This window comes from Sciurus carolinensis, chromosome 12 (genome assembly GCF_902686445.1).
Source record: "Sciurus carolinensis chromosome 12, mSciCar1.2, whole genome shotgun sequence".
Taxonomy (NCBI): Eukaryota; Metazoa; Chordata; class Mammalia; order Rodentia; family Sciuridae; genus Sciurus; species Sciurus carolinensis.
The window spans coordinates 45,089,332-45,233,510 of record NC_062224.1 but is presented as its reverse complement, the minus strand read 5'-3'; the positions used below and the strand labels follow the sequence as shown (position 1 = coordinate 45,233,510).

The 144,179-nt window shown below is 39.1% G+C and overlaps 2 protein-coding genes and 1 pseudogene across 16 annotated transcripts; 1 reads left to right on the top strand and 2 right to left on the bottom strand.

Moving 5' to 3' along the window:
- Positions 1-32,202: 32,202 nt before the first annotated feature.
- Positions 32,203-119,339, bottom strand: LOC124961720 (ankyrin repeat domain-containing protein 26-like). 15 transcript variants are annotated; one of them, XM_047520641.1, is made up of 18 exons: positions 119,199-119,339; positions 115,773-115,930; positions 112,283-112,321; positions 95,196-95,940; positions 70,770-70,884; positions 70,446-70,619; positions 68,947-69,053; positions 66,727-66,864; positions 64,589-64,650; positions 63,562-63,635; positions 60,937-61,085; positions 58,349-58,424; positions 46,616-46,894; positions 45,757-45,959; positions 44,249-44,374; positions 42,160-42,233; positions 37,940-40,962; positions 32,203-37,193 (listed from the first exon to the last, which is right to left on the bottom strand). In XM_047520641.1, exons 4-16 carry the CDS (start codon positions 95,222-95,224, stop codon positions 42,185-42,187), a joined length of 1,581 nt encoding a protein of 526 aa, XP_047376597.1. In that variant the 5' UTR covers positions 95,225-95,940; positions 112,283-112,321; positions 115,773-115,930; positions 119,199-119,339; the 3' UTR covers positions 32,203-37,193; positions 37,940-40,962; positions 42,160-42,184. The 15 variants fall into 15 exon arrangements, with proteins under 15 accessions (XP_047376597.1, XP_047376598.1, XP_047376599.1 ...); XM_047520642.1 differs by lacking the exon at positions 115,773-115,930 and having other exon boundaries at positions 119,199-119,316; XM_047520643.1 differs by lacking the exons at positions 115,773-115,930; positions 119,199-119,339 and adding an exon at positions 119,123-119,141.
- On the top strand, positions 84,833-85,132 carry LOC124961722 (guanine nucleotide-binding protein G(I)/G(S)/G(O) subunit gamma-5-like; annotated as a pseudogene).
- Positions 103,472-119,203, bottom strand: LOC124961286 (uncharacterized). Its single transcript, XM_047519927.1, has 2 exons — positions 119,160-119,203; positions 103,472-104,975 (listed from the first exon to the last, which is right to left on the bottom strand). Exon 2 carries the CDS (start codon positions 104,918-104,920, stop codon positions 103,472-103,474), a length of 1,449 nt encoding a protein of 482 aa, XP_047375883.1. The 5' UTR covers positions 104,921-104,975; positions 119,160-119,203.
- Positions 119,340-144,179: the final 24,840 nt, after the last annotated feature.

Here is a 144,179-nt window from a genome sequence, read left to right as displayed (position 1 = left end):
GAGAGACTTTGAGAGAAAGATAGGCTTTACTTAGAGGAAGAGAAACTTTGCTTATCAGGAAGAGAGACTTTGCTTAGAGGAAGTTTTAGAGACAGACAGGCTTGCTATGCTTATCAGAGATCTATTTCTTCTTAAAGTTCTGCTGCTTCTTCTTAGAGGTGCGTCCTGCATCCTGTGAACAAGGTGCTATCTATCTGTGATCTACAACCTAGAGGTGTGTTCTCAGTTCTCCGCTCTACAATCTGCCTTCTGCCACTGCCTGCTTCTCTATGCTAGCTGCTTCTCCTAGCTGCTTCTTCTTACTGCTGCTTCTGCTTACTGCTGTGTCTTCTCTCTGCTAGCTGCTGCTCCTTGCCTTCTGCCTCCTGCCTGCTTATATTCCTTCCAGGAGGTGGAGGGTGGGGCCACACCAGTTGAGATCAAGTGAGGAGCCAGCTGCCCTATCATGGCAAAGTTTAAAATAAGCAGGCCCAAGCAGGAGCACCCGGGAACACCTGTGCACACGTTGTGTGCATGGACTTAATTGAATATGGTCAATGATAAATCACCTGAGTATGCTTATGTTAATTAGCCTCCTCACTGCCGATGTGATCAAAGCAACCTCTGGCTGGCCGCCAGGCGCCATCCCAGCACCATCCACATATCCCCCAACAAGTCCCAATGTGGGGATCCTTGCCAGGAAGTCAACACCCTACTCATGTGGCAAGAGCTTCAGCACCTCCTATTCCCACCTCCCCACACCTCCTGTCTGAGCCCTTTTCCCTCAAGCCTATGCCCTGCAGAATGGAACCCCAACTCCCCTTGTGTAGATCCTCCTCCTCCTCCTGCTCCTCTTCCCTCTCCCACTCCTCCTCTAGCAAATCTTCCACCAGCAACCCCATGAGCATTGACCAGTTCTAAACCTGAGAGTCTCTCCAACCACCAGAGCCAATGCATCTGTGCTCCAAATCCGGCAGCCAACTATGGAGCCCAAGATCACTGCCAGGGGCACTACTCTGCCTTCTAAGGTGGTGATATTCAGATTTCCCCCCGGTCCACAGGAAGTTGCTGCCCTTTCCCCCAGATGCACTGTCCTAGGCAGCATAGGTTGTAGCAAAGGGACCAGTCTCCACCAACCCCCCTACAACTAGGTTCTCCTGCCCCAACCATGACAATTTTCACCATCCCTCTGTCTGAGGAACCACTTCTCAATCTGCTTCTGGAAACTTCCATGGATAACAGGGAAGAGCCTCTCTGCAATGCCCAGGGCGTCTCATGTTTTTGATCATGAATGCTGTGTTGGCCTCCTTGCTAGCAGGCAGAGCCTCTGCACCACCATCTTCCAAGTCTGCCACCAACCCTGCTATGGATACCACCCCTTCTTCCAAGCCCATCAACTTCTAGTCTCTTCTTATCCACAACAACCCCAGGGCCCACCGTTCAGGGTGTTTCCTGGTTCTGGGAAGGTCTCACCCAGTAGCGACATTGCCTCAGTTCCATCTTCACCAGTTGGTGTGCACAGTGGGTGCAAGGATGGAGCACACATCTCCACCACCCAAGCAGGACAGGATCCCCCCTCAGTCCATGGCGAGGGCCCTTCATGAGCAGCGACAGCACAATTGTATCTCTTTGGGCGATCTTGGAACTCCAGCACAGTCTATGGGTTCAACCTCTGCCATAGTTAAAGTGGTGAATTGGGTAGCAAAAGGCAGACAGGACTTGGCGGTATGACATTACCCCAGGTACTATGTGGCATGCTAATCAATGGCCAGCCATACTTTTCCCAGAACCCAGCTGCTGTGCACCTGGGCACAGCCACCAAGTCTGGCTAGGTTTTTGGCACCAGGTGGAAATGCTGTGTGGATGGTGCTTCACTCTCTGACAGTATCACTCCCAGCCTGAGGCTTTCTTGGGTCCTGTGGCTCCCAGGAGTGGAGGGAACCTTGGGATTGGCCTGCACCGTGGGCCCTGGGCCCCAAACTGGAGCCCGTTTAGACCACACTGGATCTAAAGCACTCTGTAGTGTATGGCAGCAGAGATCCTCATGGACACTCTGTTTGACACCCCCCCCACACACACATGCTTGAGTGATCTGAACTCTGAACCATTTCCTCTGGTCTTGGATGTGACTTAGTTGCCCTCTGCTAGTTCCTTTCTCCCTACCCAAATACCTAAATGACCTTCTTTTCCTGATGATGTTCATAAACTTCTGTTGTTTCTAGCTCATGTGTCTCAGTTCCTGAGGCTTCCTTGCTCTTTGACTAGATGGTGGTGAAAGAAGTAGCATGTGCAATTCACAATAGCTAAGCTATGGACCCAACTCCTAGGTGCCTTCAGCAGATGAATGCATGAGGAAAATGTGGTACATATACACAAAGGAATATTAGTCAGACACAAAAGAAGAATGAAATTATGGAATTTGCTTGTAAATGGGTGGAGTTGGAGAATATCATACTAAGTGAAATAAGTTAAGCCCAAAAAACCAAAGGCCAAATGTTTTCTCTGATAAGTTGATGATGGTACATAACAGGGTGGGTGGTAGGGTGGGGGGCAAGAGAAGAATGGAAGAACTTTGGATGGTGTAGAAGAAAATAAGGCAGGAGGGGTTGGGGAAGGAAAGATAGTAGACTGAAACAGAACATATTACCCTATGTGTATGTATGATTACATGAATGGTGTGAATCTACATTGTGTACAACCATAGAAATGAAAAGTTGCAACCCATTTGCAACCCAAAATGCAGTCTGTAAAAATAAAAATTAAAAAAATAGCATGGATGAACCATGAGATTCATATACTTAAAAGAATATGATTTCAGGTCTTGTGAATGCACATTCCCTTGAAACCCTTTACCCAGTTAAGAAAATGGACCTGCCTTTTACCAGAAAAAGATTCCTATGCTCCTCTTGTGTCGTGCCTTCTAGCCTTCCTCCATGCCACCTCTCCATGTCCCCAGGCAGGTGACCTGCATTCCATCACTAGAGATACATCACACTTTGGAAAGGTATGTGAATGAGTTAATAGAATGTGGTCTCTCTGGACCCTTATGTCAAGCAAACTTGTGGCTTCCTCTCCAAATCTCTATGCTTGATATAAGAGATTTGGAGAGGAAGCCACAAGTTTGAGGGTCAAAAGTCCTTTGTTAGGCCGAGTAGGTTTCCATGGTTCAGGACTACCATGGTAAGTTTTTTCAGCCAGGCTTGGTGGATATGTGCATTAGAGTCGTCAGGATCGTTGTTGTTGTTTTTGATGTTTGGTTTTGGTTTTTACCAGGATTTACTTTAATTTTTAATTATTTTTAATTTATTTTTAATTTTGAAACAGTGTCTATGTTGCTCAGGTCCTAAGTTGCTGAGGCTGGCTTTGAATTTGTGATCCTCCTGTCTCAGCCACAGGAATGGCTGGGTGACAGGCCTGCATCACCTCACCCGGCAGCTCTTCAGTTCTTAAAGATGAGGCTGTTGTGAACGTTCTCATCAAAGACTTTGCATGAATATACAAAGGAAGAGAAGGAGTGTGTCATATGCTAGGTAGAGGCTTCACTTTTAAACGGGCAGATGCACTGCCCTCTGAAGGGAAGATGCCAATAACAGCACAGAAGGTTGTTAGTTCTTCCACTTCCTCTCCAGTGAAGAGCTGACACTTATATTCTGATTGCCTTTTGAACAGATTCTCTTGGGATGTGGAAAGTGACACTGAAGTTTGAATAGGAGATCTCTCAGTGTTGAAGAGGGGACTGTGGGAGAACAAGAACATGGTTGACCAGCCCGGTATCTGATTCAAAGACGTAGTTTACTTAAATATGTGACTTCTGCTCTGTGAAGATATACAGTAGAAACTGGCAAAAGAAAAGAAGACTGAAGAATTGCAAACACTGCAAATGTCTTCCCAGTACCTGTAGTAAAACATCCAGGTGGTGGTAGTAGGCCCTCAATGACACTGGAAGGAGGAATCCATGAGTCCATTTGCCTTCTGAGAATGTTGAGAAGTATCAGTTGTCAGGAAACGTGTATGGATGACTTCACCCAGACTTTCCCAGGCAATGCCATTCCCTTTAGCTACTGAAACATACAGTCTTATTTTCCAATGAACCAACAAAAGGCACTTTCTCATAAAAACAATCCCCAAAAGAACTTTGAGTGGACTCTGATGTGGCAAGAATAAATAAACAATGCACAGGATTATTTTTAATACTTCATGTTTACGAAGCCTGGTGTGGGCAGTTTTCTTCTTTCGTGTTTGAAACCTACTCCATGGGTAGGGATGATTTCCCCATTTCATATTACCCATCCTAAATTAAGGAAAGGAAAACTGAAAGTTAATGTCTGTGAATGCTGAGGTGGGTTTTCTCCTAGGGAAAAACCTGATTCTAAGATCTGTAGGAACATTTTAGTTTCAAGATAGTAGACCAAGGACACAGACTGACTTTGTGTTCATTCTGAAATCATATTAAATACATGTAAAGTCCTGTCAACATGAGGGGACCAGTGAAAGCAAGAATTGTGGAAGTCATCGACAACAGACAGGTTTTCAACCATTCTTGGAAAAGAGTAAGGGGAACAGAGAGCTGATGGACAAGTTCTTCAAGAAAAGACTTGCCTAAGAAGATGCAGCACACAGCCAGTTGCCTTAGTTGAGCCCTGGACCTAGTGAAGGGGAGGAGAGCTATGTCACTGGCTCTTTGCGGTGCCAAATCCACGGGTATTTGTCACCGCCTGCAGCAACAATTTGCGCGGGTCTTTATCGGTGGTGGACTGGAAATGAACTGTTTCTATCTTTCTTTTAGTGGGCTGCTTTCTCACTTATTCGCTTGTTCCCTGAACTATCGAGGAAGAAAGGCTTTTCTTATAGAGAGAGAGAGGTTTTGCTTATTGGAGAGAAAGAGAGACTTTGCTTAACAGAGAGAGCTACACTTTCAGAGATCTATATCTTCTCAGTTCTGCTGCTTCTTAAAGTTGCGTCCTACATCCTGTGAACTAAGGGTGCGTCTATCTGAGGTGCTTCTTAATGATGCGTCCCATGCACTGTGATCTGCCTATCTGTGATCTGCAACCTAAAGATGTGTTCCCAGTTCTCCGCTCTGTGATCTGCGATCTGCGATCTGCCTTCCGCCACTGCCCCTACTCGCTGCTTCTATCTGCTTGCCGCTTCTTCTTCTTCCTTTCTGCTAATGGCTTCTCTGCTTCTTTCTGCTAGCTGCTGCTGCTCACTGATGCTCCTTACTGTCACGCCTCCGCCCACCGCCGGCCTATATTCCCTCCAGGAGACGAAGGGCTGGGCCACGCCAGTTGCGATCAGGCAAGGAGCCAGCTGCGATCAGGCAAGGAGCCAGCTGCAATCAGGCAAGGAGCCAGCTGCCCATCATGGTAAGAGTCAAAACGAGCAGGCCGAAGCAGGCGCACTCAGAAACACCTGTGCACGCATTGTGCGCGTGGACTTAACTGAATAAGGCCAGTGATAAATCACCTGAGTGTGCTTATGCCAATTAACCTCCTCACTGCCAATGCGATCAGGTGCTGTTCTGGCTGGCACAGCCCCCAACAGAGCTAAAAGGGACATAGAACAAGGAGACAAAGTTTCTTTCAAGGAAATGGCTCAGAGAACCTCTCAGTATGTCCCCACATTTTGCATAGTTTGTACCATTGGTGACTGGCAACAAGACAAGAAAGCCGGGAGTGAAAAGGTCCAGTCATGGGTTTCCACTACGGTTTGATTGTCACTATGGCAATTCCAGGTAGTGCTGGCCACCTCCATGCTTCTTTGCTATGATGAGATGCTGCGCTTTCAAAATGATCTAATTAAAAGCTATCTAACCTGGTAAGTACAAATTTCTGTTAGTAAAAGATTTTTCCCAATTAGTGAGTTATGTGTTCTTTTTGGAAAATACTTTGCCCTGATGAATTTTACCTCAACTTGGGTGCTTCCTCAAAGGCAAATGATTACAAAATAGTCACATGCTACTAAATACTCTTTTGTCCTACAAGGACTAATAAGAATCTACCACACATGATTGAGAGAAAAGCACTCTGTCCACTTATAACATTTTTTGACAACAAAATTCAGCAGTTGGATATTTCTGGGACATTCTTGTCCTGATTTCTTCTTACTGCCAGGAAACACAATATTCACCAGTTAATGAATTTCATTCTTTGGTTGAAAAAATAAAATAAAACAAAACAAAACCTTGGGAAAAACCAGACTATAATTTATTGTTTTCAAATGAATCTCATATGGGGTCATATTTTGCAGGGTTCCTATTAGAAATCTTTGTCCCAAATTCCCACTGGCTCATTTAAAAAAAAAAAATAATGAAATCTCTTTGAATGATATCAAGTAGCTAGTGTGAAATGCCATGAACATAGATCATTTCTGCTTCTCTAGAGCTTCTGAAAAGCTGCTAATGAGTCCCCTGTTATCAAACTTGATTGAGGTCTGACAAAAAATTTCTGTGTCTTTCCAATCTCAAGTTTGTTGGGAATGGAAGTTCAAATTTGCTCTGATGTAGCAGGAAAGGAATCTTTTGGGCAGAGAGCCAAAGCAAAATGTTGAAACCTATGGAATATATCCAATATCAATTCAAAATGATTTTTAAATACTAAAACCTACATTTGATATATTTTTACTGATCACCATGATTCTGGTACTGAAATTCCTGCAGGTCACATGTCTGATACATGTCCTCCCAGGAGACCAAAAAACATTGTGATGAAGGAAGCAATGGAAACAATGCTTGTGATGAAATCCTAGCTTCTAGGAAAACAGCATATCATTCCCTTTTCCTGACACCCAAGATCATGTCCTCTCTTAGACTTGTCAAATGACATTAAGGAAACAAGAATGCATGGTGAGGATTGGACCCAGTGGCAAGCTCACAATGACCATCTTTGCTTGATCTTACTTGAATTCAACACACTGCTCCCTGTTCACTTGAAAATCCATGATACATTGGCCTTCTAGACCTCTCCACGGAAGTCCACACCAACTCGCTTCTTATCACTCTGTGGAACAAGACACTGCTGTATTTCATTGTCCACAAACCCCAATGAGTCCAGAATACCATCTTTACACATTTGGGTCCCTGGAGCTCAACAGAAAAAAAGCTGTCTGGTAGGCTTCAGTTGCTATTTCAGCCTGCATCTTCTTAAGGAAACTGGAGCCCAGCTTGGGCTTTCTCTGCTTTTGAGTGGACCTCCTTTTTGGCAGTGAATATGCTCCTTAGTGACAGGATATGGTGCTCAGGACTATGAAAGGAAGGTGGTTAATACAGGATGCATCTGCACCAGGCAGAGGCTCCAGGAGGCAGAGCATGAGCTCTGGAGTCACACAGCCTGGGTATAAGGCCTGGCTGGGCCGCTACCAGGTGAGTGACCTAAGGAAAGGTGTTGGGCTTCATTGTGCTCCTTAAACATGCTGATCTGCACAAACTTCCATATTTTCTTTGCTCTTTGTTGAGGTGGTTCCATGAGAAATTAAACATGTGCTCAAAAGTGCACGGGCAAGGTAAACTATACTTCTGCTAGAAAGGCATGCTCTTCTGGAACCGGGCTTGCCAGTGTGCCAGGGCAGGCAGTTCACCCTTCTTTATTCCGAATGCAGTTTTGCCTTTCACCCTTACTGGAGGTCAGGGGTACAATCCATGCAATTGGCTAATTTTAAAATTGGAGAGGGCAAGGGAAATACTCTAATTAAAGTGGCAACAATTGGTTCCAATTAATGCTGAATGCTACTTTCTGAAAATGTACCACATAAGTTTTATTTCTCACACATTTCCCCCTTTTTCTTTTTATACCATTTGGTTTTTCCTTGGTATTGCCATCCATTCTAGATATATTAACTTTTTCAGGTGGACATCACCCATGGTAATGAGTTCTTCCCTGTGGAGCAGTTCCCATAGTAGCCATTGGAGTGATCAGGAGCACTTGGTAATATCCTTACCAGTTCAGTTATAGCTTGTCTTCTTTCCAGGTCTTAATGAAAATCAAGTTGCCAGGCTGGAAGTGATTAATTGCAAATTCTAGAATGGGAGTCTGAGCAGAAGTTCACAATAATCACACCAGAAAAATATTAAAAAGCAAAGAAGGAAAATCACAGATATGTCTCAAATGGACTGAGAACAAACTTGTATATCAGACACTCCTGTATAAAAACCCTTTCTTTATAACCTCCCAATTTTACTTACTTTTGGGAGGACTGACACAAATGTACATCTCAAGTAATAGAACCATTATCTTTTCTTTTAAATGCCCATGTGAGAAACTGTGCTTTGTATATTCTCTTCTTCTACCAGGTATTTAAGGCCATACCTGGTCTTAAATTGACTTGGTCCTTATAGGGTCAGCTGAGATTCCTCCAAGATCACTCTTGGGAATATGTGAGAAACATTTTGACTCATGTATTAGTAGTGCCATCTGCCAGGATGGGTCAGCGTCTTGCTGACCACATGCAGCTTCCCTTGGAGGCATCAGGGACAATTCTCTCTCCAATGTTCCTCCGCTTTGCAGAATGTCCACTGACTGACTTCCTTTTCTCTAGGGTCCTCTCCATCCCACTGATTAGGAGGTCATTTGACTCACTGGAGTTGGCTCCATCTCATTGTTCCCTAGGTTCTAGCTGACCTCTGATGGAAAGGGTCAAAATACTGACTACTGTTTTTCTTTTTGGTTCTTTTAACTTTCTTGCCTTTCATTTTCAATTTGGGTTTTAAACATCCAGCAGGTCAATTTCACCAGCAATTTTTTTCTTTTTCTTTTATTTGTCCTAATAAGTTATACATGACAGTAGAATGTATTTTGGCACATTGTACACAAAAGGAGCACAGCTTCTCATTCTTCTGGTTGTACATGCTGTAGAATCACACCAGTCCTGTAATCATATATGTATACAAGGTAATTATGTCCAATTCATTATACTATTCTTCCTACCACCATAACCCCTCTGCTCCCTCCCTTCATTCCCCTCTGCCTAATTCAAAGTGCCTCTATTCATCCCTAGCACTGCCCCCCCTTCTTGTGAATTAGCATCCACATATCAGAAAAAACATTCAGCCTTTGGTTTTTTGCGTTTGTCTTATTTAGTTTTGCATGATTGTCTCCAGTACTATCCATTTACTGACAAATGCCATAATTTCATTCTTCTTTAAGGCTGAGTAATATTCCATTGTATATATATATATATATATATATATGTATACCACATTGTCTTTATCTATTCTTCTGTTGAAGGGCACCTAGGTTGGTTCCATAGTTTAGCTATTATGAATCGAGCGACTATATACATTGATGTGGTTACATCACTATAATATGCTGATTTTAAGTCCTTTGGATATAAAGCAAGGAGTGGGATAACTGGGTCAAATGGCAGTTCCATTCCAAGTTTTCTGAGGACTCTCCATACTGTTTTCCATAGTTGTTGCACCAATTTGCAGTCCTACCAGCAATGTATGAGTGAACCTTTTTCTCCACATCTTCACCAACATTTATTGTTGCTTGTATTCTTGATCATTGCCATTCTGACTGGATGGAGATGAAATCTTAGAGTAGTTTTGATTTGCATTGCTCTAACTGCTAGAGATGTTGATCATTTTTTCATGTATTTACTGATTGGTTGTATTTCTTCTGTGAAGTGTCTGTTCAGTTCCTTAGCCCATTTATTGATTGGGTTATTTGTTTTCTGGGTGTTGAGAGTTTGAGTTCTTTATATATCCTGGAGATTAGTGCTCTATCTGAGGTGCATGTGGAAAGGATTTTCTCCCACTCTGTAGGCCCTCTCTTCATATTATTGATTGTGATTCTTTGCTGAGAAGAAGTGTTTCAGTTTGAATCCATTCCATTTATTGATTCTTGATTTTACTTCTTTTGCTTTGGGAGTCTTCTTAAGATAGTCAGTTCCTAAGCCAACATGGTGGAGATTTGGGTCTACTTTTTCTTCTATTAGTTGTGGGGTCTCTGTTCTAGTGCTTAAGTCTTTGACCCACTTTCAGTTGAGTTTTTTGCAGGGTGAGATATAAGGGATCAATTTCATTTTGTTACATGAGGATTTTCAATTTTCCCAGCACCATTTGTTGAAGAGGATATCTTTTCTCCAGTGAAAGTTTTTGGCCCCTTGGTCTAATATGAGAATACTGTATTTATGTGGGTTTTTCTCTGTGTCTTCTATTCTGTATCATTGGTCTATGTGTTGGTTTTGGTGCCAATACCATGCTTTTTTGTTACTATTGCCCTGTAGTATAGTTTAAGTTCCAGTATTGTGATGCCTCCTGCTTCACTTTTCTTGTTTAAGGATTGCTTTGGTTATTCTGGATCTCCTATTTTTTCAAATGAATTTCATGTTTGCTTTTTCTATTTCTATGAGAAGTGTCATTGAGATTTTAATAGGAATGGCCTTAAATCTGTATAATGCTTTTGGTAGTATGACCATTTTGACAATATTAATTCTGTCTATCAAAGAGAATGGGAGATCTTTGCATCTTCTAAGGTCTTCTTCAATTTCTTTCTTTAGTGTTTGTCTATAATTTTATAGTTATTTACTTCCATTTAACTGAAGTTAATATTAATACTGGAACGCACCCTTATATCTTATTCTAGGTGATGACTTATTATCTCAACTTAACTATGGTTGTGCAAAGTTAGAAGGAATACTTCTTTAAAACACTAACAGGCAAAAGTTATAAAGTTCTATAAGGAAAATGCAATGTGAAATTAACAAGATTACACACATTCAGTTTGTATAACAGCTTTGAGCCATGAATCATAATATACATAATAACACTAATATGTCTTTTGCCTCCACAAAGACACAAAATTTCATGAAGTCAATCACATATGTGACCCTTTATAAATTTTACTTTATTTTAAAATCCTGTTACAAATTTACATATCTTTTATAATTTACCAAAACCTTTACTTAATTTTGTATTATATCCCTTGCTTATTTTGAGAGCACAGTAATCTTTACAAGAAAAATCTATCTTTTGAACACAAATTTAAATAAGCTTAAGTCCAGCCTACTTTGGAGTGATCCTCCCTATTCACTGGGATTACAGGTGTGTGCCACCATGACATTCTGGATTGAGCCTTTATTTAATTTATTTATTTATTTTTAAATAGAAATTCTGTTTTATTAGCTATCTAGTTAACCATTAGCTTAGTCAATTTGACACATAAAATTAGCCATCATAGCATCCTTAAACTTGTCTGTGTATAAAAATAATCATGCTTATAAACCAGCAGGAAATAAAAACTATTGAAGTAAATAAAATAAAAATATCATAAAAAAGAGATGGACCAGGTTGAAGAGAATCTTTTTTTAACCTAAAATTAATTTCATATTTTTCAATTTTTAGCATTTGAAGGAAAAAAATAGCTTTATATCTTATATTATAGTGTGAAACATGCACCCAGTAAATATTTGCTGAATTAAATGGGATGCATATCCGAAGTGAACAAATCATGAAATAAATATGGCAGTTTGAGCTAAGTGAAAATTACACTGTTTTCTGCATAGTCAAATTCAATTATGAAGCTCATTACTCCAGGTGAAAACAGAAATTTATGTGGAAAGGGAATAATAACAGATTGGCAGCCATAGGATGATTGAGAATAAGAGTACACCTTCACACTTTTAAAAATGATGCCATAGAAGAGAAAATTCTGTGCATGACATCAGATTCCTTGACTTTTCCCAAACAGGATATATCATTTGAATAACAATGGGACATTTTTACTATGAATAATAACAGTCTTAAGTTTGTGGGACATTTTGCTGTACTTTTTTTTTATTGTAAAAAAATGGGATACATGTTGTTTCTCTGTTTGTACAAGGAGTAAAGGCATACCATTTGTGTAATCATAAATTTACATAGGGTAATGTTGTTTGACTCATTCTGTTATTTTTTTCCCTTCCCCTCACACCTAATTTTTTGTGTGTGTGTGTGTGGTGCTGGGGATCGAACCCAGGGCCTTTACTTGCAAGGCAAGCACTGTGCCAACTGAGCTATCTCCCCAGCCCGGGTTTGAGCCTTTAAATAGCTTTTTTAAAATTTATTTTTATTGTAAACAAATGGGATACATGTTGTTTCTCTGTTTGTACATTGAGGAAAGGTATTCCATTTGTGTAATCATACATTTACATAGGGTAATGGTGTTTGATTCATTCTGTCATTTTCCCCTTCCCCCCACCCTTCCCACTCCTCTTTTCCCTCTTTACAGTCCCTCCTTTGTCCATTTTTGCCCCCTCCCATCCCCATTAGGTGTCATCATCTGCTTATTAGTGAGATCATCCTTCCTTTGGTTTTTTGAGATTGGTTTATCTCACTTAACATGATATTCTCCAATTTATCCATTTGCCTGCAAATGCCATAATTTTATCATTCTTTATGGCTGAGTAATATTCCATTGTAAATATATACCACAGTTTAAATAGCTTTTTAATAAATCCTTTATTTTTCTTGATCAACAGAATCACAGCTTCTGGGATAGGAGATCCTTGTGCCACTACCCTGCCAGCAAAGGAATAAATGTTCCTTCTCCCCTTTCTAATAACCTGTTCTTGCTATTGAATTGGCATCAGGGACAAGAACCAAGCCCTCAACAACATGGCCACCCAGAACAACGTGTAGGTTACTAATTTCAAAGGCATATTTACTTTTACCAATTTAGATTGATTGATCCTCCTTTGATTTTTAAGTCATGTGAACTGAAAGGCATTTGGATCCATTCGTTAAATTTATGAGTACTCACTTATCTATAAGAGAATTTTGACATCATGTACATAAGCTTAACGCAAGTGCTAAAACCACATCAATTTTTTTTTTTTTTTTTTTTGTGGTGCTGGGGATTGAACCCAGGACCTTGTACTTGCAAGGCAAGCACTCTACCAACTAAACTATATCCCCAACCCCCACATCAATGTTTACAGCAACTCAATTCACAATAGCTATGGAACCAATGTAGGTACCCTTCAATAGATAAATGACTAGAGAAAATGTAGTACATATACACAATGGAGTAATACTTACCAATAAACAATGACTATGAAATCTTCAAGCAAATGGATGGATCTGGAGAATATCATGCTAAGTAAGAGTCCCAAAAAGACAACAGTCAAATGTTTTCTTTGCTATATGGAAGCTAATGTATAATAAAGGGAGGTGAGGGGAAGATTAGAAGCACAGTATATTAGACAATGAGGAATGGAGAATAAGGAGGAGTGAAAAAGGAAAGAGAGCAGATTGAATCTGACGTAGTTTCCCCATGTACATATATGAAAACAACACAGTGAATCCCATCATCATGTACATCCATAAGAATGAGATTCTAAATAGAATAAAATATATTTTATGTTGTATAATTATAGCAAAATGGATTCTACTGTCATGTATAACTAAAAATACTCCATAAATTAAAAAGAAAAACAAACTCCTGGGTTTTTTTTAATACTTCATAGCACTGAAATAAGATATAATTAATGAAAATAAAGACTTGTGGTTTGCTCTTTTCCACTTTTCTGACAAATGAGGATGCAGCCACTGGGACAAAAACATTTCCCACTTCTGACCCCCAGAACTGTGGGAAACAATTTTCCATTCTTTAGTAATCACCCAATCCTAGGTATAGAGTTATAGTACAAAAAAGGGACTAGGACATCTTCCCTACCCCATTATGTACCTATAACCTTAACTTTCCATGATGATCAGGGTCAATTATCCCCACCAGTAGAGTAACACCTGTGTCTGCTGGAGGAGCCCAAAATGACCAGAAGACAGTCACAGCTTTAAATTGAGGTGTATCCTTTTCAGTAGTCCCTTGATAGAAGTTCCTCACCAGCAAGAGAATGTGAAAGATATCAAAATGGCAAGGAAAAATGACCAATTCTACATTTATCCCCGGTTGCCAGGCCCATTTATTTGATTTCTCAGGGACATAACCTCATCAAATAGTCACTGGTTCAGAGTACATGCTGCATCTTTTGGTGATGCTTTTTATTGAGTTTTTTATTTGGTTTATTGTTTCCTTCATTTCAAGGATTTCCATTTGTTTTTTGTTTTTTGTTTTTTTTTGCGGGGGGGAAATCTCTTCTCTTTGTTGAAATGATCTTTTGCTTCCTGCAGTTGCTTTTTCAACTGCTTATTGGTATTATCATTCATTGCCTGCATTTGCTCTCTTGTCTCATCCTTTGCTTCATGAATCATCTTAATCATGTATAATCTGAAGTTCTTTTCTGACATTTCTTCTACCATACTATCATTGTATTCTATTAATATAGAATCTAGATTTGTTTGGATCATTTTCTTCCCTTGTATTTTCCTGTTGCTCATGTATCTTCCCCTCTAGCAGTGCAGATCTGGGGTATTGCAGATTCAGCCCTATAGGCTTATAGTGGCCCTATAGGTTTCCAAAACCTTTTCTTTAAGGGAGATGAATATTAGCAGTGCCCACTTCAGATACTATGCCATCCTAGACCAAATAGCCCCTATGAGGACGATAACAATATTGTCATAATAAACAGAATGAGTTCAACTCTTATCTTCAGTATAACCAACAGATTTGCAATAAGGTCTGCAGTTTCTAATGGAGGACAAAGAGGATGCAGAGGGATGTAGGATGTAGCTGTTAATGGGATAAGAAAAGTATACACAGAATTTCTAGATAATAGAAAGGGTGAGAGTCTCAAAAGAAATTGGATGTTAGCATGCAAAACAGGAGAAAGAGACTCTGAGGGAACAGGTAAACAAAAGGAAAAGAGAGCAAGAAAAGTAAAGAAATAAAAACTTAAAATTGTTCAATAAGGAGAAAAAGGAAAATCTACACTATAACAGTCATATAGTATTCAGACCTTCTCGTCTTCAGTAGTCTGATGCATGAGAGGTACCTGACAATGAGCTTCAAGTCTCCAGCAGTAGTAGTCTCTTTAGTCCACCTAAAGATCGGAACTATGGCTTCCAGGATTATCCAAGATGGCCGTTCTGGTTTCCAAATGTGCTGGCAAATGGGAAACTGCAACTCAGGGTGTGGACGTGGTTGCCTGGAGGTCATGGAGGTCAAGTGTGGCTGGTCAGGCAGGGGTCCTGGAGGTCCGGTGTGTTTGGTGTGGTTGCAGGATCCTGGAGGCCGGGTGCAGTCAGTCCATCTAGGGTCCCGGTGATAGAGAGCAGTCAGTTGTTCTAGGGGGTCCTGGTGGCAGGGAGTTATGGGTCGGGCTGAGGAATCCTGGAGACAGGGCTCAGTAGTCTGACCAGGGGTCCTATGGGGCCTGGCTGTTGACTCAAAATGGCGGCAGCCACGTGTAATCAAACCTGCAGGTACTGTCACAGTGAACTTCCAGGCAACTACAGGCAGCTGGTGGGACACTGGTGGTCGGCGATCAGTTTGCTGACTGTTGTCGGACAATCAGGATGTGAACCTCGTGCAGTGTGATTGATAGGTGTAAAGCAGGCGATGGACAGGCAAGAGGGAGGCAAATGGTGGATGGAAGGTGCTTGGGCATGCTGGCTACTGCAGTAACTGGCATGCGGGACTGTCAGCCCCCCGCAGATGGCTGAGGGCTGTGGGAGGCAAGGACCCAGCACTACTGAAGTGGCCACCCATGCTGCATTTTGAAGCAGAGCTTTCCAAACACCCAGGCTGTCATCTCAAAGCTGGTATCTTGCTGGTACCATTGTAATACTCAAGTTGGCAATTTGTAGCAGATTCAGCATAGTGGGACTCTTGGTTCCTGGTTCATCTCCTTACTGAAAAATTTGGTCTATTGTTCTGGGGTGATGATCCAGATCCCATGATAATAAGCCAGACACCAACTAAGTTCTTGCAAATATTTACTGTTTCAGAATGTGGGATAAAAAAGACCCACATCCAGAATATATACCCATGGCAATACAGAAGATTTGGGAATATATTCATAAAAAGTCAATGTCATAAAAGACAAAGAATGTATTAGGGGGAAGACTAAAGAGATGTGAAAATAATTGTAGTATCTGATCATGGACTGGGTCCTGTAGTGGAGAGAGAGAATAAGCTATAAAGAATATTTTGGAATAATTGAGACAGTGGGAATACAGGCAGTAGGGTAGATGAAGTACTGTGTCTGTTAAAATAATTGGAGTCAACAACACAGGTTTGTAGAGAATATCTTGAGTCTTAAAAAACACACAGAGGTACTTAAGGATAAACAGCAATGACATATGCAACTTACTCTCAAGTGGTTCAGGAAGGAAAAATAATACTATGAATAAAGAAAGAAGCAGAGAGAGAAAAAGAACAAATGTAGACACTGATGTTAAAAAACAAGAGTGAACCTGGGTCAGGTATGTACAAGTGTTATTTGACCTACACTTCCATTTATTCTGTGAACTTAAAATTATTTCCAAATGAAATTTTTTTTTTTTTTTTTTAGTCCTACTACAGTTCAGTATACAGATGCTCACATAAAATTTACTGTGTATCAATCCTTGGGGATACATAAATGACAATGGCTTGGCCTGTCTTTCACAAACCCTGGTCTAAAGTAGAGGACCCAGCAGCCTCTGAGTTGGGATAATTTGGTTTAGTTAATCTTGCATGCATTTTCTGGGGGACCATAATCTCTTTTTAACTCATTGAAGTGGATATTATGCCTCTCCCATTTTTCAACAACACATGCTCACTAACTTAACCTATCTTTGGAAAATCCTTACAGTGATGTATTCTTTGTATTCAACAAAATCTCACATGGTAAGAATCCCATCAACACCAAATGGAGAGGACCCTGCACAGAGGGCAAAGCTTTGAGATCTGGTTTGAGATCCACAGCCCCCACTGCCCATCTTGCTTCCAGGATATCTGAAAACCAGAGGTGCATGCAAGGTGGGGAGTGACTTGCCCTAGAATGCCAGAGGCCCCCGAGGCTGAGCTGTCAATGGGAGGGCTGACCACTCCTTTTGGATCACTGGGCTGGTGTGTTGGCAGAGCTTCCTTCACATTCCCTACCCCAATTGCAAGAGAAATAAATGCTCTCATGCTCATTAATCTTGTCTGCATCCACTATGGGGAGCTGCCCTTCCAGGCAGGACACTATGGACTTGTCTTATTGCAGTCAATACCAAGAGGTTATTAGAAACTGAATAAATCATCATTTTCCAACTTGTTGCTTCAGTCTCCAGCTTAGAGCAGATGTTTTTAAAACCAGCTTCCTGAAATTATGCACATTGAATCAAAGAAATCTCTCTACAATGCAATTACTGTGAACTAGGGCAGTGAGAGATGGGAGTGAACTTGATATCTGAAGTATTTGGTTGTCCACAGTTGTTCTTTTAAAATGAGTGGGATTTACTGCTATCATACAATTGGCATTGAGCTTCCCTGTTGGGTTTATGTTGTCATCTGCTTTTCAGACAGTATGCTTACTCTGAAGGGACTGTCAGCCGTGTCTGAGGAGAGCAATGGGCCACTTCTCCTGTAGGGTGGGGATGAAACCACCTAGATCTCAAGGTCTCATCAGCACCAGGGGAGCCTGAACTCTGCCAGATGTCAATGCGACCAGTTGCATTTTCCTGAAGAAGCTCTTTCTGTCCCACCCCCATTTGGTACAACACATCATGACTCTTCAGTCCTGCCAAAATATTTCAGATTCTATTTCCCCACCTCTCTTCCACTCTTGCCTCTTGGATGTCAAGGTACATGGGTGAAGAAAATATAAACACACCTATTGAGTGAGTACGTGAAACAGGTCCCTCTTTATAATCCAAGACCTAATGAAATTCCATGTGGTCAGGGAGTATCTTGTCATTCTGTTCCTATGACCCGCCAAGACACAAGTGCAATAAGAACCTAGACAGCTTCTAATAAAAGCCACAGATCACCCTTCTTCAGGGATGGCTGGGTCCCCTCCTGGTCTTCCTCTGGGTCCCACTCCTGCTAGGTCAGGTCACCAGCATTGTGGTTTGACAGCAGTCCCCTCCCAGTCACCATCCTATTGCTTCTGCTTCCACCTCCACAGCTGCCATTTGCAGACCTGTCAACTCTCAGGAAAGGGACAGCACTCCCTCCACAAACACATCCCATTAACCCTTATGGCATAAGACCAATCTATCAAACTTTTCCATCTCAGCAGAAAATTCCAGAATTTTACTAAAAGGAATTAAAACAGAAATTTAAAAAGCATTACTTACTAATCATCCAACATATAACACTATCTTTGAAACCAGAGTTCTGCAATGAAACTCACTTCACTGCTTCTGCTGGCAGGTAGGGTTCTGCACAAGCTGCGGTTCTCTGCAGTGGAGAAGCGTTGCAGCTCTGAATCTAAGAAGGGACTCTCCTGGACTCTGCTACACTCCACTGTAACAGAATTTATGGGGGAACAGGAACAGAACTCTCCTGCAGCAACACAGGTGTCTATGGCAGGTTTTCTTCATGAGAGTGCTCAGCTGGGGTTTATATAGCACTTGGTTCACTGCTATTGGTCTGAATGTATACTAATTAGAATTTGGAAATGTACTAATGCTATTGTTCAGTTAGTTCTCTTTTCTGAACATTTATAGTAGTTTTACTCATAGAAGCTCCAAGTCAGAAAATACCCCCTGCCCAAAGAAGGAGCAGAGAAGAAGAGAGGTTCCAAGCAAAAGAAATTGTGACTGGTGAGTCCTGGGCTCTCCTCTCTTTCATCCCCATTTGTGTAGTTTTATGAGACTCTGGTTTCTCAAGGGAATTCCAGATGAAGTTTTCCATGGGAGTTGGGTATACTCTCTAGGTCTCATGCTAGAGGACCAGTGAAAAAAGATGAAGGTGAGGGTCCTGGGTTTATGATGCTACATGGTAAAAGACAATCTCCATTCTGCTGATTAACTACAGTGGTTGACAAGGCCTATGGTTTTAAGAATGAATAGGTCAGGCAAATCTAATCTAAATCCATTTGCTGTGAGATTATGCACCCTAATTATCTCACTCTTGTCCCTTGGAACACTACACCTGTATTTGCCTTCCTGTGTGTGTGCAGTTTATAGAACCTCTTGAGAGCACAGGCCGACAGGCAGGATCCTCCAGCAGAGCTGTGGGATAGCGTACTGTCCACAGTGACAGCAGACATCCTTCCTCCAAGAACACGGATGGTTGACTTCTTTGACTCAACCTCACTTCCTTCTCCTCACCAGACATGTCACTGTCCACTTCCTAGATAACCAAGGCTTTTCTTCCTACTCAGAACACAAATCATAGGGGTTCATTGGAAATTCTCCATTTAAAAAAATTGTAATGTCAAATATTTCAGACTACTGAACAGTACGTACAACATAGATCAACATCGTAAATGATAATAAAGCAAACACTTGGCAACCATGACCCAGACTGAGAAACATAGCATTAGAGCGACTTGGAAGTCTCTTGGGTCCCTCTCCCTGTTGCACCCTTCTTCCTAACCCCAGGGCAGTGACTGCATCCTGAGTCTAGTAGGAACCACTCTTCCATTTCTTAGGGTCACAGGAGATGTCTTAAGACATGAAAATATATTTTTCTAGATGCTTTATACTTTTACTTTCATATTTAGTTCTTTAATCCACCTGGAATTGATTTCTGTGTATGGTATGAGATAGGATCTTGTTTTATTTTCCCTACTGAATAAGGATTATTTTACATCATTTATTAAAATGTCAGTTCTTCTCCCCATTAATCAGCAATATTGCCTATGTCATATATTTAATGGCAATAGCTGTGTATTTAGACCCCGTTCTGTACCATTGTCCTAATTTTTAAATTTCTGGGTCCATGCCACATAATCCTAATTTTATTTTATTCTGTTTATTTCCTTAGAGATTTTCTCTTTTTTCTTTTTAGATATACATGACAGTAAGTACATTTTGATGTATTATACATACATAGCTAATTATAATTTTATACTATATCCTGTTACCTGGTGGGGATAGCTTTCCTAGGCATCTTCTTGGCTATATTTGACCTTTTATCCTTACATATAAATTTAGACTCTGCTTATTAAGTTACACACAAACACATACACACACACACACACCCTATTGGGATTCCTTTGAATATGTAAATCAATTTTGAGAATATTTTCTATCCCATGAGCATAGTATATTTCTTCCATTTACTTAGGATTTTTTTTCCCTATTTTTCAATGAAGATACAAAAAATAGTACTTTTAGAATGTTTGTGTTGTGCTTTCTTTAGCTGTTCATTATGCTTTATTGCCTGGAAATTTTTCCACATGAAATTAATTAAAATATTTTTAAATGTAGGGAGAAGTTATAACAATGCAGAATATTAAAATTTATACAACCTTTTCCTTATGGCTCTATAAGGAAACTTCATTTAGCATTGTTACCCATTTAATGTTTTATTTATTTGAATTGTATATATTCAAGGTGTACAAAATGAGGTTTGGATATACATATGCATAGAGAAATGACTACTACAAACAAACTAACATACAGATCATCTTCCCTTGTTACACCATGTTTATAATAAGAACACCTAAATTCTACTCTCTCAGCAAATATTCAGTACATAACACAGTATTACTAAGCCCAGTCTCCACGCTGTACTATTAGGTGTCTATTCTTGATTCTGCCTACCTGTAAATCTGTGCACCTTGACCTGTTTCTCCCATTTCCTCCTCCTCACCACTTCTGGAAACCATCACTCAACTCTGTTTGCATTTATTCAATATTATTAGTGCTTTTAAATAATTTTTATGCTATTCTAATTGGCATCTTTTTAAAAATTTGTGACCTTTATTTTTAGAGCAGTTTTAGGTTCAAAGAAAAAGGCATCTCAATTTTATTTTCTAAATCTTCACAACAGTACAAAAAAGAAAAAAGGTTTTATATGTTGGTATTACATACATAATCTTGACAAACTTTTTATTCACTCTAGTAAGTTTTCTACAGATTCTTTTGGATTTCTCATAAACAATCATAGCATCTGCAAAGATAGCAATCTTGTTTCTCCCTTTAAAATTCCCAACATGTAAATATGATAATGTTTGAAGAGATGGAAGTGCTTATTATCCTAATTTGTTTATCCCACATTATATACATGCATCAAATTATCATAACGTGTCCCATAGAGATGTACAAATATATGGCAATAAGAAATAAAAGTAAATTATTTAACCAATAATAATATATAATTTAAAAATTCTCATATTCTTATTTATTTTTCTTGCATTACTGTACCAAGACATTTAGTTCAATGATGAATAAAAATTGTGATAGCTCTTCCATTGTTATTCATTGCAAAAGAAACATTTTCACTTTTTCACCCTTAAGAATGTCTGTGGCAGGATTTTTGTTTAGTTTACTTTATCATGTTAAGGAATTCTAACTTTAGAAGAATTTTTAAGATCATAAATGATATTCAATTTCATTATTTTCTACAGTTATTAAAATAATCATACATTTCCCCTTAATCTGATAATTGAGAAAATTACATTAGTGTTCATTAATTAATGCTCAAGCCAGCTTTGCATTCCCAGAAGAAACAAACTTGGTTTTGATGTACCATCCCTTGGCTATGCTGCTGGATTTGGCCAACCACTACATTGTCTAGAATTTTTGTATCTGTAACTATAGAATTACTGGCCAAAATTTTCCTGTCTCCTACTGTCTTTGGTAGGTTCTGGAATCACAATGTTTAAAACCTCATAACTTGAATTGGAGAGCATTCCCATTCTTGCTATTCTCAGGAAGAGTTTTGTGAAATTGGAATTATTTTCTCTTGACCATTTGATAGAACTTGCCATTGAAACTATTTCAGGACATTTAAGTTTTTTAATGACTCTTCCATTTATTTGAAGTATGTAACATTATTTAAGAAAAGTTTGGTTTTTATAATATTATTCTCACTCTCTCACTACAAATGATTTCACATAAAGCATTTTTTTTATTAGTAACCATAAGAGCAGTCACAGGAAAGCCTTCAGCTTGCTAATTTTGGAGTCTAGAGCTCTGGTTCTGGAAGGTCAGAGGGGCGATGAGATAGATCCACCCAGAAATGAGAGCAGATGAGCACCAGAGAGATGGAGGCTGCCTTCCTCAGAGAACAAGAAATGCAGTTTCTGAGGTTGTAGACTGCATAAAACTCAGTTTACTACCCTAAGAGAAAGGAGGTTTCAGACCTCACCTTCCTAACTCCTCTTCCAAAAAAGCACTGGCCACCACTAGGCTAGGGAACCATCCTGTTTAACTGGGTAACAGTAACCTCCTTTGTTCTTCTCTTCATTTATTAGATTCCAAATTGCATGAGCAATTGACATTAATATTTCTGTGCAATGCCCATAATTTCCCCATAAATCAGACCAAGTTTCAATTTGTAAGCATGGAAATTGATCTCCAAAATCAATTAAGCAACTCCAAATAACAAGGCTGCAGAGCCAAGATCTGAACCTAAGGCCCCTGGAATTGGAAGGAACTTCAGAAATCATTTTGTGGCCTCTATGTTCTGCTGGGAAGGTCAAAGATGCACATCTGGCAAGGGCCAGAGTTGTGACCCAAGCAAAGGTCCTGACTCCTGGGCCAGGTTCCATTATCTGGAAGGATTTCCCCCAACTGGAGTCACTTGACTGATGCTTTTCAAAACCCATTACAGTGTGACAAACTTGCCTTTGTGCAAAGACTATAAGGAGAGTTTTAATTCTTTCAGAAAGTAATGGGAACATTTCCCCATGTAATGACCCCTGGTGAAAAGGCAGAAATGTACATTTCCTCATGTAGTGAGTTTGTGTGGAAAGTGGCCTCAAATCAACAGGAAGAAATTGCTTGGTCACAAATGAGTACTTCATACTCTAAATCTATCTGCATTGAAAAAGAACTTTTTAAAGCATCGGCTGGCTTCTGATTCTCCGATGCTTTGCGGTTTCAGAGCATTTTCTCCATGCTGTTGATTTTCTCCCATTCAACAAACCTTTATTGAGCTCTGGCTGCTGTGAATGTGTACAAGACCCCCACTGTGTGTCGAGGGACAGGTACATATGAAACCTCTGTGGTGCATGACAGGGATGGCACACGTGAGGGAGTCTTCTGGGGTGGGGAGCAGGAGAGCAGCGGCACCGTGTGCACGCACACTGGAGCAGCAGTGTGAAGATGCTGGCGCTGGCCATGGGCAACTGTGAGATCCCCTCAGGAGGAAAGCAGTGGAGCCCCGTGGGGAGCAGCATGGCGGGTTCACCGTGGGTGAGGGATGGGCACCATGGATGGTGGCCCTCAGTCTGAGTTCCAAGGCTGCCATTTATGACCTTGTGACCTTTAGTGTTGTGTTCTTTTACTTCCCTCTGCCTTGGTTTCCCCATAAAGAAAGAACAGGACGAAGCTCATAAGGAGGTTGTGAGACTCAACAGATACGGCACTTAGCAGAATATTGAGTGCGTGGCAGGGCTCACCAGCTCCTTCTGCAGAAGACCCTGAGCAGCTGGAGGAGGTTGGCCAGTTTGGGACCACAGCTTCCATGACAGATAAGTTAGACCTTATTATAGGGACAAGGGAGGTTTCTGAGAAAGGTGGTGATGTGCTCAGATCTGTGATTCAGAAAAGAACTGTCATTTGATGAAAGGAGAAAGAGAAGAGAGGAAGTGAGTCTTCCAATAGTCAATGCTTTGCTGTGTGTGTGTGTGTGTGTGAGAGAGAGAGAGAGAGAGAGAGAGAGAGAGAGAGAGAGAGAGAGAGATTGATTGATTTCCTCTACAGAATGCCCCTGATTCCAGGAGCCTTGACTTCCTTACTTGCTGGAAGCTGGAACTCAGGGCCTGCTACTCATTGCTGAATGAATGAATGAATGAATGAATGGTGGCGCTGTGATTCTCACAACAAAACACAGTTTTGAACAGGAAGAAGATGGCAGTCCATTTCACAGATGAGGGGACCTGAACATCAGGAGACTCGGTGACTTCCTCACTGCCCCACAGTGAGAAGCAGCCCTGGGACTGGAAAAGGGGACTTTCTACTCTGGGTGCAGGAACCTACCATGCCAAACTGACCTGTTCAAACATAATATTACTACTGATGACTTAAATTAACAAGAACAGAAGACTAGGGTCATGGGGGAGGGAGTCTAAGACCAATGGAGTAAGTAATCATAATGACTTTGACAATAGTAAATAAATGAATTCAATTCTATTTAAAAAGTTAGAAAGTTCCGTGATGCACACTAGATGGCAGCATTGGGCATCTCAGCATTTAAGGACTGAAAGGAGCAGCTGTCTCATCCCTTCACAGAGGTGCTGTCTAGGTCAAGCCCTGGGCGAGCGCTGAATTCCATTACTTTATTTAAGCATCAAAATCATTTAATACTAAAATCATTTAGGACTTAAACATCCTAGTGGAAGGATCAAATCCCAAGTTGCAGGATCCTTGTGTCACCACCTTCCTCCTATGAGAGCAGGCAGGGAAAGAGTGAAGGGAAATGTGCTCCCTTGTCCTCTCCAGAGGCTGGCTTTGGCGGCCTCTCTGTGTCACTGAAGAAATCCCTCTGGGGAAGCCTTGATCTCTAGAAGCCTCTGAGCTGGGGGTTCTTCCCTAGTTAGGAAGGTGTGGCAGAGGCTCTGGCTTCCTCTGGGCATTTGGATGGACTGAGTTCATCTACAAGCACCTCTAGCAGGCCCTCCTTCCTGGCCCTCTGACTCCCTGTCCTAGGCACACTGGTGACTGGTCACACATGCTAGTGCCCAGGCTCTTTCCAGGACCTTTGATGAATAGCTGATGTTTATAGAGGACCTACTATGTGACAGGTATTATGCCCCAAACACCAACCTCCAGCCCCACGTGCTTCATTCCAAACAACCCATCAGCATCCACTTTCCTGTTCCAGGTTCCTTGGGACTCCCAACTCACTGCCCCAAGCCTGGTGTCCTCCCTCTCACATGGAAAGGGCTTATTCTGTCTGTACCCACTGCTCAGGAATGCATCAAGGTGTGTCTGTCACATGGTAAGAGGGATGTGTGTTTTCTCTCCCCAGGCAATGGTATGATGGAACTTCAATATACCGAAATGGTGGTTCGGATTTTAAAAATTCATGTTTCAGGCTTTTAGATGAGGAACTTGGGAGATAGGTAGATGTTATGGCTTCAAATCACACCAAGTGGCAGCAGTGTCTGTGCCTAGCATGTCCCTTACTCTGTTTGTTGCTCACATGAACAGAATAGCTCTGTGGCAGTTCTGCCCACACAGGGTTCCAGTGACTGAAGCCTTGACTGGCTTGAGTATCATAAAAACAACATACAGATAAGTATTAAAAATAACAACAATAACCACTAGTTTTTATTAAGTGTTTAATGTGGATTAACTCCTTTAACTCTTACAACTCAGTGGAGCAGGTATAATCATTATGATAACTTGGCACATGAAAAAACTTAGGTCAGAGAATTTAATTTTCCATGATCAGAAAGGCAGACACTGGTGGCACTAAGATTGAAATCCAAGTTTTCTGCTTCTAGAGGCTGAGTTCCTAAACTTACTCCACCATCCACTCAATTTCTCCCCCAAATTCAATGTGAATTGTGCTTGACCTCGGTTATACAAAGCAGCCCCTTGCCTTATGCATGCGCGCGCGCACACACACACACACACACACACAGTCAGTTACTCTTTATTGAAGGAGAGCAGCCCCAAACCCCCAAACACCTCCCCAGGCAGTGACTGGAGAAAGGAAGGAACAGACACCTGGAGTTGAGTGTTGCCTTTGCCTTACTGTATTTTGCTCTTGAGTAAAACAATGCAGTGTGTGTGTGTGTTTGTAGGTGGGTGGGTGGGTGCGCGCATGCACGTGCCAAGAGCAGTGTCCATATTTGTCCATATGGAGCTGTGACACAGACAGGATTATGGTACTTTCATGTGACAACTGGACTTGAATTTCCCTCATACTCTCTTAGAAAATTATAAAACACCCTTGCCTGGACCCTGCAATGCTTTTTCATACCCATTTTTGTCAAGGCCAACATACAAGGAAGTCCTTAGCCTGCCTAGGACACTTGTTCACCCTCGGGCCTCCCAAGGATGGAAGATCTGCCTCACACAGTTTTCATCCCCATGCTGGCCAGCATACAGTGGGTGCTCAGTAAATGTTGGTTCACACAAAATAAAGTGTGAGCCCACCCTAGGGAGAGGAAGGGGTGGGTCAACTCTTGATCCCTGTGGTGCCTGCTCTTCCACCTCACTGTCCCTTCCACCTCACAGGTCACCTCTTGACTTTTGACTGACAGCAGGATGCCATCAGACTTCCAACTCCCCAATGCCATGATAACTCTAAGTCACTTTGGCTCATGCTGACTGGTTCTAATTTGGATTCTTAGTCATAAATTCTTGCAGATTTCATGGTTGAGGGAATTATCCTTATCTCCCTGAATTCCAGGATCTGGTCTGTGAAAGACTCACAAGTCTTCCCCTTCAGTGTAACTTATACTTTTTTTAACATTATTTTGGGCTGCACTTTTCCTACAGATAACAGGTAGTTTGCTGAGGAATGTGATATAACCTGTCCACTTAAGCCAGGCAGGTACATTTCTTCTCAGAAAAGAAAGTATGTGGAGGTCAATACAGTGGGCCCATTTTATAGAATGATTTTCTTAACCTGTGTTCCTCCCACTTTCATGTGTCTGTTCCCTCTCATTGTGAATGATTCTTAATGTGTACTTTGTTTTTAATATTGTTTTAGATATTGATAGATCTTTATTTTATTCATTTATTTAGATGTGGTGCTGAGAATCAAACCCAGTGCCTCACACATGCTAGGCAAGTGCTCTACCACTGAGCCACAGTCCCATCCCTAAATGTGTATTTTCTATTTAAAATATTACTAAATTAGATATCTTTATTACAAGCTGGGAAGTAAACTTGAAAACTGGGAGGTAGTATCACAGGAGAAGAGGTGCCCCTGAAGAAGAGTCTGAAAAGTTTCCACCTCCCTCAACCCATTGCATTTTCTAGAATTTTGTACAAGTAGAATTATCCAGAATGTCTGATTTCTTTACTGAAGGTTATTATTTTGAGATTCATTTATGTTGTTGTGTATCTGTAATTTATTCCTTTTTTTCCCAAGTAGTGTTCTATTTGTATGACTCTACTACAATTTATTCCTCCATTTACCTTCTGATGGACGCCTGGATTGTTACACATAAAAGTTCCTTCAAAACTTTGTGTACAAGTCTTGTTATGAGACTACTCTCTCTTATCTTGGTTAAAGCCTGAAAGTGGAGTGACTGGATCATATGATAGGTGGTTTAACTTTTTTAATTGCCCAAGTGTTTTTAAAAATGTTTGTACCATTTTACATTTGTAAAATATAAGTGAAAAAAATAAAGTACAACAAAAAGCTATTACTGTCAAATATTGGCAAATTGAGGTGCTCTCGATTTTAGTGACTCATATTGCTAATTTGATGCTACTACCATTTCATAAGTGAATGACAATATGAGATCAGAATATATAGAGGAAATCTGTAACTCCTGAATAGAACTTTGTCTTGACCTAAAAAAAAAAAAAATGAACAAACAAACAAACAAAAAAAAACACTAAAAAGTGTGAATGTGTCAAAACATGCCATTCAGCTAATCTCCAAATCCCACAGACAGGTATACAGAATAAAATATTAACAAGGCAAATACCAAGAAACATACAAGAGTAAGTCAGGGGCAGATTCATGTTTGGTAGAGTCTAAAACTTATACAACTTGGGGGTCCTTTATGAGGTACAAAATCCAATATTACAAGTCTACAACTGACAAAAAAAAAGTCAACACAGTTTTCCTGATAGGCATTCTAATGCTGGAAGGCTAACTCATTCATGAACGAGACTGACTCAACCACATACATACACCCTACCAAACCCAAACCAAGCCCACCTCCACTCAAGTCCCCTAGAGATGAAAAGTACAAAATGTGTCCATGGCCCCAGAGCTCTACCTGAAGCAAAGTAAAATGTGCAGTAGGGCAAATGAGAATGGAAAGATATCCATTATTAATCAATTGCAATCGATACACCTCCCTTCTATAGGTATTAGAAAAACATATGATCATGTCAACGTATTGCTAAGTTAATGTATTAACCTTGAGGTTAAGCTTTATCCCAAATCCATCTCTGAAAAGAAAGGAAGGGGAAGTGGTGGAAGTACAAGCACCATTAAAATGTTCACATCTCCACCTTTCTCCAAACAAGTAACTCTCAAAACCTCAACACTGGGTACTCATGGAGATCTTACCTTTAATATAGCCATAAATGCTGAAAATATGATGTCTGACCTTAAGTCATTTTAATCCAGGAACGTACAAAGGAAGGTTGGTTAAAGGAAGCAAATCAACCAGATATGGATAGGTGGGCTGAAAAAAATAATCAAGAAATTTGTTTCTGCTAAACACAGAGATTTGCTAAATGACCTAGGATCCCAGGTCTACCCGGGCATGCAAGGTTTATCCACTGTTGGTCAGTCATCAAGCACCTAAGCAGTTGCTATGGAGACCACCTAAGTTTCACATGGGTCCCCTCAACTAACATTCTGGGAAACTCAGACAAAAGGTAGCAACACTATCCCATACTTGGATTAACAGCTGGGCACAGAAACATTTTTTCCATCCTCAACTATTCTGTTCTTCTCTGAATCAATTTGTTATGCCTTGATGTTAGAGTGTGTTCATACAGTGATTTTTGCTAATTTACTTTATACTCTTTAATATGAAGCAACAGACATAAGAAAATCCACCCTGAATTTAGCCTGAGGAGTATTGTGCTCTCCACCATCACACAAAGCTTAATATTTTTAAGCACCCTGCAGTGTATGCGTAGACATTAAATTAAAAAGAAATGTGTTTCAGTGCATGCAAACACATATACACACTTAAACCCTATAATTTCCCAAATGTCTCTAGAGTAAATCCTGAAAGGAAAGCCCTATGTCACATAAATAATTTCCTCTAGAGATATTGGAAATCCTAGGACATTACCCAGGATCCTGTCTCTTGGTGTCTTTCCCACAGTGAAATATTAAACTAATGGTGTGGATTACACCTACAGTGCAAGGAGAAACTGAACACCAGGCAGCACCTGCAGGATCAGGTCTGGAGCTCTGACACCACCTGTTAGCGTAGGAATCGTAATCCCTGGGAGCACAAAATGATTGTATCCCAGAGGCAGGACTGCTTATAAAGTTTACGAGTGATCCTGACTTTTTTTTTTAATTGCAAAATTTAGGCTGACAAGGTAAAAGGGCATCCAATGCCATGATAGTAGATTGGTTGAGTTGAGGTCAGAGACTTCCCAAAAGGAATAGAGCTTTGGGACCATCCGTTTATAGTTGTCATTGCTGGACATTTCCGAGTCAGCAACGAGCTGGCGATTGCATCACCTATCTTCCAAATAACCACAACGCCCCAAACACACACTTCATCCAGAGAATGTTTCATGTCTTTCTTTTGTGTAAACAATCTTAGAACTACCAAGAAGCTTACAATTCTACTTAATATTCACACAGTAGCTTATTGCACATTTAATTATTCAATTTTTCATTAGACAATTTATCTTATTATATCGAGAAGAAGCTTTGCAAACTAGAGCAAGAAAGAAAGTGGCTTTGAGATTCAAACCACAATAGTTCCCAGTGCAGAACTCAAAACACAGAGGCTCTGTGATTTTGGACAAGTTTTTTTATTCTTTCAAATTATCAGTTCCTTTTTCCTCAAAAGGAGATACTAATAACTATGTTGGAGATTTGTTGGCAGGATTAAATGAGTGATACAATCAACATGTCTGACAAATGATAAGTGTACAATAAATATTTTCATTTCAAGTTCTTATGGCAGGTTTCTTTTTCCTTAAGAGAAGGATTATTGGTATAACTAATGACAAAAATCTCAGTTTTCAGCAAGTGTCTCAAAGAATTTTTTCATAAAATCCTCTTTTCAGGGTATTAAAATGTTTGATTCTGAGAAAATTTGATTTTATATTATTAAAAAGGTATGAAATGGGAAGTAGGTTTGTCTGTGGGATCAAAAGTTCTTCTTAACTGCACGCTATACCTTTCTCCTGGGTCTATTATGATGGGTAAATAAGAGATAATGAAAATCAGTTGGAAAATTGGAATGTGGCAAACTTCTCATGGCTTTGCTTATTGCAAAATTAACAGAAATATACTTTCAAGTCTCCTAACTACTTTGTAAGTAATCATTCTTCCACAAAAGACTCCTTGTTTTCTGCGTTCAACTAATCCACAAATTGAAGGTGTATTGAAGACCGACACTGAGATTCTTTCATATTAAACACTACAGATTCTGCAAGAAAAATAAATGAGATTTTATATTAATTATTGATGCACAATCTACACATAGAACTTGTTTCCTTCTTAGACTCATCATGGAAGAGATAATTTCTACACTCCAAAAAACTGAAACCTAGGGAGATATGATTATCACATGAATCAACTATCACACAATTGATTATTATCTGCATATAAAAAGTTAAGGTGGTGTGACCTAAACTTTCCTAAAGAGTTGGCCAGAAATGTAATATATCACTAGGGAATCAGGTCAGCAGGAGATAGTTAGGTCATGAAAATGTTGGATTTTAATTGAATGTTATAGGCAGGTGAAAAATAGACTAAGGAATAATGAAAAGATGCTACCTAGGGATGGGACTGGATCAACAGCTATTTTAAGGACCAGATGAAGAATTCAGGAGGTGTGGGTAGAGATGTTGGTGCTAGCTAGGTGCCAGAGCATGAATGCAAGACTTAGCTTTGTTATTTTATTCCATGGGCCAATATGGTGCCAGTTGGGGCAGGTGGGGTTAGAGGAGGAAAATGAGTTTCAAGAGCAGTACACACAGTAGTACCTTATAGAAATTTCGATTTGCTTTTCAAGAGTTCACCTCTGGCCTTGGCATTATTAATTTACACACTGCTTTCCCACATTAACTATTGCTTGACTTAGTTATCTTCCTCATTCAGTTTAGTTCAATCCATTATATTTCTTGACCACCTATTGTGCACCAAACACAGACCTTAGAGAAATGAAGAGTAAGAATCAAGGCACTTACAATTTAGTCCATAAGAGGTCTGGACACACATTCTGTTCAATGATACTGAGATGGCTTTTGTGCCATTGACCACGATGACACAAAAACAATGATGGGTCAAACTGCCGTCTCTGAGCACCCCTGGTAGTGTGCTATCCAACTGTGCTGGTTGTCATATTCTTTTTCCAGGCAATCACAGGAAAGAGAAATCATCATTTTCACTTAAGAATGCTCTCTAGCGAGAAATGGGGATGTATACCTATAGTCCCAGCTACTTGGGAGGCTGAGGCAGGAGGATTGCTTGAACCCAGGAGTTTGACACCAACCTGGGACACACAGCAAGACCCATCAAGAGAAAGAGAGAGAGAGAGAGAGAGAGAGAGAGAGAGAGAGAGAGAGAGAGAGAGAGAGAGAGAGAGGATCCTCACATAGCATTACAGCAGTAAAAATTCTTAGTTTTCTTAAATATTAACTCAAATAGGTATGTTTTACAATTTACTGGGACTGAGCAGCATGCATAACGTTCTCCTGCTGCACAAAGACTATTTTGAGATAAAAGCACTTGTGCAACTAAACTGAGCACCACTGACCACCATATTTCATGGAACATTTTTTTAATGAAAAGACAGACTAGTTAGTCCATCGTGGGTATTTATTGAGGAGAAAATTTTTCAAATTTTAATAAAATGAGCTTGTCACTTCAAGAAAAGCAACCAACAGTATTTGCAGTAAGAATTCCAAACTTTCAAGAAAATATTAGAATTTTGAAAAAATTTTTCAGTCACCAGTAACTTGACAGCTTGTTATTAAACATGATGATATCTTTAATCTTCTGACAAGAATGATGGTGATATTAATGACTGATTTTTTGCATGCTGTATAGTAAATATGTCAACATATTGAATATCTATCTGCACAGTTCAATAAGACAATGAATGTTTGAGGTTATAAAATCAGACTTAAGTAAAAGAATTATTCAAAAAGCATTTTAGACCAATAGGTTAATGCAACAGAACTGAAGAAGTTCACTGATAAATTTGAAATTCCACATTTCAATACAAACTTAACAAACCAGTTCATGTCAAGTTTTGGAGTATACAAAAGAATATTGAGAGTAATTATTGACAAAGGTTAGATATCACATATTCAAAGATTTATCCCCACTAGGGGGTTGGGAAAACCAACGAGGAAGGTGTTCACCTGTGCACAGTCCTCTCAACAAGGACAGCATGGATTAGGGTACATGCCTGATTGTCCTTTTCTGTTGGGGCATCGATCTCTTCTTCAACCCAGAGGACAGCAGAAAAAATTAATTGGCTGGCAGATGATCCTATGTGGTTTGACCAATGGTCCCTCACAGGGGAAAAGCTTCAAGTGGTTCACACACTAGTCCAAGAACAGCTTCAAGCTGGTCATATTGAATCTACTTTAAGTCTATGGAATACTCCTAGTTTTGTGATTAAAAATATGGTAAGTAGAGATTGTTACAAGATCTCTGAGCAATTAACCAGACCATGGAATTAATGGATGCGTGACATCCTGGACTTCCTTTAACTATAGCTATTCCTTTTGATTATTATTTAATCATCATAGACTTAAGGGATTGTTTTTCACTATACCTTTACATCCAGCTGATTGTAAGTGCTTTGCATTTAGTGTTCCAGTCATTAAATTTAAAGAGCCAGTTAAAAGATACTGTTGGAAGGTTTTGCCACAGGCAATGGCTAATTCCAGGACTAGCTTAGGTCAGACTTTGTACATCAAGCCATTGCTCTGGTGGAAGACCAACATCCTGATGCATATTTTACTCGTTACATGGATGACATAATTTTTGGCACATCCTAATTCAGATATGCTTGAAAATGTTTTGCATATTTGGAAACCTCTCTTACCACAGTGGGCTTGTGCACAGAACCTGAAAAAGTACAAAAGTTTTCTCCTTTTTGGTATTTAGGCAGCTTAATCGAAGGACACATGATTTGTCCACAGAACTTATAAATTGAACTCATGCTTTTCATACTCAATGATTTTCAAAAGTTGCTGGGAGATATTAACTGGATACGGCCTGTTCTACAAAAGTGTCCACTGTGGATTTTGGCCTTTTATTTGATATTTTGTGTGGAGATCCCTCTCTGGCCTTTCCTTGACAGCTCACGGCGGAAGCAAAGACTGCATCTGTAAAGGTCGAAACTGCTCTTAAGACTGCACAGCTTACTAGGCTTAATTCACAGGAGCCTGTATATTTGTTGCTATTTCCTAATTTTCTTACCCCTAAAGGGGCTTTGGCAATCCTCACGTGATTGTCAAGTAGCTTTTCAAAATTTTCTTGGCCAAGTAAAAAATCATTACCATCATGATAAACTTTTTTTGTCTGCAATTATAACGTCATTCATCTTCCCCAAAATTATAGGCACTCAGCCGATAGGTAAGGCAGTCACAGTACTTACTGATGGCTCCAGCTCATACTAGAGTGGGGCAGACTCTGTATACCTCTGCTCTCATTGATACTTGACTACATTTTGCTAACAAGTTAATTAATACCTACAGTGGTAGTGACTCTACAGTAGGAGTCACTATGCAAATTGAATCAGCCACCACTGGATATAAGCAGTTAGAAGAGTTATTCCATTCATCCCATACTTTACAAGAAACAATTCAAATGAGTCAGCATCCTTGTTTTATTGGACACATCAGCGTTCACTCCAAATGTCCAGGCCCCTTAACCAAGGGCACTGCTATGGCTGATCATCTTGTTGCAGTTTGGCAGAAGTTGTCTCCTTATGACCATTTTCAAACATCTCATACATTACACCATCAGAATGCTCCGACTTATTCAAGGAGCATTCATATCACCCAAGAACAAGCTCACCAAATTGTTCATCAATGTCCTCATTGTGTAATACATACTCCAGTTTTACCTAGTGTTGTTAATCCCTGTGGTTTGTGGCTTAATCAGTTGTAGAAGATGGATGTGACTCACATCCCTGAATTTGGCAGAGTGTTATGTTCGTGTTAATATTGACACTTCTCATTTCATTTTTGTCACTGCCTGAACAGGAGAAAATACTCATTGAGTCATTTCTCAGTGCTTAGCTGCTTTTGCAGAGCTGGACCACCCACTACAAATTAAAACTGATAATGGTCCAGTTATACTGGTTCTTTTCAATGGTTTTGTGATTGGTATCATTTGGTCACTGAAGACTTATTTCTTATAATCCTCAGCCAAGCCACTGTAGAACAGGCTCATTTGTCTCTTAAATTACAATTACAAAAACAAAAAGGGGGAAGTAGAACCCCACAAAATCATTTGAAACATGCTCTTTTTGTTTTATATTTTTTATATTGTGATGCTGAAGGTAGCACTGCTGCTGACTGACACATGTCTTCCTCTATAGCAAACTGGTCAGGCCAAGTGTGGTGGAGAGACTTAGAAACAGGACAATGGAATGGACACATTACAGCAATAATGTGGGGTAGAGGACATGCTTGAGTCCTTCCAGAAGGTGCACCACATCCTAGCTGGGTACCTGAGTGTGCTGTTCATCACCACCATGGAGGATCTGGAACCAAAGTTCAAAAGACTGAAGGTTGAATGGAGGTGCTGATACTGATCTCTACTGGGAAGAAGCAGCTGAGAAAGAAGAGGAAGAATGCAGAGAAAATTCCACATCCCCAGAATGCCAAACTGCCAAAGTGGGGTCAGCTGAAGAATCTGACACATCACATGGAGCAGATAATCAAACAGCAGGGAGGCACTAAGTCCCTAACCACCATGTTTGTAGCTATGATGGCTTTTCTAAGCTGTCAAGTAGGGTTATGGGGAAACTTATTGGAGTTAATTCCCAGATCCACATTTAGTACACCAGCTGTGTGGACTGGAGAATCCATTCCAGTATTTACTAATGATACTCAAATGATGGAAGGTTTTTCAGATAAAGCTATTACAACTTTTCATTCAACTGGATTTCATTATACATGATGTAAGGAAGTTTATCTATATGTTGGTACCCTATAAATAGGCTGGCTGTTTAAAGGTAAACCCAGAGGAAAAGACAGCACATGGGGGAGCCAGGGTAGTCAATTTCACTGGCCCCTGGGACTTAAAATGGTATGTCCAGACAGTTACAAAAATGGGACTCTCCAATGACAAAACCATGTTTCCTATGAAGCATCCACCAATAGCTTATTGCCCTAGTCATACTACAGCAGAATTGAGTACATTCCCTAAGTGCATGGAATGTGCTAATATTTTGTCCCTGTGACATAAAGTCCCTGGCAGTAGTGGATATATTTTGGATTGTTCTCACAGAATTGATGAGACAACCATGTCAGGGATCTATGACTCCTGGAGGATTTCTTAGGAATGTGCTGACTTTCAGTGGTGGTGGCATGCAAAAAGACCCATGGCATTTGATAGCTGCCTTAGATTTCAATAATTATACCAGCATCTCCCTGAATAACCTCCCTTTATTGCTTAGGAGCTGTAAAGTGGCTTCATGCTATAGTCTGCAAGCCTGTATTCAATCTCCTTATGTTTTAATTTCTGAAAATAGAAAAGTAAAAAGAACTGGAGAAAAATATCAAGTGACTTATCACGAACATAATCTAATTGCATTACTAGGTGTAATAGAGGATAAGGAGTGTCTGTGTTACTTCAATCCTCCTTTGTTTTAATCCCAGCTAGCATTTCAGATTCCTGGTATTTTGATGCTGGAGTTCAAGTATGACATGCCCATCTAAATAATTCCCAGTGTGCTATTATTGATCATATTGCACTTGGAGTAGTCACTTTGATATCTGTTTCTGTCTCTGCCATGACATTGTGATATCCTTATCTAAAAGCATTCAAAAATGCTCATTTTCTTAATAATTACCTCAAAATACTTTGAAAAATGTTGATGAAAAGCTCGAGATTAAATTAAATGCTTTGTAAGCTACCATCAAAGGTACAGTATATGAGCTTGCCACACTTAAATTTAGACAAAGGTTTCATTGCCCTGCTGGCTATAAATGTGTCACAGCTGCAAATTACACTTCCCAATGGGATTGGGAAAAAGTTAAAAATCTTTTAGTGGACATTGGTCAGAGAAATGATGACAGTCTAGATCTTATGGAGTTACATCATATCATCCAGGATATTCAGAAAGCAGGAATGATCTTGTGGATCCTGCATGGCTTGCTGAACAAATACTTAATGATTTAAATGATTCTAATCCTGAAGATATGTTAAAACATTCCATATGTCACATTTTTGGCATCATATTTTACTACTAATTCTCTGTTGTTATAACAGTAGGATGCTGTGTCTTCAGAGAAGAAATCTGAGAACATCAAATGATAGCACATCACTTGCACTGAAAACATTAAAAAAAGGGGAGATTTTCAGGAGAGGTGACTGAATTATGGTTCTTGAACATCCTGTGACAGAGGTGATGCCTCACCCAGGAACATTCAGTGCTAAACTACTGTTTAAGATTGCCCCGTTGCTATGGTGGCACCCTGCTCAAAAGGAAGGTATGGAGCTATCGAGTTCTTGACCTTGAAGTTTCCTTACCAGCTTCCTGGGGGTAGAAAATTATGGGCACAAGCTAATAATAATAATAATAATAATAATAATGCTCATACCTATGTCCTTCATTCTGTTTGAAGAAATTTTCTCTTGAATATATCCTTCAATGATATAAACTATATAATAAATGTACTGAGCTGGCTCATGGTCATTGCACTCCTCCAGACTGTAATATCTACTGGGTCCCATATTTTTTCCTTGCGTGTCTGTCTGTCTTTTCTAATCCCCCATCACCCCTCATTTGGTTTCATGAACTAACTGTCATGAAGACTGCAGCAATATAGTCTTCCACTGCTGCTCTACACTTGTAAATTGTTTTAAAAGTGGATTTTTTATAATTATTTTTTAATTCAGTTTTGTATGTGGTGCTGAGGATTGAGCACAATGCCTCAAGCACACAAGGCAAATGTTCCACCACCGAGCCACAATCTCAGACCAATACTATAAATATTTTGAAAGCACTTTGATTTAGCTAAAGTTTGCTGGTACACAGGGTATTTTGATTTTTATTTTGGTAAACTGAATTTCAGAATACTTGCCCTTATCCTTAGGGTGCAGCTCCACATGTGGATTTAGCATGCTAGTTCCTGAGTTCAATCCTCCATTTCCCAGAAAGAAGACAAAAACAACGGCCAACTTGCTTTTCAGGTCCTGTTACCAAAGGTCCTGCTAACAAAAACAAGAAGAAGGCATTTGTGATTGCCTCTGGCACTTTTCTCCTTTCCCTTACTGAAAACTTTCAGTCTGTATTTCATCAAACACTTTGGGTTTGTGATATAGAAAGTCAAGTGGCTTGTGGCCATGGTGGCAGAGATCTATGATCCCAGACACCAGGATGCTGATGCAGGTGGTTGGCAAGTTCCAGGCCAGCCTGGGAAAATTACCAAGGTCCAGTCTCAAAAAGGGCTGGGATGTTCTGAAGTGATAAAGGGTCCCATTGATCAGTCCTGAGAAAAAGCATCTAATATTAAAGAGAATCAACTGAGGACAGAAAAGGGAACCCCTAATTAAGTAGATGGAAAGCAAATTGTACATAAACAAATGCAAGTTACCCAGAGACTTGTAAGTTTCTACAGTGAACAACATACATACATGGATGTACACTAACAGATATTGGTTTGAATCATGGAAATTATAGTCATGCACTTGTTGCACTATGGAAAATACTTTTTCAGACACTTTTCTACTATATATAGAACATATTTTGTAAATGAGGACATGGAGAGTGAGATGCTGTACTTCATTTTACTAGGTAGCATATTTTCAAGTATCAATAAAGTGCCCTATCAGATGAATGATCAGTAAGTAGGAACCCAGTTTTTATTTGGCTCATCAAGATGGGCTAGGCAGTAGCCCCTTCCAAGCTTTTTATCTCCTAGGAATCAGGCTGTTCTAAAGGCACTAAAGCCAAGTACCTTGGTGAGGGCAGATCCATCCTGTGTGTGTCCTCTGCTGGGCACAGCCTGGAAGTTGCTTGCTTCTCCCACATACCCCCTGCCAGCATCTCTGGCCCCTTGCCTCTAGGTCTAGGCCTGTTGCCTTTCTTCCATCTCTGTTGTTCATGCCACTCTTGCCAGGAGTGTGCAATGGCTGACCTTTGACTACATTACCCCCCTTACAGCTTTCTCAATTGTGAGCAATATCCAGATACCAGCTGGTGTATCTACTGGAGTTGGACCTACAAGACCTCCACTGCCCAAAGCACAGGAACTGCATCCTCAGGACAGTGGAGGATCCCAAGGGCTCCTGGTCCTGTATCCACACACCAAAAATGTCCTCTTGGCAGAGGTCAGAGCCTCAGAGGCACCTTCCCTCCCCCTTTCCTAAATCCACCTCTGCAAGGCAATGATAAAGGTGAAAGAATAAGAATGAAACACATGTTTGAAAAAATGCAATATTATGATTAAAAATAATTTGCCCATGTTTGCTCACTGGATTTGTCATCATTCTGGCTCTGTATCTGAGCTTCTGGTTCCTCATTCTGAGTACATTAATTCAACAAGCACGTGGGAAGGGCAGTGTGACAGGTGCTGGAGTGACTACCTGGAGGTGATAGGGTCCACTGCTCAAGAATCTATATTACAACAGAAGTGTCCTACCAGCAAATTTCACACAAAGTCATAGACACTATGGAAACATCTGAAAAGAGCAGAACTGGAACACTCAGATGAAACCTTTTGCAGTCTTTTCTGGTGGAGGTAATGTGTATGTGGATACCGCAAGTGTAAGGAGACAGTAGCCAGAACAAAGAAGCACATGCAAACAGCCAGAGGCAAGGAAGAGCTCTTAAGGAATTGTAAGTGGTGAAGGTGGAGAGAAGCCAGAGCAAGGGGCTGAGGAGGGTAAGTGGTAAGAGGAAAGGATGAATTAATTTCAAACAGGTAAATATTTTTTTATTCTAGGAGAAGTTAGTTGGAGTATTCCTGAGGATAAAAGGTAGTCCCTTGGCACAGTAAATGATAATATGTTAAACTGGCACAAGTCAGGAGACAACTGATGAAGTGCATTGGCTTGACTCTACTACAAAATGCAGGAGTGTGCATTTTGCTGCCACAAAACAGAACTGGAGGACACCTATGTTTTCTAACACCATACGCAGGTGGACGACATACACCAATAGCAGAAGGAATGAGACCATGGAGCCATGTAAGAGAGCATAAATAAATAAGGATGTTTATTTCACTAAGAATGTTTATATTGTCCTATTTCTCATTTGATGAAATGAGCAAAACATATTTAACAAAACGTATTTAACATAAAATATATTAACCAAAAAAGGGACATTTGCTATTTATAGATCATTTCAGAAAATGATACATTAATACATTAGTCTAAATTTGCTCCACTGTGTTTACAAACTACCTTGGTTTCAGTTCTCTGACTTATACCACATTGCAACACCTGTCACAGTGTAAGGAATAAAAATATTATTTGTAATGCTAAATTGGAAAGGGAGTTATAACTCCGGGAATATCATTTTAAAATGCGGCCTTAAAAGAAGAGTTTCAGAGCCTAGAACTAGTTATATGTAGGTAATAGAATAGACATGTAATATGGAAAGCTATGAAGATAACTTTGATTCAATGGACAATTCTAATTGATCTATTAAATGCTAAGTATGAAATCTACACTGAGTTATACACACTATTTGCAGAATAGAATAGACACGTAATATGGAGAGCTACTAAGATAATTTTGATTGAATTGACAATTTTAATTGATCTATTAAGTGCTAACTATGAAATCTACACTGACCTATTCACACCCTCAAACCTGGAGTAAGCAGGGAGTGGGGACAAGCTAAGGGAGGGGCTGCTCTCCAAGGGACACCCAAGAGCCTATCTAAAGGTCCTGGGCACTGAAGGCTGTAGTTTTCTCCTGCTTGGTGGCAGTGTAGAGTGGTTGGTCTCACCAGGGCAATTTAAAAACATGAAAAGAGTATTTGAAAGTCCCTTTCATCCAATTTTTGCTATCCCATTGAATCAAACTATTTCTTTAACAGAAATTCAGAAGTTTTCCCTCTGGAATGGTTTAATACAGTTCCTAGAACAGATTAGGCAGGAAAAAATAAGAAAAATGTCTTGCAACATTCATCACTGTCCTATTCTGTTAGATAAAGATCTCACCAAAGCATGAGTAGTGAAAAACACACAAGCTTTAGGGACACTCAACGTTGTTAAAAGGAATGAACATATTTAGTGAAACTTTGAAAGCACTGTTCTATTTGTTTTTAATTTAGAAAGGTATCAAAGTCATAGTGCCTCTTTTTTCACATAAGCAAGCACATATATATGAGGTTTAACAGGAAATCATACAAGTAAAATCTGTATAAACACAAATCCATATTCAGCCATAACACAGATAACAAAGTAAAAATGAAGAAAACTGGCCACTATATACAGTTGGACACTGCTGTGTCTTATACACTAGAAAGTCTTTTATAAAATAATCATCTTATATAATCAGAAGACCAATCTTCAATGTCATCCTGCAAGATGGGTTTCTTTACTATCTCCTAAAAGCAAAAACAAAAGGGCAATTAAATTGGTGCCACTGTGACAAGTTTTCAAATGTCCACTTTCATGAGCTGTTTCAAGTCATAACTTTATGCTTTTCTTCAAGTAATTAAGCATCCCATGCATATTTATCAGCAAAATGCAGCATGGGTAATTGATAAACTCACCCTGGAGTTCCCTAATGATATTAAATTTATATATACTCAGAATAGAATTTGGGAACACAATATTCTCATTTGGAAAGGTTGATCTTACTAAGGCCTACTAGAAGTATCTTTAGAGTAAGCCAAATAAAATGCTACCACAAATGTCAATTTCCAATAGGTTCATTATATCACAAGAAAACAGTTTTATGCAAATGATCTTAAACTTATATCCCAGATTTACAAGTTCTTGTTTTGGTTCGTAGATTTCACTATTACCTATAAAAAGAAAAAAAACAAGCATTAAATCTTAAAGAATCAACACTTAAAATGAGACTCCACAATTGAAATACAGTACTAAGCAGAACACCAAAATGATTAGGCTGTAAAAAAGAACTTTGTTCAGCATCTCTTTACATACAAGAGCCAAAGGAGAGAGATGATAGCTTGACAGGTCACAAAGCCAAATGGATCTAGACTCTGGCCTAGAGTTTCAGGGTGTCACTAATGTCATACTCAGTAAAGAAAAAGCATTTTTAGACATAGTTCTAAGATAATGCATATGTAAAAGTTTGTCTTGAGGGTCAAAATGTTCAGTCATGAGATATAAAAGGGTAACTCTCCATGTAAGATGTTTTAATATTTTGAATAAAATAAAGGAATACAAATAAATACCATGAACTCTAGTAGCAGCAATCATTTATTCTCTATTCATCAAGCACAGATACTTTAAGGTATCTGTTGAAGGATGAACCCCTACTGTTAAACCATACAAGCTTAAAATGAGAAAGCTGTCTTTTTAAACAACTTCTTTATTTATTCAAGGTAAGACTTAGTTTCCCAAAATGAATCCACAAAGGAATTATCCATGTGGTGAAATCAATGAGAGTAAAATTCAAAGCACAAAACAAATTTCTCTTTACCATCTACCATACTGCTAGTCATGTGTTCAGATATACACAGACAAGGCCTTCATTTCAAGTATAATTAAATCCAGGCAGAAATGGTAGCAGAAAACTCATTTCCCTAGCCTCAAGCTTCCATGTAAGGACTTGGACTCTCCACCTTCTTCATGAGAGGAGAGATTCACCTAGTGGCTGGATGGATCACATTGAATGCCCTGGCTTGCCTCTCCATCTCTCTTTGAAAGATATATCTGCCTATGGTAATGTGTGGCTCTGCTCCCATGTCTGCAGGGAGCATCCTGTTTCTGGGACACCAGTCAAGTAGTGGTTTCTTCCACTGGAAACTGAATAAGTGTCCAATCTGAGATGGAGGATCTGGAAGCCCACTGTGGCTTCATGACTAAGCCTGTCTTCCTCTTAAGTATTAGGTTTGAGCAGTGCAGCTAGTAGGTTGGTCTCTATCCTTCTGCCTTTTGGCTTCTGATGTGGGGTGGGGGGAATAAAGTGTTCTTTCCTGCCTACCACACCACACCACAACCCAGCAAATGGATGGTTCATTGCAGAGACTTACGGAAAGGTTTTCTTCTTCCTTGACTTTATGATGTTTCTTCTTCAAAATACTGCTCACTTGAAAGAGAGGTAGAGCTGAAAGGGAGATGTTATAAACAGAAATATAGTGAAATGGACAAGAGTAAGACATAACAAATACAAATATGATCTCACTCACTTCAAGAGGGTACACTGAAAGTCCACTGGATCTTACTCTAAATGATGTGTTAGAAAAGCATTCCTTCAAAAAATTTAACTAATACATACACACGTTCCACACTTTGCATATATTTGGTAACTCTTCATGGTGTAAAGAAAACTTTGATATCATTCCTTCTTTTTCTGGAGCACTCAATTGTTATAAGGAAATAAATATACACTCACATATAATAAAATTAAAGAAGTTTGTCATGTGTGAATTTCAATGTTAAACTCCAAATGGCTTATGCATGAAAGAACTCTACACCAGTTAGTATATAATCATATATAATCATATAATCGTATATAATCATAAAATATACGTATTTTATCTCAAAGGCCCAAGGGACAGTTTGTGGAAAGCAAACCCAAAGAATGATGTCTATATTTAAACAACTTGTGAAAATACTAAATGAAAATGAAAAGAATTGGAGGAAGTTGAGAATTACCTCCAACTTCCAGAAGACAGAAAGAAGACAGAGCATTCAACTTGGAGAATAAGAAAGCTTCTGAGATCAATCTTTGATGTCTGAGTAGTAAGTGTTATGTTAGGATAATGTGGTAAGAACTACAATTCAGATAAGAAAGGGACTGCCTTGGAGATGCAAACCAGTCTGTTCAGTTGAGGAAAAGTACCAATCAAAAGTCTGTTGTATACAATGTTTCATCATAAAAATTGTTAAAGTCTGTGGCATCTGGCTTTGACTGTGTTGCACCTAATTTGTCACCTTTAGGGTAGAAAATAGAACCAAAAATGATATTTGAGACCAAGGAAAAAAATTACTGAAATGAAACACCAAAATTTATGTGAGTGTTTGTAATGCCATTCCAAAAATGACAACTATCAAGTGTACTCGTGGGCCTGGGATGTGTCTCAGTACTTGAGAGCTTCACTACCCAGCTTGAGGACCTGTGCTCCCTCCGCAGCACAAACAACACGAGTTAAACATTGACTTCATCTGTACTGTTTTTTTTTTCTTCTAAACTGTTAGGCACAAAGCACTGGAACATAAAATTAGTTAAACCATCAAATGTTACCTTTCATGAAATTGGAGTACTTTTTTAAAGATTTGAGTGATCAGAGTATGGTATATATATTGGTGGCAGCCTGTGCGTACCCCGGGTTCAGTTCTCAACTTTACATAACCATTTTCAAAACAGAATATTATCAGAAAACAATTCTATCTGCAATAAAATTATGAGTGATATATCCTTCCTGCTAATTTTTATTTTTACATATTATCATAAAAATCAATAAGGCACCAAGAGAGCTCTACAATACCTCCGCAACGATAAAACAGAGCATCCCAGAATTATTCAATAATGTACATCCTTAATAGTACAAATGAACAAAACCTGTCTGTGGTAATCTAATAATACAAAAAAGTTGTTAAATGACGGGAGTAAATTTCATGTAATGCTAAGGGATGAAATAAATACTTCATGCTATGAACATGGAGAAAAACTGCATTAATAAACAGTGGGGTTGAAATCACAGACTAGAACCATAATCATTATACTCATTTTCCTTAACATTATAACAAAATGATTTTAAGACAGCACTTCATAATGGAAGTAGTCCAGAATGATTAACCTTGCAAAAAAAGGAGATGGTAAACAAATTGTCTACTCATAGTATTGGGAATATTGTACTTTCTGGAATCATGGCTAAAAATCTTTACAAGTCTCTTGTTTTGTAACATCTCACCCTAAAACCCACCCTTGCCAATCTTTTTATGCAGTATGTTGGCACATCTGACAAATTTCTCTGTTCTTTCTTCATTCTCATGGGTTATTGGGACCTTCACTTCATATGCACAAGTCAATGGAATGACTCTGTAATTTACCAAATGAAACAAAAAGAATTCTATCACAAACCTGAGACCTGAAGGAAAATAGAGAATGCAATTCACCTTGCAGCCACAGTTCTGCATGTTGTTATTTCAACACGGCTGGTGTGCAGTAGGATCATTGATGTTTCCTGAACATTACAACATCTTGCAAGCTCATTACTCACTTCCGCTAGCCTTTCCTTCGTCCTGCAAAGATTGGAAAACAAAATCATTAGTTTCTCATTTCCCCTAAATGAACTGCATTCTTCAGAAAGTGCCATGAGAGTAAATGGAGTTTTCCACTCAACAGTGTTTTAATCCTAAACGTGTCAGAGCAGACCTACCGTGTAAAGTTAATTTTAAGTTTCAAATTGCTCAAATGAGCTACATATATTCCTAGGGGGAAAAACTAATAGTTCACACTAACTCACAGCTCAAACAGAGGAGGAGGGAGAAATCGCTATCAATGAAGTGTGGTCAATAGGTGACACCTCTCCCTCTGGAAGTTCTCCACTCCTAAGACCCTGTAAGATGCTGTTAGCAGTGCACTATTCAGAGCGTAACTGTGAGATGATGCAAACACCGATTCAGATGATTCTAATGACATATTCTAATACTGTGTATATTAAAACACCATGATATGCTGCCTAAATATATGCAAAAAAATACTCAAAAAGTGAAGGCAGTAATACTTGTATTTAGTGAAAACAGTTTATGCCTTTGAAGATGTACCCCTCAAAGACATTGTCAAACATATGCTCTCACGATCTGCAGAGTCCACACATTAGATGGAAGAAAACGAGCACTGGGTCCTCCAGAGTAATTCAGAGTAGCAACCTCCAGGGGAGAACCAGATAACTCACTTGGTGATCAGAAGAACTCAATCAAGCAGCCTGCAAGATGGTTAGCTTACAACATCCTTAGCAAGGCACTGGAGGGGGGACCAACCCTTTCTCTTCCACTCAGACCCTTTCACTGGACCGAGGAATTTGTTTCAACCACTTTGCAATTTATTCTATTCTTCATCACGTTTACCATTTCCTATATCATAAGTATGAGTTTATGCAGACTTGAAAAACTCGAAAGGAAAGATGGTCTCCAGTGACACTCTAGGGATGATACGAAAGATCTCAAAACAAGGAAAATTCATTGACCAAGTACCAGAATGTCCCCAGAGGAGGATTACAGATAGCAACTCTTTGGGTTTCAGTTATAATCTTTCTCATGTAGTTACTTACTGATAGATTTCTTGGACAGAATGCTATCAAGAGAATTTGTAACCATGTCCCTCGTAGGATGTTAAACATGACATTAGATAAATACTTAAAGATTTTAATTAAAGATAATTTAAGCAATAAAACTACATTACTGAGAAAGATGCAAATGATATAAACCACAAAAGGGGGGAGATATAGAGAGGGCTCTGCACTCATATTCTAAGAGGAAGTTTATTCACCACCAATATGGTGTAAATTTAGTCTGTCGAGTTGTACGTTCTAATCATCTCATGACTGTGACTCATGAAATGTTATTCTTTACAGACAAATATATCAGCTTAATGTACTTCCTATGATACTAATTTCACTTACATGCTAAGTTCATCAGACAATGACATTCTCCTGTCCACTTCTTCGAAATAGAGCTGTTTATACTGTTCTAGCTCTATTTTATAAGCGTAAACTTGATTGTTCATGTCAAAAAGTTTGGCCTTCATGTCTTGGATGTTCAGCCTCATCTGACTCCTCATGGAAGCGTCATGATGTTCTCTTAATTGGTGTAAATACATCTTTGCCTGAATCCATTTAAAAGGATATGTTTTAGATATTAAGTATCATACAAAAATTTACTGTGCATTTTTTCTTTTGCCAGTGAATAAGCATTTTTTTAAATGTGAAAAAAGATTTTTTTTTTAAAAAACTAAGCCATTTATGTGAACTGTATTAAATGTGCAAAATTAAATTATTTAAACCATTCTTCTAGTCACCTTTTAGTTGTTTCATTTATGTTATTATATTGTGTGGTGCTTGGCATCAAACACAGGCCCTTCCTTGCTCCTGATAGGCAACTAAGTACTCTACCTGAGGTACATCCTCAACTGTGAATCACTTTGTAATCAGATGTCAGAGAATAATACAACTGGTTCAAAATTTTAACAATATAAGGTTGTCAGCAAACACCTATTCTATATCACTCTCCTTTCTTTTCCTCATACTATTCTTGCTTTATGCCACCAATGATTTTCTTCCATGAAAATCATTTTTCTGAAGGATCAACTTAGTTCTAGTAATGATGAGCTCTGCACTATTTCCAGGGAAAACCCATGGCCTCTTGTTTTTTAGACACCTTGAAAACAAATTTCTGTAAGGGAACAGAGGAACCACATACCACATAGACATCCAAGATACATGCTGCAGTGAATGAACTAAAGCACATCACAGAAAAATTCACCTGTAAAGACTGTATTGTTTCCTCCAATGCTTTTTCTCTCCCTGTGTTTTCACTTGCTGCTTCATACTGTCCTCTTGGATCAATTTCCAATAAATCATTTTCCCTCGACTGAAGGGTTACTATTTTTTCTTCTAATTCCTTCTTCTCCTCCTCCAGTTTTCCACACGTAATTTTTAATTCTTCCAGAGAGAGAACCTCCTGTCTCAGGAATTGATTTTCCACATTGAGACATGCACGTTGTGAACAGGAATATTGCAGTTGTTCATTAAGATCATCCAACTGCAAAAATAAAATAACATATTAACGAACATCATAGGCTGAGAACAGTCTCACAGAAATTGAATAACAAAGTTTGACTTGCACTCAGTTGCAATGAAATACAATCAAATCTAGTTTCTGAAAATGTGTTCCAGTCATTCACTCTGAAAATCAGTGAAGTGAAAACCATACACAAGCACAGAAACCAGTTCCTAACATGCACCACTTTTTCACAACCCATCACAGCTGACCATGGACCTTTATTTTTCTAGGACTGGTTTTCATTTTTCTTCATCCAAAACTGAATGTCACCTCTTAGTGGAAGACCTTTGCCTCTTAAATCCATCTTCACTTCTCTTACTTTCTAAAGTCATTTTATGGACCTCACACTGACTTATTCAGACCTGCACCAATAAATGGTTCCCATGAGTTTGAACAGAACGCTCTTGGCTAATCAATTTGTAAATATGGATTCAAACATCATAAGCCATATTCTGAGCTCAGAGAGACCTCCTATAACATGTTCTAGGTGACAACCATGCTGATGGACCAGATCAGAGCAGCTTCAACAGACAGATGTGTGGATTTAGGAGACGATAGATGGTTCTGGTCCCCAAAGTCAATTTGCACTCACACAGATGATTTCTAGAAGAGGAGACTGTGACTGACCTCACTCACCCATGCCTAAACTGCAGATTGTGAGCACAATAAACACTGCTTTCAAAGAATGGATTTTCAAGTGGTTCGTCATACAGCAATACTTGTTAGTGGTTTTGTTAGAAATACTTATTTGCTGACATTCTATTAAAACATACAACCATCTTTAGGATACCTTTGGACTAGAGTTAAGAGGAAGCCAAATAATTTTGATTAAATAAAATCAAAAGGGAGTCAATGGAATTCCGAGAGGAATTTGGGAGGTCCTTAACTAGACTGACAGAAAGGGTTTCAAGGTCTGTGATCTAAATGATATCGTAATGTGGAGAAAAGGGGGCCCCTGCTATGGAGCAGCAGGAAGTACCACTGGAGTCAGAGTTAAGGGGAAGAGAGACTATACAATTTAAAGAAACAAGCATTTATGGAATTCAAGGGCCTCTTTCCCATTGGCATCTACTCTACTTGTCAATTTGCCAAATAATGCTGAATAAAAGCATTCTAGGATAAGTTCAAATCCAGGAACTTCTTGGAACATGGTCTGCAGTTGAAGCTGACATTATGACTCTAAAACCCCTTGATAAGCCTTCAGAAAAAATGAGATGTTGCCTTAAATTCCCTTCAAGGTCTTAAGGGTATAAAAACTTAAAAAAAAAAAAAAAGAAACTTTTATAATAATTAGAAACTCACATTCATTTTACATGTTAATGACTCACTCTTAACATTTCTGTATATGCATATAAACTGTGCTAATCATAACCACCATCCCTTCTAGTCTCTCTCTCTTCCGCTTCCCTAGTCTCATCCCCATTGCATATTTCTTCTTCTACTTTTAGGTCACCTTTCTATTTTCTATCACCTTTTAAACTCCCACAGATGAGGATGAACATTCAATCATTTCCTTCCTTTATTTTCCTATTTTTTTAAAATAATCTTGAGTATAACCATAGGCTTAAAAATGACACAATTTCATCCATTTTTATGGCTGCATAATACTCCATGGGTGCATATGTTCCACTCATTCTTATCCATTTGTTTTTTCACTGTCTCCTGGTCTCATTTCTTTATTTGGCTTATGTGAACACTAACACAATAGTGACGGTATTGCAGGGATCTCCTTTGTATGCAGAATTTCTTTCTTTCAGATGTCCATTAGGAAGTGCTACAGCTGAATCGGAGTCATTCCCATTTTGATTTTTTCAGGAATCACCTATAATTTTGCACACTGGTTATACCACTTGATATTTATACCAACAGTGTCCAAATTTCTTTATCTCCAAAGTTTTTGACTTTTTGAAAAAGAGTCGTTCTGACTGGGGTGAGAGGGAATCAACCTAATTTTGAGTGACATTTCCCTCAGGGTAAAGATACTGAGCCTTTCTTCATGAATTTACTGTACATTTGTAATTCTTCTTGGGGGAAATGTCCGCTCAGATCATACCACCAGTTTTTTTATTGGATTACTTGTTCATTTGATTTAAGTTGTTTTCCGTATTTCATATATTCTGGATAGTAATCATCAGGAGATGATTACCTGGCAAGTATTTTCTCTCACTCTGGGTCTTCTCTTCACTCTGTCAGATCCAACACAGAGCTTTGTTGAGCAGAAGTTTTCAACTGATGTACTCCCACTTATAAATTCTTCCTGTTATTTCCTGAGCCATTGGAGTACCCTTCAAAAATTTGCAAAATTTCAAGTCTTCAGTCTTCCTTTAATATCTCTGATGCCTTTTATATTGAGTTTTTCAAAGTGAGATAAAAGGATAATTGTTACACCTATCTAAATTTCCATGTCCAGATTCCTAAGCACCACTTGTTCACAAAGCTCTCTTTCAGCCAGCTAAAGTTTTCAGCACCTTTATTCGATATCTGTGTATGTAGGAGTCTTATTTCTGGCTACATTCTTCTATTCTTCTGCCCAGTGTGATTTTTTATAATGCCACATGCTTTCTGGTTTTTAGCATATTTGTGTAATATAATGTGAAGTCAGTGAGGTGTTGTGATGCCTCTCTCATAGTAATTTTGTTCTAGATGGCTTGAACTCTTCAGGGTCCTTTGTGGTCCAAAGTTTTTTTGAGTATTGTTTTCTCCAGGTCAGGGGAACATAACATTGATGCTTTGTGGAGGATTGCATGGAATCTGTAATTGATTTTGACTTTGATACAACTGTCTCTTGTACATTGTCTGCCTCACAATTTATGCACATGGGAGTTCTGTCCAAGTTCAGTGTCTTCTTTATTTCTCTCAAGTGCTTTCCAATTTTCATCCTAGATATCTTTCACCTCCTAAGACTATTCCTTGGTAATTCATTTATTTCGTTTTTTGTGATGTTAATGTGAATGGGATGGTTTTCCATATTTGTTGCTAAGGGAGTTCATTATTGGTGTACAGGAAAGCTATTCACTGTGTATCCTGTTGTTTGTTGAATTTGTTTATCAATTCTGAGTATTTTGGTGGAGTCTCTTTGGTTTTCCAAGTATGGAACAATTTAACCTGCAAGCCGGGCACTTGTGACTACTTCTTTCCCAACTGCATTACATTCCTTTCTCTATGCTCTGGCTAAACTCTGGAGTCATAAGTTGAATAGTGGTGTGCAGAGTGGACACCCCATTGTTTCTCACTGTAGAGGAAATACTCTCAATTTGTGCACCTTCAGTATCACGCTGGCTGTAAGTCTGTTGGGTGTAGCATTTATGATGTTGATGCTCATTCCTCTATGCCTACTTTCTTCAAGAAATTCTTTCCTTCTCTAAAATAGACCATATATTATGCCATAAAGCTAATGTTAGCAAATACAAGATAGAGACACTACCTTGTATTCTATCAGATCATAATGGATTGAAGTTAGAAATAAATGAAAGAGTAAAAAACAAACTACTCCAACACCTGGAGATTAAACAATATGCTATTATATGATGAATGGATAACAAGATATTAGGAAGGAATTAAAAAATTCTTAGAGGTAAATGAGAACAAAGAAACATCATATCAAAATCTCTGGGACACTATGAAAGCAGTACTTAGAGGAAAATTTATTTCATGGAGCGCATTTAATAAAAGAAGTAAAACTCAACAAATAAACAACCTAACACTACAGCTCAAAGCCCTAGAAAAAGAAGAACAGACCAACACCAAAAGTAGTGGAAGACAGGAAATAGTTAAACTCAGAGTTGAAATCAACGAAATTGAAACAAAAGAAACAATACAAAAAATTGACAAAATAAATAGTTGGTTCTTTGAAAAAATAAACAAAATTGATAAACCTTTAGCCACACTAACAAAGAGAAGACGAGAGAAAACCCAAATTACTAAAATTCGGAATGAACAAGGAAATATCACAACAGACACGACTGAAATACAAAACATAATTAGAAGCTATTTTGAAAATCTATACTCCAATAAAATAGAAAATTTCGAAGACATCAACAGGTTTCTAGAGACATATGAATTGCCTAAACTGAATGAGGAGGACATACACAATTTAAATAGACCAATTTCAAGTAACGCAATAGATGAAGTCATCAAAAGCCTACCAACAAAGAAAAGTCCAGGACCAGATGGGTTTTCAGCCGAGTTCTACAAAACCTTTAAAGAAGAGCTCATTCCAATACTTCTCAAAGTATTCCACGAAATAGAAGAGGAGGGAACCCTCCCAAACTCGTTCTATGAAGCAAATATCACCCTGATACCTAAACCAGATAGAGACACATCAAGGAAAGAAAATTTCAGACCAATAACCTTAAAGAACATCGATGCAAAAATTCTCAACAAAAGTTTAGCAAATCGCATACAAAAACATATTAAAAAGATAGTGCACCATGATTAAGTGGGTTTCATCCCAGGGATGCAAGGTTGGTTCAACATCAGGAAATCAATAAATGTAATTCACCATATCAATAGACTTAAAGTCAAGAATCACATGATTATTTCAATAGATGCAGAAAAAGCATTTGATAAAATACAGCACCCTTTCATGCTCAAAACACTAGAAAAAATAGGGATAGTGGGAATATTCCTTAACATTGTAAAGGCCATCTATGCTAAGCCCATGGCTAATATCATTCTAAATGGTGAAAAACTGAAAGCATTCCCCCTAAAAACTGGAACAAGGCAGGGATGCCCTCTTTCACCACTTCTTTTCAATATCGTCCTTGAAACTCTAGCCAGAGCAATTATACAGACCAAAGAAATTAAAGGGATACAAATAGGAAAAGAAGAACTCAAACTATCCCTGTTTGCTGATGATATGATTATATACTTAGAGGAACCTGGAAATTCCACCAGAAAACTTTTAGATCTCATAAGTGAATTCAGTAAAGTAGCGGGATATAGGATCAATGCACATAAATCTAAGGCATTTTTATACATAAGTGATGAATCTTCAGAAAGAGAAATTAGGAAAACTACCCCATTCACAATAGCCTCGAAAAAAATAAAATACTTGGGAATCAATCTCACAAAAGAGGTGAAAGACCTCTACAGTGAGAACTATAAACACTAAAGAAAGAAATGAAAGAAAACCTCAGAAGATGGAAAGATCTCCCATGTTCTTGGATAGGAAGAATTAATATTGTCAAAATGGCCATACTACCAAAAGTGCTATACAGATTCAATGCAATTCCAATTAAAATCGCAATGATGTACCTTACAGAAATAGAGTAAGAAATTATGAAATTCATCTGGAAGAATAAAAAACCCAGAATAGCTAAAGCAATCCTCAATAGAAAGAGTGAAGCAGGGAGTATCGCAATACCAGATCTTCAACTCTACTACAAAGCAATAGTAACAAAAACGGCATGGTATTGGTACCAAAATAGAAAGGTGGATCAATGGTACAGAATAGAGGACACGGACACAAACCCAAATAAATACAATTTTCTCATACTAGACAAAAGGGCCAAAAATATGCAATGGAGAAAAGATAGCCTCTTCAACAAATGGTGCTGGGAGAATTGGAAATCCATATGCAACAGAATGAAACTAAACCCATATCTCTCACCATGCACGAAACTAAACTCAAAATGGATTAAGGACCTCGGAATCAGACCAGAGACCGTGCATCTTATAGAAGAAAAAGTAGGTCCAGAGCTTCAACATGTCGGCTTAGGACCAGACTTCCTCAACAGGACTCCCATAGCACAAGAAATAAAAGCAAGAATCAATAACTGGGATAGATTCAAACTAAAAAGCTTTCTCTCAGCAAAGGAAACTATCAGTAATGCGAAGAAACAGCCTACAGAGTGGGAGAAAATCTTTGCCAATCATACTTCAGATAGAACACTAATCTCAAGAATCTATAAAGAACTCAAAAAACTCTACACCAAGAATGCAAATAATCCAATCGACAAATGGGTTAAGGAAGTGAATAGACACTTCACAGAAGATCTACAAGTAATCAACAAACATATGGAAAAATGTTCAACATCTCTAGTAATAAGAGAAATGCAAATCAAAACCACCCTAAGATTCCATCTCACCCCAATTAGAATGGCGATTATCAAGAATACAAGCAACGACAGGTGTTGGCGAGGATGTGGGGAGGAAGGTACACTCATACATTGCTGGTGGGGCTGCAAATTAGTGCAGCCACTCTGGAAAGCAGTGTGGAGACTCCTTAGAAAACTTGGAATGGAACCACCATTTGACCCAGCTATCCCTTGGCCTATACCCAAAGGGCTTAAAATCAGCATACTACAGAGATACAGCCACATCAATGTTCACAGCTGCTCAGTTCACAATAGCCAGATTGTGGAACCAACCTAGCTGTCCTTCAATTGATGAATGGATAAAGAAACTGTGGTATATATATACAATGGAATATTACTCATAAAGAATGATAAAATTATGGCATTTGCAGGCAAATGGATGAAATTGGAGAATATCATGCTAAGTGAGATAAGCCAATCTCAAAAAACCAAAGGAAGAATGATATCGCTAAGAAGTGGATGATGACACATAATGGCAGGTGGGAGTGGTTAGTGTTAGGGTTAGAGTTAGGGAGGGGGGCAAGAATGGAGGAAGGAAGGATTATACAGAGGGAAAAGAGGGGTGGGAGGGGTGGGGGGGAGGGAAAAAATAACAAAATGAATCAAACAGCATTACCCTATGTAAATTTATGATTACACAAATGGTATGCCTTTATGCCATGTACAAACAGAGAAACAACATGCATCCCATTTGTTTACAATAAAATAATAGAAAAAAAAAGAAATTCTTTCATGAAGCTCATGTGGATTCTTATCACAGATTGCTTCTGTATCTACTGAGATAATCAATTGACTCTTTTCATGATTCTTTGTTCTGTATTACCTGTACTGATTTGCCTAGGTTGTTGCAAACAGAAAAATGCATACACCAAAAATTCCTCCTACATGACATGTTTGGACTAATGATACTTCTTTCCATGCACATGCACACTCAGGCATGTGCAAACACAAGTACACATCTGTACCACTTTAGAAAGCACTGCTATCAAGTTAAGGGAAAAGGAAAAATGAGAAGCAAAAAATTTATGATTCCAGTTTATAAAAAACTGGAAATATATTTTTTAGTTATCCAAGTCAAATATTATTACTTGATTTTCTTTGGCTGATTCTGAGGGAGAGGGCAGCTTTGAATATTCATTAGTCAAGCTAGTATTAAATCTTCCTTTTGTGTCTTCAAAGAGGAGAAAATTAGGGAATGAGTTTCAATCACTGCAGCCATGAAGCAGGTAGTGTCTTTGACAGTAAAGGAACTGAATGCACAATCTCATAGATCTTACTTTGAGATCCTGTGAATGCACAAGTCTTCTCAAAATTATATCACAAAGTCACTACAGAGCACACCAAGTGTATTCTACACTTTGAAATTCAAATTAGTACTTTGATTTTATCTTTCACAGGTGGCCTGAACACTACCTGATTTTTAAGGGCTACACCCTGAAATATTTTTCTCTGTAAGTGATGACATATTTACCTAATGAATACTATAAACTATATGTCTGCATCTTTATGTGTGGAAGGAAAAAGAGGTGAATAGAGAGAACTCTGGTTTCTGAGAAGGTGGGATCTGTGCCAGGTGTAAGACCAGTCAGAGGATTAAGCAGAGGATTAAGCTGCCAGGTTGAAAGAGGATCTCACTGCAAATTCTAAGATGACAGTAGCTTGATTTCCAAAGTGGAAAGCTGACAATCCAGCCATCATTTTCCTCTTTTTGTTAGCCAAAATCTACAGATGATTGTATGAATTATAAAGAGTTAAAAACTCATAACCCAGTAAGTAATGGCCATGTTTTGTGGAAGTGGGTGCAAGAACAGCGATGCTGGAGGCAACCTGATACCTCAGGTTAAATTATGCTACAGAACTATCATTAAAAAACAACATTGTTTGACAGAAGAGAAGACAGAGAGAGAATACCACACAAGTATATTCATCTGATACTGAAAAAGGTGACAAAAATATATCTTGATAAATAGATATTCTCCTTAATAAATGGCACTGGGAAAACAATATCTGTAAGAAGGAGAATGAAACTAGAAACTACTATGGCCACAGCTTTGCTGCTGATCCACTGCCTTGCATGCCATTCTGCCGCTTTGCTATCAGACCTGTCCAACCCAGCACACAGCTGTGGTGCTGGCTGGCATGACATAGTACTAGGCCCTAATCCACCTCGCCAGGCTAACTGGGCCTACAGGACACGGCCAGATACTTTGCCAAAGGCTGAATATTCTCTCTGATATATGGATGCTAAGCCACAACAAAGAAGGGTAGGGAGGGGAACAACAGAACTCCGGGAGACTACACAAAGGGTGACTAATCCTTTGTCTAAAAGGGAAAGTTGGGGTGTTGCAAATAGAAAGGACACTAGAATGAAGTGGACATGACTTTTCTTTGCCCATGAATGATTACACAGCCAGCATAATGCCACGTTACGTAAAACCACAGGAATGGGATCCTAATTCAAATATTCCATGTATGTATAGTATGGCAAAATACACTCTACTATCACGTCTGTCAAAAAACAACAAATGAAAAAAAAAATGAAAAACTTTCTTTGGATAACAGTATAATGAAAGAAAAAACAAGCTCAGACTAAGAGACACTACTTATGTAGCCTACGTCTGACAAAGGAGTCACATCAAGAGAAAGAATTTTTAAACTCAGTAATAAGACAACTCAACAAAGAAGGGCAAAGGATTTGGACTGGATGTCACAAACACATGAATGGCTATTGAAAATATGAGCAGTCTTGTTCTGGAAGTCTGGTCCTAAGCCAACATGATGAAGATGTGGGCCTACTGTTTCCTGCTATTTGGTGCAGGGTATCTGTTCTAATTCCTAGGTCCTTGATCCATTTTGAGTTGAGCTTTGTACCGGGTGACAGATAAGGGTTTAATTTTGTTTTACTGCATATGGATTTCCAGTTTCACCAGCATGATTTCTTGAAGAGACTATCTTTCTCCACTGTGTGCTTTTGGCACCTTTGTCTACTATGTGATAACTGTATGCGTGTGGATTTGTCTCTGTCTCCTCTATTCTGTACCACTGCCCTCTCTATCTAGTTTGGTGCCGATAGCATGCTGTTTTTGTTACTATGGCTCTGTAGTATTGTCCAAGGTCTGGTATTGTGATACCTCCTGCATCACTCTTCCTGCTAAGGACTGCTTTAGCTATTCTGGGTCTCTTATTCTTCCAAATGAATTTCTCGAGTACTTTCTCTATTTCTATTAGGTACGTCATTGGGCTTTTAATTGGAATTGCACTGAATCTGTATAGCACTTTCAGTAGTACAGTCATTCTGACAATATTAACTCTGCCTATCCAAGGACATGGGAGATCATTCTGTCCTCTGAGGTTTTCTTTAATTTCTTTCTTTAGGGTTCTGTGGTACAAAAGCAAAGCAAGAATCAATAAATGGGATGGATTCAAACTGAAAAGTTTTATCTCAGCAAAGGATGCAATCAATAATGTGAAAAGAGAGTCTAAAGCGTGGGAGAAAATATTTTCTACATGCACTTCAGATAGAGCATTAATCTCCAAAACTTATGAAGAACTTAAAAAACTTTACACCAGGAATTAAAATAACCCAATCAATAAATGGGCTAAGCAACTGAGCAGACACGTCACAGAAGAAGAAACTCAATTGATCAACAGTTATATGAAAAAATGTAAAATATCTCTAGTGATAAGAGAAATGAAAATCAAAACTACCCTAAGATTTCATCTCACTCCAATCACAATGGCTATTATGAAGAATAAAAGCAACGAAAGGTCTTGGCGAGGATGTGGGAGAAAAGGTACACTGATTGCTGCTGGGACTGCAAATTGGTGCAGCCACTCTGGAAAGCAGTATGGAGATCTTTAGAAAACTTGGAATGGAACACCATTTCACCCACCTACCCCACTCCTTGGCCTATACCCAAAGGAGTTGAAATCAGTATAATACAGTGACATGGCCATATCAATGTTTAGTAGATTGTGGAACCCAACCTAGATTCCCTTCAATAGATGAATGGATAAAGAAACTCTGGTATACATACACAACGGAATATTATTCAGCCATAAAAAATAAAATTACGGTATTTGCAGATAAATGGATGGAGCTGGAGAATATCATGCTGAGTGAGATGAGTCAATTCTAAAAAGACAAATGCCAAATACTTATCTCTGATAAGTAGATGATGATACATAATGGGGCAAAGGGAGTAAGGAAAGAATGGAGGAAAGATAGATTATGTAGAGGGAAATGAGGGTTGAGGAGGGGGTGGGGGAAGGAAGGATAGTGAAAGAAGACAAATATCATTATCCTATGTAAATGTATGATTACACAAACCATATAACTACTTTGTTTACCACCAGAGAAATGAAAAGTTGGACCTCATATGTGTACAATAGAAAAAAAAATTAAAAATCGTTGAAAAAGAAAATATGGTCCGCATTGCTATTCACCAGAGAAATGCAAATTAAAACTACAACGAGAATAGGAAAAGATGTAGAAAGCAAATAAAATTCTCTGCTATTGATAATGAGAATGTAAAATAACGCAACAATTTTAGAACACCAGCATGAATATACAGTTAAAAATTCAGGTACCCAAGGTATTTACCCCAGGGATTGGAAAACATTGATGGACACAGAAACTTGTACACAAATGTTTATGGCTTTCTACATACGAGCTTGAACTGGGAAGATCTCAAATGTCCACAAACAGGAGAATAAACAAATTTTGGTTTTTAAAAAGATATCAGAAAATTGCCTAAACCTTAGGAATACAATGCTCTCCAAAATACATTAAAATGAAAACGTCTAATGTACACAATGAGGATGGAAGTTTGAAAACCTGGAAGAGAAAACAGGAGGTTGCATTTTGAGGTAAGTCAATTAGAATTTTAACTAATTTATTAGTGCTGACATTAAAAGACAGGAGGGCTTCGAAACATCTCTCTAATGTCCTCAAAAAAAAAAAAAAATCAGGAGAAAACCAAGCTTATTGTATCCACCCAAACAATCCTACATAATTGAGTATGAGATAAAAACCTTCCAGGATGATCAGAAAGTCAAATAATTCAATATGCGATATCCCTGGAAAAGAGTTCTCATTGGGAATTCAATCTCATTTAGAAAATGCCACCACCACTTCCCAGATGCATGTACACTCAATCTCATATTGAAATATGGAATGCATACAAATACATATTAAAAATCATCTCTTCAATACTTTCCATGACATATATACTGAAATTTCAAAATATGTATTCATATATATATAAACTTCCAAATATTTGAAGAGGAATAGAGAAAATACCTGAGAATTCTTTTTCTCTATTGCCACACTCACCTCCTTTTCATAGAAAATTTGATTGCGCAGAATCTCTTCGACAATGTCCCTCTCATTGTCCATCTCGATTTTTGCCCTGTGAAGTGACAGAATTTAAGTCAGTAATTGCAAAACTTCCCCTCAGTATCATGAGTAGAAAGCAAGCACTTCAAAATGTTTTTTAAATTAGGATATTCTGTCAGACATGGTAGCAACACGCCTGTTATCCTAGTAACGTGGGAGGCGGGGGCAGGAGGATTGCAAGATCCAGACCAGACTCAGCACTTTAATGAGGCCCTAAGGAACTTAGTGAGACCAAACTAAGAAGTGCTGGGGATGTGGCTTAGTGGGTAACTCCCCTGCATCCATTCCCCAAAACAAAAATCATGACACCAACTCATATTGATAGGCAAGGCAACAAGGCTCACTTCGGACTTCTCAACTCAAACCCTAAAATGAAGGAGGGCCTGGAATGAGATGTTTCAAGATCTAAAGGAAAACAATTCCCAGCCAAGATTCCTGTAACCAACCAAACTCTCCTTCATATCTCACAATGTAAGTCTCAGCTAACACAGAAAGTCAATATAATCCCACACATCCTATCGGACCTTAATGAAATTAACTTAGAATTCAACAGCAAGAAAAATAATGAAAACCATATAAACATAAGGATTTTGAACAATACTCTTTGAAGTAAAGAATGGACCAAAGAAGAAAGATATATTTTGAAGAAATAAGAGAAAACATAAAACTACCAGTATTTCTAGAGTGTTCTTTTTTTTTTTTTTGGTGCTGGGGGATTTGAACCCAGGGCCTCATACTTGCCAGGCAAGCACTTTACCTAACTGAGCCACATCCCCAGACCCCAATCAATACACCTGAGACAGTATGAAAACAATTACTGGAAAGTGTTTACCACTGAGTACCTACATTTTTAAAAAGTAGGTCCAAATATGTAAACATACATGCTACACCTCAAAGCCTTACAAAGGAAAAACTAACTGCAAAACCAATAGAAGACAGGGATCAAAATGACTGGAGCAAAAATTAATGAAATTGGGAAAAAACACAAAGAAATGAAAAAACAGTGAGTTGGACACTTGAAATGATCAAGAGGATTGGTAAACACATAGCCAAACTAACCAAAGGAGAGAGAGAAGTACAAATCCACAACAACAGAGATGAGAAAGGGGATAATAGCACAGATGCTTTTGAAATCCAGAGGATCATTAGAAACTATGTGGAAATGGTGACTAACAAACTGGAAAATCTAGAAGACACTGATGAATTTCTAGACACATATGACCTGCCCATGTTGAGCCACGAAGAGGCAGAAAACCTCAACAGACCGATATCGATTAATGAGCTTGAAACCACATTTAAAGGCCTAACAGCAAAGAAAAGACAGGACCAGTGGATTTTCAGATGACTTCTACCAGATCTTTAAAAGAGTAATAACATCAGTCTTTCTCAAATTATTCCCTGAAATTCAAAGGGAGGGCACACTCCCAGAAACACTGCACAAATCCATAACCTGATACCACAACCTGACAAAGACACACCAAGGAAAGACAACTACAAATCAAAATCCCTGATAAAGAAGACAGATGCAAAAATTCATATTTTCAATGCAAAATGCATGCAAAAGCCCAGTAAGAAGATAATACACCATGTGCAAGTGAGCTTCCTCCCAGAGATGCAAGGATGGTTTGACCTAAGGAAAATCAACAAATGTGATTCATCACTTAACAGAATTAAGAACAGGAATCATATGACCATTACAATAGAGAAAGGGGTCAAGAAACTACTGTCTGTGGGCCAAATGCAGCACATTGCCTATATAGGTAAAGATTTGTGGTTGGGGAGAGGGTTTTTGTGGTGCTGGTGATCCAACTGGGGGCAACCTGTATGCTGTCCAAGCACTCTGCTGCTGAGGAACAGCCCAGTCCCTATACATGCAGGTTGGGAGGAATGTAGCCACACCCATAGGACCCAATTATCCACAGAGCAGAAAATAGCAATTACCTGAGTTTTTGCCAAAAAAGGATTTCCAATTTCTGATTGATAGTATGACAAACCCTTTATGAAAAATTGATAGGTTTCCCCCAACATGTTTATATAAATATCCTTAGCATATATATTATCCTTCATGGACATATGGTATATCTAAATGCAGTCACCCTTATCATATGCATGCATGTAATGATTTGAAGTCACATTTATCTGACCTGGAAGGATTCAGTTCTAGAAATGAAGCTTTCTAAAAGAAAAGAATGATATACTTGAGATTTTGATACATGCTCAAAAATCACCCTTCAAACAGGTTTTTCAAGTTCCATTTACAACAGTGTTAAGAACATCATTTTCCTCACATTTGCCAACATGTGAGACAACTACTGAATGACAAACTTATTAATGTAGTTGAACTATGGCTTAATATAATTAAAGAACTGGTACCTCCCTGTTTGGCTACTTGTTCTGAGACTCATGCAAGGATGAATAGCCCTAACGAAGGCATAAAATTTGACAATCATAAATATAGCCCAATGTAGAATTCATTTTAAAAATTAATAACTATTATCTACTGGGATATATTTCCATAGTCTTACTGATCATGGTGTTCCTTCTCAAGAGCCAACTGCTGTTTATTGGGTTTTGGAAGTTCATCATGACTAGAGGCAGAAGCAGCACCACCACCTTCACACATCGCTGGGGTTTCAATTTTCTCTATTTCAGGTCCCCTGCAGTGTTGTTTATCCTTTCAGGAAAGATTGAGAGTGAGAGATAATACTTTTCAACAAAAGGCACATTTTTGTTTTCCTTGAGATTAGAACCTGGCTTTGTGGAATTGTCATGTCTTCGTTACGTAAAAGGGAAATAGGTGCTTACTTTAATTTTCTAATACCCTCCAATTAAATATTTATAGATTCTGTTTCATTTCTCTTAGAGTGAAAGAAACCATGTTCCAAAAGATAAAAAGGGACATTGTGCATACTATGCTTTAATTTCATCCTCTCTTGGCACCTAAAGTTTTCAGTCCCCATGTGACTGGCAGGAGGAAAAAGAAGAACACGATTGTTGTCCTCTTCTGTCTTTAGTACCTGATCTAACATTCGACAAGCAGATTAGAGCACAGACTTCATGGGGCTTCAGGAGCCATAGGCAGCTTTCCCGTTTCTGCACTAAGCTACTCTTTCCACCACTGCCTTTAACACTTTTCTCATTTGGCTTCTGGGGTTTTAAAAATGGGAATAGTTGTCACTGAAGTTAAGGCCAAAGTTACCACAGAATGAGGGACAGACTGAAACTGCAGAGTTGCTAATACACAACACTGGAAAATGAGCTTGTTTTCTGATTTCACAATCAATAACCATCAATAAAATCACACAGCCTGAGGATGTGGAAATATCTAGCTTGATATTCTACTTATAATATGGGAAAAATCAAGAAAGTTTAAATGATCCCATCCACACTCCTAGTGTCGTGACCTACCATTTTATGGGAAAAACCCCAAGGGAATGATTCCATTGATTCCACTGTGCTGGGTCAGAAATTTCATCAAATCATTCAGATAAATTTCATCCCATCAGATACATTACATGTGTAATTTAGTTAAAGTAATTGGATGTATTGGAGAACAATAGGAAGCCTCATCTAGTTATCTCTTACATAATATCTCTGAATGGGTGTTCTTTGTTTTTGTGTTTCTATCTATAAAACTCAGTGTACCTTAAACCTTGTCTTCTAAACGTGGAAGTCATGTACCAAGTGTTTGGCTGGGGGTGTGTGCTCCTAATGTGATGAAACCACACATGTCTAAATTTACCCATCTTTTCATAACACCACCATGTAAACAGCTGATTCAAAAAATGCAGGAGACTGGTTTGTTTTTTAAAGTGTGGAAGCATATACAGTTGTTTCTAAATCTTTAAAGTCATGTTGGAACTATGCTTTCAAAATTTTGACAAACACTGAAAATCTATAACTATGAAAGCACAACAAATGTATACAAAATGAGTTGGAATGCTCAAATGGAAATACATTTACATGTTGTAACAAAATCATGTACACAGATGAATCAAAAAAACCCACAAAACTCATGAGACTGGTGATTTCTGAAAAGTGTGGCAGCATAAACATTTGTTTCCCTGACTCCCACCTCAGTCCAACACCCACTGGTCCCAGGGTCTTCAGGACCTGCCAATTTCATCACCAGTAGCCCCCTCCCCCCAATCTCCCAACCCTCCAGTCCCCCAACCAAGCCCACTACTCTGCCTACTAGACCCTTAGCTTCACTATCAGCCCACAGCCCTGCATGTCAAGCTGTCACTTGGCCAAGAGACCCACCTGGCCTGGCACAAAGGTTCAGCATCAACCAGTAGGACCCAGCACCTGGCCCTGATCCATTAGCCCAGGAAAGCTGGGTCCCCTGGACATGGTCAGCCTGGTCCTCCTGACTTGAAAAATAGCTTGGCCACCTTCCCGCAATCCAGCTTGTCCCGCATGCCACTTTACTACCAACCCCAGCACCTTCACACCTGGCCCATAGACCCCCACTAGTTTTAAGTATCTAAAGTCATCCTGAAACTATGCTTTCAATATTTTGACAAAACATTAAAAAACCTATAACCTTGAAGCACAACAAACATTCAGAATATTAGCTGGGCTGCTCAAACTGAAATACATTTTTGTATCCCTACTCACTCTTGTCTCACTTTCTCACTCTCTTCCCAATATTCTCTTGATTGTTCACTTGAATGAAAACAGTTTTTCTCTAAATCAACACAGAAAGATACTTTGAGCAAGTAACAACTCTTTACCAACCACCTCTACTGCATTCGTTTCTCTGTTCACAGGCCACTTGAACAAATGACAGAACGCCTTCAGATGATTAAGGAGCACAGATTATGAGATTACGAGAATATTTCCCACAACCTGAGACTCAAATTCCCAGGGGCCCTCTGCAGTTTGTAACAATGTTAGACAAATGGAAGTCCATCCAATATACAGAGGAATTAATGCCTCCATTCCAAGGATGGACTTTGGCTACAAGTTATTGTAGATTTTAAGAATATTTTAACATGACAACCAGCTAAAACTGTTTTAATATTAAATATCAAACTATGATCTTTTGATTCTAAAGGGCAAGGCTCAACAGTAATTTCCCTTGGCCTTATCTTCATTATGAAAACAAAGAAAACATGATTAAAGCAGAACATTCATTGAAAATATACCTTTAGTTCGTTAACTTCACACACATCAAGTCTTGCCTGTTCTTCCTCTGATGTCTTTCCTGCAAGTACTTCTGCTGACAAATCCATATACTTTTAGTTAAAAGAAGCAACTTAGAATACTTATAAACTGAGTCTTTATAAAACTATAAAAAGAGTTTCCAGATAAAGGTGTACTTTTATTTTCTCAAAGAATTTAACTTTAACCATCACCTAAATTTTTGATGTTTAAGATACACAAAGAAGTAATTAATTTTTAAAAATACACCTACTGATGCTAAAGTCACTGTATATTACAGCAAGACCTAGTTGCCATAACATCGGAAACAACTAAAGTTGAATGCAACAGGATATGTATATTAGTTCCTAATTTAAACATCTTGAAAATACACTAAACAAAGTTTGATTCTATTCTGAAGAGAAGAATCCATAAGATTCATAGAATACTTCATCCTATTGTGATGACACAAATCACTTGGCCTGTAGCATAGATAGTGGTGTCACAGTATCTCTTCACTAATTTTAATATATATACTGTGAAAACTAAAAGAAACTTTTGATTTTCCATGGACTATAATTGGCTAAAATGAAATTAATGAGACAACACAACTCATAAAACTCTTTCTTACTGATCTGAAAACATACAGGATTTCAGGACTAGAATGAAAATTTGGATATTTACTATAGAAAATATTGTTTCATCTTACAAATTTTAAACCTTACATTCTTAGGTCAAACTGAATTTAAAAACATTGAAAAAAACCACTGATTCATATTTACAAGAATAGAATTCATTCTGTGATATTTTAGTTTGCTCTTTTGTGGTTATAATATTGCTACACTTCCATTTTTATCTAGGTCAGTAGAACCAAGAGTAATTTACAGGGCTAGGATTGTGGCTCAGTGGCACAGTGCTTGCCTAGCACATGTGAAGCACTGGGTTCACAATCCTCATCACCACACACACACACATACATACATACATACATACATAAAAGTTATTAAGAGTAATTCCTGAACAGAGTCTTACCTGGATATTTATTTTGAAACATTTCACGTTGCTTTTCTTCATATGCAACAGTTATTTCTTTACTGATATGTGCAAAAAAGTAATAAATAAAATTACTATTTTAATACTGATCTGGAAAACATTTAGCAAATATATCAAATTAATAAGACCAGATCACACAGTCAGATCTATTAACAGAACTTTGTCACATACACTTCAAGTTTCCAAAATCAACAAATAATTTTTAAGATAGTAATGAGAGGACAAAAAGGGAAAGTGAGGCAGACATAAATCAAAGACCTTATGGTTTGGCACATGATACTGGCACTTTCAATGAGGTCATGCTATCCATGACCTCCAGGACCAGAAAGTACCCTGAACTCAGAAGAAGTTCCAGCTTCTAAGCACCAGCCTATTGTTGTTAAACAAGTCATTTCCCTAAGTTTTCTTTCAACAATATGGATTTTACTGCTTCAGTTCACCAGGCTGGAGATTAAATGGGATGTTATAAAACCATGCTCAGAGAAAGAGGAAAGCAATGTAAGAATTTGTTCCCTATTCTGAAGTGTATAGGAATTGCAAACACGAATCAAGCTGTGTTTTCCTCATGTTCCAATATTGAAGTACTCAGAAAAGACCAAGTCCTAACTTGGGTCATCAGTTATTCTTTGAATCTAGAATTTCAGAGAAGTCAGCTACGTAATGATTGGTAAATCAATTTATAAATATATCATCCCATTAAATTAAACAATATAATTATCACCTGTGATTGAGTCAATCAGTCACACACAGGGCAGAAAAATAATGAATGTTGACACATGACTTGGACTATTCCTACTCCTTCCCTACCCATTCAAACTCTGAACCACGAGCTCTTTGTTAGAATAATGCTTAATCTTCTCATTTACATCCAGTGACTTGGAACGCAAAACTCGGCTTTATGTGGAAAAAGTACTGAAACATGATGAAGTTTAGCTGTCTTAAATTCAAGTTTTCTTCAATTTCATAAAATTGTGCTCCATGTCTTCCTTGTGAGGCTAATTTTAAAATATTTGAAAAAACTTGAGGAATATATACCATTGGGAGAGTTTCATTACTACAGGAAAATGATCATTGAGGGACAATGGAATGATGGAACCCAACCCAGGGAAAGAAGATATTGCTCCTCCCATGACTAAAGAAAATGTTCTCAACACATGCAAAGGCTTGTTGGGTGCAGATCTGGGGGCACAGAAGAAACACAGGGGTGATCACCTCCTGCAACATTTCTGGAACCTATCTGAAGGTTTAGAATGATGCCTCATAGCATAACCCATCTTCAAAGTCCCAAATAACTTGTCAGCTCCACGTAACTCTGACACTAAGTGGGAAAGGTCAGTTTCCTCACTGTATGTGGCTAAAATTAGAGGTCCAGATGTGAATGCCTGTGATTCCACTTTGGGAATAATGAGGAAGCATAAACGAACATGAATTCAAAAAGTGTCTAACTTTTAAGTCTATGCATGCATTACCATGAACAGTGAGGGGGTCTGGATCAGTTAGTGCAACCTGGCAGTAGAGGTTATTTTTTACCTAAATGCAAGAGAAAATTTCAAGAGCATCATTGTAACAGTAGTAACAAAGGACTGATAATGATGTCCTTTTCCTCTACCCTATTTGTGAAAGAGGGTTGTTTTCCTTGACTAAAGGACAGCCTTAGCTTCTTGAAAAAATTAGGGGGGTATGGTTGAAGGTACCAGCTCTTAACAGGAAATGCACAAGATTTCTTATTAAATGTAACTAATTTCAATCTAATAGGTGACACTCTTGGAACCCCATGCACAGGGGTTCTGGATGACATCGGGATTCATAACCATAAACTCTTCAAAGTCCTGAGGTAGGGCTTGGGTGTTCTGCACAGAAGAAGAGAACCTGCCTAACATGCCTGAGTCCCTAGTGTCAAACCCCAGCTCTTGGTTGGAACGAAGTTCTGAAAGAAAACTACAACCTTTGCAACGACTGCCATCTCTAACTTTGTTTAGTGATCTTGGTTTCATAGATGCTTTGCCAAATTACCAGAACTACCAGAATTCAGCTGAAACCTGATGTAGAAAGTGCAATTCTTGTAATGACTTCAATCCTCCTTTCAATATAAAGTAGCATTTCATGTAAACACTTACAGGTTATCGCTGCAATTGACTGCATAGGACAATGCGGTCCTACCAGAGCGATCTTTCAAACACACGTCAACTCCTTTTTGCAGCAGCAGCCTGACTGTTCCTTTGCTTTTGTGTCCTGCTGCGAGCATCAGTGATGTTCTAAAAGAGCAGAGAAAGAACTTCACCTCAGGAACCCTAATGAAGTTATTCCAACAGCTCACCTGATCTATACTACCAGTTTCATATCTTGCCTGTCCCTGTAACATTAACCATTTGCACATGCAAACAGAAACAAATCTCTAGAGCGCTTCAGGGTTCATCTACATATAAGAATTTCAGGGATAAAAGGAGGATACAGGAAGAGTCTTGACCTACTTGGGTCATACAGTGTAGAATTTACTAATTTAATGTCCTTTGGTGGACTATGCTGAAGTCATTTATTTGAAATAGGGATGAACTGAAGAGAATGAGTCTCTACTATTTGGCTAGAATACAGTCTTGTGCTGTAATTCATAAACAGCTGAAAATCTAAGAAATAAAACTGAACTTCAGGATTAAAATTGGAATAGTAATGATAGTAGTAATACACTGACAATATGTTTATAAGAATAATGAGAGTATGCTTATTAAAAATATAGTATTACAATATTCATGTGAAAATAGGCTTCAGAATGCTGGTCATAGGTGTTTCATGTAATGATGTTGATAAAATATTGTAGGCTACAAACAATGTGCTATTATATAAAACTTACAGCCACTTCACAGGGCTAGATTATCATCCTTTTCACAACAGGAAACATATTTGTTGAAAGGAAATATTACCAAGGTATTACAACTCTCATGTAAAAAGTAACAAGTAAGTAAACCCAGTGTTGTGTAAACTGAATAGTCAACTATAACTTTTCCCTTTGTCAAAAAAAAAATAGTGCAGCCACTCTGGAAAGCAGTATGGAGATTCCTCATGAAAGCTCGGAATGGAAACACCATTTGACCCAGCTATCCCACTCCTTGGCCTATACCCAAAGGACTTAAAATCAGCATACTACAGAGATACAGCCACATCAATGTTCATTGCTGCTCAATTCACCATAGCCAGATTGTGGAACCAACCTAGATGCCCATCAGTTGATGAATGGATAAAGAAACTGTGGCATATATATACAATGGAATATTACTCCGCAATGAAGAATGATAAAATTATGGCATTTGCAGGCAAATGGATGAAATTGGAGAATATCATGCTAAGTGAGATAAGCCAATCTCAAAAAACTAAAGGACGAATGATCTCGCTGATAAGCGGATGAGGACATATATTGGGGGGTGGGAAGGGTTAGCATTAGGTTTAGGGTTAGGTTTAGGGTTAGGGATAAGGAGAGTGGTAAGAATGAAGGAAAGGAGGACTGTATAGAGGGAAAAGAGTGGTGGGAGGGGTGGGGGGAAGGGAAAAAAATAATGAATCAAACATCATTGCCCTATGTAAACGTATGATTACACAAATGGTATGCCTTGACTCCATGTACAAATAGAGAAACAACATGTATCCCATTTGTATACAATAATAATAAAAAAATAATTTAAAAAAATATGACTTTTCTTGAGGGAAGTGAAAGATTAACCAGTTTAGGTTGTTGCTCTTAAATATTACCATTCTAATTAAGAAGAACAACAGAGTTTGTTAAGACTCAAAAAAGAAAAACAGGAACACCAGCAGATAACAGCAATCAAATGTCCTATTAAAGACACCAGAGTATCAATCTTTTTCATGAAAAGCAATTTAATTAAAACAGCATCCAAAAGACAAAACGATTTGGAACATAGCTTTAAACCTCAGAATTCTAAAGGAAAGTATAAAAGAAGCAGAGGTTTAAAAATCAGATGACAAGCATGGGAAATTCAATACTCAAATGCCAATCAAAACAGGACCAATTTTTAAAGCTAATGGAAATACTATGAAATTCCATTAACTAATTAGAAAAGCATAGTTGCAACAAAATCTGATGATAAATAATAAAACATCACTCTTCACTGCAATGGTAAAAGAATAATGTTGTGTGGTGTTGTTGTGTTTCCCACCCTTAATAATTGATGACTGATGGTTTATGCTGAAAGTGCTTACGATGTCCTAAACATTGTAAGATAATCCACTTCTTCCCATTAATGGAACATTTCTGACTTATGTATTCTTACCATTTTACACCACACTAAGGTCAAAAGGAGCGGAAGAAAAGTAAAACCCTGTACCGTCCGTGATGATCCGTCGCATGGATGCTCGCTCCCATGTCCACTAGGAATTCTGCCATTTGCTGATTGTTTTCTTTCAGAGCAAGTAATAGTGGAGTGAGGCTGTCCTATAAGAAAACAGGAACACTTCAGATTCACACAGGTGTAGATTTTAACAACTGAACTGGAAAACGTATAAAGGACCATATGAAAATGAACTTATAATAAAGAGAGAAACACACAGTAGCTTTTCCTCCTTAGACCCTGCACTTTGATAAGTGCTGCTCCTTCCTTTTGAGGTGGCCCTCCCCTGCCTACAGTGCCAAAAGGACATTCAGCCAACTCACTGGAAACACTGACCAACTCCAGGAAACTTCCTTTTACCATGGCAGGGGAAAAATGGGAGACCTGTCCAGTAATAATGCCCTTATCTGTCATGCTATCAAAAATAAAAATGAAAATCTCTCCCACCTCCCAATAAGGCATTACAGATTTCATAGAAAGGCTTAAACTCTTCTTCAGGTAGCTCCCTCTGCCAGAAATGGACAATTTGACAGTCTATTATCTATTCGTCCCTCTTCTGTAGCACCTCCTCAACCTAACATCTGACTCCTCCTATAATGAATCTCTGTGCACGTTTCCAAGTCTGAAAGTTTCATTCACAAACAAGGAATTCTTATTTTCCACAAATATGAAAAGACCCTGTTCATACGCAAATCGAAATGGTTTTCAAAAGTCAACCAGACCCTTTTTTTTCCTTTTCCCCAACTACATAACTTTCATGTGTCTATTTATTCCTCATTTCTTTTACTTGCCTTTTCCCCTAATTGAGACTAAACACTGAGAGATAAGTCATGTTTATAGTACTTGTCAACAGTAATGAAATTCTGCTTGCTTATCAAAGTTGGTTTGCATTTTAAGATCAAGCCCAATTCCAGTCTGGGTGCAGAGCTACACTCCTGAAGTACCAGCTGCTGAGTAGCTTTGGGTAGGAGAATAAAAACTTGAAAACCTCTCTGGGGATTTTAGCAAGACTCTGCCTCAAATAAAACTAAAAGAGGACTGCTCTCCAGTGTGTATGATATGTCAAAATTCATTTCACTCTCATGTATCACTACAAAGAACAAATTTAAAAAGCAAATACAAAATGAATTTAAAAACCATTAAAAAAAATGACTGGCCATGTGCACAGTGATAACAACACCCCTGTGTTCCATCCCCAGCACCACACACACACACACACACACACACACACACACAGAGTTGAAGCATATTTCCAAGGCACATTCTGCTCTCCTGAACTTTTTTACACTTACTGGAAAAAATTCGTTCATAAGGTTATTGGAAAAAATTACATCTAAAATTTCTCTTCTTTTAATAACTATTTACTTTAACTACCTTAAAGGAAACTGTAACTTGCAGTACTTCTTTTAAAGGATAAATATTGAAATTGCCCATGTGTATCACTGTTAAAAGAAATGGATGTCAAATAATTGTAAATAAAGTTGATCTAAATATACCTTGTTTTTTGCTTCAATCATCGCCATGTGCCTAAGCAGGTTTGCTGCTGTGCACGTGTTCTTACTGTAGACAGCATAGTGCAGGGCAGTGTTGCCACTGGCGTCCATCACATTTGGATCTGCACCAGACTGCAGCAAAATCATGGCACACTCCTCCGCCTGGAATTGTACAGCCTGTCAGGATTGCACCAAGGAAAGGATCGTCAGTTCCAGGAATTCAAGTTTAACATGCCACAGGTTTACCAACTAATCACATTTGAGTGAAAAACAAAATGCACCTTCATTCTAGAATTCTATTCAAACCCATCTTCAGCTACTATATACCTTAATGAGTGCTGTGCTCTTGTCATCGTCACAGATGTTGACATCAAAATGCATCTTTATCAGGAATGTCACCACTTTGGGCTGGTCATAGACACAGGCATAATGCAGAGCAGTCCTATGAAAATGAAAGGACTTTAAGGAAATATACACACTATCACAAAATTAAAATTAGTCATAAATTGGAAATTAAACTATGTTAAATGCCACCTAATTCCTCCACTTCCCAAAAAGTATTCAATTATTTTCTGCAAAAACTATACTCCTTCTTAGGTTTTAGTACAGAAAATATCACCTGAAGGGACTGAGTGAGGGGCTGGGGCTATTGTGCTGAAGATACAATCAGGGACCTCACTCATGCTAAGCGGCATGGCACCCTTGAGGTACATCCCCAGCTTAGTCTAATAGAAATAAAAGAACATGGCCTTCACTGTCGGTAGAACCTCACTTGGAGTCTTACTTTTAAGTTCTGTGACTTATTGGCTATTACCTAGCCTTTCTCTTTTTCTTTCCTCACCCATCAACTGGGAATCAAGAATAGTTACCTAATAGGATACCAAAGTGATGCATAGGAGGGAATTTAGGACAATGATTTAGAAATTCCAGCAGAATTGAGAGTTCAAAAAACTGCATCTATTGTGGTTATCATGCTGTCTCCTACTTCACAATGATAATGTCTCCATGAAGTAAAATAACAAAAGTAGGCCCACTGTGCAGATAATTTGAATAAAGTATTGCAATCAGTACAAGAGGCTCTTCTTATATTTGAATATCATCACTGTTGGAATTTCACTTGGAATTCATGATATTCTACTGTTATATTTGGCAGCATTCATGAAATATTCTTCATACGCAAAAAATCACCACAATCCATGGTGGCCTTATGTTAGGTGAAATTGATACAAAGAAAACATCCATGAGACCTCCCCTCATACGCTTGGCATTTGATTAAGTTTGACTGGTAAAATCACAGTGTACAGAAAGGACTGAATAACAAGGACAAAAATAGAAATTTTCCTTTGAGTTTCAGGAAATGTTAAAGTGAATAGAACTCAGGATTCAAATAAAAATGTGACTCATTTTATTTGATAGTTATTGAATATATGAAAATTTGATATAGCAAACTTTTAATACCTGTCTTTAAGACTGTTACATATTAACAAAATGTGTCAGTTTTCTTTTACAATTAACTACTTTCAGAAATGCCTTGTTTTGAAAGGAGTGCGGAAACATTTCAAGTGCAATTGAGTTATATCACTTCACTTTAGTATCTCACTTTGCTAGACTGGGCAGAGTGACATGATAGTTTTAATGATGGAAAGATCCTGAGAAACAGGACAATCTATCTCCTACCTAACACATGGTCAGATTATGTCTGGTGAATAAATGGATTGAAAGTAATCAAAGAGAATATGTGAACTCAATGTTTTTGACAATAAAATTTTCAAAATAAAATGGTTGCAATACTAATGAAAATTGACTTGTATTTGTTTTCTTCAATGTCCATAGTGATGCACATAAGTGATTCACCTATTATCTTCACGTGTGTATTAAATTGGTACAAAGTAAAAGCATATGATAAAATGTACCCATATTAAAATATGGAAGTAAAGATAAGGAGATTTGTTTTATTTCAGAGGTTAAAAGTTGGTAGAACATACCAAAGCGCAACCACACACGTGAAAACACAAAATTTACAAAGCAAAATCTGATACATGCAAGATACATACACCTGCTCTTCCTGAGGGTTATTTCATTAGTAATATTCTACTACAGCTTCTGGACTAAGCAGAAGTACCCAGAAACTTTTGATCACAGTTTACCATAGGCAAAGTCCAAAAAGAAGACCTCCAAAAATGTCAACATGCTGAATTACTATAATTTCTGGAGGCAAAAAACAAAATGTAAAACAAAGAGAAAGATACTGAATACCCACACATTCTGGGCAACAATGAAGAAACCTTTCACTATTAAGAAAAGGAAATGAAATTTTCAGTTATAATTCAAATGTCTGCATATGATGATTCTTTAAACATTTTGTATGTATTTTTGGTAACATGAGACCACAATCAATCAACGTGTACATGAAAAAAACTGCTTTTTTTTCTCAATTGATACACAAAATATAACTTCCTACTTCAGTCCATATCTTTGGCACCTTCAATTATCACCTATTTTTGCTTCTGACAGATGCACTCCAAATAGTTTATTAAGTCTAATGGGTTTTGCATAATACATTGGTATTTGAAGCTGTGTAGACAACACACATAGTAAATATTTTGAAAGCACATTGATTTAGCTGAAATTTGCTGATGTACAGGGCATTTTGATTTTGATTTTGGTGAAACTGAACTTCAGAATGCTTCCTCTTAGTCTTGAGGTTTGGGTCCACCTGTGAGTCTAGCAAGGCGCTCCCTTGGGTCAATCCTCCCTTTTCCAAAAAGAAGAGAGAACAAAGGATTTGGCTACTCAACAGCATGGTGAGGCAGTACCCCGTCCAACAACTGCAGCACCCAGAGGCTGAGGCGGTTCAAAGGGCAAGAAAGTCAAATATCTTGGGGAGGGGAGATCCCCATTCTCTGTGTTCTCCCCCTGGGCACAGCCTGGAAGTTGCTCACCTGGTCCACATGTTCCCCTGCCAGCTACTCTGGCCCCTTGAAAGTGGGTTCCAGCCCAATTGACCTACAGGTTCTTCTCATCCCTCTCATTGATTCCACCGTCTCCACGACAGACCATTCGCTCCACTTTTGACACGTTACCGAGAGTCGCAGCCTTCAGGACACTATTTCCAGGGACATACCCCAAATGGTACCTCCTGGAGTGACCTCTGTGACACCACCTGCACCCAAAGCCCAGGCACTCCATTGTAGTGCCAGGAGAGGAGCCCGAGGGCCCCTGCTCCCGGGTCTGCACGGCCAGGGAGGGACTCAGAGGTGAGACGCCCCTCCACCCACTCAACGAAAATCTCCCCTTCAATCTACAACACTTCCAACCGAGCCAGCCAAGCGAGTCTGCTCACAGCGCCCCAAAGGCGAAAGCTCCACAGTTCGCCAGCTGGCCACTAGGAAACAGTTGTTGCCAGGCGTCCTTCCAGACGCCAGAGCGCGCCCCCTTACGCCATTCTGATTGGCTGGGCTGTGGAGGGTTCCTCAGCGCGTGCATGTGCGAGGCCCTGGGCGGGGCCAACACCTGCCCAGTTTTCTTTTAAATGTCAAACTTCATTGGCAGTTGTCCTGAGTGTTCCAGACATTCTCAGGACAGGCTTGCGCTTGGGGGAAAGCAGGTTTTGTGCCTTGGTGGGCTCAAAGTAGCGCGGAACTTCAGGATACTGAAGGTCCTGTCTCCAGTGACACTCCCCTATTCAACTCCTTGTTTGTACCTTTCCCTAGCTTTGATCCTCTGCCACAAGCTGCAGGACCCCTGCCAGTCTCCAGGGGAATTGAAGTGATGCAGTAACACAAGGTTATTTTGCTGATTTCAGGGAAAAGTACAGTATACGTAAGTGAAAACAGCACACATTCTCGGAAGAAATAAAATGTAAATATGCATGCCTCCTTCCACTTCCCCATTGTCCAGACTTGTTTCCTTTAAAATTCCTCTATTAAGTCATAAAACAATTCACTATTTGGGCACATGGAGGAACATTTAAGAATGTTTGTTTCTACTTTTTAAACTGTTCATTCAGTTGTCTCAACATTCCTACTTTTGTGGCTAGGATAAATGACATCTGAGTGAGCTGTCTCGTTACTTAGGCCTCAGCACTTTTCTGAACTCTCCTGCCCTGTTCCTCCAACTCCTGCTTCTGGTCTTTGTTCTTCCTCAAGCACCTGTGCTCCTTTGAACCCCAGTTCCTTAGCACCTGGTCATCTGTGGAATTAACAGGAGCCTTAATATGTCTACATCGCCAATTCTCCTACACAGGTCCCATTAGTGAACCCTGAGTCCTGGCTGATCCTTTCTGTCCTGGTGTTATTTCTGGTGGTCCGGGACTGTATCTGGACAGTTGGCTCCCAGCTGACATTCAACCCCTGTAAGAATGAATCCTGAAAAGACTGGGTCACTGTCCATAGGCATGCCATGATGAGGCACAAGTGCCCAGGCTCCATCCCCAACAGTCAGGAAGGGGGGCCCTGTAGCTGGGAAAGCAACACTGGCCTTTTATGCTTGATCGTTAACGATACCATGCTGTGCAGTGTGGAACATACTAGATGTATCAAACACATCATGGGTATTCACGGATATTAGGTTTGACCTTTAGTCTTTTTATTTCTTCTTATTTTCATTTTTTTTCCCCCTGGTACTGTATTTAACCACCAAGAGGGGTGTGGGGCTTTAACCCTGAGTTGCACCTCAGCATAATTTGCTGAGACTGGCCTTGAACTTGTGATCTCCCACCTCAGCCTCCAGGGCCACTGAGATTAGAGGCATACACCACCTTGCATGGCAACAGTGTTTTAATCAAACAAATGTTAGCTCAAAATTTGAAAGAATATTGAAAATATTTCTCCTTCTACCATGTATACAATGTAAGGATTTTTTAAATGAGAACACGAAAAGTGAGAAGCCATGTACTTAATTTCACTAGGTAAACGCATTTAAAATAGTTGATAAATTGCTCTATTAGGCAACTGATTAGTGGATAGGAACCCAATTTTTGTGTGGCTACTCATTAAATCAGGCTCCAAGATTTTCATGTCCCAGGGGCTAAGTCGGTTCAAAGAGCACAAAAAGATAATGGTTTGGTTTGGGAGAGCTCTGCCCTTCTCCAACCTCCTCCTGGGCACAGTCTGGAGGCTGCTCACTTCTCCCACAGGTGCTGCTGCCAGCTTCTCTGGCCCCCTGCCAGCGGGTTCCAGCTCAATTACCTACCTGTTCTTCTCATCCCTCTCATTGATTCCACCGTCTCCACGACCGACCATTCGCTCCACTTTCGACACGTTACCGACAGTCACAGCCTTCAGGACACTATTTCCAGGGACATACCCCGACTGGTACCTCCTGGAGTGACCTCTGTGACACCGCCTGCGCCCAAAGCCCAGGCACTCCATTGTAGTGCCAGGAGAGGAGCCCGAGGGCCCCTGCTCCTGAGTCTGCACGGGCCAGGGAGGGACTCAGCGGTGAGACACCCTTCCTCCCACTCAAGGAAAATCTCCCCTTCAATCTACAACACTTCCAACCGAGCCAGCCAAGCGAGTCTGCTCACAGCGCCCCAAAGGCGAAAGCTCCACAGTTCGCCAGCTGACCACTAGGAAACAGTTGTTGCCAGGCGTCCTTCCAGACGCCAGAGCGCGCCCCCTTACGCCATTCTGATTGGCTGGGCTGTGGAGGGTTCCTCAGCGCGTGCATGTGCGAGGCCCTGGGCGGGGCCAACACCTGCCCAGTTTTCTTTCAAATGTCAAACTTCATTGGCAGTTGTCCTGAGTGTTCCAGACATTCTCAGGACAGGCTGGTGCCTGGGGGAAAGCAGCCTTTGTGCCTGGGTGGGCTCAAAGTAGGGTGTCTGTCTTGGTAAAGTTTTATTCAAATGTAGCCATGTACCTTTGTTCATAAATTGATATAACTGTTATGTTACTAGGGCAGAGCTGAATACTTTAATGTACATCTCTTCAACACTAACACTCTCCTTTTACTTTTATTTTTTGGTTCTGGGGATTGAATACACACGTGCTTTACTACTGAGCTACAGCCCAAGCCCTTCTTATTTGGAGACCAGGTCTTGCTAAGGTCTATTTAGGGCCTCACTAAGTTGCTGAGGCTGGCCTTGAACTTGTGATACTCTTCCCTCACCTTCCCCAAGTCCCTAGGACTACAGGCATACGCCACCACACTTGGCTAACATTCTCCTTCTATAATCACTAACCTCAGAAAAGATGAACAGAAATTTTCAATTGTGCAGAAGCAGAACAGGTCAAAGGGTCGTTTTTACATTCTCAGTGTTTCAAATCATTTTAAAAAATTTACATGTAAGTTTTAATACTTATTTAAAGGACAAAACTATTCTTTTAACTATGGAAAAATTATCACAAAGAATCTGTGTGGTTTTCTTTAGAAATTGAAAATTTCACTTTAGAAACATAACTTTATTTATGTTTATTCCTAGACCAAGTCAGAAACACAAAAACTGAGTACAGAATTTCTAACTTCAATCTGCATCCCCAAAATTGCCTAATATGCTCAGACTTGGCTCAAGGTATATTATATTCTAAAAAGGCCAATGTAGATTAATAGGTATTATGCAATCATTTTTTCTGGCATATTATAATTGTACATAAAGGATTTATTGTTACGTATCTGTACATACACACAATATAACAGTATAATTTGATATCACTCTCCAGCACTTCCCCCTCCATTCCTTCCTCCCATCCTTTGGTCCCTGTCCTCTACTGATCCCCCTTTGATTTCAAATAAGTTCACACCCCACCTTTCTTCTATAGCTTCTGCACAGGAGAGAAAACATGTCCCTTGACAATCTAAGTTTGGCTTATTTAGCGTAACACAATGGTCGGTAGTTCCATTCATTTACCTGCAAATGGCATAATAATAAATGCTGCAGAGAATGTGGAGAAAAATGAACATTTTACACTATTGGTGGGATTGTAAAATTAATAACCACTTTGGAAATCATTACGGAGGTTCCTCAAAAAGCCTAGTAATTTTTGTTTAGGACTGAGTAAGACTCCATTGTGTGTGTGTGTGTGTGTGTGTGTGTGTGTGTGTGTGTATATATATATATATATATATATCACATTTTCTTTATCCATTTATCTGTTATAAGACACCTAGGCTGTTTCCACAGTTTGGCTTTAATTCTTTAGGATAAATAACAAGGACCAGAATAGCTGGGTCGTTATGGTGGTTCCATGCCTAGTCCTTTGAGGAACCTCCATATTGATTTCCATAGTGGTCATGCTAATTTACAGTTCCTAATTTACACTGTAAAAGTGTTCTTTTTTCTTATTATTCTTGTCGACCGCCATTCTGATTTGTGAGATGAAATCTCAGTGTAGTTTTGATTTGCATTTCCCTAATTTCTAATAAAGGTGAATATTTTTTCATACACTTTTTGGCATTTGTACTTTTTTTTTTTTTTTTTTTTTTTTTGCGGTGCTAAGGATCAAACCCAGGGCCTTGTGCTTGCAAGGCAAGCACTCTACCTACTGAGTTATCTCCCCAGCCCTGTACTTCCTCTTTTGAGAAGTGTCTGTTTAATTCATTTGCCCACTTATTTGATTTTTTTGGTGCAAACTTTTGAGTTCTTTATATATTCCAGATATTAAGTCCGGATATTAATTCTTGATCAGAAAAATAGCTAGCAAAATTTTTCTCCCATATTGTAGGTTATTCTCTTCATAATCCCAATTATTTAAGTAGCCAGTTTTTAAATCAAATAAGTCCCTAAGTAACACTTGTCACTGCCTGCGTTACCTAAATCCTCTTGCAACACACTACATAGTTCAAGGATGCCTCCTACATGCTTCCACAAGGTGAGCCATTCTCTGCTGGTATCTTCGTAACCCAGAAGTCAAAAATGTCTACTTAAATAAAAACTTTCTTACAGCAGGTAAGGGAAAGCAATGAAAATAATACATTCTTTTCTTTAGATATCTAATATTGATTCCTAACTATGCTTCTGTCAAAAGATATGCTCCTTGCTCACCACACACATACAAGTTTGCACAATACATGGTACTTAGCTAATGCCCAATAAGTACATGAATTAAATACATGAATTAAATAAATATGAAATTATGGTTTTTGTATTTTCTTCTTTTCCTTCAGTGTTTCTTCTTCTGTTCCAAATAAGAAATAATTAAAATATTTAATCAATATGTATAAATAAAGAGTTGTTTGTTCATGTTGGGTATTCCAAACTTTTCTTTCACTTGATGGGTGTAAACTTTTCTAAAACACAGGGAAGTCTCTGAAGCTTCTATTTGCAAACATCCTGCCTTTTATAGCCTCAGAAAAACTGCTTACAGAGACAACATAGCCTCACATCATTCCATGTAATTAAATTTTATCTTTACAATTAAATTTACATAAATAAAGATGTAATTAAATTTACATCTTTATTAGACATAATTCTATAACTTTTACATTTCTATACTGAACTGCTAAGTAAATTATACTTCCTAAATAAATACAAAAATAGGTTTTAACCAATGTCCTTCTTTTTGTTAATGAAAAATGTCAAAAACAGCTCTATCTATATGATTGAGAACAAAGTACCAAGAGAACATGTATATGTAGCAAAAGAAAGCATTTATATAGTACATTTTATGAACTGGGCACTGTTTTAAGGAATTATGTTAATTAATTTAATCATCATTAAAACTGTATGAAATAAGTACTACTATTTTCCCCATTTTACAGATGGGAAAATAGTTTCAGAAAAGTTCAGTTATTTGACCAAAATCAGACAATAGAAAGTTATCAATCTGGACTTTGAACCCAGGCTTCCTGGCTCCAGAATCTCTGCTTTTGGCCTCACTTGTACTATTTCACCTCTAAGCTCTACTAAGATGCTAAAAAAATTATCAAAACTCTAAATATACCATAAAGTTTAATATTTAATGTTTACAAATGGTTAGCAGTTGTAAGCTATAAAAAGTAAACTATACCAAAATTCAAACCTCTGCAGACTGGACTAGTCAAATGACACTGTGACTTTAGTCTTTAAATGCTATCCCATGTATTTTTTTAAATCATAGGTTTTAGTGCATGAGTATTCCAGTCTATCAGAATGTGAAGGAAATTTATATGCAATTAGCTTTATATCTACAAAGAATCCTGAGATATAAACAGTATAGTCATTCCATACTCTACAAGATAAATATATCCCAATATATAATTGCACTATATGAACACATACTGTTTTTTCTTTTCTTTTTTTCTTTTTTTGGTGGGGTGGTGGGTACAGGGATTGAACCCAAGTTTGTTCAACCACTGAGTCACATTCCCAGCCCTTTTCATTTTTTTATTTTGAGACAAGGTCTCAATATGTTGCTTAGGGTCTCACTAAATTTGCTGAGGCTGGCCTTGAACTTTGCAATCCCCTCCTGCCTCAAGCTCCCAAGTTGTTGGGTTTACAGGCATGAACCGCAACGCCAAGCAAACATGGACTGTTTTTGCCTGCCTAGTATTCCCCTTTTTCAGGTACTAGCACCACCACCACTTCTTCCTGCTATGCCCCCCAAACTGATATGATTCCCAGTCACATTACTCTGCACACCTCACAACCTCTTTGTTAAGAAGACTGTCACAAAATACCATTTTGACAAATCTAATCACTAGACCTATCTACCAGAGTAAATGAACCAAAGATGATGACCAATATCTAATCCAAGATGAGAAGTCCCTGCAAAGGATTTCACATAGAAATTTCAGGCCTTTCTTTTAGTAGTTTAGTGTGATTACACAAACCTAGACACTTCAGTGGCTATACCCTGTGTGTTAGAGTTCTCAAGACAAACAGATCCAACAAAAGGACAAAGGGAGGGAGGAAGGAAAGGATGGGAGCAATCTGGTGATATAAAAACTTCTCAAAAGGATCTGAGGGCTGGCACACCTGTAAACCCAGCAACTTGGGAGGGTGAGGCAGGAGGATTCCAAGTTCCAGGTCAGACTCACGAACTTTAGTGAGGCCCTAAGAAATTGAGCAAGACCCTGACTCAAAATCAAAAGTTAAAAAGACTAGAGAGGTAGCTCAGTGGTAAGGTAAAGTGCCTCTGGGTTCAATCCCCAGTTCCAAAAAAAGGGAGAAGGTTGAGGTTGTAGCTCAGTGAAGAGTGCTACACCTACATGAGTACCTGGGCTAAATTCCCAACACAGCAAAAAATAAATAAATAAAAATTTCCAACTCTCAAAAAGAAAAAAATCCATGCCCAGAAGGACTCATGGGAAAACACTACCAAAAGTTTAAAGAATAATTACCACCAATTCTACACATTTTCTCCTATAAAACAGAAGATAAGCAAACACTTCTCTCCCACAGCCCTTTTTTGATATCAGAGATTGAACCCACATCCCACCCTTTTAATTTTTTTGAGACAGAGTTTGCTAAGACATTTAGGGCTATTTACTAACTTGCTGACGTTGGCTTTGAACTTTCAATACTCCTGCCTCAGTCTACCAAGTCCCTTGGATTTATAGGCATGTGCCATCATGCCTGGTTTCCTCATTCATTCTGTGAAGCTAGTATCCTGTTAGTGCTCTGGTGGATCAATAACAAATAAGTACAAAAAAAAAGCAAACCAACATTTCTCCTAAATACAAATACAAAAGAAACTGAAAAGAAAAAAGAAAGAAAATGAAATTCAGTAAAACGTAAAAGAATGACCAAATTAGGTCGTTAATGTGACCATGACCAAATGTACATTCCAGGAAAGCTCAATGTTCAAAATCAATTTAAACCACCACATTTAGGCTAAATTAAAAAAAAAAAATACACGATCATATCAATGGGTGCAGAAATACCATTTGACAAAATCAACATTCATTCATGATTTAAGGAAAAAAAAAAAAAACTCAAAAAACAGGAAAAGGGCTGGGATTGTGGCTCCGTGATAGAGTGCTCCTCTTGCATCTGTGAGGTGCTGGGTTCAATCCTCAGCACCACATAAAAATAAATAAATAAAATAAAGGTATTGTGTCCATCTATAACTAGAAAAAAATACATATTATATATTTAAAACACAGGAATAGAGGAAAACTTCCTCAACTTCAGGAAGGGGATCTACAAAAAATATACATAAAAGAATATTTAATGGTGAAAGGCAATGTTTTCCCATTAAAACCAGGAACTAAACAAGGATGTGTGTTCACACTTTCCTATTACATGGTGCTGAACGCTCCAGCAAGTGCAATAAAGAAAAAAGAAAAAGGAAATACACAGCATACAGAACAAAAAGAAACAAACAATGCTATCCCTATTTGTAGGCGACATCACTGTCTACAAGGAAAATCACCAAGAATTAAAATGAAAACAAAGCAAAACTCCCCTGAAATCAATAAATTGAGTTTGGTCAGGTAACAGGATACAAAATAAAAACCAACTGCAGAACTTCCAATTTGAGCTCTGACATGCAGAAAGCTTGGAAATCATCAACATTCTAATATGAAGACAAAAGCTGAACAAACTAAAAATCAATGATTTGTGGATCCATCAGAGAACCAAGGTCTCATGGCAAAACATTATCCCAAAATTTTAAAAGTGGGGCAAATTCTGTCACAGAGATTCACCCATCTGAAGCAGAAACAACTAGAGCTAACAAACTAGTAAGAACATTTAAATAGTAGTTTTGAACTCTGGAGACTGAATAGAGACTAGGGTAAGAATAACTAACTAACTTCTGGGAACCATCTGAAGAGGGACCCTACATTTTCTGGACTTTGTTTCCAAAACACACCTGATTCTTTCCATAAAGAGCCAAGAAAGCTACTCCCATAGCTCTAACAGACAGAAGGAAAAGTAACCAAGTGAAAAAAGCTCACAGTTCTCACAACAAAGACCTGCTTTCCACACTGTAAGACCTTACCAAAGCCTTACCCAACCTAGAGAAAGGGCATTTCCCAGACTGCAGTCCTCTCTAGACTTCCTCTCTCCAGAATGGAAAGGAGAGGAAAGAAGCATTGTGAAGTTCACAGTCTAAGGACACACAAAAAGACTTGAAATTTAATCACAGACAGAACACTATCCCTCCCCCACACTTCTTTACCATCACACCAACAGGGCTTTAGGGTAACAACAGTCAATTACAGGGGAAAGATCTCCAAGAGACACCTAAGGAGGAGGAACTCTTTGAGAAGCCACAAAACAGAGACAAAAACACAGTTACTTAAGGAATTTAAAGACTCTGGTATCTGCAACTACACCAAACATTAAACAGAATCCAATCTTTAGCCAGATTAATCTCACATGAAAGGTCTATTTAATTCAATTCCTATTACCTGATAAAACACATCTGGCTTTCAACCACAATTACAAGGCATGTCAAAAGGTAGGAAAATATGGAGGGGTGGGGGGGGAGGAAAAAATAACAGAATGAATCAAACACCATTACCCCATGTAAATATATCATTATACAAATGGTATTCCTTTACTCCATGTACAAACAGAGAAACAACATGTATCCCATTTGTTTACAATAAAAATAAATTTAAAAAAAAAAAGGTAGGAAAATACTTGAAAGAACAAAGCAAGCATCAGAATCAAACTAGATACAGAATAGATACTGGAATTATCAGATAGGGAATTTTAAAGAACTTATTAACAGGTTAAGTTTATAAAGGAAAAAGGATACAATATACAAAAACAAATGAAGAATTTAAGCAGAGAATTTTTTTTAAATTACAAGAATCAAAACTACATGCCAGAAATGAAAACGCTATAACAGAAACAGAAAATTTCTTTGATGCTATGAGCAATAGACTGGAAATGGTGGAGAATCAGTGAGCCTGATGATATGCCAGTACAAACTTTCCAAACTGAAAGCAGGATAAACACCCCACCCCAAACTATACATCACCATCAGCACAAAACACTTGAACTGCAGAAAACCAAAGATGAAACAAGATTCTGAAAGAACTAGGAAGGGTGGGCCATCTTTACAGAGGAATGAGGATGAGAATTTAAACAACCTTCTCATCAGAAACCAAGCAAAGAGAAAGGAGGAAAAAAGTGTAAAGGTGTGTTGAAAGAAAAAAATCACCAACTAGAATTTTGTATTTACAAAATTATACATTAAATGAGGCAGAAATATTTGGACCAAAAAAACGAGGGAATTCAGTGCTACTAGACCAGACCTTCCCTGCAAGAAATGTTAATATTGTTAAGGTGGAGCTGAGATTACAGCTTAGTGGTAGGACACTCAGCTAACATGCAAAAGACCCTAGGTTCAATCACTTGGAATGTAAAAATTTAAAAACTGCTAAGGTGACCTTACTCCCCAAATTGATCTACATACTTAAAACAATACCTAACACAATTCCAGCTGGTTTCTTTGTAGAAATCGAAAAGCTAATTCTAAAATTCATATGGAATTCAAAGGACCTAGAATAAATAAAAATACTCTTGAAAAAGAATAAAATACAGCCAGATACGGTGGTGCACACCTGTAATCCCAATGGCTCAGAACACTGAGGCAGGAGAATCACCAGTCAAAGCCAGCCTTAGCAATTTAGCAAGGAGCTAAGCAACTCAGTGAGACCCTGTCTCTAAATAAAATACAAAAATGGGCGGGGGATGTCGCTCGGTGGGTTAAGTGCCCCTGAGTTCAGTCCCTGGTACAGAACAAAAACAAAAACAAAAATTAAAAAAAAGAATAAAATAGGACTAACACTTTACAACTTTAAAACTTACTTCAAAACAAAAGTAATCAATTTTTCCCTGGACTAGAACTGAGAGTCCAAATATAAATGAGAAATAAACCAATGCATCTATCATCAACTGATTTTCAACAGGGTGCCACCAACATTCAAGAAAGTAAGTCTTTTCAACAAATGGTGCTGGACTAATTGGAGAGCCACAAACACATACACACAAATTGGATGCTCATTTCACACTACACATACATCGCTAATTCAAAATGGATCAAACACCTAAATGAAAACTACAAAACTGAGAGGAAAAAGAATAGGAGTAAATCTTCATGATCTGAGATTTAGCAATAGATTCTTAGATATGACACCAAAAGCATGAGAAACAGAAGAAAAAATAAACTGAAGCTCATCAAAATTAAGAACTTTTGGGATTAAAAGGAAATTCTCAAGATAATTAAAAACAAGGGGGAAAATGTTTGCAAATCACATATTCAATAAAGGACCTCCATCTAAACTACATAAACAACCCTTACAACTCAATAAAAATATGACCCAACTGAAAATGGGCCAAGGATTCGAATAGACACTTCCAAAGAAAGGTATAAAAATATCCAATGCAAATATAAAAAGATGTTCAACACTATTAACCATTAATGAAACATAAATCAAAACTTCAATGAGGAGTCCTCTGGCCCAGCCTACCCCCGAACTGCTGACCCTCTGACCCGGCCCTCCAATTCCCCATGTCTGGCCTCTCCAGCGTCCCAGCTGTGAAGAAGGTGGTTCAGCAGCTCTGGCTGGAGGCCTGGTTCAACTGTGTGAAGGTTTCCCAGGCAGCTTCAGACTGGAAACAATTCTGTCTGCAGAATGCTCAACATGATCCCTGCTGACTGGACTATCTTCAGGTACAAATCCTTTCAGACCCCAGAAAGTCTGTTCCTTTTTGTAGTCAAATGAATCTTACTGAGGTTTCCCAAACCACTGCTGAAGAACCAGTCAATATTCAAGAGAGCTAAATTTGAAGCCTGTACAAAAAGCTTCCCTATACACGTGTGCCATAATATAATCTTCCACTTGTCAGTCCTTAACATCTACCTCTCTGAATTTTCATGAATTTCTATTTTACAGGGTAATTATTTTAAATTACAGCAGCAATATTCAATAAAATACTTAAAACAAAACAAAACAAAACAAAAGCATTCAATGAGGGGGTGGGGATTTAGCCCAGTAGTACCGCAATTGCCAAGCATGTGCAAGGCCCTGGATACAATCCCCAGCAGCGCAAAAGAAAAAGAAGGGAAAAAAATATTGTTATACAACCACAACCGAGAAACACATGGAGATAACTGAAGGCAAAATAGACAGTAGAAAAATATCAGAATTGAGGAGGAGTGGGTCAGAGCATGGTGATGTTTGCAATCAGCCTTGTATTACCTCATTGTTAGGTTCTACTCATGTATTTTTATGGACAAGGACTAAACAATATTTTTAGATGGAATGATGAGTAACATAAAGTAAGGGAGGGTTCTTGTCTATTAGCTTTACCTTGAGTGCAAAGCTCTAAATCATACCCATTGGGATTGCTCTTAAATTCTTTCCATGTATGATATTATATAATTTATCCTCACTCAGGAGAAGTTTCCAAAAATGAAAAATATAGTTGTTTATTTCTCATGATAGTACAGTACCCAATTGAAGGTAGTATTAAATGAACAAATAAATTCAGGAGCGCTAAAAAATAAATAAATAAATAAACAAACAAACCCTGCAATGAGGTATCATTTCACACTCTCTATGATAACTAAAATAAAAAAGACTGATAATAAGTACTGCTGGTGGGACCATAAAACCATACCGTCACTCTAGAAAACAGTCTGGCAGCTCCTCAAACAGTTAAACCTAAGTTTACCCTATGATCCATAATTTCACTCCCAGAAATCTACCTAAGAAAAACAAAGTACATAATCCACACAAAAACTTATACACAAAACACTGAGAGTAATATCCATACTAACCAAAAAGTAGAAACAACCAATATGTCCAAAAAGTGATGACTGATGGATAAATAACAGAATATTAGTCCATCGTAAAAGGAAGTACATGTTACAACATGGATGAACCCTGAATGTTAGGCTAGTGAAAGCCAATCACAGAAGATCATACAATAAGATTCCAAAGAAACTGAAGGTCCAGAATAGGAAAATTTATGGAGACAGAGTAGATTAATGGTTGCTCAGAGCTAGGGAAGGTAAAGGGGACACTGATGGGATAAAGTGTACATAAAGCTACAAATTTCTAATGAAAGAAACTAAGACCTAGTCCTTGTCCGTGGATTAGAAGATTCAATAGTGTTAAAGAAGTCAATTCTTCCCAATTTCATTTACCGGTTCAACCCAATTCCAATCAAAATCACAACAAACTATTCTGTAGAGATGGACAAACTGAACCTAAACTTAATAAAGACAAAACACCTAGAAAAGACAACACAATACTGAAACACAAAGTTGAAAGCTACATACTATCTAGTTTCAACACTTTATATAAAGGTACATTAATCCAGAGAGCACAGTACAAGCAAAAGAATGACAGAATGACATATAGAACAGTAGAAAAGAGAAGAGAGCTCAGGAAGCACCACACAAATATAGTCCACTGAACTTTTATCCCTCCTGCCCAGGGCCTCAGGCATGCTAGACTGGGAAACAATATTTGTAAAATGCATAGCTGATAAAGGATTTGTATCCAAATATACAAGGAACTCATACAACAGGAAGAAACAGATGTGGTGGCGCACACCTATTAAGCACAGTGACGTGCAGGCTGAAACAGGAGAATAACAAGTTTGAAAACACTCTCAGCAACTTAGAAAAACCCTACCTCAGAAAATTGATGGGATGCGATGGTAGATGCCTTTAATACCAGCAGCCTGGGAGGCTGAGGCAGAAGGATCATGAGTCAAAGCCAGCCTCAGCAACTTAGCAAGGCCCTAAGCAATTCTGCAAGACCCTGTCTCTAAATAAAATATAAAAAGGCATGGAGATGTGGTGTTAAGCACTCCTAGGTTCAATCCCAGGTACCAAAAATAAATAAATTGATACATACATACATAGGGCTGGGTATATACCTCAGTGTTGCAGAAAGCACCCTTGTGTTCAATGCCCTGTGCCTGTCTGTCTGTGTCTCTCTTTCCCTCTCTCACCCACATATACACAAATCAACCATAAGAAAAAGAAAATTTAAACCACTCGGTTAAAAAAGAAGCAAAATAATAAACGGAGAACAGTAAAGTAGAGGGAAGGGAATAGAAGGAGGGAGGAGGAGGATAACACGAAGTCCTGGGAACTGAAGTAGAACAAATTATACTCCATGCATGTAGAGTTAAGTCAAATCGAACCCTAACATTATGTGTAACCATAATGCACTAATAAAAACAATAAAAATGAAAAAAAAAAAAACTGAGCAAAAGATTTCAAGAAACACTTCACCAAAGAAAACTGATAGCAAATAAGCATATAAAAAGAAGCTGTAACATCATTTCTCATTAGGGAATTTGAATTAAAACATAAACATACTGCACATCTATTCAAGCTGCTAAAATCTAAACAACTGCCAATATTAAAGCTGGTGAAGATATGGAGTAATAGATATTCTCCATCATTACTAATGCAAATTCAAAAGAGTAAAGTCACTTTGTAAGACAGATTTGCAGTCTCTTAGAAAGCTAAATAGTTTTCCCATACTGTCTAGGAATCATGCTCATAGGTTACCTAGCTAACTGATCTGAAAGTCACATCCACACAAAAACTTACACATACCAGATGTGAAGACATACAGCAGTAACCCCAGTTACTCAGGAGGCTAAGGCATCAGAATTCAAAGTTTGAAGCCTTAGTGAGACCCTGTCTCAAAATAAAAAGTAAAAGGGGTGAGGATACAGCTCAGTGGTAGAGTGCCTATGGGTTCAATCATCAGTACCCCCACACATAAAAAGAAAAGGAAAAAAAAAAAAAACTTAAAACATATGAATTGTTATAGCACTCCTATTCATAATTGACAAAAGGAGGATGATCCTGAAAATTAAAAACAAAAAGAACTGCACTAAGCATTATGTTCTTTGGAATAAAGTTGTATCTCTCTCTCTCTCTCTCTCTTTTTTCTTCTTTTTTGCGGTGCTGGAGATTGAACCCAGGACCTTGTGTTTGCAGGAAAGGCACTCTACCAACTGAGCTGTATCTACACAGCCCTAAAGCTGTATCTCACTGGAGTACAATTAACAGGTTCTGATATGTACACCAGAGGCCCTAGGAGAGTATTCCTTCTTTGTCTCTTCTAGCTTCTGCTGGCTACTGGCATTCTTTGGCTTGTAGACACATCACTCTAGTCTTCAGGGAGAGTATCTTCAAATAGCTCTCTGCTGTATCTTCATATCACTTTCTCTGTTGTGATGACATTTAGTGACTACATGTAAGTGACCAGAATAATCTCTTCATCTTAAGATTCTTCACTTAATCACACTTGTAAAGACCTCTTTTCCAAACGAGGTAACATTGATAGGTTCCAAGGAGCAGGATCTCACTATTTGGGGTGGATGTAAATCAGGATACTACAATTGCTAAAACAATTATGAAAAGGAATAGTGGTAGAAATCAGTATACCCAATTTCTAGACTTATTATATAACTACCATTATTATTATATAATTAAGGCTATATAGGATTAGCCTCACCTCATAACCTCCTTCATCAGCCTTTAGATCAGCCTATTTGTTCTAGTCCTTTTTTCCAATAATTGTTCTCATTGTTATAAAGGACTTGGTAGAATGAAGCCAAACCACAGGAACCAAAAATAGATTCATACAAATATGCCCACATGACTTTTTATGAGGGATCAGGGTACTGGGGATTGAACCTATGGGTGCTTTACCAATAAGCTACATCCCCAGTTCTCTTTATTTGGGAGACTGTGTCTCACTCACTTGCCCAGGCTGGCCTTGGAACCTGCAATCCTACTACCTCAGTTTCCTGAGTCACTTATAGGCATGCACCACCAGGTCTGGCAGCCCACTTGATTTCTGACGAAAATAGAAAACAATTTGTTGAAGGAAAAACCACTTTTTCAACAAATGCTATTGTAATAACTAGACAGCCATAAGACAAAACAAAAGAACTTGGATCTAAGTCTCAAATCTTATACAAAAAATAAAATTGGAATAGATCACACATTCAAATGTAAACAATGAACTATAAACTTTTAAGGGAACAAAACATAGAAGGAAACAAGATTTAGAAGCCAGGACTTCTGTGATAGTTCATTTTGTGTCAATCTGGAGGGGCCACGGGGACCATATATTTGGTCAAATGTTATTCTGGATGTTTCTCTGTTGATATTTAGAAAAGATTAACATTTTAAAAGGGGAAGTTTTAGTACAGCAGATCGATCCCCATAATGGAGGCAGACCTCATCCAATGAGAAAAAGGCATGAATAATAGAACAGAAGACTGACCTCCTCAAAAATCAAAGGGAAATTATGCCAGCAGATGGCCTTTGGAATTTAAGTATAACATCAGTTCTTTCCTGGGTCCAAGCCTGCTGATCCACTCCAATGAAGTCTAAACTTGTAAGCCTCTATACTTACATGAACCAAATGCTTAAATTAATTCATTCTCCCCCACTAGATATAAATACATATATGAATATGTACACAACACATCCCATTGGTTCTGATCTCTAGAAAAGCCTACACCAGCTACCCAAGGAGTTCATAGACATGAAATAAAAGCACAAGAAATAAAAGAAAAAATTAATAAACTGGAATTCATCAAAATAAAAAAATTTTGCTCTGCAAAAGACCCTCCTGACGATGAAAAGACAAACTATACACTGGGAGAAAATATCTGCAAATCATTTATCTGACAAATAACTAGTATTCAGACCATATAAAGAGCTAAAAATTTCACACTAAAAAACCAAACAATCGAATTAGAAAATTGACAAAAAACATGAAAAACCTTTCCATAAGGAGGATACATTATTTATGGCAAATGCGCACACATAAAAAGATTTCTGAAGCTGAGGGACTCAGTAACAGAGCACATGCTTGGCATGCATAGAGCTTTGAGCTCAATGTCCAGCACCAAAAAAAAAAAAAAGAAGTTCCACATCAATAGCCATTAGGGAAGTGTAAATTAAAATCACAATGAAATATCACTACACACTTATCAGAATGGGTTAGGAATAAAAAAAAAGTGACATTGCCAAATACTGGTGAGCATGGAGACAAAAAAAGATCCCTGCTGCTGAGATAACATGGTAGAGACACTCTGCAAAACAATCTGGTAGGTTCCTGAAACACTACACATACAAGCTGGGCATGGTGGTGCAGCCCTGTAATCCCAGCAACTGGGAGGCTCAGGCAGGAGGATCACAAGTTTGAGGCCAGCCTCAGCAACTTAGCAAGACCCTGTCTCAAAATGAAAAATTAAAAGGGTTGGGGATGCAATTCAGTGGTTAACCCCTGGGTTCAATCCCCTGTACAAATTAATTAATTAATTAAGAATAAAAACATGAAACTACTATACAAATATATTCACCAGCATTTATCCCAGAGAAATAAATAGTTATCTTCACACACCAACCTTTACAAAAATGTTTAGAACAATTTTGTTTATGAAACCAAAAACTGGAAAAAAGAAACCCTAGATATTCTTAAATGGGTAAATATTTGAACAAACTATGGTATATTCATACCACAGAAGACTACTCAGCAATAAAAAGAATGAAAGTTGATACACATACAAACCTGGATCAATCTCCAGAGAATTATAGTGAATAACAAAGCCAAGTCACAAAGACTAAATCACGTATGATTCCATTTTTTGAAATGACAGAAGTATTGAAATGGTGAACAAATTAGTAGTAGCCAGGGTAAAAAAACATGAGTTGGGCTGAGGAGACTGAGGAAGGAGAATCTCAAGTTCAAAGCCAGCCTCTGCAACTTAGTGAAATCCTCTCTCAAAATTTAAAATAGTAAATAAAAAGGGCTGGGGATGTGACTCAGTGGGTTCAGGACCCTGGGGTTCAATCCCTGGTTCCAAAAATATAAATAAATAAAGAAGAAGAAAAACAATAACAACAAAGAAAAGATGAGTTGAGACTAGAGTGGGTATGGCTGTAAAAGAGTAATATAAGAAATATTTGAGGATATAAAAACATTCAATATATTCACTAGACCAATGTTAATATTCTCATTGTGATATTTAAGTACAGTTTCTAAGATGTTACTACTGGAGGCAACTCTAGGGGACACGGGAACTCAGTATTATTTCTTATAACTGCTTATGGATCTGTAATTATCTCAAAATGAGTACCTTAATTTAGGAAGACTAATCAATAGTGATTGACAGAAGTCCAAACAATGAAAATCTCCTAGCAGGTACACAGTGGTTAGGGTAGGAATATTGACTGGCAAGGGTGTTGAGGCTGATTACAGAGTACATATTACATAAGTAAAATATTCATCAAATCATACATTTGAGATTAGTACAATTTACATACTTGATTAAATGCAGTACCTTAAAAAAAACTATTAAAATTGCCACTTGGCTATTAATCTTTTAACTGTGATAATGGAATTAATTATATAAAATTTGTTTATACTATCTATACAATTATCAACAGTGAGATCATGACCACCTGTAGCTGAAGCAGTCTGGGTGGCATGGTGGAGCCAGAAGACACGCTAGAAAGAGTATTGGAATAGTGGGAAATGTGGACATGCAAAGAAGCAAACACACAGAAATATTTTCAGAAGTTGCCAAAAAAGAAAAAGGCAACATAGGATAGCAGATTTAAATACTGATGGAAAAATCTTCATAAACACTGAGTCTAGAGCTGTATGGGGTGTAATACTATGAAAAGTACAAAGAAAATATGAAGATATGGTCCTTTGATAAGACGCAGTGAAAGATGATTACAGATATAAAGGTGAAAAGCCTATAATCCCAGCAGCTCAGGAGGCTGAGGCAGGAAGAGTTCAAAGCAAACCTCAACAATTTAGGGAGGTCCTAAGTAACTTAGCAAGACCTTCTCTCAAAAATAAAAAAAAATAAAATAAAAAGGGCTAGGACTGTAGCTCAGTGGTTATGTGACCCTGAATTCAACCCCAGGTATCAGAATGGCAGGTATATTTTATTGAATACTTATTGTGATAGGCAGTTCTTAAGGTGACCCCCAATGATCTTTGAATCCTGGTATTAACATTCCTGTGAGTCTCCCCCAACAGAGGAGGAGGCTGAACTACATAACCAAATAGGATATGACGGCAAGATTTCCGAGATGAGGACCTAAGAGACAGCACAGCTTCTGCCAGGTTCTCTCTCTTTGATTGCTTCTTCTGGGTAAAGTCAGTCACAACACTAGAGCAGCCATGAAGAGGCATACCCAGAACCATGGGACTGAACCATCTTCAGAAGCAGCTTCGCCCAGCCCAGCCAAGCCTGTATAACATGAGAGCAACCCCATGAGAGACCCCAAGCCTTTGGAACCACCCAGCTAAGCTGCTGATTTACTGCTCCACAGAAACTGAGAGATAATGAAAGTTTACTGTGTTGAGCCACTATCTTTGGGGGTAGTTTATTAAGCATCAATAGATACCGAATGCATTTACTATGTACTCAACAACCCTGTGATACCCATTGTAAGATGATGCTAATTGTCACACACAGGTTAAGTAACTTTTCCCCGAGTTGGGGTGAAAATCAGTGGTAGAATGCTGGCCTCACGTGTGTGACACCCTGAATTCCACACCTAATACCACAAAGAAAAAGAACAGTAATTTCCCCTGATTAACACATGGTTGGCAAGTAATGTGGAACCAGATTCAAATCTAATGCCAACACTATTAACTACTATAAAAAATGTGCTCACCAAACCTGAAGAAGTTCTGATATCATAGCTTTTATTGTTTGCTGTGAAGGAGAAGGCAAGGTTATCTAGTAAGAGCAAAGGACAAAGCAAGTGAATCAGTGAAATGAAGAAAATGGAAAAGGTTTCAAACAATTGTCTCTGAGTTAGGAACAAGGCTGGCCAGAGAAATCTAGTAGTATTTCTAAACAGTGCTGTGGCTGAGCAGAGATTGGGAACCATGAATTTCCAGTGCAGTGAACTTAAGATGACCACAATAAAAAGAACACAGGATTGTTCATGCACATAAATATAATGGACAAACTATGCTGATAGCTGGGTGGAAAAGAAAACATGTCTCTCCCAAAGTCCATTAGCTTGACAAGGAACTAGCAAAGAAAAATGTCAGGAAACACTATATATTCTATGTCAGAATGTCACATGATGACTGAAGAAAAAACTACTAAGATGCACAATGATCAACTGATCTCAAACACCAGAAATTTTTCTAGAGAATCTTCCCTTTTCCTACTACAAAAGTTAAAACCTACAGAAAGAATGTACTTCCATGACAATGAGACAACTAAAACCAACCTCCTAATTATACACTGACTTAACTTGATGAATCCCCTTACAACTGAACTTCATCCCTAAAACTTAATACTTTTAAAATTTACTTAAAATTAGACTCTCCCAAATGCACCCAAGTTTCAATTTCATCCATACTTGGGAGTGACGAAGTACTGCAGATTGAACTGTACCACTGAATGAATCCCATTCCTTTTTATTTTTTTAAATGTTGAGATAAGGCCTTGCTCAGATGCTGAGACTGGCCTCCAGCCTGTGATCTTCTTGCCTCAACCTCCCAAGTAGCTGAGATTACAGGTAGGTGCCACCGCTCCCGGCCATACATATGCTTTTATTTTCTTGGCAGTGCTGGGGATTGAACATGCTGAGCAAGCACTCTACCACTAAGCCACAGCCCCAGTTCCATGCATATGCTTTTAAAAATGGTTTTACTTCACAGGAGAAATAAATTAGCACAGACCTAACTGCAAAACAAAATTAGGTATGAGAGGGAAAAAATTAAAAAATCAACATGCGAGCACGTGAAATTTTTTGCAGGCTAAAATTCAGGGCAGTTAAGTGAGGATATTTAGACACTTAAGTCAGAAAAGTACATTAGTGGGCATTAGTGGGAGTAAACGTTTCTGCGCTCTATAGTTTTTGATATTCAAGGTTAGTAAACAAGTTATAATGGGCAACAGTTAGTGGTTAATACTCCAGTGACTTTTCTTCATGTATCTACTATTGCCTGAAGATTTATTAGAAACAAGTAAAATGTGCACAGCTAGAAAACAGTAAAACTTTTTCTATTCAAAGATATATCAAGAAAGACATGGTAGCACATGCCTGTTTTCCCAGCAACTCAGAAAGTTGAGGCAGGAAGATCACAAGTTCAAAGCCAGCCTCACCAACTTAGTGGGCCCTAAGCAACTTAGTGAGACCCTGTCTCAAAATTAAAAACAGAAAAACAAAAATTAAAAACAGGCAGGGAATGTGGCTCGGTGGTTAAGCATCTCTGGGTTCAAACACCAGTAACAAAAACAAACAAAAATTAAAAAAAAAAAAAAGGAAAGAAACATCCTTCCAGGTGTGGTGGTGTACACCTGCAAGCCCAGCTACTTGGCAAGCTGAGGCAGCAAGAAGATCACAAGTTTAAGGTCAATCTGCCTAACTAAACAAAACCTTGTCTCAAAACAGAAGTAAAAAGGACCAGGGATTTGGCTCCATGGCAGAGCACTTGCATAGAATATGTGAAGTCCTGGGTTTCATCTCCAGATACTACAAGAAAAAGGTAAAAATAAAAATCATCACTGGGTAAAACAAGTAAATCTCTTCTGCCTCATGCATAACCAATACAGAGGAAAAAAAAAAAAAAAAAAAAACTTTCCCAAATTTAAAGTAGTTCTAGTTCTGAAAGGCAAAGAATTATGAAAATCATACAGTGGCCCTTCATGAACTGCACAAGTTATTTTACATATTTTCCAACTCTATATCAGGACAGAATCCACGTATTCTCAAAATACAAAGGAAAACATGTCCTAAATCTTATACAAAGACTTTAAATAAAAGAAAAAGAAAATTAATTTTTAATTAAAGTGGGAAACATGTTCCACCATTCCATTCTAAATCTTACCCTTACCTGTTCAGTGGAGCTGCTGCGAAGCTCATCTCCAGATTCAGAATCTTGATGGATTCTTTCCCAGCCTTCTCCTGCTGAATCACAAGACTGTTCCTGGGAAAAGCTAGTTTTCTCAATGTCCAAGAACTCCAGGCGAGGAAAGTGACCAAATAAGCGTGTCCTGTTCTGGCTACAAACTTTAGGAGAATGTGAGTCACTGTTATACTTTCCGTTATTATAGGTCAGGTCCAGGCTTAGATTGAGAGTCTGGCCTGGATAAACTTGGGTCCAAAATTCTCACTGGCACCACGAATAAGACCTGTTCCTTGAACAGACGATGATGGCTTTCCAAACCTTGAAAGCTCAGGCAATTTGTTCACATTTTCTGTCAATCTCTGAAGGTGTGGACTCTGCATCATTTTCACAGAATTATTTGGCAGTCCAATTAGCTGCTTTAACAGGCGGCATTAGAGTTTTGCAGGTGACCTCCGTGACATACTGGGCTGGCACAAAAAAGGCTTTGGAATTCTCATCCAGTTTAAATTGCCACCAGCCATCATTGGTCTTTTTCACCAAGATGTACTGCTCCCCTTGTTTTATCACAATCTTTTGGTCCTTGGCTTCATATTCATAATCATATTCCACTCCAATATACATTTGTCCTGGAACCATCTTCCCACTTCTGCCATTTTTATTCAGTATTATTCACCTCTCAAAAGGGATAGCATGCCACATTATGGCTTTAGGACTTGCTGCATTAATATAGCTATATTATTTAAATGGAAGAAGAGAAGAAAAGATTTAATGTAATCTGGATTTGCTCTTTGTTCACAAACATCATATAATGCAGGCCAACTGAAAGAACATTACCTTCAAATCTCAAACCCCCAGAAAAGAAATGACACATAATATGTATTATCCTGCATTTTAAAAATACTTTCATTTGAATTATAGTATAAATTTTTGAGTAATTCATGACCCAAACTAAAACTAGTGACTGCTGGTTCTCGGAACGGAACTGGCCCGCTAGTGAGAGCCTGTCTGAACAGAGCACGCTCCGAGTCCCGGAGCCCCTGCAGTGCAGTGTACTCCTGCAAAGAACCAGCGGAGAGCCTCGATCTGCAGTCAGCCTCAGGGATAAGGGCAGGGCAGCCGGAGACCTCTTCAGGCGGCTCTGCCCACTCCGGCTGCGGGCTCTCTTCACGGGGCGATCCAAGATGGCGGCCTAGAGGGAGACTGCACCTCCGGTCGCTCCACAACCCAGGAGTTAAGAAGGGGAGGCATTGAGAGACTCGAACTGAAGTGGAGCCACGGGTGAGTCTGCCCACTGGGTAAAGCTCGGCCCGGGTGGCAGGCCCAGATAGAGGTGGCTTATCGGAGCCGGGCAGGGCAGCTAGAGTCATCCACAGGCAGTCCTGCGCACTCCGGCGGTGGGCCCCGCCCACACAGCCAGCTTCTCCAGGTTCTCGGAATGGAACTGGCCCGCTAGTGAGAGCCTGTCTGAACAGAGCACGCTCCGAGTCCCGGAGCCCCTGCAGTGCAGTGTACTCCTGCAAAGAACCAGCGGAGAGCCTCGATCTGCAGTCAGCCTCAGGGATAAGGGCAGGGCAGCCGGAGACCTCTTCAGGCGGCACTGCCCACTCCGGCTGCGGGCTCTCTTCACGGGGCGATCCAAGATGGCGGCCTAGAGGGAGACTGCACCTCCGGTCGCTCCACAACCCAGGAGTTAAGAAGGGGAGGCATTGAGAGACTCGGACTGAAATAGAGCCACGGGTGAGTCTGCCCACTGGGTAAAGCTCAGCCCGGGTGGCAGGCCCAGATAGAGGTGGCTTAGCAGAGCCGGGCAGGGCAGCTTGAGTCTTCCCAAGGTAGTCTTCCACACTCCGGCAGTGGGCTCTTCCCACACGGCCAGCTGCACAGTGCAGGCCCACAGTGAGAGCATTTCCGCACAGAGCCAGTTCCAAAACGTGGAACCAGTAGGGGGCTAGGGGCAGTATTCTTCGAATGAGCTGCTTTATCAGATTCCTCCAAGACATCAGGCTACTGAAGGCTGGGAGGTGATACACTGGAAATCTACTGGGACACTATAAGCCAATAGTGGAAAACTGCAATATCTCAGGGTCCCACTGACAACTGACCATTATGAGAAAACAAGGGAAGAAAATGTCCCAAACAAACCTAGATACTACATCAATAAAACCCAATGACAGCACAGCAGAAGAAATGTCAGAAAGGGAGTTCAGAATGTACGTAATTAAAACGATCAGGGAAGCTAATGAGGAGATGAAAGAGCAAATGCAGGCATTGAAGGAGGAGATGAAAGAGCAAATGCAGGCATTAAATGATCGCACCAATCAACAGTTAAAAGACCAAATACGGGAAGCAAGAGATCATTTCAATAAAGAGTTAGAGATACTGAAAAAAAACCAAACTGAAATCCTTGAAATGAAGGAAACAATAAACCAAGTTAAAAACTCCATAGAAAGCATAACCAATAGGATAGAACACCTGGAAGACAGAACCTCAGACATTGAAGACAAAATATTTAACCTTGAAAACAAAGTGGAACAAACAGAGAAGATGGTAAGAAATCATGAACAGAATCTCCAAGAACTATGGGATATCATGAAAAGGCCAAATTTGAGAATTATTGGGATTGAGGAAGGCTTAGAGAAACAAACCAAAGGAATGAACAATCTATTCAATGAAATAATAACAGAAAATTTCCCAAATCTGAAGAACGAAATGGAAAACCAAGTACAAGAGGCTTATAGAACTCCAAACATACAAAATTACAACAGACCCACACCAAGGCACATTATTATGAAAATACCTAACATACAAAATAAAGACAGAATTTTAAAGGCCGCGAGAGAAAAGAATCAAATTACATTCAGAGGGAAACCAATAAGAATATCAGCAGATTTTTCAATCCAGACCCTAAAAGCTAGAAGGGCCTGGAACAACATATACCAAGCCCTGAAAGAAAATGGATGCCAACCAAGAATCTTATACCCAGCAAAACTTACCTTCAAATTTGACGATGAAATAAGATCCTTCCATGATAAACAAAAGCTAAAGGAATTTACAAAAAGAAAGCCAGCATTACAGAACATTCTCAGCAAAATATTCCATGAGGAAGAGATGAAAACAACGATGCAAATCAGCAACAGGAGGCGCTAGCCTAAAGGAATAGCCAAATAAAGGAGAAACCGAATCATGTCAAAAACAAATATGAGTCAATTGACTGGGAATACAAATCATATCACAATAATAACCCTGAATGTTAATGGCCTGAATTCATCAATCAAAAGACACAGACTGGCAGATTGGATTAAAAAGAAAAATCCAACAATATGCTGCCTGCAAGAGACACATCTCATAGAAAGAGACACCCATAGACTAAAGGTGAAAGGATGGGGAAAAACATACCATGCACACGGACACAGCAAAAAAGCTGGAGTATCCATCCTCATCTCAGATAATGTGGACTTCAAACCAAAACTAGTCAGAAGGGATAAAGAAGGACACTACATGCTGCTTAAGGGAAGCATAAATCAGCAAGACATAACAATCATAAATATCTATGCCCCGAACATTGGCTCATCCACGTACGTCAAACAAATCCTTCTCAATTCCAGAAATCAATAGACCACAACACAATAATACTAGGCGATTTTAACACACCTCTCTCACCACTGGATAGATCGTCCAAACAAAAATTGAATAAAGAAACTATAGATCTCAACAACACAATCAGCAATTTAGACTTAACGGACATATATAGAATATACCATCCAACAAAGAACGAATACACTTTCTTCTCAGCAGCACATGGATCCTTCTCTAAAATAGACCATATTTTATGCCACAAAGCTACTGTTAGTAAATACAAGAAGATAGAGATACTACCTTGTACTCTATCAGATCATAATGGATTGAAATTAGAAATAAATGACAGAATAAAAAACAGAAACTTCTCCAATACCTGGAGACTAAATAATACACTATTATATGATGAATGGATAACAGAAGACATCAGGAGGGAAATAAAAAAATTCTTAGAAGTAAACGAGAACAAAGACACATCATATCAAAATCTCTGGGACACTATGAAAGCAGTACTTAGAGGAAGATTTATTTCATGGGGTGCATTCAAAAAAAGAAGTAGAAATCAACAAATAAACGAGTTAACACTACAGCTCAAAGCACTAGAAAAAGAAGAGCAGACCAATACCAAAAGTAGTAGAAGACAGGAAATAGTTAAAATCAGAGCCGAAATCAACGAAATCGAAACAAAAGAAACAATCGGAAAAATTAATAAAATAAATAGTTGGTTCTTTGAAAAAATAAATAAAATTGATAAACCCTTAGCCACACTAACAAAGAGAAAAAGGGAGAAAACTCAAATTACTAAAATTCGGAATGAACAAGGAAACATCACAACAGACACGAGTGAAATACAAAACATAATTAGAAGCTATTTCGAAAATCTATACTCCAACAAAACAGAAAACCTTGAAGACATCAACAAATTTCTAGAGACATATGAACTACCTAAACTGAACGAGGAGGACATACACAACTTAAATAAACCAATTTCAAGCAATGAAATAGAAGAGGTCATCAAAAGCCTACCAACAAAGAAAAGTCCAGGACCAGATGGGTTCTCAGCCGAGTTCTATAAAACCTTTAAAGAAGAGCTCATTCCAATACTCCTCAAACTATTCCATGAAATAGAAGAGGAGGGAACCCTACCAAACTCGTTCTATGAAGCCAATATCACCCTGATACCTAAACCAGACAGAGACACATCAAGGAAAGAAAATTTCAGACCAATATCCTTAATGAACATCGATGCAAAAATTCTCAACAAAATTTTAGCAAATCGCATACAAATATATATTAAAAAGATAGTGCACCACGATCAAGTGGGTTTTATCCCAGGGATGCAAGGTTGGTTCAACATTCGGAAATCAATAAATGTCATTCACCATATCAACAGACTTAAAGTTAAGAATCACATGATTATTTCAATAGATGCAGAAAAAGCATTTGATAAAATACAGCATCCCTTCATGCTCAAAACACTAGAAAAAATTGGGGTAATGGGAACATTCCTAAACATTATAAAGGCCATCTACGCTAAGCCCATGGCTAATATCATTCTAAATGGTGAAAAACTGAAAGCGTTCCCCCTAAAAACTGGAACAAGGCAGGGATGCCCTCTTTCACCGCTTCTATTCAACATCGTCCTTGAGACTCTAGCCAGAGCAATCAGACAAACCAAAGAAATTAAAGGGATACGAATAGGAAAAGAAGAACTCAAACTATCCCTGTTCGCTGATGACATGATTATATATTTAGAGGAACCTGGAAATTCCACCAGAAAACTTTTAGAACTCATAAGTGAATTCAGTAAAGTAGCAGGTTACAAGATCAATGCTCATAAATCCAATGCATTTTTATACATAAGTGATGAATCTTCAGAAAGAGAAATTAGGAAAACTACTCCATTCACAATAGCATCGAAAAAAATAAAATACTTGGGAATCAATCTCACAAAAGAGGTGAAAGACCTCTACAATGAGAACTACAGAACACTAAAGAAAGAAATTCAAGAAAACCTTAGAAGATGGAAAGATCTCCCATGTTCCTGGATAGGCAGAATTAATATCGTCAAAATGGCTATACTACCTAAAGTTCTATACAGATTCAATGCAATTCCAACTAAAATCCCAATGATGTACCTCGCAGAAATAGAGCAAGCAATTATGAAATTCATCTGGAAGAATAAAAAACCTAGAATAGCTAAAGCAATCCTCAGTAGCAAGAGCGAAGCAGGGGGTATTGCAATACCAGATCTTCAACTCTACTACAAAGCAATAGTAACAAAAACGGCATGGTATTGGTACCAAAATAGACAGGTAGATCAATGGTACAGAATAGAGGACATGGACACAAACCCAAATAAATACAATTTTCTCATACTAGACAAAGGTTCCAACAATATGCAATGGAGAAAAGATAGCCTCTTCAACAAATGGTGCTGGGAAAACTGGAAAACTATATGCAATAGAATGAAACTAAACCCCTATCTCTCACCCTACACAAAACTCAACTCAAAATGGATCAAGGACCTCGGAATCAGACCAGAGACCCTGCATCTTATAGAAGAAAAAGTAGGTCCAAATCTTCAACTTGTTGGCTCAGGATCAGATTTCCTTAACAGGACTCCCATAGCACAAGAAATAAAAGCAAGAATCAACAACTGGGATAGATTCAAACTAAAAAGCTTTCTCTCAGCAAAGGAAACTATCAGAAATGTGAAGAGAGAGCCTACAGAGTGGGAGAATATCTTTGCCAACCATACCTCAGATAGAGCGCTAATTTCCAGAATCTATAAAGAACTCAAAAAACTCTACACGAAGAATACAAATAATCCAATCAACAAATGGGCTAAGGAAATGAACAGACACTTCACAGAAGAAGATGTACAAGTAATCACCAGATATATGAAAAAATGTTCAACATCCCTAGTAATAAGGGAAATGCAAATCAAAACTACCCTAAGATTTCATCTCACCCCAATTAGAATGGCGATTATCAAGAATACAAGCAACAATAGGTGTTGGCGAGGATGTGGTGAAAAAGGAACACTCATACATTGCTGGTGGGGTTGCAAATTAGTGCAACCACTCTGGAAAGCAGTGTGGAGATTCCTCAGAAAGCTTGGAATGGAAACACCATTTGACCCAGCTATCCCACTCCTTGGCCTATACCCAAAGGACTTAAAATCAGCATACTACAGAGATACAGCCACATCAATGTTCATTGCTGCTCAATTCACCATAGCCAGATTGTGGAACCAACCTAGATGTCCTTCAGTTGATGAATGGATAAAGAAACTGTGGCATATTTATACAATGGAATATTACTCCGCAATGAAGAATGATAAAATTATGGCATTTGTAGGCAAATGGTCGAAATTGGAGAATATCATGCTAAGTGAAATAAGCCAATCTCAAAAAAACTAAAGGACGAATGATCTCGCTGATAAGCGGATGAGGACATATAATGGGGGGTGGGAGGGGCTAGCATTAGGTTTAGGGTTAGGTTTAGAGTTAGGCTAAGGAGAGCAGTAAGAATGAAGGAAAGAAGGACTGTGTAGAGGGAAAAGAGGGGTGGGAGGGGTGGGGGGGAGGGGAAAAATATAATAAACATCATTACCCTATGTAAACGTAAAAATAAATAAATAAATAAATAAATAAATAAATAAAAAAAAAAAAAAAAAAACTAGTGACTGCTACAGTGAACATACTAACCAGTTCAATACAACACTAACAAAAGTCAGAGTTGGAAAGAACCTTCCTCATTTTCATGGCTACCTCAAACCTTCTTCGCTTTCCTAGAAAGGCTCGCTAACTAATAGTAACTAATATGTTTCAAGCATCTGTCAATGGCCAGGCACTTATCAGGGATTCCCCTGCCCGCAGGAAAGAACGCCCCGACAACATGGAGCTTTCCAAGATTCCTTATTGTTCTCTCCTCAGGGGAGCACACAAAGAATATATAGTAAGGCAGCCAATCAGAAAGCTATACAGACAAGGCACGAGCTACATGTATGATCCCAATGTGTAAGTGTATGGGGCATGAGCAGATCACGCGCTGCACACGAGAAACAGGAGCCAATAGTTAAGTACTTCCTCATCCGGCGTCAGCGCGACTCCTGCTTATCGCGTCATAAGTATGTGCCATGGACCGTACGTTGGCAAACTGCCAGCCGCCATCCTGCTTAGCCTGGGGCTAGGGGTCCCGGGTACCCCGACAGCTCCCCCTATTCTATTATTAAAAAGACAAAAGGGACCGTGCCTGTCTTAGGTTGAGGGGTCGGCCAATACCCTTACCCGTCATCAAAGTCTGCAGATCATGCTGCAGCTTCTGTCTTAGGTTGGTGTATGGCCACCTCCTTCGTTACCCGTCATTGACTACCGGTCCAGCATAGATAACCAAGCATGAGGGGAGCTGCCGACTTCTAATGCAGTCATGGCTTGGCGGAAAATAATACGGTCTCGTTGTTGAGAGGCACGCAAACGTGTGATGACGCGGACAATGTAAAAGATACCAAATAGGAGTGCCCCTCCTAGAGCAGCTAATCCGGCCCATTGTTTCACAAAAGAAAAAGCCGAAGAAATCCAAGAGGCAAATTCAGATACAGAAGCAATATGTACTCTAGTAGAATTCACTCGAACAATTTCCGCCCGAAGACGGGACGTAAGATTATCAAATTCAAAAGACTAAGTATTAGTAAGGTAAAGCGAAAGATTTCGAGACAAATCAGCTGCAGTACTAAGATTATCATACATTATGGGAGTTACACAGACTGCTCGTAGAGAGTAAATACACCCAAGTCCCAAAAGTTCTTGTAAAATGTCCACTTGTTCTTGCAGTAGGTCCACCCATTGGTTAACCAGCAGAATTCCAGCTTTAAGATGTTGATCAATGCTCTCTTGTGTTTGTAGCGCTGTAGCAGTATTTTCAGCCAATTGATTAACTGTAGTAGCTGTCTGTATGGTAGTAGTTAGGGCTGCAGCTGCCACTGCAGCCGCCGCTGCCTCCGCAACAACAGCAGTTATAACTGCAGCTGTAATACCAAAGTCTCTTCTATTTCTACTCAGTAATACAGGTAGTTCTGCATCTGTAACTGAAACGGGGACAGGCAAAAAGGTAGGGATTCGCATTATCACCGCTCGGTTGAATACTGTACCATTCCAACACTGAGAAAGGGAACAATTATTAATTGAACAATTAAGAACTGAGGTGTTGTCAACACTATTAGTAAGGAGAAACATAAAAGGTGGAGATACACAGACAGGGGTAGGTGGAAAGATAATAGTCTTTATACAGTTTACACTAGCCTCCGTGATATAAGAGGAATCCATAAAATGGCTCCAATTGCAGAATTTGAACGATCCTCCTAATAAGGCAAAAAGGGGTTGAAGGTTAGTGTACCCAGAACTAGACGTGAATAGTAACCAATTATCAAAGGGATTAACATGTAGTATTCCTAGAAATGCATCATGATCTGTAAAGTTTTCAGTAGTACGCTGCGAAGTAAAATTTGGTGTAAAAAAGAATCCATGTTGCACAGGTGCAGCTCGCCTAGTATTTTGGCAACCTGTCCAGATAGGTGGAGTAGAAAACTTAGGATTACAAGGGGGGAAAATCCTGGGGGTCTTAAATCCGACAGAAGAAAGTGGAAGCCGCCGAGGCACCAATCCTGTAATAGAAACTACACTTCCTACTGTCTCTATGTGGCCACCCTTTCCTTGGGGTCCCTCATAGGTGAATTGCACAGTTGCTCTAGTTTTTGTTTTGGCATCCTCTTTTCTTGAGAATAACCCTTGAACCTGGCATTGTAAATTAATACAAGGTCCATATGGAAGTTCTGTAAAGGGATCAAAGTACTTTGTAACATTGGAGGGTAAATCAAAACACAGGGTTCCTGGAAGAAATATAACGGAAGAATTATAGGACTGAATATCAGGATCATTAAGAGCAGTGGGCAATCCCGTAGAAGCATTAGTAGAGAACAAAGGGGGAAGAATAAGCAAAGTATTAGTTAACGGTAAAGGATATGGCCATGCTTTAACTATTGCCCATAGGTTCCTTTGATGTATCGTTTGAGGTTGCACTCTGCTGAAAATCCCGATCATCATCAGAAGGGGAAGTAACATCCTCTTCATCAGGAGGTATGAATCTGGTCAATCTTTCAGGCACCCAAATAGGTGTTGATTGATCCTGTGGAAACACACAGACAGATCCTCGGACCCAACGAAGAACCGGGTCCGGTCCTTTCCATTCTCCCGTTAGGATATCTTTCCATTTAACCGAAGATTTTGGCGCTGGGTTCGGAGACATGTGCCGATCTGCAGCTGAGCGTCCATTAACATCAAGGGTTAAAAAATTAAGAATAAAAAGTGCCACATTTAATTTATCTCGTGGGGATCTATAAGATACCCCTATTCCCCCTTTTTGTTTAATTAAACAATTTTTTAAAGTGAGATGAGCTTGTTCAACGATTCCTTGACCTTGAGGATTATAGGGAATGCCAGTAACAAGTTGAATATGAAATGTATTTGCAAATTGTAAAAAACTTTTAGAAGTATAAGCAGGGCCATTATCAGTTTTAATTATTTTTGGAACTCCCCAACAGGCAAAAGAATGAAGGCAATGCTGAATGACATGAGCAACCCTTTCCCCCGGTAATGCAGACGCCATAAGGATGCCAGAACTGGTATCCACAGAGACATGAATATATTTAAGAGTGGCAAATTCAGGGATATGAGTAACATCCATCTGCCACAAATGATTAGGCAAAAGGCCTCGGGGATTGATGCCAAAAGATGGGGCTGGCAGTAAGGGCAGACAATGTTGACAGCGTTTAACAATTTCCCGGGCTGATTGTTTAGAGATAGGAAATTTTCTGGACAATGTAGTAGAGTTAACGTGGAATTTTGAATGAAAAAGTTTAGCTTGTTCTTCCATAGAAAAAACAAAGAGAGATTTAGTAGCCAAATCAGCCTGGTAATTACCAGAGGTAAGGGGTCCAGGTAGATTAGAATGGGCTCGAATATGACCTACATAAAAAGGTTCGGTACGTTGGAAAATCAATTGTTGGAGACTAGTAAAATAAGAAGCAACGGAGGAGTGAGGAGAAATATGAGCAACAGTTTCTAATACAGATAAGGAGTTAACAATATAATGACTATCTGTAAGAAGATTAAAAGGTTGATCGGATAACAATTGAAATGCTAAGATAACAGCAGCCAGCTCAGTAACTTGAGCAGATAAGGGTTGAATAAGCAGGGTGTGAACATCCTGCCCTATAATAACGGCCCCAACTCCATTTTTAGAACCATCAGTAAATACCGTAAGACAGTTGTTTATAGGGGAAAATTTTGTTATTTTAGGAAATACTATGGGAGTAGATTTACAAAATTGCACCCAAGGGTGATTAGGATAATGATTATCGAATTGAGCTAAGGTGCTACAAAGGAGTATAGCCCAATCAGGATTGTTATTAGTGAGCCATAAAATTTGTTGTTGAGTATAAGGAGTAATAATAGTAGTTGGGTGCATACCAAAGGCTGTTATGGAAGCCTCAATACCTTTGAATATAACTTGAGCCACAGCTGTAGGATAAGGTTGTAACATTTTAGAAGGGGAACTGGGAAGGGAAACACTCTGTAGAGGACCTCCTTGCCATAAAATTGCAGATGGGCTATGAGGTTCGGGGAGAATGATCAATAATAAAGGCTGAAGTGGGTCACAACGATCAACTTGCCCAGATTGTAAACGTTGCTGAATTAATTTTAAGGTTTCTTTAGCCTCAGGAGTTAAGTACCTTGGCAAGTTGAGGTCAGGATTGCCTTTCAATATATCAAACAAGGGCTTTAATTCCCCAGTAGATAATTTTAAATATGGACGAATCCAATTAATATTTCCCAACAATTTTTGAAAATCATTAAGAGACTTTAATTTATCAGTCCTGATCTCTAATTTTAATGGTTGTACCTGGGTTGAAGACAATTTTGTGCCTAAATACTGCTGTAAATCATCCAGCTGTAGCTTTTCAGGTGCTATTATAAGATTCCAAGATTGCAAGATTGTAGACATAAAATGCAAGGCCTGCATAAGAAGGTCTTTGGATTGATGACATAATAAAATATCATCCATATAATGATATAAGAGTAAATCTGTAAATCTATCTCTTACTGGTTGTAAAGCTTTATCAACATAAATTTGACACATGGTAGGGCTATTAGCCATGCCCTGAGGCAATACAGCCCACTCATATCTTTGATCAGGCTGGGAATGATTAACAGAGGGAAGAGTAAAGGCGAATCTCCAGCAATCTCGTTCATTAAGAGGTATAGAGAAAAAACAATCCTTTAAATCCAGAACAATAGTTGGCCAGTGTCTAGGTAAAGCAGAAACTAGTGGTAAACCACATTGAATAGGTCCCATAGGGAACATTTGTTGATTTATAGCACGTAAATCATGCAACAGTCTCCATTTCCCTGACTTTTTCTTGATAACAAAAATAGGTGTATTCCACGGAGATGTGGAAGGCTTTAAGTGACCGGCCAAGAGTTGATCTTTTACCAATCCATGAGCAGCTAGCAATTTTTCTTTGGTGAGGGGCCACTGTGGAATCCAGCAAGGCTCATCAGTTTTCCACACTATAGGGATGGTGTTATCCACAGTGGCCCCTAAGGAAAACCCAAACCCTTGGTATCAGTTTTCGGACTAGATAAGGAAGGGGGCTGAACAGCACCTTGATGTTCCCTACCCAAACCTTCATATTCAGTGTATCCCATTTTTTTGATAATTCGTTTAACGGGGGTCCCTTGATAAGTAATGTCAGTAGTAAGTTTCATACCCATTTGTTGTAAAACATCTCTACCCCAAAGTGTAACAGGCAAATCACAAACATAAGGTTGAAAAACTCCTGAATGCCCTTCGGTATCCTTCCATGATAATGTAGCTGCACTCTGAGAAGGGCTGTAAGCAATCCCCAGTCCTCGAAGGGTTTGATTAGCAGTAACTAATGGCCATGCCTTAGGCCAATCACGGGTACTGATGATACTTTTGTCATCCCCCGTGTCCAATAATCCCACAATAGACTGCCCTCCCACCACAAGTTTTAGGAATGGTCTATCATCTAAATTGAGTGTTAAAAATGTCATAGGACTGCCTGAAGAACCAAATCCCCCATTTGCGCATCTTGTATCCTTGCTAGGCCAGGAGGAGTGCTGGCTAGGCAAAATTAACATTTGAGCAATTCGATCACCTGGAGATATTACAGTAATGCCTTTAGGAGAGGACACTAATATTTTAACCTGCCCCTCATAATCCGAATCAATAACTCCAGGGTATACTATTAGTCCCTTTAAGGTAGAAGAGCTCCTTCCTAATAGCAGCCCTACAGTATCTTTAGGAATTCTTTCTTTCCAGTCCGAATCAATAGCCTGAACACCCATTTCTGGAGTTAGTACCAATCTGGTGGTGGCACAGATGTCCAATCCTGCACTCCCTGTTGTTGCTCTCCGGACATTCCATTCTGTGAGGGGGGATACCATTGTCGAGGTACTTGTTGAATTACCCCGTATATTTGTTGTGGGCCCCGGGGAGGGCCCGTCCTCCCGTTTTTGGAAGAGAAGGATTTGGGCCTAAATAATTTCCTTCCTTATCCTTAATGGATTGGCATAAACTACTCCAATGATTGCCTTTTTTACACCGAGGGCATAAGCCGGGTCCAGGCTTTTGTGGTGGCGTAGCTGGTGCAGACTTATTAGGACAATTAGCTCGAATATGTCCCATCTGTCCACAAGCAAAACACGAGCCCGCGGGTCCTTTAAGTTTTTTATTAGGACCAGCCCGTCCATTCTGAGATATAGCTGCAGCCAAAACTTGGCTCTGTCTATCTAATGCAGCCACAAACATATTACCTTGTCCAGTAGCATCATTAATGTCCTTGCACACCCTTAAGTAAGTTGAAAGGTCTTTATTTTTCCAAGGTCTAATGGCCTCCTTACACCATTTGTTAGCTTGTTCATAAGCCAACTGTTTAACCACTGGCATAGCCTGCTCAACATCCCCGAATATACGGGAGGCTGTTTGAATCAACCGGTCAACAAAATCAGCATAAGGTTCATTACTTCCTTGTGTAACTTTTGACAAATGTCCCTGTAAGTCTCCCGTGCCTTGCAAAGTTTTCCACGCTCGTGTAGCTGCAGCAGCTATCTGAGCGTAGATACCAGGATTATATTGTAATTGTGTCTGTAACCCATCATAAGGGCCTGTTCCCATAAGCATATCTATGTTCCATTGAGGATTTCCTGCTGCAGCGTTCCGTCTAGCGGTATCTAAAGATATTTCCTGCCAAGATGTTTACCACATGAGATACTGCCCTCCAGAGAGCGTAGCTCTAGCTAAACTGATCCAATCCTGAGGGGTAAGATTTAAAGCGGATATAGTTTCCACCAGCGCAACAGTAAAAGCAGCTTGGGGCCCATATGTACTAACTGCTTCTTTCAATTGCTTGACAAACTTAAAATCTAAGGCCTGATGGTATCTCTGATTCTGAGCATCCTCAAAGACCGGATAAGCAGCGGAACCCAAGTGACTCCATTCTTTACGCATCCGCTCATTAAGCAGAGGCGGGGGTTCAGGAAGCGCAGAGGGTAACAAAGAACATTCCTCCTTTAACGTCCATTTCTTAACTCGTTGTGCAAGCTCCTCCCCTGATTATTCCCCCTCCGAGTCACTCCTGGTGTCCCCGGTCTTATGTGAGCGGACAGATCGTTCTTCCTTTATCTCTTCTAAAACCTGACTTCCCTCATGAAAAGGTTCTGTAAAAACATCCTTACGAATGTCGAGACAGCTCCGAACCAAGGTCCATATAGCCATGGTTCCTATAGGCAGAGGGGATTGATGGTTAGCTTTACGTAGATCCGCCCCTAAATGTTCCCACTGAGGGATATTTAGTAAACCTTCATCCAAGAACCATGGAGCAATCTTCTCTACAGTATCTAAAAAGGTCCTGGCTGTCTTTGCCTTAAGCGGCGTGCCATTGAGGCGAAGGAGCTCTCTCAAGGGCTGTTGCATACGAATCTTAAGAGTTTTCAGATCCCATTCTGTATATACCTTATATTTGAAAATACAAGGGCTAGCGTTTCGCCGCCCCAGTCTCCGGGTCGCGTTCCGCTTTACCCACGTGGCAGACTGCCTTCCGCTAGTCCACCCCGAGCCGCATTTCGCTTAGCTCTGTCTCCGGACTGCCTTTCGCTAGTCCACTCCGAGCCGCCTTTCGCTTGGCTCTGTCTCCGGACTGCCTTCCGCTAGTCCAAATAGTCGCGTACCGCGAACTTTGAGGCTGCCTCCCACGTCACTCACCCTTATCCGTTTCCCGGGTTTCGGTACCACTTATCGGGGATTCCCCTGCCCGCAGGAAAGAACGCCCCGACAACATGGAGCTTTCCAAGATTCCTTATTGTTCTCTCCTCAGGGGAGCACACAAAGAATATATAGTAAGGCAGCCAATCAGAAAGCTATACAGACAAGGCACGAGCTACATGCATGATCCCAATGTGTAAGTGTATGGGGCACGAGCAGATCACGCGCTGCACACGAGAAACAGGAGCCAATAGTTAAGTACTTCCTCATCCGGCGTCAGCGCGACTCCTGCTTATCGCGTCATAAGTATGTGCCATGGACCGTACGTTGGCAAACTGCCAGCCGCCATCCTGCTTAGCCTGGGGCTAGGGGTCCCAGGTACCCCGACAGCACTGAGCTAGGTTCACTATAGACAACACCCAAGACATTTTTGGAAAGTGGACCTGGACTTCAACAATCCCGCACATTAATATTTTACTTATTTTTCAGAATTATTAAGAACATTATTAGTAAGGTTTAAAAAGTTTTAAGTTACCCAATTAAAAACTGTATGTTCCTAATACAAAAATTTTTAAAAGAACAGTTCTGCTATTACTAGGCAAAACGTACACAATAGACAACCAAAAGAAACTGCCAGTTTACTTGATTTCTCTCTTATCTCTACTCAATAGGGCCACAATCCATTTTAGACTGCATCTCACAAATGGTTAACAGATAACCAGTCTTTTTATTTGTAAATGTTAAAAAATCTTTTTGCTCTTTTAATTCAAAGTCTATTAGGAATGGCCCTGTGGGTGCACGGTATTACACACCTGTAATCCCAGCTAATGAGCAGCTGAAGCAGGAGGATGAAAAATTTGAGGCCACCCTGGGCAACTTGATGAGATCCTGTCTCAAAATAGGTAATTCAGTGGTAGAGGGCTTCCTAACATGCATGTGATCCTGGGTTTAATAGCCGGTGCCATAAAAAGAGAAAAAAGAAAAGAAATAGCCATAAACTGGCTTGAGAAATGTAGCATTCACTTTTATTTCCATACCAATTCCAAAATATTTTGGTATCTCATAGAACCATAGGTCTCAAGATTCAAAATCGGCACAGCATTTCAATATTGCTACAACTTGAGTATCTCAACCCCCAACTGTTATGGGATGAACTGTGTTCTCCAAAAAGATACATTCAAATTCTAACCCCAGGATCTGAAAATGTAATTGTATTTGGAAATAGGGGATCTGCAGACATAAAAGTTAGTATGTGGTCACACTTGATTAAGGTGGGCCCCAAAACCCAATGACTGTATCTTTATAAGGAAAAAAAGATTTGGAAATAGAAAAAAGACAGAAGACCAAGTGAAAACTAAGAACCACTATAAGGGGTAAGGAGGTCTTTGGAGGGCATATACTCTGCCAACACTGATTTTTGGACTTCTAGCTTCTGGATCTTTGAGAGAATTATTTCTGCTGTCTTAAGTGACACTGTTTGCAATACAGATGGAGCATACCTAATCCCCAAATCCGAAACTTCCTGAACACCAACATGAAGAAAAAAATGGAAAAAATTCACACCTGTCCTCATGGGATAGATCACAGTCAACCTGCTGCTATATTAAAAATGTCATATGAAATTACTGTCAGTCTATGTGTTTAAGTATACTTGAAACATAAATGATTTTCATATTTAGACTTGGGTCTCCTCTCCAAGATATTATATAAATGCAAATATTACAAAGTTAAAAAAAATAAATCCAAAATCTGATACATTTCTGATTCCTTTCAAATAAGGAATATTCAAAGGTTGAATAAAGGTTATTTTTTTACATTAGCCCTAAGAAATTAACCCATTCAACCCAAAGTTCAAGTATGCCAAAGCTAAAGCAAACTGAGATTTAACAAAAAAAAATGTATAAACCCCAGGTTCCAGGACAACCCACCAATTTCCCTCAGCACTCAAGTATCAGGTGTATTATTACACTGTATGTGCAGAAAAGATCCTGAGGATAACTTTCTTATCTGGAAAGTCTATAAGCTCAGGTGGTAAATAAATTAATTACTAGCAGAATTTCAATAAGTAAAATTCACTTCCTATTCAAACTACTTGAGTAGCAAGTATAATGCAATATTGTAGTTTCAAAAAAAATTAAGAAACTTACCTTAAAAGGAGATATAAAAAGCCAGCATTACATTTAAACCTACAAAATAAAAAAGTTTATTAACTCTAACCAAGATCCCTTAAAGGTGGCAAAGCATTATTAGCTCAAAGTTTTAAAATAGCTTCTCTATAATAGTCAAAAGGAACAAAGGACAATTTTATATCCTGAATTGTGTTTAGAACCACCTTCCAAACACGTACAAGTATGATCACTAAGAGTCACTGAGTGCTTTACCACTGACCTCTCCTGCTTTACTTCCACTGTTTCAACTTCATTTCTGTTCCTCATGTTTTATTCTGGCAGATGAGAAAATATTTTTAAACTTCTGGTTTTATGAGGAACAGCTCTGATAAATTGTTAAGATGACAGAACACATTTTAAGACTATGGTATTAAGTGGGCAAAGAGAATAAAAACATGTTCAAAGCTACTGGAAGGGCTGGGGGTGTGCCTCAGTGTGTCTACAGCTCTTGCCTTGAGTGGCCATGGGTTCAATCCCTAGCACACCAATTAAATCCACAATAAAATTATTAGGAATCCCAACATCCCCTCCCCAATTGCTTACCAGTTATATAAAAACTGGCTTTTACAATGAAGAGTTCTGAACTTAACCAAATGATCTAACTTAGCAATACCAAGAGTGGGACAATCTGATACAGCCGGACAATCTCATGATATAGTCGTGCGAAAGTGATACAATAAAACACATACAATGTCACCTATTTTGTATTCTTGACAAAAGCATTTTCACCTGAGCGATTTTTAGGCAATACACAAATCTAGAAAGTAAGACATACATTTTTCATTACAACTTTTCAAAATGGTTACTGAAATATAGTCATGCACTGCATAATGCTATTTCAGTCAAAAACAGACCGATATATATATATACAATGATGGTCCCATAAATTTATCCTGGTGGGCTGGGGTTGGTGGCACACGCCTGAAATCCCAGTGACTCAGGAGGCTGAGACACAAGAATCCCAAGTTCGAGGTCAGCTTCAGTAACTTAGAGAAGCCCCACAGTAAGATCCTGTCTCAAAATAAAAAATAAAAAGGGCTGGGGATGCAGTTCAGTGTTAAAGTGCCCCTGGGTTCAAACCCCAATACAAAAAAGGATCATACGGGTGGTATAATTGAGTGGTACAGTGCTTGCCTAGTATGTGCAAGGCACTGGGTTTGATACCCAGCACCAGAAATAAAAAGATTATAATGGGCTGAGATATATCTATCATAGCATCCAAACATCATAGCACAAGGCATGTTTGGTAATGCCAGTATACACAAACTTACCTCCCTGCAAACAGTATAAGAAGTCTAGCACATTTAACTATGTACACTACATAATACTTGGTGAGAACAATGACTATGCTACTTGCCTACGTTTAATATGCTGTACTTTTATTGTAGAGTGCACACCTTTTATTATTTTTGAAAAACCTACTGTAAAGCCTGACTACCGTATCTCTGGGTTGCATGAAGAGGCTGCATGAACTGACTGACCAGCTAGGTTTGTGTAAGTACAATATGTGATGATCCAAACAATGAGGAATCATCCAGTGAAGAATCTCTTACAATGTATTCTGCTGTTAAGAGACACATGACTGTACTTATCTTTGGATGACTTGTGTTGTTTCTTTTCCATTTTTCAAGAAAGTAACAAAATAACATGAAATATCTGAAGATACAGAGATGAATAAGGGAATATGAAGGTTACTGTAGTTTAGACATATCGACTGGACGATTATCCGTAAGAATGAAGAAAAGGAAAGTACCCAAAGAAGAATGTAAGCTATATGATTTCATGCTAGTGTGAGAGGGACTTTGGGGCTGGTAAACAACAACAGGTTAAAGGCCAGTCTATATTTAAGCTTTTTCACTGTCAGGCTTTATATCTTTCATAATGAATACAAAGGGAAGTATAAAGGAGGAGTTAGGGAGAGCAATGAAAAAGTCAGTTCCACTATGTTCAACATGAGACATTGAATCCCAGTGTTAGTTAAAGCAAAGATAAGTGGAAGGGTAAGGGAGACATCTATAGATGTTAAAAGACATCTATAGCCAGGCTTGGTGGCTCACACTTGTAATCCCATGGGCTTGGGAGCTGAGGCAGGAGGATCATGAGTTCAAAGTCAGCCTCAGCAAGTTAGCAAGGCCCTAAGCAACTTAGTGAGACCCTGTCTCAAAATAAAAAGAGCTGGGGGTGTGGCTCAGTGCTAAAATGCCCTTGGGTTCTTCAATTTCCAGGACCAAAAACAATTAAAAAGGAAGATACCTGTATAGAAAGGCAGTTAGATACCAAGGCAGATCAAATGAGCCAGACTAGACAGTGGGATAGAAAAACAAGGAGTAGGTATTGAAGCTGAAAACCCATAAAGGAAACCACTAAAATTATTAACGTCTAAGCCTAGGGAGGTAGTTCAGAGGCAGAGTGGCTGACTAGCAGGCAAGTACGAGACTCCAGGTTCAATCCCCAGTGGAAAAAGAGGGGAAAAAAAGAAAATTACAAATGTCTAGAAAGCCACATACCAGGAATTAGGTATTACAATCTTAAGTTTAGAAAAAGTTGGATAAAATGAAAAGCCTTATTATAAATGATGGATTAAAAGAAAAATCATTATGGGATAGCTCTATAAAATTAGATCTAAGTGAAAATCATCTGCAAATGTGTGAATATCCTATTTTTATTTTTAAAAGAAGCTCTATTAAAACAAGGCTTATACTGAGTTGATTATTTCTTCATCTATTTCTGTAACATGTGAATTCTCCTTTTTAAATGAAGTGGAAGATTGTTTATCCTAGTATCTTATTCTCTCAAGTATTTTGGTAGGATCTTGCTTATTCGACTATAAGACTCTTTGATCAGAACACTCCTCTAACTGAAATCTATGCTGTAATTATCACCATATTCCTTCAACTGTATTCATCCCACGCACTTTCAACTACTAAGCAGGCAATCACCAGTATACATAAAATTTTTGCGTATCTATTGCACAGTGCACCCCACTGTTTTTCTTAGAGGTTTCAAAAATACCCACACAGGTTTAACATGCCTCTTTGAAGTCCTCTTCCTCCCTTATTTCAACCATTTCTTCCCTGTGTTTCAACAAGAACAGAAAGACACACACATATACCTTCTTTCATCTCTTACTTCTCTGGACCCAAGTCAGACTCACAACTTTCTGTCATGCTATTTCACAAAGTAATAGCCTTTTCTTTCCATCTGCCCATTTTTTAAATCACCCTTCCCTTGTAAATTCCTAAGGAAGCTGCCATAAATTATACAGCTCAGAAAATGCTATCTTTCTCCCCCAGGACATCTGTTCTAGACAAGTACTCCAAGTATTTCCAGTAAAAAAGCAAACAAGTAAACAAAATCTTGACATACAGACAAGTATCCATAATTAACAAATTTATCATTTAAGAGCAATACAGATATCTACAACCTATTCAGCAATTTTAATACTGTGAACAATAAAATATTAGTATACCTCAAATATGTAGAAAGTAAACTTAAAAATACCAGAGCTAGTCGGGCGAGGTGGCGCACATGTGTAATCCCAGTGGCTTAGGTGGCTGAGGCAGGACATTTCACAGGTTCAAAGGCACCTCAGCAACATATTGAGGCCCTAAGCAACTTAGTGAGACACTGTCAAAATAAAAAGGGACAGGGATGTGGCTCAGTGGTTAAGTGCCCCTGGATTCAATCCCTAGTCCCCCAAAAAACTTAAGCACTGATCATTAAGTCCTCCAGAATTAAAGTTCTTATTCAAAATTAATCATTTGGTATTGGGGATGTAGCTCAACAGCAGAGTACTTGCCTAGCATACACAGGGTCCTGGGTTCAATCCCCAGCACTCCAAAAACAAACAAAAAAATAAGTAAAAATTATTAATCCCTGAACAGGCACCTTCTAAAGAAATCAATTAGCCAGGTAGAATGGCAAATGCCTATAATCCCAGCAATTCAGGAGGGTAAGGCAGGAGGATTGCAAATTCCAGGCCATCCTGGGCAATTTACTGAGAATCTGTCTCAAAATAAAATTTAAAAAAGACTGAGGATGTAGCTCAAAGACTAGCAAGGTGAGAGGACTAGGGTTCAGTCCCCAGTACCAAATAAATAAATAAATACATAAATAAAAGAAAAGAAAAAGAAAAAACTCAAATTTAACAAGTGTAACAAAAAACTAACAATTCTATTATAAATTCCAGAAGAAGAAATTATTTCACCGAATTATTTTCTCCTCTTTTGTTTTTTTCTAAGAGTGAAATGAGCAGATTTATTCAAGTGTGAAGAATAGGAACAAAACTCTCACAAGGGCAAGAGGGGACACCGACAGAAGTTGCCCACCACCACATAATTTTCTAAGTTGTACACTTAACATGAAATCAACTACTGAAGCTGAGCATGAGTCATTTCCTGGAGGAATTTTATTAAATTTGAGAGTATTAAGTCCTAGTCTTAGATATTCTAATGACAGTAGGTATGAGGTGAGGCCCTGAAATTTAAGTATCTAACAAGTCCCCAAGGGTTGCTAATGGGGCCAATCTGAAAATACACCTAGAATAGCACTGGTCTAGATTTTACACTCCAAAACTGTTACTCAGTACAGCTGCTACTAGTCAAAGTGGCCACTGAACACTTGAAATCTGACTAGTGTAAACTAAGTTGTGCTATAAGTGTAAAATACAATTCATCCAAAAAACAAGTAACTTCCACGCTAGTTACATATTACAATATTTGGATATATTAATTAAGTTAAATTAACTTATTAATTGATTTTACTTGGGTTCTTTTCCCCACTGGTTTAGTTTTCATAATATGGGTATTAGAAATTTTAAAATTACATGGTGGCTGGCATTATATTTCTACGGGACACAGTGTGGTCTGGGCAGAAGAACAACATCCATATGACTTCCAGATTTATTAGAAGTTAAGGAGATTCCGATGTAAGTTAAAGCTTCAGAAAACTTATTATCAACAGGGGATAAAGGCTTCAAGACGTCAGCATCTGGCACTTCTGTTCAAATATAAATTAAATCAACTACCAAACGAAACTTGAGGATATTAAGTCAAAGTCATATGAAAATGACTGAATCACAGTGAAGCTATCCCTGAATGAGGTTCTTGCATAATTGCATCAGTTAACTAAAAAAAAAAGACACGGAATGATGGCTGGGTGAGCCTGTAATCCCAGCAGCTCAGGAGGCTGAAATGGGAGGATCACAAGTTCAAAGTCAGCCTCAGAAACACAGCAAGACCCTGTCTCAAAAATAAAAAAAAAAAACCTGGAGATGTGGCTCAGTAATTACGATCCCCTTGGTTCAAAAAAAAAAAAAAAAAAAGGACAAGACACAGGATCGTCTTGTATGTATGTAGATGCTGGGGCATATACATACAAACATACACATATAATCTGTTATATTACACTTTATTTGTTTTTCCCCAACAGAGAAACACCTCCAGAGCAATGGAACATAGAGCTAGCTTGGGTAGCTCTTTAGGTGGCACGGATCAGGGTTATGCCTCACTGCCTACTCTTAGACACTGCTTTGGGCTCCCAAACATTTCCAAGGGAATTTTAAAACAAAGAGAAATACTGCACCAGCAGACGGACTGTGTGCTCAGACCAGAGGAGGTACAGGGATGACGATCTCTGAAATATACCCTCATAGGGAACGGGTAAGGGAAAGTGGATATAGACAGATAATACATCTCTAGGGCACCATTTCTCCACTTTCTAAGTAGGAAAGAGGCAGTGAAAGGGACTAGACATTTTAAAACAATTTTTTATTGCAATATTCTGAGTCTTCTAAGGTCTCACCTCTACAACTTGAATGGCAAATTTAAACCATAACCTAAGTAACTCGTAGTTCAATGTTCCTTTCCTCTACATTACCTGCCTTTGAAGAATGTGTGCCTCCAATAAAATCTACTTCCGCATGTCATCATGAACCATAAAGTAAGACACAAATAATCGTGTATCCGTGTTAAAAGCCTTTTACCCATAATAAACCTCACTTGAAATGAATTACAACTTTCGATACAGGTGTACTTTAAACACTCTGCTTTCACCTTTGCAAACGCATTTGAAACTGCTGCTGCAAGCAAAGGGAAAACATTACACACTTCTAAAACCGAAGGCTGTGCCTTTTTCTCTAATGACGACCCTGTGGCCATTTCTTGTCACAGGGTCTGCAGTAATTAACACAATACGTAAAGAGAGTCATTCTAGGAAGACCAGCAACTACCCTGGGATGGGAACAAGGCAGCAGCCTGTTGTTTTTGTTTTAATTCAGGGACTTTGAGGAGATTGCTCCTAACAGAGCTGGAGGGTAGCAAATGCCTATCCATTAGGGGCGGGGCACCTCTTAAGACCACTGAGAAGAAAGTGCCCAGTTTAAGGTCAAAGCTCCTCCGGGAGGCCCCAGGTGGGCTTCCCCAGGTGGACAGAGAATTGCCCACCCTACAAAATTAGGAAGTGGGCAAACAGAGAGGTGGGAGGCCGTCGAAGGAAGGCAGCTCGAGGCTGGCCATTTACACACACACACACACACACACACACACACACACACGGAGACACCCTCCCGGTCGGGGGCGGGGCGGCGGGCGCTGCCCGCACACAGAAGTCAGAAAACATAGGGAGCAAAGGAGCCTCAACTTAGGGCCACTGAACCCTCCCGACTCTGTCGGCCAATCGGCGGGCAACCGCCTCCCCTCCCGGGCGCCCAAACTCTTCCCCGACCACTCTCGCCGCACCCGGCCTCACCTCGCGCCTTCCGCGCCGCCGCGCCTCCTGCACACGCCTCCCCCAGTCCCGCCGCCCGCCGCGGGCACTAACCGAGCCCAGGAGCGCCTTCGTGCAGCGCCTCACCGACCTGCCCTCCATCCGGGGCATCCGCACCGGGCTTCCTTACCGAGGGTCCAGCGGCCTTGCGGCGTGAGGCCCCCTCCTCAGCCAGCACGGTGGGCGCGGAACGCCTAGGAGAACCCGGAGAACACCGCCGCCGCCGCCGCCGCCCCCGCGTCGCTCAGGTTACCCGGAGGGTAACTTCCGGGGCACGTCGATGCGCGTCGGCGCGGGGGCGGGGCAGGCTCACGTGACGGCTCGCGATGTCTAGCGCCAGACTTCCCAACCGGCCCAGGCTGGCGCGGGGTGGCGGCATAGCGGGCACTGGGGATCCGGGAGAGGAGGGGAGGAGAGGCGGAGGGGCGGAGGGGGGAGGGGCGGAGGGGGGAGGGGGAGGGGCGGAGGGGCAGAGGGGCAGGCTGCGGGCGGGACCAGGGACTGGAGCGTGTGAGAAATCTGGCGGCCAAGTGGGCGTAAGCACTTTGTAAACTTGAAGAGGGAAGTTTTGAGAAAACGCTCGCGGGGGAAAGGCTGGAATGGCGACGGGAAGTAGTAGGGTGGCAAGTAGTAGGGAGCCCAGGGAAAGAGCCTTGGGCCACTGGCACCTACTGCCAGGCTTAGGTCAGTCGTTCAAGGGCCAGGAAATCCCACTGGGTGATTCAAACAATGGCTACACGCTGCATTAGGCGGACGAAATGGAACGCTGGGGAATTAGAGTCCACTACAAGGTCTGTGCTGAGCTATCCTTGACCTAGACCACCCGAGCACAGTGCTGGAACAGCTGTGTTCTCTCAGGGCTGAGGCGACCCCTGGGGACCCAAGGACCGCCTCTCCAAGCTCAGCTCCAGAGCAGTATGACTACTCATTAAGCGGTCCGTGGCCCCAGCTATGTGCAGTCCCTTTGGCGTCCAGTGCCACTGTCCAAAGTCATTCCAGTTTGCAACATTTGCAACAAGGCGGCATAGAACCTGAAATCATTGGCATTGAAGGTTTGTGATGATGAACCTGTTGTAGAAAGAGCTCTGCTGGAATGGGAATCAGAAGAGTGAGGTGACAGCTTCCATTAATTGCTGCTTTACAGCTGTGGACCCCAGTTATCAAATGAGAATATTGACTTAAGTCTCCTTCCTCTGGCTGTGGAATTTAATAACTGGGAAGAATAATTGAGAATTATTAGGGCTTCAGAAACAGTTCATTCGTTATCCTCTTGTGTATTGTCCCACCAGGATGAAACTTTTTAACAACACAGACCAAAAAGAAAAATAATAAAAACCAGATACTTTTCAAGAGCCCCTCACTGGAGTTACCATTTTGCTGCTGCTTCATTTTATACCTGAAAAGACTACAATGTCTGGCTTCCTTATCACAAGTTGAACTCCCCATTGTTTTATTGTTATTTTGCTCCTCTCGCAGCCCCCGCCCCCAGCTCCAGTACTGGGGATTGAAGCCAGGGTCACTGCATCACAGAGCTACATGCTCAGCCCTCTTTTACTAAGTTGCCCAGGCTGGCCACAAACTTTTGTTCCTCCTGCCTCAGCCTCTGGAATAACTGGAATGATAGGCATATGCCTTTGCACCAGGCCCAAATTGTCCTTCAAAGGATGAAAAAAAAAAAAAAAATCCACTGAGATAAGACTGGGGATGTACCTCAATTGTAGATCCTGGGTTCAATTCCTATTATTACAGGGGGAAAAAATCCACTGGAATATTCACAAGACTTTGACAGCTATAGCCAACAGCCTTCTAAATCTAGTGGGTGCTAACTTTTCAAGATATTCTCCTCTTAGATGCTTAAATTGAGAATTTAAAAAAAAAAATAACCCTGAGACTAGACTATAGTATAGTAAGTGCACTTTATTTCCTTGGACTTACCATCTCTTCTTAGTTTCCAACATGTTCACTTTTCCATGCCCTTGTTTAGCATAATAGAGGATTGTTGCTGTCTGTTTCTCAACTATTTTCCATGGAATCTTCTTGTGATCTCTTTCTATAACCTAAACAAGGACAGACTGCAAAAAGGAAACTGTGCCCTGATAGGAATGTGCTGATAACCTTGTCTTGACTACTCCCCAAACCTGAATTGGGTGCCCTTAGTTTCAGCAAGAGATAGTACCAAACAGTTTGCATACACTTGCAAATCTGCTTGTAACTCCATTTCCTATTTCACAACCTAATCTCAGATGATACCACAATGACCACAGTATGCTGATCACTACCAACAGCAGATGGAGTCTGATAAAAAGAGCTCTCTCACCAGTGTGTTGTTTAAAAGGACCTGATGGAGACTTACAAAATCATATACAACAGTGCTTCTAGTTTTTCAATAACACTTGTAGCATATGTCTGGCTCAGGATCTCAACGGATCATTTTCAGGATTTTGACATTTAACTGGAGTCTCAGGAAGAGCAGAATGTTCCAAAATGTAGAACTGAAATGTAATTTCCACATATGGGTAGGAACGTGAGTCTGATTTGTTGGTGAGTATATCCCAAATGCCTAAAAGCTCTTGGCACAGGGTAGAGGCACAAGAAATTTTGTTGAATGTATCTTTGAGTGAAAATGAACTTTGTAGGTTTTCGAATAAACTTGTCCCACTTTCTACCCAATTCCTTAATAGGTCACCTACTTTTTTTTGTGTGTATTTCTAAATGGAAATCATTACTTGATATCTGGCATCACTACTTTGGCTACTACATCACTACTACATCAAATTCCTTTAGGGAAACAGGAATTTGGCAGTATCTATCAAAATTATAAATGCATATATACTTAGTCTCCAATTTCACTTCTAGGGATTTATCCCAAAGAGACATTTCCACTCACAAGAAATGATAAGGTAGTTCTTACAGTGCTATGGTTTGGATAAGTAATCCCCAAAGATCCTTGTACAAGGTTTGGTACCCAGGAGGTGGGAAGAACCTTTGAGAGGTGAGGGCTAGTGTGAGACCTTTAGGTCATCAGGGGGAGGAGGGATCACTGAAGGAGATTATTCCCTTTACCTTTCTCTTATATGCTTCCTGGCCATAAGGTGAGCAGTTTTGTTTTGCCATATATTCCCACCATGATGTGCTGCTGCCTCACCACAGGTCCAAAGCTACAGGACCAACCAATCATGAACTAGAACCTCCAAAACTGTGAGACAGGAATAAACTTGGGGCACTGAGCTACATCCCCATTTCTTTCTACTTTTTATTTTATGGCAGGGTATCATAAGTTGCTGAGGCTGGCCTGAGGCTGGCCTTAAACTTGAGATCTTCCTGACTCAGCCTCTCAAGTGGGTGTGCATCACTACACCCACTCTGGCTTGGACTTCTAGTATTCAGTTGAATAAAAGTGACAAGGGTAGTCAGCTTTCTGTCACTGTGACAAAATATCTCAGCTAAACAATGTATAAGGAGGAAAGTTTTCTTTTGGCTCTTGGTTTCTTAGGTTTCAATTTGTGCTCAGTTTTCTCCTTCACTTTTGTGCGTAGGACAAGGCAGTAGTGAATCAGAGTGGGAAGGCATGGCTGAGAAAATGGCCCACATCATGACAGCTGGGAGGAAAACCTCCTTCTATTAGACCTCACCTCCTCCCTACAGCACCACAGGCTGGGACGAGGTTTTGTCACATGGGCCTTCAGCGACACTTACCCAACCATATACACTTGGAGTCCCTGATCCTCTACATAATCACCAGTATTTGGTGGTGTCAACATTTTGGATTTTCACAATTCAAAGGTATGCTGTGAGATTTCATTGTTGTATATGCAATTCCTTAATGACGTATGATATTCAACATCTTGTCATAGGCTACTTTCTATCTGTATAACTCTTTTGGTGAAATGTATATTTTTAGTCCATTTTTTAATCAGGTTGTTCCCTCCCTCCATTCCTTTCCTTCTTTCTGTACCAGGGATGAAACCCAGGGGCTCTTAATCACTGAGTCACATCCCCAGCACTTTTTTCTTTATTTTGAGGCAGGGTCTTGCTAAGTTGCTTAGTGCCTCCTTAAGTTGCTGAGACTGCCTTAAGTTGCTGAACTTGGAATCCTCCTGTCTCAGCCTCCTGAGTCACTGGCATTACAAGTTGGTGCCACCATGCCTTGTTTCATTTTATTATTGTTCAATTTGCAGTGTTTTAAAAATATTTGCTATAGTAATTCTTCATAAGATGTATGCTTTCCAAGTATTTTTTCTCAACTGAAAACTCTTTCTCTGGATATTGTCTTTTGCAGAGAAGACTTTTTTTTAATGAAGTCTAATTTATTAATTACTTATTTCAGAGATGCCTTTGGTATTGTATCTAAAAACTCATTGTCATACCCAAGATCATCTGTTTTTTCCTCATGTTATTCTCTGAGTTCTCCTTCCACTAAGGTGAGACAGGATGATTAGAGGTGGCTCAAGCTGGATATTTCTTTTATACACCATGGAAGGTTAGAGCTGCCTGGAATTAGGTATTTCCCTTTCCAGGTTAATTAGGACCTGATAAAACCCCAGAAACTAAAATAGTTTCTCCTGAGGACAGGTTTGTAAAGAACAGAATGTTCTGATGTTTTCTAAATGGTTACCTTTTCCCTCTCCTTGCAAGAAGGAAAACATTTTTGTTGTTAGCATTTTTGTCATTTTGTCTTATATTCACTGTGAAAACCTGGTAGAGCTCCTGAAGATAGAACTCACAAAAACCTGAGACCCCTCTATGGTTTGTTCACTGTGGGGTTTGTAACTCTCAGACTAGTCAACATTGCATCTCTTGACCTCAACTGATCAATTATAATTATACTCTTGGTTTCTTACCCCAGCATTGGTTCCTGCTAATGTTTCTGCTTGCAAGTTTGTATGATTTTGTTCTATTAGGTTGTGAGTCTCTGTAAGTGCCTGTCGCTTCAGTTTTGGTGACACCATTGTGCCTTATAGCCTCATTACTCTCACAGATCTAAAACCCGCTGATTTAGTTTTCTCAGGCTGGCACAGTGGAACACATGCCTGAAACACCAGCTACCTGAGAGGCTGAGGCAGGAGGAGCCTAAGGTTGAGGCCAGCCAGGGCAGCTTAGTGAAACTCTATACCAAAATAAAAAAAATTAGCTCAGTGGTACAGTTTCTCTGTTCAGCCCCAGTACTTGAGGGGAAAAAACAAGTTTTCTCAGCTTTTTTATTCATTTTTAGGCTACAGTGATGACTTTTACGGTTCTTAAATCTTTCATTAGAAATCGAAAGACCCTCATTTCCTTTTGTACCTATAAATATTTTCTAGGGTTACTATTGGGATTATGTATTGGTCAACTTTTTCATCACTGTGACCAAAATATCCAACAAGAACAACTTAGTGGCAGAAAAAGTTTATTTTGGCTCACTATTTCAGAGATTTAGTCCATCATTAGCTGATCCATTACTCTGGGCCTGAGGTGAGGTAGAACATCATGGTGGAAGGGTGTAGAAAGGAAAGCTTTAAGCTTATGGCAGCTGGGAAGCAGAAAAGAAGAGCAAAAGGAGATAGCAACAAAATATATAATCCCCTAGGCACACCTCACCTGCCTATAGTTACCACCCAGTAATCCATTCAAATTACTAACACATCAAATGGGTTCAGTGATTAACTCACATCTTTCATAATCTAAACATGTCACCTGCTTTTGGGTACACTTCATATCGAAACACAAACAGATTACATAAATCATTTTAATGTCACAAAAGCCAATTTTATTTTTTTTTGTAACTCCATGCAATATAAACACCAATTTAAACAGTTAACAATTTCACTTCAGTCACATGCAAAACTTTATTCCTTTACATTTCTACCCCATTCACTTTCTGTAGTTGTCACAAGTTCATGTCTTTATCATATATATATATATCCATTATAAATATACATATATATAATATCCATATGTATTATATGTGTATATATATATATACAACAGATTTGTAGTTATTTTATAGACTTTTGTCCTATGAACTCTACATGAGAATTAAAAGGGATTTATATACAATTTGTGTACAACATTACAATATTATAGAATTCTATACATTACCAGGAAGCTTTATATTTTTGTTTGGTTTCAGGTTACTGTATAGTCCTTCATTTCAGTTTGAAGGACTCTAAACATGTCTTACAAGGCAACTCTAATGATAATGGTTCCCTCAGATTTTTATCTGGGAAAGTTCATTTCTTCTTCATTTTCATAAGATAATTTTGCCATACATAGTATTCTTATTATTTGTGTCCTTTCTGTTCTTGGGATATATCATCTCACTTCTTTCCAGTCTACAGTGTTTCTTCACAGAATTCTGATAATCTGATAGACACTCCATTGCATGGACAAATCATTTTCTTTACTGCTTTCAAATTATCTTCATCTATGACTTTTATAATTCAATTATAATGTATCTAAGTGTGACCCTACTTGGGTTCATTCTTGGAATTTATCGAGCCTCTTGAATTTATATGGTCTTTTCTTTTCTTACATTTGGGAATAAATAGTTTGGATGTTATTTCTTTATATAAGATCTCTACCCCTTTATCTTTTCCTTCTCCTTTTTTGATTCTAACAGTGCATATATTGGTTTGCCTAATTATGTTCTCTAAGTCCCTTAGGGTCCACTCACTTTTGTTTATTAAATTTTTCTTTTTGCTCTTCCAATTTCATCATTTCAAATGACCTGTTTTCAACTTTGCTAATTTTTCTGCTTCATAAGTTTGCTCTTGAGCCCTTATACTCAATTTTTCAATTCAGTTATTATATTCTTCATTTCCAGAATTTCTGTTTGGTTCTTTGTTTTCTCTCTGTGGACACTGTAATCTTTTAATTAATCATAATTTTAATTATTTTCCTGACTTTAATTTTCTATGTTATGCTTTAGGTCACTGGCTATCTTTTTTTATGGTACTGGGAATTGAAACCAAGGGCACTGTACCACTGAACTCATCCTCAGCCCTTCTGAAATTTTTATTTTGAGTGAGGGTCTAAGTTGCCCAGGATTACCTCAATCTTGCAATTCTCCTGCCTCAGGTTCCCAAGTTACCTGATGTTACAGGTATGTGCCACCATGCCTGGCAGTCATTGTGTATCTTTAAGCTAGTTATTTAAAATTCTTATTTGGATAAATCATAGATATCATTTCCGTAGGCTGAATTTCTGGAGATTTATTTTGTCTTGTTAATTTATCCATGCTTTCCTATTTCTTTTTATGCTTGTGATCTTTTGGTAAGATTTGGACATTTGGAAATAGCCATCTCTTTTTCTTTATACTCTGGCTTCATACAGGAATAGATCTTCACTAATTAGCCCTAGAGACTCTAGGACCTCTTAAATATTTTCTTGGTATGCATGTTTTCTGAGTTTGTACATGTAACTTCCCAATTAGAGAGGATTGCCCATTTCTTTTCTTGATCATAAAAATCATTTCATCCTTTGGGTGCCTCTGCACTACTTTGGTCTCCCTGGTGCTGTAGAATGCTATAGAGCTCAGCTTTGTTTTCAAAGCCCCTCAGTGTGGAGGTCTCTCAGCCATGTCCCACATGGATGAGAAAAGGGTTGACTGCTGGAGGATGATGTTGCCTATGTATCCGTCAATTACCCATAAACTTATCTACTCAATAAACACTGTCACTTCTTCAGTGAAGTGTCTGTTCATATCCTTAGCCCATTTTTTGATTGGGTTATTTGTATTCTGGGTGTAGAGTTTTTTGAGTTCTTTATATATTCTGGAAATTAGTACTCTATCTGAATTATGTGTGGCAAAGATTTTCTCCCACTCTGTAGGCTCTCTCTTCACATTGCTGATAGTTTCCTTTGCTGAGAGAAAGCTATTTAGTTTGAATCTATCCTAGTTATTGATTCTTGCTTTTATTTCTTGTGCTATGGGAGTCCTGTCAAAGATGTCTGATCCTAAGCCAACAAGTTGAAGATTTGGACCTACTTTCTCTTGTATAAGATGCAAGGGTCTCTGGTCTGATTTCAAGGTCCTTGATCCATTGTGAGTTGATTTTTGTGCAGGGTGAGAGATAGGGGTTTAGTTTCATTGTGTTGCATATGGATTTCCAGTTTTCCCAAGCACCATTTGTTGAAGAGGGTATCTTTGTCTAGTATGAGAACATTGTATTTATTTGGGTTTGTGTCCATGTCCTCTATTCTTTACCATTGATCTACCTGTCTATTTAGGTGCCAATACCATGCCATTTTTGTTACTATTGCTTAGTAGTATAGTTGAAGTTCTGGTATTGCAATACCCCTGCCTCATTCTTCCTGCTAAGGATTGCTTTAGCTATTCTGTGTTTCTTATTCTTCCAGATGAATGTCATGATTGCTTGCTCTATTTCTGTAAGGTACATCATTGGGATTTTAATTGGAATTGCATTGAATCTGTGTGGCACTTTTGGTAGCATGGCCATTTGACAATATTAATTCTGCCTATCCAAGAACATGGGAGATCTTTCCATCTTCTGAGGTCTTCCTCAATTTCTTTCTTCAATGTTTTGTAGTTTTCATTGGGAACATTTTAAATATGTTCCCAGAACAGAAAGAGGTCCACGAGGATGAATATCTCTGACTCTTAGATTAAAATTCTTAATAACATTTCTAAGCCCTGTGATTAAACCTCCTGAACTCCATAAATCAACATCTTGGTTCAAATAAAAGTAAGTTTCTATTACAGTCCAAACTTTGCATTTTTAATTGTGCTCCTAGGCATTTTTTTTTTTTAATTGCTATACCCTGTGCCATTCTGCTTCCAATTCCCTGCTATTTCTCCTTTCATCTTGGTGCCTGGCCATGAGGGTCTCTGCCTGAGCAGCCATGTTCTTTAGTAGGTTTTCCCATCCTACCCACCCAGAATCATGGAGCATGCTGTTTCTGGAGGGCTGAGGGCTATGGAGGGTACACGCATATTTAAACTAGGAAACTTAAGTTTCCTTAAACTTCCCCTTCTTAAGTTAGAGATTTTGTCTGAATTCCTGATTGGGATCTTTTCTTCCCAGGATTCTAAGCTTTTGCACCTATCTCAAGCAAGTTAGTTCTCAGTTTCATACAGGTCACACAGAGGCACGCAGACCTGTCTGATGGAGTCTGGAGTATTTAAAGTGATCAGGTCTCCATTTACATTTCAAAGACTGTAGGAGTTGTGTTCTTCCTATTGAATTTTCACTCTAAGTATTGAATAGAGCTGAATTTATTTTTATTTCTCTCTCTGTAGAGAGCGAATTCTTCAGGCTTAACATCACACAATTAAATTCCCTTTCTTTTTAACTACTAAACTTATTCATATGTGCACGATTCCCATGGGAAATGGGCCAACACCTTATCTTTCTTTTTTCTTCTAAAATCCTCTCAAATAGTTGCTGTTCAGGCACCAAATGTGTGGGTTTCTCAGCCATGTCCCATGTAGATGAGAAAAGAGGTGTGATGGGCTGACAGATCTGGCTCCATGAGAATGTTTAGGCCAAACTATAAGGAAAATGACTAAACAGACTCCACGTTGCTCTGAGACTCCAAGTTTTGTAGGAAATAAGCTTCCCCCATGAGAGCACTCCACCTCTGTGCCCATCATCAGTTATGTAGCATGACATGTTTAGCTATACAAAATAGCAATTGTTATGTAATGAAAAATTGCTCTCTTTTGATCCAATTGCTCCTAAACAATGCACCATGTGAACGGTGATTGTGTGGATGTTAGTAACCATTCTTTAGTTTGTACCTAGGTGAGGGTCGTTTTGACCCACTTCCCCTCTGTTGATGATCTCATGATGTTAGTTTGTAATTTTGAATCATAGCAACAGACGCTTAGGATTGATGTGATTTCTGGTATAAAAACCCCTACAAACCTATGGTCAGGGCTGTTCTCCCAATAACCATTTTTGGGGCACTGTGTGAGACACTCAGCTGACTGGCTTAATAGACTCTCAAATTCAAACTTCTCAGTGGTGATTGGTCTGTTCTTAAGTTGCACCCCATAATAAGGGTTAACTGCCAGAGGATGATGTTGGCTCTTGATCAATCAATTATCCATAAACGTATCAACTTAATAAACACACAAGAGTTAATATTCCTTTTAAATGACAGGGGGCATGACTGGTCTGGCCATACCAGCTCTGGTTTGTTACAACATGGAGTTTATTAGAGGCCAGAGTTTTTATTTATAGACTCACAGGTAAAGGGGGCCAAGACAAGGAGGAGCTTCTTCTGTGATGGACAGGATAGGGTGGAGTTAGGGGAGCCATTCTCTTAGGGGAACTAGGCAGGGAACTGTCTGATTCTGCTGGATAAGGATGGCTTCCCACACCGCAGTCAAAGTATTCTGCTGCAACTCAGGGTTTTGAGCCAAGGAAAGATAGACACCATTCCCTTAGGAAGGCCCATAATATTAGATGTATATTTGACTTTTTTATTTTCCTCTGAGGAAATAGCCAGGAATTGGAAATTTTCTTCCAATCATACTGCATTGCATTGAGAAGTTAAAGCAGCCAACCTGCAACACATTTTCCTGGAGCTCTTTTTTGGGTTGGCACTTGATTCTGTGCTGCAAACTCTTGATTGATTTGTGGAATTTTCACAGAGGCATTTTGAACTGTTTGTTGTTGTGAAGTCAGTGTCTCCATGAGAGAACATGAGATAGGACTCCCTATTGCATCATGTTGCTAATATCCCACCCTCTAAATCTTTATTTTGGTACTGGAAATTGAACTCAGGACCAGTAACCACTTATCCACACCCCCACCGCTTTTATTTTTTTATTTTGAGAGGGGGTCTCACTGAGTTGTTTGGGATCTCCCTAAATTTCTGAGGCTGGCTTTGAACTCAACATCTTCCTGTCTCAGCCTCCTGAGCCACTGGGATTAAAGGTATGTACCACCATGCCCAGCAAACCTTTATTTTTAAATAGAATGCAACACACTCTTCTAGATTGAGTATATTTTGGTAACTGCTGCAACTCAAAACCTACTTAACTATTTCAATTGCCAGAGAGTAATTGAATTGAGATGTTATTATTCAACTTCATGGTGATAATGGGAAATCTTGAGATGTTATTATTCAACTTCATGGTGATAATGGGAAATCTTGAGATGTTATTATTCAACTTCATGGTAATAATGGGAAATCCTGATTTTAATACCCAAAAGACATTAAGAAAATTCAGGCCAGGTGTAGTGGCACATGCCTGTAGTCCCAGCAGCTGGGGAGACTGAGGCAGAAGATCATGAGTTCAATGCCAGCCTAAACAATTTAGCAAGGTCCTAAGAAACCTAATGAGACCCTGTCTCTACATAAAATGTAAGAAAAGGCTGGGGATGTGGCTCAGTGTTTAAGCCCCCTGAGTTAAATCCCTGGTACCAAAAAATAGAGAAAGAAAATTCAAGGGAAACTGGGTGCAGTAGTACATACCTGTAATCCCAGCTGCTTTGGAACCTGAGGTCGGTGGATCACAAGTTTGAAACACACAACCCTGTCAGAAAATATAATATAGAAAGGACTGGGGATGTAGCTTAGAGGTAAAGTACTCCTGAGTTCAGTTCACCCCCAACACCCCGCATAAAAGGAAGAAAGAAAGAAAAATCCAAGGGGACAGAGCTCTTAGTCCTCTGTTTGCTTTTGTTGCTAGTTGCTGCTTTACACTCAGTCTTCTAAGAACAACCCTAGTTCCAGACTATCTTGCTCTTATTCAAGCTCTATTGCTTATTAGCTGAATGTAGTCTGACCTTTAATATAGAGATAATAAAATTACCAACATTTAAGTTTGAGGATTAAGTGATTTCCTTAAAATAGTGCCCGCCAGTGATAAATATTGTGTAAGTACTTGTTATTGTTGTTGATGTGATTCATACAGAAAAAAAAAAACTTGAACCAAAACATGAATCAAAGATAGATTTTTAGGGTACTATTATCCTGTTTCAACTGATAAAGAAACTGAAGCAAAGGCAGGTTAAGTAATTTGTTAAGGATCCCAGACCTAGAGTATGTGGGAGCTCAGAGTTTACTACAAGCAGATAAAGAATCTGTGTTATTTCTAATCAGGGAAAATATTTTTTAAATTAGAAGATGCTATTTAGTTTTTTTCATGATAAAAACAAGTGCACAAGAACTGCTTTATTTCCACATTCCTTAAGGCAACTTTTAAGATATTTCATAGTATATTTGCAATTCATACTCCAAAAATCTTTAAAAATTGAGCAATTAAACAGAGGTGTTTTAAGTTGTAAATGACATTATGAATTCCCATTACACACACTTTCACCCAGTCTAGGGTTTCCTTCTATGACCTTCCTGATATTATCTATCTTCTACTCTAAAGGAGTTTCAGTGCCAAGAACTACACCAGACCCCTGCCCCCATGTTCAGTGCCATCTTTCTATTGCAATAATTTCTGGATATTAATAAATGCTTTAGTTTTTTAAGTTTAAAGAAAAAAGTCGCTATCCCACTCCTTGGCCTATACCCAAAGGACTTAAAATCAGCATATTACAGAGATACAGCCACATCAATGTTCATAGCTGCTCAGTTCACAATAGCCAGATTGTGGAAGCAACCTAGATGTCCTTCAATTGATGAATGGATAAAGAAAATGTGGTATATATATACAATGGAATATTACTCAGCCATAAAGAATGATAAAATTATGGCATTTGCAGGCAAATGGATGAAACTGGAGAATATCATGCTAAGTGAGATAAGCCAATCTCAAAAAACCAAAGGAAGAATGATATCGCTAATAAGTGGATGATGACACATAATGGGGGTGGGAGGGGTTAGTTTTAGGGTTAGAGTTAGGTTTAGGGAGGGGGGCAAGAATGGAGGAAGGAAGGACTGCATAGAGGGAAAAGAGGGGTGGGAGGGGTGTGGGGGAAGGGAAAAAATAACAGAATGAATCAAACAACATTACCCTATGTAAATTTATGATTACACAAATGGTATGCCTTTACGCCATGTACAAACAGAGAAACAACATGTATCCCATTTGTTTACAATAATAAAAAAAAAAGTCATGCTCTAAAAATGTTTATGATGAGGATTTTAACCATTTGTCCTTGTTCTACATATGCTTCCATGCTATGTGTGCCTGTTAATGTGATGCCCTGCACCTTCCCAGCAGGCCCTGCCTAGTGCATAGGATTTTTCAGAGAGCAGCACAGTGGTCTGAGCCATTGGTCCTGAATAGAGATGTATTTATTTATTTTTTGTGTGATGCTGGGGATTGAACCCAAGGCCTTGTGCTTGTGAGTCAAGCACTCTACCAACTGAGCTATCTCCCCAGCCAAAAGAGTTGTGTTTTTTTTTCCCTCCCTGAGGCACAGGGTATCAAGGTATTATTAAAAATGTTTGAGCCAGGTGTGGTGGTTCATGCCTGTAAACCCAGTTGCTCAGGAGGCTGAGGCAGGAGGATTGAAAGTTTGAAACCAGCCTCAACAACATAGCAAGAACCTGTCTCAAAATAAAAAATAAAAAGTATTGAGAATGTAATCTCAGTGGTAAAGCAACCATGAGTTCCATTTTGGTAACAGGAAAAATCAAAAGTTTGAATCCAGCTGGGGTTATAGCTTACAGGTAGAATGTTTTCCTGTAGGTGTTAGACCCTGGGTTTGATCTGCCACTAAAAAATAAATAAATTTGGAACCCCATGATGTCATGCTGTATCCCAATTTACCAGGAAATGTGCAGTAAGTTGGCAAATGAGTTTATTCATTTGTAATATCAGGAGTACTGAGAGAAGAATTAAAGTTTTGAAGTGTTTGAGTATTGCACCTGCTTTACTTGGAGTGCATATGAAATAAGATGTCACTGTACTTATCAATTTAAGCAAGCTATGTCAGTTGGGAAGCTTTGCTAGACTAGAATGTTGCTGTCCATTTGCATGACATCTGTTTGCTTCATGGTATGAATAAATATATCTGTAAGATGCACCCAAAAAATAGATTTTAATGTGTGGAGAAAATTAAGAATTTATTAAAATCAGCCAGGTGTAGTGGCACACTCCTATAATCCTAGCAGATTAAGAGGCTAAGGCAGGAGGATCACAAGTTCAAAGCCAGTCTCAGCAAATGCAAGATCCTAAGCAATTCACTGAGACACTATTTATATTTTAAATAAAATATAAAATAGGACTGGGGAAGTGGCTCACTGGTCAAGTGCCCTTGAGTTCGATCCCGAGTACCAAAAAATAAAATAAAAAATAAATTTATTAGAATCATTCTCTTCTCAAGAATCCTTGACTTTTCACTTATATTAACAGATATGAATAGCATACAGGTCAAATTTCACTTATACTAACAAGAAGAATTTATAAATGTAAAAGTGAGACAACTGTGTGTACTCTATTATAATTTATGTAAATTAATCCTGAAATTATCTTACTTACACCACATTAAAATATAATGTGGTGGAATAGAGTCACCAAAATGATGTGTGAAAATGAAATAAAAGAACGGATCTTTTGGTGTTAAAAACACATTTAAGTAGTTTCAAATATCATCTTCATTTGGCAGATGGAGGAATTGAAAGCCAGTACTGTGATGCACACGTATAATTCCCAGCCACCCAGAAGGCAGAGGCGGGGAAATCACAAGTTCAAGGACAGATTCAGAAACTTAGTGAGATCCTGTCTATAAATAAGTAAATAAATAAATAAATAAATAAATAAGGACTGGGGATGTGGCTTAGTGGTAAAGCATCATTGGGTTCTATCCCCAGTACAAAAAAGTAAAGAATGAAAGTTCCCTTGAGTGGATAAACAAGATCATATGACTAGTCATTGTAGATTCAGGATCCATGTGTGACTCCTTAAGTATGCACACTTCATGGTTAAGAAAACAAGACTGTCATTATCAAGGAATATTAATTTTGTTTCATACCAGGGATTGACCTAAGAGTGTCATGCAAGCTAGGCAAGTGCTCTACTACTGGGCTACTGCCCCAGCCTTTTCAATTTTTTGTGTGTGACAGAGTGTTGCTCAATTGCTGAGGCTGGTCACCAATTTGCAATCTTTCTTCCTTAGCCTCCCAAATCACTGGGATTACAGGTGTGAATTAACATGCCTGGCTGTTTGTCTCAGGTATTTTTTGTCACCGCAATGGAAAAGCTGACTGACATATAGCCTAAATCAGACTACTTCAGAATGTGATTGTTTTCAATAAAAATGGGGAAAGAAATTGGCTTAACTCAAGATACAAATACAAAATGCAATGAAGCAAAGGCAGGCACAGTGGCACATGCCTAATACAGCTACTCAGGAGGCTGAGGCAGGAAGATCCCAAGTTTGAGGCTGACCTTGGCAACTTAACACAACCCTGTGTCAAAATATAAAATAGGCTGGGGATATAGCTCAGTGGTAGAAGACCACTGAAACATCACATTTGGAATCTTTTTAATGATCTCTTTCAGTCCTACTCTTCCTATGTTGTGACACTATCAATGTTGTTTCTAATATGACAGGGCTAACCTTATGCATGAGTGAAACAGTGTGTGGCAACTTAGAAACACTCAAAATGTTTATCTCCATTATAACTGACATCCTAGCAATTGACAATAATTTGTCTGGGTTAGGCATTATGTCTTCAAAAATTCGTTATTAAAAGGTAGAACAGAGAGAGAGAGGTAACATGACAAAAAGTAATGTTTGTGAAAGATTATATTTTACATTTTAAGACCTTCTTTGGGGAATTAGAAAAGATATTAATTGACTTGGAAAGACATGGGGTGGAGCAGATTCCACTTTAAAGAATAGGAGGTATAGTCTCGAAAAGACATACACCAAAAGGCTGTAATGACTCTCTGAATGGTATGAGTGTAGATAATATAAATACATTCACTTGATTATGCAAACACATAGACACAAGACATGTACTCCTGTGTTTTGGAGTTTTTCTGCTGTTAATGTGGCCTGTTTGCCTATTTATATCAATGTGTGTGTGTGTGTGTGTCTACTGGGGGTTAAACCCAGAGCTGTATACATGCTAAGCATGTACTCTACCACTGAGCTGCACCCCAACCCCTCCCATCTTTTTTTTTCTTTTTTTCTTTGAGATTGTATCTTGATATGTTACCCTAGCTGAGTTCAAATTCCTGGGCTCAAGTGATCCTCCTGCCTCAACCTCTCAAGTAGCTGAGAATACAGGCACCTGTCACTGTGCCCAGCTTCAATTCTTACATAGGTCAAAAAAAGAAAGCATTGAGTCCTCAAGTAGGTTGTAACACAAGCTGCAGAAACAAAGTGTTTCAGAGATGTGGGGAGACATCTTAGCATAAGAGAACATATGCAGTCCACAGAGGATGCATAGTGCAATCTCAGAGATCTAACTCCTGGCAAATTTAAAGTAAAAGTTTGACATCAGTTTCCCCTGAGCAGGTTATTGATCTTACACATGATATAATGCACTGATAGACATTGTGCTGTGACTTTGTTTTGAGTGAGGGAAGTGTTTCACTACATAAAAATCAAATGATGAGGATGTTTGCTTGGTAGTTTATAGTTGAATTCTGCTCAGCATGACTATAAGTACATAAGCCATTTTTCAAAATCTGTGACACACTGAAAAGATTTGAAAAGATTTCATCCTCAGCACAAGTAACCAAAGCAAACTGTACAAACATAGGCCCAAACAATCTGGAACTGTACTAAAAGAAAGACCACCCACATAAGTACTTTGTTCAAGATCACCACAGTCTCATGCCTAATGATTTGCTAATGACATACTTGTTTCAAAGAAATAGAATATCAGAAGATGCAATACAGAATGATAGGCAAGTTCTTAAGATAACCACTTATGAAATATTCTGAAATAGTAAAGATTATCCTCCATTTTAATGTTATTATATACAATATTTCACCTTACAATTTTTCTTTCTTTCATTTTTTTTTATACCAGAGGATTGAACCCAAGAGCACTAAACCACTGACCCACATTCTCAGCCCTTTAATTTTTTATTTTGAGAGACCCTTAGCAACAGATTAGACATAGCAGAAGAAACCAATAGGAAAGTTGAACACATAGCAATGAAAATAATCCAAAATGAACAGAGATAAAATCTTGAAAATAAAACAAAGAGAGTATTAGTGAGTTATGGGACAACTTCAAGTCACATTGTGCTTTTGTCAGCTTTGTATCATTACAACGAAATACCTGAGACAGGATACTCATAACCAAAAGATGTATAGTTCACAATTTTGGAGGGTCAAGTCCAAGATTGGGAAGCCAAGCCTTTAACACATATGGACCTTTGAGAGACACTCATCAAAACCATAGCACACTGGTCTCTGGGTAGACATCCTGACCATAGATGGGCCAGTGAATTTCTTCCTTGGGATTTTGAATTTAGGACCCATAGAGAATCAACTAGCTTTGCTGTGGGAGCCTGAATCAGGAACATGAAAATCTTTGTTTTCCCACCATAAAGACTGAGAAGTAGAAGTCATCAGTCTGTAATAGGGAGAAATAGATCAGACAAACAGAGGAAAGTAGACAAGTAGTTGTAATGTATAAAGCTGCTTCCCTGCTCATTCCATTGCAGTCATTTTCCCTACCTCCCAACCACTTGTCAATCTGTGAACATCCTAGCTAGTTATTGGTTCATCAGTCGGCTTGCAAGTATCCTTCTCTGTTATTGGTCCCCTGCTAGCCCACGGAATTCAACCGCCATCTTTCCTCTCTTGCTTCTCTCTCCTACACACTTGCTTTTCCTCCTCCTCACTTTCTACTCTCTCTAGCGCGTGCCCTTTCCTTTCCTTTCTCTTTTCCTCTCATTTTCTCTCTTACCCTGCCTTAGACACTCTGTTTGCTTAATAAATTCCCCATGTGATTTCCCGTGTCCGGTGTGGTTTCATTGGATTTCCTTACATCTGATGCCATGACTTGGGATGGGTCCTTCCACTGTCGCAAGTGGAACCCCATCTAAGCCCCAGTGTCCCCCAGATAGAGCCCCACCTTCCATTCTGCCCAGACACTCTGCTCTGCATTCATCACTGGACTTCAAATTGGTGAGTCCTCTAGGCTGGTTCCCCCGGCTGATTTATACCCTCGAGGCGGCTGAGGGGTGGGGGTACCCCAAGCCACAACTTTTATATTTATGGCAGGCCCCTATAGTTGGTCTTATCTGCTGGATGGATTCCTGATTTTATGGTGGAGATTCCCTCTGAGGATTGAGGCTCATCTTGCACTCGCATTCGCACTTGAAAACCCTGATATCAGGTCCTCAAATCCTTCTTGGCTATTGCCTGGCACACACATTGGTGCTTGTGTGACAACACAATCAGTGCACTGCCCCTCATCTCCAGCCCAGTACTCTGGCCTCAGGATGCCCTGGCCACAGACTCAGCTGTATCAGTCCCCACCATGGAATCTGGGTCCTCCAATCTGGCAGATTACACCCTGGGAATCCTTCGCCCGACCCCTGGTATTTAAGCCATCAAAATCCATTTGTGTAATGGCACACAGCTTCCATGAGCAAGCAGGCAGATGGAAAGGGATTCCTTATCTTTAAGTCTCTTCTTTCTTGCTTCTTAGCTCTTCCTGCAGGCTCAAGCACCTCCAGACCCTGCTTCTCCTTCTTCCCCTGATCCCCCATGTAATATAAGCAGCCCCATTCCCCACAAGTAGTGGGAGATTGTCGGGGTCTTAAGCCCCCTTGCTCTTCTCGACCAGCTGCAAGGGAAGGGGACACTCCCCAACAAGGTCAGACCAGGATAGGTAGGGCCGACTGACTGCCTGCTCCCAGCCCTCCAGGTGGAGGACAATCAGACGCATCAGGGAGACCAGTTACAGCAGGAACTCATGTATTGAGGAAATCACACGGCTTTTATGTAGGGTGGGGGCTAGATGGGAACCAATCAGCTTAAAGGTCAGCAAGGCATGGGAGGTTTACGCAGGTGAGAGTCCCTAGGACTATATGGCAAGCATAAGCTGATCACGTTCATGGAACTGTTAACCAATCCCTGACGGTGGTCTAATTTATCATCATTAACCTTTGAAACCACCTTTGAGCCTTGATCTTGCTCACTCGCCAGGGAGTAAGGTGTCAGTCTGAGTTAACCTGTCATTAGTCCCAACAAGAGATGATTGTTTAACAATTTTCTGCGTCCAAACCTAAATTAATTACTAACCAGGAAAAAGGGTTAAAAGGACCTAAGCATCAAGTTTCTGCTAGAACATTTAACCCCTTTCAGATCCAATCTCAGTCAAGGCTTACATTGAAATGTGAATGAAGGAAGGCTCAGTGGGAGACCAGTCTCAAACCCAAAGAAAAAAAGTGTCCATTTTAAATTTCTCCTGGGCTACAACTCAGAATACTTTTCTCCCTTTCACCTTTTCTCTCCTCATTTTCTCATGCTTTAATTAATAACCATTATCATTTTTCTTCTAGGACTTTTGTTTTTCTTAAATGTTGTATTTTTGAGCTCACAATTTTGATCCTACATACCTAGGTTAATGATTTTTGATCAGTTCATTTTATCCAACTCTAGAGTTATTTTTGAACATCGGTTACATTGCAATGGAGATAAGTATTACAAGGTCTTTGCTTTTGTGTTAAATATAAGTGTGCATAAAAATTAAAATTTTAAAAATGGATCCAAATATTTTTTTTTTATTTTTTTTACGTTTACATAGGGTAATGATGTTTATTTTATTTTTCCCCTCCTCCCACCCCTCCCACCCCTCTTTTCCCTCTACACAGTCCTTCTTTCCTTCATTCTTACCGCTCTCCTTAGCCTAACTCTAAACCTAACCCTAAACCTAATGCTAGCCCCTCCCACCCCCCATTATATGTCCTCATCCGCTTATCAGCGAGATCATTCGTCCTTTAGTTTTTTGAGATTGGCTTATCTCACTTAGCATGATATTCTCCAATTTCGACCATTTGCCTACAAATGCCATCATTTTATCATTCTTCATTGCGGAGTAATATTCCATTGTATAAATATGCCACAGTTTCTTTATCCATTCATCAACTGAAGGGCATCTAGGTTGGTTCCACAATCTGGCTATGGTGAATTGAGCAGCAATGAACATTGATGTGGCTGTATCTCTGTAGTATGCTGATTTTAAGTCCTTTGGGTATAGGCCAAGGAGTGGGATAGCTGGGTCAAATGGTGTTTCCATTCCAAGCTTTCTGAGGAATCTCCACACTGCTTTCCAGAGTGGCTGCCCTAATTTGCAACCCCACCAGCAATGTATGAGTGTTCCTTTTTCACCACATCCTCGCCAACACCTATTGTTGCTTGTATTCTTGATAATCGCCATTCTAATTGGGGTGAGATGAAATCTTAGGGTAGTTTTGATTTGCATTTCCCTTATTACTAGGGATGTTGAACATTTTTTCATATATCTGTTGATTACTTGTACATCTTCTTCTGTGAAGTGTCTGTTCATTTCCTTAGCCCATTTGTTGATTGGATTATTTGTATTCTTCGTGTAGAGTTTTTTGAGTTCTTTATAGATTCTGGAAATTAGCGCTCTATCTGAGGTATGGTTGGCAAAGATATTCTCCCACTCTGTAGGCTCTCTCTTCACATTTCTGATAGTTTCCTTTGCTGAGAGAAAGCTTTTTAGTTTGAATCTATCCCAGTTGTTGATTCTTGCTTTTATTTCTTGTGCTATGGGAGTCCTGTTAAGGAAGTCTGATCCTAAGCCAACAAGTTGAAGATTTGGACCTACTTTTTCTTCTATAAGATGCAGGGTCTCTGGTCTGATTCCGAGGTCCTTAATCCATTTTGAGTTGAGTTTTGTGTAGGGTGAGAGATAGGGGTTTAATTTCATTCTATTGCATATAGTTTTCCAGTTTTCCCAGCACCATTTGTTGAAGAGGCTATCTTTTCTCCATTGCATATTGTTGGAACCTTTGTCTAGTATGAGAAAATTGTATTTATTTGGGTTTGTGTCCATGTCCTCTATTCTGTACCATTGATCTACCTGTCTATTTTGGTACCAATACCATGCCGTTTTTGTTACTATTGCTTTGTAGTAGAGTTGAAGATCTGGTATTGCAATACCCCCTGCTTCGCTCTTTGCTACTGAGGATTGCTTTAGCTATTCTAGGTTTTTTATTCTTCCAGATGAATTTCATAATTGCTTGCTCTATTTCTGCAAGGTACATCATTGGGATTTTAATTGGAATTGCATTGAATCTGTATAGCACTTTAGGTAGTATAGCCATTTTGACGATATTAATTCTGCCTATCCAGGAACATGGGAGATCTTTCCATCTTCTAAGGTTTTCTTGAATTTCTTTCTTTAGTGTTCTGTAGTTCTCATTGTAGAGGTCTTTCACCTCTTTTGTGAGATTGATTCCCAAGTATTTTATTTTTTTCGATGCTATTGTGAATGGGGTAGTTTTCCTAATTTCTCTTTCTGAAGATTCATCACTTATGTATAAAAATGCATTGGATTTATGAGCATTGATCTTGTATCCTGCTACTTTACTGAATTCACTTATGAGTTCTAAAAGTTTTCTGGTGGAATTTCCAGGTTCCTCTAAATATATAATCATGTCATCAGCGAACAGGGATAGTTTGAGTTCTTCTTTTCCTATTCGTATCCCTTTAATTTCTTTGGTTTGTCTAATTGTTCTGGCTAGAGTCTCAAGGACGATGTTGAATAGAAGTGGTGAAAGAGGGCATCCCTGCCTTGTTCCAGTTTTTAGGGGGAACGCTTTCAGTTTTTCACCATTTAGAATGATATTAGCCATGGGCTTAGCGTAGATGGCCTTTATAATGTTTAGGAATGTTCCCACTACCCCAATTTTTTCTAGTGTTTTGAGTATGAAGGGATGCTGTATTTTATCAAATGCTTTTTCTGCATCTATTGAAATAATCATGTGATTCTTAACTTTAAGTCTGTTGATATGGTGAATTACATTTATTGATTTCCGAATGTTGAACCAACCTTGCATCCCTGGGATAAAACCCACTTGATCATGGTGCACTATCTTTTTAATATGTTTTGTATGCGATTTGCTAAAATTTTGTTGAGAATTTTTGCATCGATGTTCATTAAGGATATTGGTCTGAAATTTTCTTTCCTCGATGTGTCTCTGTCTGGTTTAGGTATCAGGGTGATATTGGCTTCATAGAACGAGTTTGGGAGGGTTCCCTCCTCTTCTATTTCATGGAATAGTTTGAGGAGTATTGGAATGAGCTCTTCTTTAAAGGTTTTGTAGAACTCGGCTGAGAACCCATCTGGTCCTGGACTTTTCTTTGTTGGTAGGCTTTTGATGACCTCTTCTATTTCATTGCTTGAAATTGGTTTATTTAAGTTGTGTATGTCCTCCTCGTTCAGTTTAGGTAGTTCATATGTCTCTAGAAATTTGTTGATGTCTTCGAGGTTTTCTGTTTTGTTGGAGTATAGATTTTCGAAATAGCTTCTAATTATGTTTTGTATTTCACTCGTGTCTGTTGTGATGTTTCCTTGTTCATTCCGAATTTTAGTAATTTGAGTTTTCTCCCTCTTTCTCTTTGTTAGTGTGGCTAAGGGTTTATCAATTTTATTTATTTTTTCAAAGAACCAACTATTTATTTTGTTAATTTTTCCGATTGTTTCTTTTGTTTCGATTTCGTTGATTTCGGCTCTGATTTTAACTATTTCCTGTCTTCTGCTACTTTTGGTATTGGTCTGCTCTTCTTTTTCTAGTGCTTTGAGCTGTAGTGTTAAGTCGTTTATTTGTTGATTTCTACTTCTTTTTTTGAATGCACCCCATGAAATAAATCTTCCTCTAAGTACTGCTTTCATAGTGTCCCAGAGATTTTGATATGATGTGTCTTTGTTCTCGTTTACTTCTAAGAATTTTTTTATTTCCCTCCTGATGTCTTCTGTTATCCATTCATCATATAATAGTGTATTATTTAGTCTCCAGGTATTGGAGAAGTTTCTGTTTTTTATTCTGTCATTTATTTCTAATTTCAATCCATTATGATCTGATAGAGTACAAGGTAGTATCTCTATCTTCTTGTATTTGCTAACAGTAGCTTTGTGGCATAAAATATGGTCTATTTTAGAGAAGGATCCATGTGCTGCTGAGAAGAAAGTGTATTCGTTCTTTGTTGGATGGTATATTCTATATATGTCCGTTAAGTCTAAATTGCTGATTGTGTTGTTGAGATCTATAGTTTCTTTATTCAATTTTTGTTTGGACGATCTATCCAGTGGTGAGAGAGGTGTGTTAAAATTGCCTAGTATTATTGTGTTGTGGTCTATTTGATTTCTGGAATTGAGAAGGATTTGTTTGACGTACGTGGATGAGCCAATGTTCGGGGCATAGATATTTATGATTGTTATGTCTTGCTGATTTATGCTTCCCTTAAGCAGCATGTAATGTCCTTCTTTATCCCTTCTGACTAGTTTTGGTTTGAAGTCCACATTATCTGAGATGAGGATGGATACTCCAGCTTTTTTGCTGTGTCCGTGTGCATGGTATGTTTCTCCCCATCCTTTCACCTTTAGTCTATGGGTGTCTCTTTCTATGAGATGGTCTCTTGCAGGCAGCATATTGTTGGATTTTTCTTTTTAATCCAATCTGCCAGTCTGTGTCTTTTGATTGATGAATTCAGGCCATTAACATTCAGGGTTATTATTGTGATATGATTTGTATTCCCAGTCAATTGACTCATATTTGTTTTTGACATGATTTGGTTTCTCCTTTATTTGGCTATTCCTTTAGGCTAGCGCCTCCTGTTGCTGATTTGCATCGTTGTTTTTCATCTCTTCCTCATGGAATATTTTGCTGAGAATGTTCTGTAATGCTGGCTTTCTTTTTGTAAATTCCTTTAGCTTTTGTTTATCATGGAAGGATCTTATTTCATCGTCAAATTTGAAGGTAAGTTTTGCTGGGTATAAGATTCTTGGTTGGCATCCGTTTTCTTTCAGGGCTTGGTATATGTTGTTCCAGGCCCTTCTAGCTTTTAGGGTCTGGATTGAAAAATCTGCTGATATTCTTATTGGTTTCCCCCTGAATGTAATTTGATTCTTTTCTCTCGCGGCCTTTAAAATTCTGTCTTTATTTTGTATGTTAGGTATTTTCATAATAATGTGCCTTGGTGTGGGTCTGTTGTAATTTTGTATGTTGGAGTTCTATAAGCCTCTTGTACTTGGTTTTCCATTCATTCTTCAGATTTGGGAAATTTTCTGTTATTATTTCATTGAATAGATTGTTCATTCCTTTGGTTTGTTTCTCTAAGTCTTCCTCAATCCCAATAATTCTTAAATTTGGCCTTTTCATGATATCCCATAATTCTTGTAGATTCTGTTCATGATTTCTTACCATCTTTTCTGTTTGGTCAACTTTGCTTTCAAGATTAAATAATTTGTCTTCAATGTCTGAGGTTCTGTCTTCCAGGTGTTCTATCCTATTGGTTATGCTTTCTATGGAGTTTTTAACTTGGTTTATTGTTTCCTTCATTTCAAGGATTTCAGTTTGGTTTTTTTTCAGTATCTCTAACTCTTTATTGAAATGATCTCTTGCTTCCCGTATTTGGTCTTTTAACTGTTGATTGGTGCGATCATTTAATGCCTGCATTTGCTCTTTCATCTCCTCCTTCAATGCCTGCATTTGCTCTTTCATCTCCTCATTAGCTTCCCTGATCGTTTTAATTACGTACATTCTGAACTCCCTTTCTGACATTTCTTCTGCTGTGCTGTCATTGGGTTTTATTGATGTAGTATCTAGGTTTGTTTGGGACATTTTCTTCCCTTGTTTTCTCATATTGGTCAGTTGTCAGTGGGACCCTGAGATATTGCAGTTTTCCACTATTGGCTTATAGTGTCCCAGTAGATTTCCAGTGTATCACCTCCCAGCCTTCAGTAGCCTGATGTCTTGGAGGAATCTGATAAAGCAGCTCATCCGAAGAAAACTGCCCCTAGCCCCCTACTGGTTCCATGGTTTGGAACTGGCTCTGTGCGGAAATGCTCTCACTGTGGGCCTGCACCGTGCAGCTGGCCGTGTGGGAAGAGCCCACTGCCGGAGTGTGGAAGGCTACCTTGGGAAGACTCTAGCTGCCCTGCCCGGCTCCGCTAAGCCACCTCTATCTGGGCCTGCCACCCGGGCTGAGCTTTACCCAGTGGGCAGACTCACCCGTGGCTCTATTTCAGTCCG

Excerpts from the sequence above, each read along its gene's own strand:
- LOC124961720 (XM_047520635.1), bottom strand. The coding sequence starts at position 75,814 with ATGGAGTGCCTGGGCTTTGGGCGCAGGCGGTGTCACAGAGGTCACTCC. Across the intron at positions 58,425-60,936 it reads GAGAAGGAACACCATGATCA|GGCAAAAATCGAGATGGACA; the intron begins GTAAGACTATGG and ends GTCACTTCACAG. Across the intron at positions 45,960-46,615 it reads AAACAATACAGTCTTTACAG|GCAAAGATGTATTTACACCA; the intron begins GTGAATTTTTCT and ends AAATGGATTCAG.
- LOC124961286 (XM_047519927.1), bottom strand. The coding sequence starts at position 104,920 with ATGAAGAGGATGTTACTTCCCCTTCTGATGATGATCGGGATTTTCAGC.